This window comes from Pongo pygmaeus, chromosome 10 (genome assembly GCF_028885625.2).
Source record: "Pongo pygmaeus isolate AG05252 chromosome 10, NHGRI_mPonPyg2-v2.0_pri, whole genome shotgun sequence".
Classification (NCBI taxonomy): domain Eukaryota; kingdom Metazoa; phylum Chordata; class Mammalia; order Primates; family Hominidae; genus Pongo; species Pongo pygmaeus.
In genome coordinates, this window is record NC_072383.2 from 68,114,280 (window position 1) to 68,238,881 (window position 124,602).

Sequence of the window (124,602 nt, forward strand, 5' to 3'; positions counted from 1 at the left end):
CCTCAATCTGTTCGATCTGATGCTGCCTCCAGGTAGACAGTGTCAGAACTGAATAGAATTGAGACACCTAGCTGATGTCTGCTACAGAATTCATGGTTTGATGTGGGCAGGGGTGAGGGGGGACCGCTACCCCACCCCATCTTGTTGCAGAAATACTGTATTGAGTAGTATTTGAGAACAGGGAAAAAGTTTGGTTTTTCCTCTCTCAGAGACAAAACATAGTGCCTGGAACATGACTGAGATTCAGCTACATTTGAAAAATGAATGGCAAATGAATACTGAGTCAGAACAGAACATCTTATTAAGGTGAGAAGGCATTTATTCTATTATTCTCAAAACTGGTAATATTAAAAACATATTTTATGTTCATATCTGAAACACAATCAAATAACTCTAAGGAACTATCCAAATTTCTTTCATTTTCATTGTCACTTTGGTATTTTAAGCATCAAATATTGCTTGAAATATTTGAGCATAAACATATTCTGGTTATGTGTTTTATGTAGTGGTCACTATAGCCATCATAACAAGATTTCACAGAAGGCTGAAGAAGTTTTAATAAAGATCCTCAGTCACTATAAAATGCTCCTATAACAGTAACTGATATAAAAATAATGGAAAAATAAGTTACATTTGCAAGGCTGATTTAATACCTCGTGCATATTTCGTTAGATGATCTTTGTGAGACTCACAAATTAAACATTTGTATTTTAAAACTTTTTCTTTGCTCTTAACAATGTATCATGTCAATAAAATTTCTTCCACATCGTTTCAAATGGCTGAATACTGTTCACTGTATGGATGTTGCTTAACCAATCTCCTAATAAATGATGCAGTAAAGAATACTCTTGCAATTAACTTGTTAAACACACCCTTATTTGCTTATAATCCATTCCTTTTTTTTTTTTTTTTTTTTTGGGACGGAGTCTTGCTCTGTCACCTAGGCTGGAGTGCAGTGGCACAATCTCGGCTCACTACAACTTCTGCCTCCTGGGCTCAAGTGATTCTCCCGTCTCAGCCTTCCCAATAGCTGAAACTACAGGCACCCGCCAGCATGCCCAGCTAATTTTTGTATTTTTAGTAGAGATGGGGTCTCGCTATGTTGGCCAGGCTGGTCTTGAACTCCTGCCCTCAGGTGATCCAACCCCACCTCAGACTCCCAAAGTGCTGGCATTACAGGTGGCTCTGTGAGCCACCGTGCCTGGCCTTTTGTTTTGTTTTAGACAGTCTTGCCCTGTCATCCAAGCTGAAGTGCAATGGCATGATCTCAGCTCACTGCAACCTCCGCCTTCCAGGTTCAAGCGATTCTCCTGCCTCAGCCTCCAAGTAGCTGGGACTACAGGCGTGCACCACCACACCTAGCTAATTTGTTTGTATTTAGTAGAGACAGGGTTTCACCATGTTGGCCAGGCTGGTCTCAAACTCCTGGCCTCAGGTGATCCACCCGCCTTGGCCTCCCAAAGTGCTGGGATTACAGGCATGAGCCACTGCACCCAGCCTGCTTATGACACATTTCTAAAAGAATTGCTGGGTCAAATGCACATGGCTCAAGGCTTTTGATACATATTGCCAAACTGCACTCTAGAAAAGTGCTGCCAACGTACACTCTCAGCAATATAAGCAGCCCTGTTTCTCTGAATCCTTGCCAGTATTATCAAGAAATAACCACTTGTTAAAATAATGCCTGAAGACTAATGTTTAACATGTTTTGTCACTCATAAGTTGGGCTTACTACTAAACTTTTAACTGTTATAGTATTACCATTCAAAGCTTAAGATTCTTACACATATTTAAGATGAAGAAACTGAGGTCTAGTAAATTATAAATCAGACCCCTTTTAGTGTGAATTTTAGCCTTGGAGATATTGCAGTGCAGTCTACTTTTTTTTTTTTTTCCTTGTACTAGCCTTACAGATTTTCCAGAAAAAGGTAGACATCATCTTTATTAAGTTGGAGGTCAGGAATATCCTATTAGTTTAGTACCGTTTTTCCTGTTTCCTAGATTGGATTTTACAAATTTTGTGTTAAGGATATGTGTTGACATTTACTCATTTATTATTAAAAAAGTCTAGCTAATCTTGGATAAGAATTTTGTTGATTCATTCACTCACTAACGGCATTTATCTAATGCCTACCATGTGTGAAGGATAAAGTAGTGAACAAAACAGGTGTAGTTTATATTTTTGTAGGGTGAAGGGAGGTAGAAAATAAACAGTGAATAAAGAAGATAATGATAAATTATAAATGCTATTAAGAAAATAGAGGGGCACGTGATTGACAGAGAATAAACGGGAACAGGAGCTATTTTAGATAGGGTGGCCAGGGAAGGCCTGTCAGAGATATTTGGGTTAACCTGAAGGAAGAGAATGAGTCAGCCATATCCAAGACAGAAAAACCACATCCCAGGCAGAAAAATAAATAAATAAAAAATAAAAAGCAAGTGCAAAGGCCCTGAGACAGAGTATCAGGTAAGATTAAATTCAGTTGAGAACAAGAGACTCCAAAATAGTGGCTTTAATAATATAGACATTTACGAGTGCAGGGCTGGCATGGTGCTCTGATCCACAAAGTCCTCACGGACCCTGGTTTCCACCAGTTCAGTTTTGCCATCCCTAGAATGAGAGAACTTGCATGAGACACAAATTGGCAGCTAGAGTTCCAAGCCATCACATCCATATTCCACGGGACAGAATAAAGGAAAAGCCGCATTGAAGGTGTGCACTATCTTTTAAGGATGGTTTTACAAGTGTGCCACATGATATACTGCTTATATCCCATCAGCCAGCACTATTACACGGCTACAAGGAAGGCTGCAAAATATAGTCTTTGTTCTGGGTAGCCATGTATCCATGTCTATTACTATGAAAAAAATGGAGGAATTTTTGGGGACAACTAACAGGCTCTGCTACAGACTAGAAAAAGCACAGCCCACGACAGAAAGGAGGCAGTAAGAAGGGTGAGAACAACTTCCCATGCTGCTTCCTGGGAAGATGGAGAAGTGGGCAGGAGCCAGATTATGCAGTCTTGAAGGGTATGGTAAGGAATTCCGATTTCATTCTGTGTGCATAAGGAAGCTATTGGAGGATTTTAAACAAGGGAGTGACATAACCTAATAACATTTTTTAAATGATTGCTTTGGTTGGTATATAGAGAATGGTTTAAATGGGAAAATATTCATGAGGGTACAGATAGAAAGTGAAAGGAGCTAGTGTGGATATTGCTGTGGTCCAGCAACAGATGATGGTGGCTCCCAAGGGTTGTAGCAGTGGAGGTGATAAGCAGCTAAATTCAGAATGTATTTGTCAGGAAGAATTGATGGTACTGTCTGATGAGTTGTATGAGTGTGAAGAATCACAGAAAATTCCAAGTTTTATGCCTGAGCAAATAAGTGAATGGTGGTACTATTTATGAAAATCAGGAATTCTAAAGGAGCAGCAGATTTAGGGAATGAACAAAGGGGATTCAAATGTTGTTTTAGACACATTAGAGAAGCCTGTCCTTTTTATCTCTTGGCATGGCAAAATTTTCAATAACATCCATACTTTTCTAAAAATGGTGGCCTCCTTCTTCTACAAGTTATACACAAACTCATTCTTCCCTTAATAGGGTATTTTTTTTCCTCAAAGTCTGTAATTTTTAAATAAAGTGTACAGAGAATTTAACATAATACATATTTTGGAAATACACAAAACATGTGCCTATTAGTGTGGACTACTTTTCAGGTAAAAGTAAGAAAACCTTAGTAAGATAGTTAAAAGAAACCAAACTACCAAATGGGCAAACTTGATCAACATTACCAATAAAGATGAACTTTTTGATGCAACAGGACAATTTAAAAAATATACCATCTATTGGTAAGAACTCTTACTATAAGAATTCTTACTATACAAGCCTTTAACAAATGCTAGCTCATTAAATACCTAGAGTACCCTCTAAGGTAGGTATTAAAAATTTTTTAACAAATTTATAATAGATTTGGCACAAATAATAGGACAATTAAAGGCTTGTTCTTCAACACGGCTTAAAGTGAATTCATCCTAAACAAAGTGTTCAGTGACAGTCAAAGTAGTATCAAATATTGAAAGTAATAGTATCAGTGTATTTTCTCCTAATACTCCTAACCCACACATTTATTATGAAAATGTTTGTTGTTCTATCTCTTCCAGTAAAATACTCAAGGTAATAAAACTCTCATATCAGACTTACACCCTCTGGAAGTCATTCCATAGAGGTATATTCAATCTTTTAACACACCATCTTATGGTTGAAGATATTAACATGAGGAGGAGGAGAAAGCAGGAAGAGGAAGGGACTATTTGCAGAAGACGGGGAGAAAGAAAGGAAAGACACTAATGTGTGAAAGAAAGGAAAGACACTAATGTGTTGTTCCTCCTCGAATTTTCCTGAAGTGAAAAAAACACAGTGGAGTGTTTGATGAAATGAATAACCAAGCAAAACATTTTCTACCTACATCAGTACCAGTAGGAGTTGAAATAAATTCACACAATGTCTGCTGATACGTCAAAACATCTTACCTTCAAAAACATGACAGTTACCTTTTATTTTATAGTACGCTTGTGTTTCTTGCTATTTCTTGCTTTTGACCTTCAATGATAAATTTAAACTGGATTACAGTGATTCTTTTGTAAGTAAAAGGTGACTTTTTAAAAGAAACAACCAACGGAAATAGAAATTTTATTTACTTCAAATTAACTGTACTTTAATTACTCAAATAGAAAAGAACAATTTTCACATTATGAAGCCACACAATTCCAAAACACACATGCAGAGGCTCTTAAGTCCGAATTGTCTAGTAATTACAAAAAAGTGAAGAGTTTACAGATATACGAGGAAATAAAGGCGAATTATTGCAAAGAAAACAAGTTTAATTTCACTTTGAACGACAACGATTTTTCTGGAAAGTAGATACTTCACTCCTTTAAGTTTCCACCCAAGCCACAATAATTTCAAACGGTCTTGTGGATGACCCAGCTGGTCACTCTTGTTTATGTGGGGACTGGGGGGAATGAGAGCCAGAAAAAGTGCTATAAACCTAATTTGGCTAGAGCAAGTTCACACGACACGACCGTGCTTTAAAAACTTGCTCTCCATTATGTACTTCCTTCTATCGGGTTGGGGAAAAAAAAAAAAAAAAAAAGGTGGGGATGGTGAGTAAATACACCAGTGGTCTCATCAGAGGGGAACTCACTACTCAGGAGGCGACGGTGACGTGGTGCCGGTCCCTGAAGTACGCGCACAAGCTCCGAAGGTTGCGGGAGCTGAGGGAGGAAACAGGGACACGGTCAGATTCGCTCCAGGTGGCGGGAGTGAGGAAGCGGACGTGCGGGGGCGGGGTGTCCAACACAAACACAAACACGAACACGCTCAGCGTCCCCGGAGAGGGCGGACTGAAGCCATCTCACCATTCATCGCCCCTGGACCCCGCGGTCCCCCTCGGACTCAGGGCCAGAGCCCTCTGCGAAGTAACCTGGCCCCAGGGAAACCGTAGCGGCCGCAGAAGCCCCGCTCTCTGTAACGGCCGCGGAGGAGCAGCAAGCCTCCCTGTGAGTCGGTGTGAGACAAGACGGAGCCGCGGTAGACAAGACGGAGCGGCGGTAAGGGCGCTAGGGGAGTGAAGCGCCTCTCTCCACCTTGTTACAAGCGCGCTGGAAGCGGCCTACCCATCCCATCGCTGCCGCTTTGCAGTCGTCGCTCCCACCTTCCGCTGCCGCCTGGAGGGAAGCCGGAGCGACGGGGGTCACGGCGGCGGTCAGAGGGTAAAGGTCTTGCTCCCAGCAGCCTCCGCGGTGGATACGTCGCCATCTTGGATCCGCGGGACAAGAAAATTCATGCGGTGAGTTTTTGGCAAATTTTCGGAAGTCTGGCAGCGGGGCGCGCGGCGGGGGCGGCGGATTCGGGGCCCCCTCAAGGCGGGGGAATGCCCCGGGGCCGGTCCGGTCGCGCCCAGGGTCCGCCGGTAGCGTCCCGGCCCACCGCTTCCCGTTGCTTTTGTCTCGGCTCCAATCGAGAGAGGGAGAGCGGAGCGGGCGGGGAAGGGGGGTGGCGGCGGTGGAGGGAGGGAGGGGGTGTGTATAGGGGTGGTGGTGGACCGGACGTAAAGCGTCGCTGTACTCGGGCCGCTGCAGCAGCAGCTCCAGATCCTAGGCCCGGTCCCATCCGCGAGTGGCGGGGCTTCCCCAGACTCCACTCCCCTAGGCTCCCGCCAGCGCGGAGGAGCCGCTGCCGCCGCGCTGCTTCCTGGGGTAGAAGAGAAGGCGGCAGCGGCCGTGGCCGAGGAGCTCGAGCCCGCTTTAGACGGGTTTGCTGCCTTCCCGGCAGCTGGTGCTGTCTGTGGCATCTTACATTCTCTCAGTACACGTATATCATCTGCCAGTTATGTGTATTTCTGTTAGTGTGTTTGCAAGTGTCAGATGGGAGACACTGAACTGGCTAACGGGTGTCAGGAGCCTGCAGGCCCTGGGATACCGAAGGCTGTGCATGGTGGATGGAGAAGGAATGCAACTGCGATGTCGCCTCTACCACCGCACCAGGAAGGTGAAGCTTCCGTAGTGTCGTAGACTGAGTCCGGATGGTCCTGGGGCGGCGGAGGAACCACAGACGCTTCTGTCTGTGAAGTTGCAAGCCCTGGGTTTCTACTTCCGCAGGGGCCTCTCCACCTTTTGCTGTCGTAGGTCTCACTTAAAAGTTTAACAGAAGAAAAGAGTAGGGTTAAAAGAGGCCTTTGTAGTTCTTCATTGAAGCACTGTTGTCTGTCCGGGTGAAAGCTGATAACTCTTGGTAACTGTGGTCCTTAGCAAAAGAGAATTGTAGTTTTCTTTTATACAAAGTATTTCCAAGGTTTTAGACCTTATATTTATTCCAGGCCTGTAGGTATGGTATTACTACCACAAAAATCTTACGTAAGGGTACCACCCTCTCAGAGGGAATCTAAACATCAACTTCCTTCGAATCCTTGGAGACATCTTCACTTTTCAACATCCGGAAGACTGAGTGCAACATATTTTGTTTCATTTTCATAAAACTCTTGGTCAGAGAATCCCACTCCTTTGAAAATCGTTTGGGCAATTCCTCATAATTAAGTACACTGCTTTGAACCGTTAGTTCTTGGCGAAATGGTAAAAAGTACTCAGTTAAAGTCAGTTCACGAGGGAGGCCAATTTGAATTTAAGGTTCAAAGTTGAACGTATTTAGTGTCATGCTTGATATTAGGAATTTTTAGAGCTCGGAATCATAAGTGTGACTCTTGATTTCCCTTTTGAAGCAATATAAATGGAAAGAATGAAGTATGGGGTGAGGGATGAGATAGAAATTTTAAAGTATCCATTTACATACAAGGTTTATGTTGAGTTTGGGAATGTTTGGCGTAATTGACAACAGTTCTTTCCAAACGTCAATGAATAAATCTCTTACAATTTTGAAAGATAACTATTGCAGATGGAAAGGGTTAAGAATCATAGTTGGCTGAAATGGTTAAGTGTCTATATTCAGATCCCAGTTCATTGAAATGTTTTATAATGGACCAAGATACTTAGTAAGCTCTGTATGTTGAATTTGTTTAGTTTGTAGTTCTTTTATAATGTTAAATCTATAGAAAAAGAAATACAAAATACATTTAAAGACAAAACATGTTGCACTCTACTCATTTCTTGACTTTGTAAGATGCTTACTGTAAAAAAGGTACCTTTCTCTCATTTTCTGAGAGCTTGAATTGTAATAATTTTTGTGAATACTTTGTATTTTAGACAGGAAGTGAGAAACTCTGCTGAAGTTTTTTTTGCATCTTGATTAGTGCTTCATCAATACGAATAAGTTAATGTAAATATTTGTTGGCAGGAATCTTTTTCTAAGTATACAATGTAGAGATATCTGTAACCTAATCTGATCTCAGGGAATGAGAACTGCCTGTTTAACTAAGCAACAAATACAGCCTATACAATTTTTCAGTTTCTATAATACTTTAATTTATATGGTGGAAAAATGAGGGCAAAATGCTTGTGTATGAGTTATTTATATCCCCAAGTACCTGATCTTGAAGATAAAACTCAGATTGTGGCTTATCTTCTGATGCTGGGCAAAAAACAAAAACAAAAAAATTCAGAATGATACAACTTCCCATATACCTCCCTACAAGAACTAATTACCTTTGTTTTTGCTTTATAACTTTGGATGTTGCACTTTTTGATTTTTCAGAGATGCTTTACAGTTGTTATACCCTGAAAATTATTCAAAAGTAAATAAAATTTTCAGGTGTATGAATAGATTTCATTAGAAGTGATTCTAACCCAGTTCTCATTTGTATTCCTTTAGTAGATACTGGTATTAAAAGTACCTGTATTTTGAAAGACTATTACAGAATTTTTTACAACCTATATAAGTTATAGTTTTATCTTTTCTAGTGACAGACTTACTGCATAAGATTTTCTGATAATATAAATAAAATGTATGCTTCACGTGTATATATGAAATAATGAGTAAGCATTAATAGACTAGTGAAAAGAACTTAGCTTACAATTTATTTTCTTGCTCTTTAAAAGCAGTGTTAAATAATAGCTTTTTTTTGTTGTTAAAATTTGTAACTGTAGAAAGTTCATTCTGTTGGGATCACATATTTGAAAGCAAACTAACAATGCCATGTGCTTGCTTGAATAGGCATTTGAGGACAAGTTATTTTCCTGAGATTTCAGGAAAATATACCACCAAACATTTATGATGTTATTTGTTACCTGGATCTGTAGTGGATTTTGTAACACAAAGAGGCAGAAGATCCAAGGTACCAGGTAGGGCAGTATAGGGGCAGAGTTAATATGAGGTGTACTGTAATGTTTGAGTGGAATTACATACAGTGTTAATCAAGGGATCTAGTGCTATGGTAGAACTTATTCTGCTTGGTGATACAGGTGACTGTTCTTCCTAAGAGCAGTTTCTACCAGTGATACTTAAAGGGATTGAATTTCACTGTGACTTATACCAGATATTTTGAAAAGAGCTGTGCTAAAGTTGATGTCATTGTAGAAAGTTTGACTTGAAGTAGAATGAAAGTTAGGTTTTTATTTCTTTAGTTTTTCTGTTTGACATCCTTTGATTTCTATTTTAGAATTCAACTCTTATGACTAATCATGCTGATGTGGTTTGTTCATTTATTTTCTTTGTCTGTACTATTAGGAGTGTCCTGGAAATAGAATTCATACTGTGTTTTCTGACAGCTTGTTCTCTGAAATACAGATGTAAATCTGTTGGTATCTGTTGGTATATCCCTTGGGGGTGTGCTGCATTACAAAGTAATAAAACAGTTTACAATGTTTACTTTTTGTCAGGAGCTCATGACATATAATGTGGAAATACAAAAAAGTGAATTATTTAGAAAAAAATGGGAAATTTTTCCTTTTCTGGGCACTTCAGTGTTTTGTATATGCTTAGACTCAGGATCTAAGTCCACTTAGGTATATAGTTAGATATTTTGGACTATTTGCCTCTTAACCCTGAACATTTTCCTTTCCTTATTCTTTTTTTTTTTCTTTGAGACGGAGTTTTGCTCGTCGCCCAGGCTGGAGTGCAATGGTGCGATCTTGGCTCACTACCACCTCCGCCACCCGGGTTCAAGCGGTTCTCCTGCCTCAGTCTCCTGAGTAGCTGGGATTACAGGCATGCGCCCAGCTAATTTTGTATTTTTAGTAGAGACAGGGTTTCACCATGTTGGTCAGGCATGTCTCAAACTCCTGACCTCAGGACGATCCGCCTGCCTCAGCCTCCCAAAGTGCTGGGATTACAGGCGTGAGCCACCACGCCCGTCCTATTCTTTTTATTCATGTGTATGTTATTGCATGTATGTGTGTGGGGGGCAGGTGGTAGTGCATATTTTATGTATGTTTCACTTCTCTGTTGTTTGATGAACTTCTTCCATAGTCCTCTTTGGTATCACTTTCTTCGTAAAACTTTCCTGACTCCCCAAATCCTTCTGCTGTATTGCTTTTTATTCTTCAAACTTCTATTATAGAATGTCACACTGTATTGTAATTTACTGTCCGTCTGGACTGGGAGCACCTGAGAGGTATGGCTTTGACTTGTTTATGTTTCGAATGCCTCTATAGTGCATAATACTTAATAGGTTGTCAATACGTATCTATTAAACTGAACTATTGCTAGATTGTCATTTGACAGTGCTGTTTCACAATCCACAGATCTGAAGCAACAGATTGGAAAAGTGGTGGGGAGAATGGCATCCTGTATTCCTTCACTTCCTTGAATCCTTTCTTACAGTTTTGCTTCTTAATTACATATGGAAAAATAGATAACTAGCTTCTTAGAGAAGTGTGTGTAAAGTTAGTATGGAATTAGGGAAGGATGTTTGTAATAGAGTAATTAATACCCTGTATTGCTTCTGGCAGGATGTTTAGATCTGTATTTCTTGCTGTATTTTGTATGGTTATGGCTATTATTTGAAGGAGATGTTTTGTATTTGTCTTTACAAGGTATCATGTTTACCAGTACTTACCCATGAGCTCCTATTAGATTTGGGGCTTCTGAAGTTAGATGCTGTTTTTCTGACCTTTTTCCTCCTAATGCCTGGCCCATTGGTTAGTAGAAAGCAGGATTTCTCTAGTTTGAATGAAATTGCCGTTATGGAAATAAGGTGAGATGTGTCTTATTGGAGGTCCAAAATTTAAAAAGCCCTGAAAGTTGATCATTTCTTTTGTTTTGTTTTGAATAAGCAAGGTGAGAAAATATCAACTGGAATTATACCTGTGAATTTGATTATTATTATCTTTCTTAATCTGATTTTCCCACATTTTCGTATGGAAATGTTCACGTGTTTGACTGCAGGTGTTGCTGTTGGCAGATGTTACATCATATATGATACATACAACATTTTACCTTTCTCAAATCTGAAACTGTGTTTTGAGAAACATCTGGCCTTTATAGGTTTGTTTAAGAGATTGTGAGCCAATTTTCTGCCCATTTTAGAGATGTAGAAATCAAAACAGGATAGATGACTCTCAGAATTGCATTTTAGTAGATATGCTAATATTGATAATGATTTTAGGAATATTATGTCTTAATTGCCTGTATATGTTCCAGAGACCTTTTAGTGACTAAGAGCTGCCAAAGATACAGAGTACATATTTTTAAAAAGGGAGTATGATCCAGTACTCAGGACACCAGTCCTTTCTCTGCCTTTTCTGAATGGAAATGTCTTTCCTTATATGTGAGTAGATGAAAATGCACATTTAGTAAGTTTTTACTAAAACTTAGTAAAAACTAATGATAAAATGAGTGAGGGAAAATTATGTGTCCTGGCAATTTAGGTAACAGTGAGTAGACTTGCTTGTTTTTCAAACATATTGATATGCTATTTTTCCGTTTGTGTATTCAGATGTTGAAACAGCTCCAGTTTGTATTAGCATCTGGAGAAAATGTAATGACTGATTATGTAATACAATGTGTTTGAGAGAGGAACATTTGATTTTGTGTCATATCTGGCAAGAATGTGCTTTTGTATTACTTTCTACATTGTAAATTATAATGCCTATCCTGCATACAAATTTTGTATTTAGTTTTCTGCTAGTAAGAATCTTTCATAGGTCAGTAAAATAAAATATTAAGTTTACTATGCCATTCCAAGCACCTGACTGCTTTCGGCTTTGCTACTTAATATTTTTAAAATGTTTTACAGCTTGCAGAGAGGACTTTTATATACATTATCTTAATTTTATATATATTATTTAAATAAGTTTAAAACTTAACATTTATGTTTATAAACAAGCTATTTTGGTCAATAACAAAATTAGAAGTTGGGAATTAGGAAGGCCGTTTTCATCTTCAGACGGGGCTCAGAGTCTAATTTCTTTCTCATTTGTTTTAGCGCTACTTTATAGAGAAAATCGTGATTTATTAAATCAAATAGATGTTAATGGAAGATTTGTTTTTGTTTGCATCTGATCATCTTGCAGATCCTGGATATTTAATCAAATTGATACAGAAGTTTGAAAGACAAGCAACAGTAGGAAATTTTTGTTTCAAGCTTGACTTTTCTGGCAATATCCAACAGCTGCTCATATTTTTAAAAATTATAAACATTCATTGAGAAACATTTAAAACTTAAAAGCAAATACTGTGTTATAATGAGAATAGGTAATATATCATTGATGGTACATTTTACATATTATTGCACCATTATTCTGAGGTAATCATATGCTGAACAGATTACTGCACAAAGTAATGCTTTAGGGGTGTAGTTTTTATGAGAGTGAACATGTCTGGCCTGAAATTAGAAAAAAAATTGGAGCCATAATCTTTCTAATCTATGCTTGCTTATGAGAAATTCTAGGTATATTTATGTCAGGCCAAACTATTTGCTACAGCAAAACCGGTTAACCTGACATCTGAGATAGTCTTTAAAGTGTTTCAGTTTGGTATACAGTGCACTTGTGTGTGTATATGACTCATCCTAAAATGGATGTATGTGTGTAAAAGAAATTGTAATCCAATGCTTAAATGAATTGGTGAAGCACAAATAAGTGACACACTAAGGTGTTTCAGAGCATAGTTTGAAAATCCCTGTGCTCGATCGCCAAAGTCACTTCCAACAGTAAAATTCTGTGTATTTTAAAAGTTCTTTTTCTATTCCCTGCACATGCAAAATTCGTATAATTTAGCTGTTTTTAAGTAGTATTTGGATAGAAATTGTTTATTAAATTAAATTTAAAGTTTAGGCTCTGCTGGTTATATGTTAGCACTCTAGATGTTTTCAAGTATATCCTTCAGTAATTAGAGTGTTTAGTCTCTGCTTGACATTGTTATTGGATATATGATGGTGATCCAGACAAGTCTCCACCTTCATTAATGTAACATTCTGGAGGAGGAGACAGACAGTAAACAAATAAACAAACATAATTCCAGGTAGTGGTAACTTAGGAAAAAATAAAGGGGGATAAAGGTACAGCAATTGATTAGAAATGGAAAAAAGATTAAGTAAGGTGAAGAGAGAAGATTTCTGTGGAGGTAATCAGTTAAGCAGAAACAGAGAAAGGAGTAAGCCATGCAGAAATGTGGTTGAATGGTTTTCCAGGCAGAAGGAATAGAAGGCCCTGAGATAGGGTCAAGTTTTGTATGTTTGAAGATAAGAAATTCCATAAACAATTACTTAGTGCTTTCTGCATAAATGGGGGTAAGCTCTAAAGGGGAGAAGAGGTGATTAAAGCATAATGATCTGTGTCTTTCACTTCAGAAAATATTGTGGTGGACCCAGTAATCTGTAATAGGTTTTACAAAGAGCAATAGGGAGGAGGGATTATTTTTTATTAAGGTGCCTTGAAATTGTTTTCTACATCAGATGAATTGCAGGGGTTGGGGGGTGGTCTGTCTGGAGTACTGGAAAATGACATAGGAAAGCAAACTGAAAACTTTCCTTAATTCATGTGTGTATGTAGAATAATAAAACCTATACTTTTGTTAGAAATTAGTAATCATTTTCATGTTTAATTAGATTTTCTTGTACAGTCCAATAAATGTTACTTTGTGCTGTGCACTATTATAGTTGCACCGGGTAATTCCTCAAGTTAAATTTTGTCATACTGTAGAAACATCCTAGAGTAGAGTAACCTTGTTTCAGGGAGTTAATGAGTTGGCTTCAAGGAGGTGATAAGTGAACTGCGTTCTGAAGGGTGATTTGTAGTTAACTAGGTGGGGGAGGGTAGGGAATCAGCATTGTAAATGCACAAATCCTAGGAAAATATTCTGGATTTGGAGAATGGCGAGGTAATCCTCCATAGCCCTTGATGGAATTCTGGGACCTCATAGGAGAAGTTAGTTGAAGGAATGAAGTAGCCAGAGTATGAGGTCTTATCTTTTATGTGATGAGGGAACCATTAACCATTGGGGGGGGAAAAAAAGCCAGTCAGATTGATAAGCAGATTCGTGTTTCAGGGGAAAGTTTAGATTCCACAGTCCATTTACAATTAAAATTATAAGCTTAATGGTGTATGTTTATGACATTTTTGAAAGATTATTTTCTCTCCATTAAACAAATTGAGTACTTTGTATTCATATAAGCAGGATTTTTATTTGTTAAGAACTGTATGACTTTGAAACTCTGTAGTCTCTTTTAGAAAACTTGTTATATATATAAATGAATGCCTACTGTTCAAGGCTTTTCCATTACCGAGGTGGAATTTTTACATACGTTTTGGGGCAGGCAAAGTTTGAGTATTATCATCTGATGTAATGTGTTAGGCATGAGATTTAACATTCTTGGATAAATTGGAATAATACCAAGAAAATCTAAATCAGTGATAAAATCCCTACATAGGCGCTGATATTTATGTTATGTTACTAGAAGTGCTTATTTTACAATGCTATGATATGTGTTTGTGTGTTTCTCAAAATATATAACACTTGGTTATATTAGGTTGCTAGCATTATTTGTTAATTGACATGCAGAAACAAATCCTAAATTAATGTTTTTAAAGAAAAAGAATTGCTTCTCTGAGAATGTAGTTTCAGCAAATTATTACTTTTATTTTTATTTATTTATTTCTCTTTTTGAGACAGGTCTCGCTTTGTCACCCAGGCTGGAATGCAGTATCATGATCACGGTGCACTGCAGCCTTGACCTCCTGGGCTTAATCAATCCTCCCACCTAAGCCTCCTGAGTAGCTGGGACTACAGGCACATGCCACCATGCCCGGCAAATTTTTGTATGTTTTGTAGAGACAGGTTTCCTCCATGTTGCCCAGGGTGGTCTTGAGCTCCTGCGCTCAAGCCATCTGCCTGCGTCATCTTCCCAAAGTGCTGGGATTACTGGCCTAAATTATTGCTTTTATTGTATGCGTTATATACTATTTTATCATAGCAAAAGTTAATGGTTCAACTATGGCATTTAGAGCTGCCCAAGTAGCCTGATTGTCTATTTAGTTCACTTTTGACTGAGTAAAATGGAGCTGATCTATCTGCTATTACAGAGTTATATTCTGAAATTTTATATGATGTTCATAATGCCTGGAACTAACCAGCCTGAAATGGAATCACCATTGTACTGTTTTCGATTGGCTAGGTGACTTATTCTCCCTATACTTCAGTTTTCTCATTTGAAAAATGTAGATAAAAATAAATAAATAAAAACAAAGAAAAATGTAGATAAATAACAATACTTACCCAGTAGAACTGATGGAAGGATTAAAGGTTTTTGTGGGTTTTTTGTTCGTGTTCGTTTTGGAGTGAGACTTGTTAGGTTAAAGAGGAGCTTCTGAGGCATACGAGAATTGGCCACAATTTATTTCATAGAGTGCACTATACTCTTTTTTGTATCAGATTTGTAAATGTAAACAAGAATGCAGTCTTGTTCTTAGCGTCTAAACATGTTTTTCCTACCAGGAATTTTGTTTAGATGACCTTCTGTGAAGTAAGATGTGTAATATTTTGAGTAACATAAATAAATCGTCACACTGGTCTGTCTGCAGTACTTGGCAAAGCACAGGGCACATAATAGGCATTTAATAATTCCTTTGTTAAGTGGGATAAATCTAATGGGTTAGGATTCAGACAGACTGGTATCTACCTTTTTCAACCTGAATAATGCAGAGTTAGTTACCTGTAGTAGTTTTTTCTTCTGTGCCTGTTTTCTTCCTTAAAATTAATAAACTATCTTCTTTGCTTAAGTGTATTTAGTGGGTTTAAATATGATCCTGTAAAACTCCTGACAAGTAGGTGTTTACTGGTGTTGGTTCCCATGCCATTTCCTTTATTTAGAGCAAAAATTGCAAAAATCCTGGAAGTTCAGAAGAAACACTTAGCACCTATCATTTATTTTTTTGAAAGTTGAGAAATGTACCATTGAGTACATGCTCATCTTTAATGAAGAGATAATATATTATTTTGGAAAGACTTCACACTTGGATTCAGATGATGGGTTCCAGTCTGGGCTCTATAAACTTACTAGCTGTGTGCCTGGACAAATCAATTAGTATTGAAGAGCCTCAGCTGTTTGATAATTTATACCTCCCAGTGTTGCTGATGACAACTCAGATAATGAAAGCAAAAGTGTTTAACTGTAGAGCATGTCAAAGTATCATGATAATTATTCCTGATTATTAGTTAGTGTAGTGAAACTAGTATAGTAGTCTCCCCTTAATTCAGGGGGAAATATGTTCTGAGACCCCAGTGGATGCCTGAAACTACGGATAGCACTGAACCTTATATGTACTGTTCCCCCCCATACATACATACCTATGATAAAGTTTAACTTGCACATTAGGTACAATAAGAGATGAGCAACAATAGCTAATAATAAAATAGACCAGGCGCGGTGGCTCACGCCTGTAGTCCCAACACTTTGGGAGACCAGGGCGGGCGGATCACAAGGTCAGGAGATTGAGACCATTCTGGCTAGCATGGTGAAACCCCGCCTCTACTAGAAAATACAAAAATTAGCCGGGAGTGGTGGCACACGCCTGTAGTCCTAGCTACTCGGGAGGCGGAGGCAGGAGAATTGCTTGAACCCGGGAGGTGGAGTTTGCAGTGAGCCGAGATCATGCCACTGCACTCCAGCCTGGGGGACAGAGCAAGACTGTCTCAAAAAAAAAAAAGAACAATTATATAATATTAAAAAGTTAAATGAATGTGATCTCTCTCTCAAAACACCTCTTGTACTGTACTTATACTTCTTGTGATCTGTCAGTCTGATAATCAAGATAGTTACTAATGTGACTAAGGGGTGGGTAGCATATGTAGCAAGGATATCATGTCCCAGGTGGGATGGAGCGGGACGTCACAAAATTTCATCACACTTCTCAGAATGGTGCCCAATTTAAAACGTATGAATTATTTATTTCTGGAATTTTCCATGTAATATTTTTGGACTGCGGTTCACCATGAATAACTGAAACTGAAGAAGAAGAAGAAACCGCGGATAAGGGGAGAACTACTGTAGTTTCTTAAGTTGTGTGATTGATTGAATGATTCATTCATTTTTACCTTGTGATGCTGCTGCATTTGGGTGCTTTGTCCTTTATGCATTTTTATTTAAATAGATATCTGGTTTATTAGGCCAGGTGCAGTAGCTCATGCCTGTAATCCCAGCACTTTGGGAGGCCGAGGCAGGTGGATCACTTAGGAGTTCAAGATCAGCCTGGCCAATATGGAAAACCCTGTCTCTACTGAAAATACAAAAAATTAGCCAGGCATGGTGGCATGTGTCTCTAATCCCAGATACTTGGGAGGCTGTGGCAGGAGAATCGCTTGAACCTGGGAGGCGGAGGTTGCAGTGAGTTGACATCATGCCAGTGTGCACCAGCCTGGGTGACAGAGCAAGACTGCATCTCAAAAAAAGAAAAAAGAAAACTGGCTTATTGGGCTTTGGGAGAGGGGAGTTTGGAGAGATTGTGGGAGTGGTAAGAAGTGATTCTGCTGTGTTCATTGGAGCAGGTCAGTTAATTGAGTATTTTTGCATGCTGAGGTCCTGATGCTTTCTCTATGTATCTATAGCAGGAAATTTACTTCATCTTAACTCCTGCTTCATTAGGGTAAAATATCATGATAATCTTTGGGGTATTCCCATTTTTGTAACTGTATTTGTGTCCTTTATCATTGTTAGCCAAGCATATTTTTTGTGAACATCGTGTCTGTTTTTTTGAAATTCATTTTTAATTTATAGTTAGAGCATTGAGAATGTCAGTGCAGTAGTTTGAAACTCTTGTGTATTCTTGTGCATATGTGTATGAGTAACTTACACTGTTCTTTGTCCCCTAAATCTGTAAGATCTCTTGGGTACTGAGCCTTTTGAAGCATTAAAAGTAAATACCATATAAGGCAAGCAGAATAGTACTAAATAGCTGCAGTAGCAAAGCAAGGAAAGTGAATCACAGAGTAATGAATTTGGAAAATGACTGTCGTGCATTGTAGGAAAAGGCATTGCTTTTACTATCATCCTTGTAAAATCTAGTTGCTGACATTAAGTATTTGTTATATGTGCTGATTATTTAATCGTGTACTGTAATAAAGCCACTTACAAGCAAAATACTTTTTCTTCTAAAAACATATACTGAAACTCTAGAAATTGGAATACAGCTACCCTAAATCCTCAGTTAGTTTGCTCTTCAATTCTTTCATATTAACTAAGGCAAATAATTTAAAATTGAGCAAATAACTCATATCTAAAACTTATTTATAAAACTTATATTTGTAATATAAAACATGAACTTCTAGAAGATCTACAGATTCTGGTCAAGATATGCCGCTTTATAATTTTGATAGTTTTAATAATGATTGTCAGGCACAGCAAAATACTCAGGCATCAGATACTCAGTTAACTCTGTTATGTTTGCTATTCTTAGAAGATTATTACCACACTTTAGAAAAGTTTTCAATATCCAAGGCTCTTTGCTTATTTCACTGGAATTAACTCAAAGTAATTAGGGAATTCATTCCTCAGAATAATTTATATCCTAAGCTGTATGATTAAGAAGGCTTTTATTTTTAATTGTATATTCCAGCCTTGGACCAAAAATGTACATGCTAAAATATCAAGACAAGGCAAAGATATATTTTTGCTTTTTTGTCACTTAACACTATTTCAAAATAGTTTCAGATTTATCAATTGGCCCAGAAAAAGAGTATTTAATTCCTTTGATTTTGAACATCTGATTCAAATTAATTATTTGAGAAGTTTTTATATACTTTGGGAACTTCAATTTGGAATTCTGAGGTAAATTTTTTTAAAGGGAAGATTCTTTTGTAATAGAAAGTTTCTCTATAACTTACCTATTTTGTAATTTTGGATTCTTGTATATTGATATGTATTATTACAGCATACCAAGGAAGTAATACTGTTATTTACTGGTTTTTAAATTTTTATATGGAGTGAATTAAATGTGAGGTTCTGCTGAAGGAGACCTGTGGTTAAAAAAAATAAAAAGTAGTAATAGCATATGCTTATTATAGAAAAAGTAGAAAGATTAGTGAGAGAAGAAAATAAAAATCACTTCCAAGCCTATAACCTAGAGAACGTTGTTAGCTGAGGCAAACATTGTCATTTCCTTTGTATGCATGTGTTTGTAAGCTCTACAGTCTCTCGTTTTTCTCTCTGATTATTAAGGTAATATGGGGGACGTGAAAATGCAGGAGAGTTGTAATAAAGAGGGGAGAAAAAGCCACTCAGAGACATCCATCAAAGTTTGCATTTTTGTAATGAAGAAATTGGAGTAGACATGCTAATTTGTAACCTGTATCGAAAAAACAAAACTGACACCATAAGCATTTTCCAGTGTCATATATTTATCCACAACAGGATTCTTAATGGCCAGAGCATAACTGATTTAATGATTGTGTATGATTGAACATTTTATTTTGATTTTTTACTTTTATAAATAGCACTGTGATGAACATTCTTGTACCTGAATTGTTTGTACATTTATTTCTTTAGAAGAAATTTCTGTAAATATAATCATTTCAAAGTATATGAATTTTGGAGGTAAGCACGTCCAGTGCTTAGCCAGTTGCTGTGTCCTTAGTCAGATTACTTTTCAAGCCTTAGTATTCTCCCCGTAAGAACAGGTATAATAATGATACTTAACTCAGAGGTTAGAAGGAGTAAATGACAACATATGTATAGCATTTAGTACATCCGATAGTATAGAGGATACTCTCAGTGAGTCTTTCCCCAACTACCCTTTTTTTTTTTTTTTTTAGACGGAGTCTCGCTCTTTTGCCCAGCCTGGAGGGCAGTGGCGCGATCTCGGCTCACTGCAAGCTCCGCCTTCCAGGTTCACGCCATTTTCCTGCCTCAGCCTCCCAAGTTGCTGGGACTACAGGCGCCTGCCACTGTACCTGGCTAATTTTTTGTATTTTTTTTAAGTAGAGACGGGGTTTCACCGTGTTAGCCAGGATGGTCTCGATCTCCTGACCTCGTGATCCACCTGCCTCGGCCTCCCCAAAGTGCTGGGATTACAGGTGTGAGCCACTGCGCCCGGCCCCAGCTACCCTGTTCTTAAGTAGACTCTTCTCCCCTAGCATCTATTATAATTAGCTATTACGCTAAAAAAATTTTGTCTTTCATTCCACCACTAGATCATGAGTAGGGACAAGTTCAGTCTAGTTCATTAATGTATATTTGAAAACTCATACAGTCCTAACAAATGTAAATATGTTGGATGTATGAAAGGTTATCTTCCAAAGCTTTTAATATTCAGTTGCTTTTTTTCTTACAGCAAAGCTGTGCCAGTTTACATTCTCTGCAGCTCTGTGTGAATTGTGTCCTTTTTAATTTACTGTCACTGATACTGAGTATGGTTGTGTTAAAAAAAAGTTCTAAATTTCAAAGTTATAAACTGATAATTTTAAAAACTTGTATTTTTTGGCTTTTTCTTCTGAAGAGGGAATATTTTATATTCACTTCTATTTTCACGTTTTCTGTTGTATGTTTTTCATTCTTACTAATAAGAATAAAGACAAAATAAGAGTAATATGTTATAGTCCTGTCCGTGGTCCCCTCCCAAGCATTATTCCATACTTCCTGGGAAGAAAAAGTAAATAGTATCACACAATTATGAGACAGGGTTAATATACACAAGTACCATATCAAAACTGATCTCCAAGAGGTTTAAACTGGATAAACTTACAGTGAAAAAGTTTAAAAGAATTTTTGCCTAATTTAATTTACTGTATTAACACTGAAAATGTAGGTTAAGATGTTATGTTAAAATCAGATTGTATTTTCACTATTAAGCTTATGTTTTCTGGAGGGCTTCAAAATCACTTTGATATCTGTGGATGTATTTGAAAATAGTATTTTGCTTGTGGGAAGTAGGCAAAGACAAGTAACATTTAGGTATTGTATTGGATCCTTTCTTTATATTACTCATTTATTCATTAATTTAGCAAATATTTATTTAACTCCTACTGTGTGCCCCAAGTGCTATTCCAAAAGAATATAGCAGTGTACAAAATAAAATCTATATAGATACATATAGTCTGACAGATGGTGGTAAGGATAAGGAGGAAAAAAAACTAAGGGAAAGTATGGAGTGTGTATGAGGTGCAGATTTAAATAGGCTGGTCAGGGAAGTCCTTTCCCACTGATTTCCGCTCAAGGCGTGAGCCTGTGGTGAGGGAGCAGTCCTGTGCTTGTTCAGGAGAAAGGGCTTTCAGGAAGGGACAACAACAAAGAACAAAAAACCTGAGAGAGACGTATTCTTGATGTCTTATGATTAAAAAATTACAAAGAAGTCTGTGTGGCTAGAGTGTAGTGGGAAAGGATGAGAATGGTAGATGGGTACAGAAAAGGTCAGAGGCAAATGAGGAAAGACTTTGCTAAGCTACCATAAGGACATTTTTACTTACAGTAAAATATACCTTGTATATACTCTTCACAGTTGTTACACAAGGTTAGCTGAATTTTTCCCATTTTACAGTTGAGTAAATAAGGTAGGTTCTACCATATAACTGGTAATTAACTTCTTCAAGGTCACATAAGCTAGCCAGTAAGATCCAGAGTCAGGTCTTTGACTTCAAAACCTCCTGAATTTTTGTTTGTACTGTTCTTGTTCAAGCATATTTATAGAGGCTTTCACTTTTACAGTGAAATTCAGACCGGGCTTAGCTTTTAGCGTTGATCTAGGGTGAGTTTTCATGCAGGGCTTATTATTTTTTAATATCCATAGGAACTAATACCATTCTTATTTTTAAATCAACTTTGTCAAGGAAGTTTGTGTATAATACAAGGTACCCATTTAAGTGTCCTTTTTTAAATGAGTTTTCACAAATTTATACACGTGTTTAACCATCACCATCATTCAGATACAGAACATTCCCATCAACCTTGAAGTTCACTGATTCCAGGGAGACCCCAGTCATGGCCCTGGCAACCACAGATCTGCTTTCTGTCAGTATATTTGAGATTTTTTCTAGAGATTCGAACAAACGGGTTTGTAGGTACTGCAATGTTTTGTATCTTCTTTTGCTCAACATAATTTTATGACTTATTTATGTTGCACGTATCAGTTGTTCACTTCTGTTGGATATTGTTTTGTTGGCTAGTACTGTTCTAACTGGTGCCTGAAACATGTTTGTTGAATGAATGCATATAATAAATATCCTCTTCCCCCAGTTTTGCTGCTTTCTTTTATCATGAGACTGCTAAAACCTCTTCTAGATTTTGTATGTTGCTAGACTTAAATTTGTGTATAGAGTATGTGAAGAGGTAATAGTGAAAAATGTGCATGATTTGGAGCTCAGTATTTGTTAAAAAGATTGTTTTCTCTATCTTAGTACCCTTCTCTAAAATGAGCTGACTGTATATGTGAAGCTTTATTTCTGGACTCTAAATTCTGTTTCATTGATTGGTATGCCTATCCTTATGCCAGTATCCCTTGATTACAGTCTGCAATTTTGAAAACAGGAATTTTTGAGAATCCTCCAACTCTTGTTCTTTTTCGAGATTGTTTTATTAGTATCTGCTCCATGAATTTCCATATGAATTTTAGAACTAGCTTGCTAATTTCTCCAAAGAAACCAGGTGGAATTTTGATAGAATTGTGTTGAAACTGAACATGGGATGTCTTTCTATTTATATAGTTATTTAATTTCTTTTTTTTTTAATCAATTGAGGACCAGAATAGACTTTAATTTCTTTTAAGAATGTTTTGTAGTTTTTATGGTATGTTTTGTGTTACTTTTGTTAAACTTACACCTAAGTATTTTATTCTCTTGGATGCTTCAGAAATGGAGTTATTTTCTCAATTTCATTTTTGGATTGTTCATTGTTATTGTATAGAAATGCAATTAATTTTGGCATATTGATTTTGTACCCTGCAACCTTGTTGCACTTGTTTACTTAGTTATTATCAAACATTACTATTAATAAAATTTTAAGTATTAAACTGCCATGTAAACTTTTATATTTTCAAGTCTCCTGTTGGCTTATCTTGTATCTAGTTGTTGCATTCATTATTGACATGGAGTATTAAAAGTCTCCCAACCACTGTTGTTGAATTGGCTATTTCTCTCTTCAGTTGTCAGTTTTTGTTTCATTCATTTCTGTGCTCTTTTGTTAGGTTTATGTGTTTATAATAATCTTTTTAGTGGCTTCTTTAGGATTTTCTTATCTATGATATCATGTAATATGCAATTAGAGGTAGTTTCACTTCTTTTTTTCCAATCCGGATGCATTCTATTTTATTTTTTTGCCTAATTGTTCTGGCTAGAATCTTCAGTACAGTATGAAATAGAAATGGCAGTTCTGTTTAATGGACAACCTTGTATTATCTCCGATCTTGTAAGAAAAGCATTCAGACTTTCACCTTTAAGTATATACCTGTGTTTTTTGTTTTTTTTTTTTTCCATGGATACCTTTTATCAGTTTGAGGATGTTCCTTTCTATTTCTAGTATGTTGAGTGCTTTTATTATGATGGGCTGTTAGATTTTTTCAGATGCTTTTTTTGGTGCATCTTTTGAGATGATCATGTGGTTGTTTCTTCTAATATGTTGTATTACATTATTTTGTTTTTATGATGTTGAACAGTTCTTGAATTTTTGGTTCTTGATGTTGAACAGTTCTTGACTAATCCCTATTTTGCTGTATTTGTTTTCTGGTATTTTGTTGGGGAACTTTGTGCCTTTTTTTTTTTTTTTTTTTTTTTTTTTTTAAGACGGAGTCTTGTTCTGTTGCCCAGGCTGGAGTGCAGTGGCACGATCTCGGCTCACTGCAACCTCCGCCTCCTAGGTTCACACCATTCTCCTGCCTCAGCGTCCTGAGTAGCTGGGACTACAGGCGCCCGCCACCATGCCCGGCTAATTTTTTTGTATTTTTTAGTAGAGACGGGGTTTCACCATGTTAGTCAGGATGGTCTCAATCTCCTGACCTCATTATCCTCCTGCCTCAGCCTCCCAAAGTGCTGGGATTACAGGCGTGAGCTACCACACCTGGCCAGTTTTTGTGCCTATTTTCATAAGATATATCAGTCTGTAGTTTTCGTTTCTTGAGATTTCTTTGATGTTATTATCTGGATAATAATGGTCTTGTAAAATGAATTAGGAAATGTTCCAGGTTCCAAAACTCTTCTCTGTTTTAGAAGAGTTTGTGAAGAATTGGTATCAGTTTTTCTTATAATTGGTACAATTCACCAGTGAAGCTGCCTGGGCCTGAGATTATTTTTTTTTTATGGGAAGTTTTAAAATTACTAATGTAATCTCTTCACTTGTTACAGGTTTATTCAGATTGTCTGTTTCATCCTAAGTCAATTTTGATAGTCTGTGACTTTGTAAGAATTTGTCCCTTCCCTTTAGTTATTTAATTTGTTAGTATTCTGTTCACATTATTTCTTTACGATCCTTGTTATGCCTACCCTACAAAGTTGTAGTAATGTACTGTTTCTTTCCTGTTTTTAGTACTTTGAGTTTTCTTTTTCTTTTTTGTTTTTATTTTATTGGTCAGTTTAGCTCAAAGTTTGTCAATCTGTTTATGTTTTCAGATAATAAACTTTAAAAAGTATTTCTCATTTTTTATTCTCTAGTTCACTTACATCGACTCTCATCTTTATTATATCCATTGTTTGCTTTTGGTTTAGTTTGCTCATCTTTTTCTAGGTTTTGTTTTGTTTTGTTTGAGACGGAGTCTCGCTCTGTCGCCCAGGCTGGAGTGCAGTGGCGCGATCTCGGCTCACTGCAAGGCTCCACCTCCCGGGTTCACACCATTCTCCTGCCTCAGCCTCCAAAGTAGCTGGGACTACAGGCGCCCGCCACCACACCCGGACAATTTTTTTGTATTTTTTAGTGGAGACGGGGTTTCACCGTGTTAGCCAGGATGGTCTCGATCTCCTGACCTCGTGATCTGCCCGCCTCGGCCTCCCAAAGGGCTGGGATTATAGGCGTGAGCCACCACGCCTGGCCTAATTACGTAATTATTTTTATCAATCTGTCGAGTTTGCTAGCAGTGAATTCTACCAATCCATCTTAATCTCCAAGTTTATTTTGCCTTATTATTTTTTTTTCCTGTTATTTGTGTTTTTTGAGATGCAGTCTTTCTCTGTTACCCAGGCTGGAGTGCAGTGGTGTGATCTCGGCTCACTGCAACCTCTGCCTCCCGGGTTCAAGCAATTCAATTCTGGAGGCCTCAGCCTCCAGAGTAGCTGGGATTACAGGCGCTTGCCACCACACCTGGCTATTTTTGTATTTTTAGTAGAGATGGGGTTTCGCCATGTTGGCCAGGCTGGTCTTGAATTCCTGACCTCAGGTAATATGTCTACCTCGGCCTCTCAAAGTGCTGAGATTACAGGCATGAGCCACCACACCCGGCCTATTTTGCCTTTTTTGAAGGATGGTTTTGCTGGATATAAAATTCTTTATTGACCGTTTTTTCTTTCATCATTTTGAATATGTCATCCTACATCTTTCTGGCCACCATTATTTCTAATGAGAAGTTAGTTGTGACAAGTCACTTTTCTCTTGCTGCTTTCAAGAGTCTCTTTGTCATTGGCTTCCAACATGTTGTGCTATGATGTTTCTGGGCATGAATCATGTTGTTTATCCTACTTGGTAACTCTTCTTGGATGTGTAGATTAGTGTTTTTCTTCCATTTCAGAGGTTATCAGCCATTATTTCCTGAAATATTTTTCTGTTCTTTTCTCTCTCTCCTTTCTTCTTACTCCCATTACACATATGTTGATTCACTTAATAGTGTCCTGTGCTTTTTTTTTCCTGAGGCTTTGTTCACATTTCTTTATTAATTTTTCTCTGAATTGCACAACCCTATCAAATCTGTCATCAAATTTGCATTCTCCTTGCTCTCCTGGTTCAGATATACTTTTGAGCCCCTCTTATTTTTGAGCCTCTGAATTTTTCAGTTCATTTTACTTGTTAACTACATAATATCTCTTTTTTTCTTATCTCTTTCTTAAAGATAAGACATTGTCATCATACTTTCCTTTACTTCTTTGATCATGATTTCCTTAAATTATTGAATATATTTTTAACTACTGCTTTGAAGTCTTTATTAAGTCTGACATCTTGGCTCTTAAACAGGCAGTTTCCATTGACTGCTTTTTCACCCTGTGTATGAATTACTTCTATTTATTTGCATGTCATAATTTGTGGGCGAGAGGCTGGACATTTTACATGAACTTTGCAGCATCTCTGGATACTGATCTTTCCTCTCCTTTGTGCTTACTGTTTGCTTGTTTAATGGCTTGGCTGGGCTATTTCAATGAAGTTTTATATTTCTTGCAGTGTGAAGTGCCTGATGTCACCCATGAGAGGGTACAGCCTTGGACATGGGCAGTTGTATTGGGATGATAGTGATTTTAGTAGGACCGTTTCCGATTGTGTCTTTCACTTATATGTATCTGTTAAAACCTCTGCTTCTGTTAGTGTCACACCCAGATGTGATAGCCTTTACTAACTGCTGGTGACTGCTCTTTTGTTATTAACAGTTCTCTGGAGCATAAATTTCTCCACAGTGAGATCAAATTAAATTTTGGCCCCTTTGTAGGGGCATTTTTTGAGGCTAGTCTTCAGTGTTTGTTATGAACTGAGGAGGTCTGTTCCTAGCTGTCTCTCTTCCCAGTTCTCTTTGGTACACTAGCTAGCCTGTGGTTTAACTTGTTCCTGTCTTAGAGCTACCAGCTTCCTTTTAGTTGCTTACTGCCCAAATCTCCATATTTTTGAGGGTACCCTTAGGCTTGAACTTCTCTACACTCTGTTTTAAAAAAGGTCTTTTCTTTTTGGGAGGCTTTTAGAGTTCTCTGCTCTTAGGTCTACTCCTGCTCTGCAGCAGAATCTCTGAGCCGCTACCACTGGGCAGGGTGGTAGCCTCTAGTCTTTTTGGCTTGCCTATCCCTGTGTGTAACCACTATCTTATGAGTGAGATTGGTTGAAGGCAAATGGGGCCCTTGTGTTCTAGGCCTGTCATGTTTACGGTAGAGCCTCTGCCTGTGGTTTGAGGCTGGTGGCAGAAGTGAGGGAGTTGAGTATAAGAAATTCTGTTGGCCTGTCTGTCCTGGAGAGATACTGTAACCCTTGACTGGAAACTAGGCAGGGAGAGAGCCCTGTCTTGACTCCATCTGCCAGGAGTAGAAATTTCATTATGCTGAGCTGGCAGAGGGAAGAAAGGGGCAGTGTGGCTCAGATACTATAGATTCTTGCTATTTCTATTGAGATTTAGTAGATTATTTAAAGTAAAATAGTTTTTCATTTGCTGTATTCCCTTAGAACACTCCCCAGAGCACTGAGTTCTTGTTTTCTTTTCAGGCAGTTTTCTCCAATTATGTTTTTTTTCATTAATTGAATTTTGACAATTAAGTCAGTCTTAATTTTCTCTGGATAAACCTTACTTGTTCATAGATCTTTGGGCATTTTATTGAATTTGATTTGGTAATATTTTGTTGAGAATTTTTGCCTTTATATTTATGAGGAATATTGGTCTTTAATTTTTTTTGTTATTGTTTTCTTGTTTTTAGTTTTGGTATCAGTAATGCCTCAAAAATGACTTAAGTGTTTTGTGTCCCATTTTCTGGAAAACATGTCAAGTTGGTATTACTTCTTCTTTAAATGTTTTGGTAGAGTTCACTGGTAAAACTACCAAACCTGGAGTTTCGTTTTGTTTCATTTCATTTCGTTTCGTTTCTCTCTCTCTCTTTCTTTATTTCTTCTTTCTTTCTCTTTCTTTCTTTCACTGTGAGTTCATTTGTTTCTGTAGGTATAAGACTCTTCAGGTTTTTTGAGGAATAGGTGCATTTCATCTAAGTTGCTGATTTTATTTTTATAGAGTTGTTCTGGTATTATTATCCTTTTAATGCCTGTGGGTTCTATATTTTCTCTTTTATTCCTGATAGTGGTAGTTTCTGACTTTTTTCTTTGTCAGTCTGCCTTAGAGGTGCATCAGTTTTGGTGATTTTCCTTTTAAAGAATTAGATTTTCTGTTTTGTTTAGTTCTTTTTTTCAGTTTCTGTGTTTTTTCCTTTCATCTTTATTTATTATTTTTGTTTACTTTTGGTTTATTTTGTGCCCTTTTTCAAGGTTTTTGAGATGTAAGCTTAGGTGATTGACCTGAGATCTTTTCAAAGATAAGCACTTGAAATTATAAATTTCCCCTTGAGTACTAATTTGGTTACATCCTACAAATTATATGTTTTATTTTTATTTTCAATCAGTTTAAAATATTTCTAAATTTCCGTTTATAATACCTCTGTGACCATGGATTACTTAGATATGCACAGTTCAATTTTTATGTATTTGGAGATACTTTCCAGTTTCTCATGTCACTTTCTAGTGTAATTCTCTTATAGTCAGAGAATATCATTTGTATGAATTCAATTCTTTTAACTTTTTTTTTTTTTAAAAAAAGAACTAAGATGCAACTAATTTGATGAATGTTTCATTTTCTCCTTTTAGGGATTTGTAATCTACTGTCGTTGACGTTGTATTATTATTATTATTATTTTTTTTGAGACAGAGTTTCTCTCTTGTTGCCCAGGCTGGAGTGCAATGGCGCCATCTTGGCTCACCACAACCTCCACCTCTGGGTGGAGGCTGAGGCAGTAGTTCAAGCGGTTCTTCATGAGGCAGGAGTTCAAGTGGTTCTCCTGCCTCAGCCTCCCCAGTAGCTAGAATTATAGGTATGCGCCACCACGCCCGGCTAATTTTGTATTTTTAGCAGAGATGGGGTTTCTCCATGTTGGTCAGGCTTGCCTCGAACTCCTGACCTCAGGTGATCCGCCCACCTTGGCCTCCCAAAGTGCTGGGATTACAGGTGTGAGCCACAGCACCTGGCCGTTGAAACTGTATTCTATAAATGTCAATTAGATCTAGTTGGTTAATGATGGTGTTCTGTTTTTCTGTATCCTTGCTGACTTTTGTTTACTTGCTTTATAATTACTTAGAGGGATATTGAAATTTCCAAATGTAATGCTGGAATGGTCAATTTCTCCTTTCAGGCTTATTAGTTTTTGGTGTTTTTAACTTGAAGCTCTGTTGTAAGTGTGTACACATTTAAGGGATATTATGTCTTCCTGGTGAGTTGGCCTTTTTATCATTATTTAACATACATTTCTTAGCCCTGGTAATATTTTTTATTGCTCTGAAGTGTACTTATTCTGATGTTAAGGTAGCCACTCCAGCTTCTCTTTGTTTACCTTTTGCATGGTATATCTTTTTTCACCTGTATGTTTCCTGTAGACAGCATATAGTCTTTTTTTTTTTTTTTTTTCTTTTAACCATTTTGACAATCTCATTCTTTTGGACTATCTGTATCTAATATAATTATTGTTCTATGTGGATTTAGGTAAACCATTTGCTTTTTTAAATTTTCTGTTCCATTTGCTTTTTCACTCATGTGATTGATTCTTCTTTCCTGCCATCTTTTGGATTATCTGACTACCTTTAATATTGCATTTTACTTATTGAGTTTTTTAGTATATTCTTTGTGTATTTTTTTTTAGAGATTACCTTAGGGATTACAATGCACATTCTTAACTTTTCAGAATTTACTTATTATGTTAGTTTCCTAGGGCTCCTATAATAAATTGCCACAAACTGTAGCTTAAAATACCAGAAATGTATTCTTTCATGGTTCTGGAGGTTGGAAGCCCCAAATCTCAAGGTATCATCAGGGCCATAAATCCTTTGAAGGGTATAGAGAAGAATCCTTCCTTCTAGTTTTGTTGGTTGCCAGCAATCTTTCGTGTTCCTTGGCTTATCCCTGCATCACTCCAGTCTCTGCCTCTGTTTTCACATGGTCTTTCTCTTCCCACTGTGTTTCTGTACTTAATCGCTCCTTTCTTTTCTGAAGACACAAGTCATTAGATTTAGGGCCTTCGTAAATCCAGTATGACTTCCTGTTAATTTGGTGAGATTTGCAATGACTCTGTGGCCAAATAAGGTGAAATTCAGAGGTCCTGGGGGTTAAGTCTTGAACACATCTTTTTTGAGTACACAACTCACTCCACTGCACTTATATCACTTCAAGTGGAATGTGGAAACCTCGTCAGCATGTAGTTCCCTTTACTCATCCCCTTTTATGTTGTAGTTTCATATGTATTACATTTGTATACTTCAGATACTAGTCACACAGTGAGGTCACTTGCTTTAAACTATCATGCATGTTTTAAAGGATTTAAGAGGAAAAGAATAGTCTATCACAGGGATTGCAAACTATGGCTGCAGGCCAAGTCTAGCCTGACATCTGCTTTTTGTAAATAAAGTTTTATTGGAATACAGCCACATTTGTTAGTTTATATATTGTCTCTGGCTGCTTTTACACTACAATGCAGAATTGATTAGTTACAATGGAGACTGTTAGGCTTGTGAAACTTGAAATATATTCTATCTGGCCCTTTACAAAGTATTTACTGTCTGACCCTTTACAAAAAAGTTTGCCAACTCCTGGTCTGACATGTATACACACATATTTTCCATTTTTTTCCCATTCATTCATAAAACTCTAAGTTTTCTACTGGTATTATTTTCATTTTGTCCAAAGAATCTTCCTTTCTTTATAGCAGGTCTGCTAGCAATGAATTCTCTTAGTTTCTTTCATCCGAAAATGTCTTTATTTCACCTTTGTTTTTGAAGGATGCTTTTGATCCATATAGAATTCTGGGTGGACAGTTCTCTTGGTAGCAATTAGCTAGAGTAGAGTAGCAGCAACTGCCTTCTTTAGGTGGTCTGTGGACTTTCTGGTTTGCCATACTTTCTGGTACTTTCTCTTGTCTCTTTGACATTGATACCCACTGCCATTCTTGATATTTACTATTGTGCCTATGTGGTGGTTTTTCTTATCAAAGGATCGGAAGAAAGTAAAATTTATTTGTTATTTTCTGAGACAGGGTCTTGTTCTTTTTCCCAGGCTGGAGTGCAGTGGTGCAATCAGAGCTCACTTGCAGCCTTGAACTTCTGGGCTCAAGTGATGCTCCCACCTTAGCCTCCCAAGTAGTTGGGACTACAGAGTGCGTGTGCCATCATGCTCAGCTTATTTAAAAAAAATTTTTTTTTTTTTTTTGGTAGTGATGGGGTCTCACTATGTCGCCTGGTCTGGCCTCGAACTCTGGGCTCAAGCGATTTTTCCTACTTTGGCTTCCCAAAGTGCTGGGATTACAGGTGTGAGCCACCACACCTAGCCAGAAGTAAAATTTTTACTGTACTCGTGTTTCTATGTAGTGGGAAAACAAAATAATAAGTCCGTGTTTCAAGAAATGTGGGAGAAACAGTAATTTTTCATGGCATTTGGAATGTTTATACATGTCCGGTATGCAAAAAGGATCATATCTGTTTTCAGACTTGTCTTTTTAAACATTTGAGTTGGCATCTTATGCTGCAACATATATTTTCAAAATGCTTTAACATCTCACCCATCATTTTCTTTTTCAAACTAGCTCTTTTTCCTGTATAATTTATGTCTTTCCCTAATAACTTTTTGGCATATATTTTCGGTGTCTTTGCCCTGTCTTGCTTTCTTATAGCCAAGTCACATCAAAGTTGATTTAGCCCTAGGTTGTGAATCAGAAATCCTGGATTCTGTTTTCTCTCACTCTGTCACTAATTAGCTGTGTGTATGAGACCTTGAACAAGGTTAGGCCTACCAGACTACAGTGTATCTCTGAAACAAGGTGTTTCAACTCAATTTTGCTCTGAAGCTTTTTTTTTTTTTAAAGCTCTTTACTGTTCTAAGTTACTCTCTGCCAACAACCTTGTTCATGCTGTGATATTCTCATCCAGAGGTTATTAATATTTTTTGTTCCATGAACCTGTTTGGCTCTCTGGTGAAGAATGTGGACCCCTTCTCAGTAATAGTTTATATGTGCAAAATTAAATACATATGCTTATGAGGGCACCAGTTATATTGGAGTACAGTTTTTAAAATATTGACTAAACAAACTCAGTAACGTGCATATCACCACGAAGTCTACTGGTATATAGTATTAATAACTTTTAGACTTGTGATGAATATAAATGATAATTTGAGATTTGAAGCAACTAAAGTGATATGAAAATATCTGTGGTTTCTAGTGGTAACAAAAATCATCACAGGTGCCTCTAGCACCACTGTGGCTTGTTACCTACATTTTAAATTAAGGAAATACTAAATTTCAGTTAGAGGTTTGTAAAATTAAAGCTCTAGCTTTTTTACCCCAGCCAAGTTTATGTACCCTCTGCATTCAGTCCAAAGACTGAAGATTTATAGAACCTGATTAAGAATTCTGTCTTTTCCGGCCCATGAGACATTTAGCTTAGTGCCTAATATATATTAGGTGAACATAGGTTATGTGTAATACATATGAAATACATTCCTCAGTGAAAAAGTGTTGCTAATAAAGGTTTGAATATTATTGCCATTTGTGACCTTGTGTTAATTATAATTAGTGCTTTATAAATCCATAGAGAACAATTGGCAAACACAGAGTTTTATTTACTACCTGGCATATAGTAGGACTCAGTATTTTTGGAAGGAAGTTAGAAGAGTCTCTGATGATTAGTGTCAATGATTTTTGACCATTTTATTATTAAATACTTGTTTCAAAATCTCTGGTGAATTTCTGTGTGAAATAATTTGTTTAGTTACTTTAGTATTTCTTGACAGGGAATACTGGTATCCCCTATAAATGGCAAGCTGCTATAGTTATCCTTAGTATAACACATGATAAACTGAAACAGTTCTTAGATAAATAAAGCAAACAATACGTTTGTCTGCACTGCCTGAAAATTTTGAATTGCACAATTTTTCAAATATTCTCAATTCAGTAGCAGTGAAACAACACATATTGAGGTAAAAGTTCTTTACATTAATAGTATACTACCACTGTTCTTAGAGTAGACTCATACCCCTACTTCTTTGATTCTAGGTTTACTCTAATTTTAATGTTTCTCCTGGAAATGTAAGTCCTAAGTTTTTATAGGGCTTTTTAGCTGCCTTCTTCCTCCTCATAGGTAAATAGCCATTTGTTGAATAAAGATATTAATATATACAGAAATATGTTTGTAACCAATATTCTTAAACCTACACTTAACTGACCCACTCTTTTAAACAAACCATTATTTTAGATTCTTAGTCCTGAGTATTCTGAGCATTTGTAGCTAGTAAACTACTCTCTAGTTTACCCTTGTACCCTTTTCTCCACCAGGTTAGTTATATGCCTAACAAGAATCAGTTTTTATGCCAGTGTTAATGTAATTTTTATTTTAAATGTGATCTAAGTGAATAAAATATGAGCACAGAAAGAACTATTGTTTTAATGAAAAGCACAGTGAATGGTTCGGAAGGACTTTATATAAAGTTCTTTACAAATTGCTAAAGGATTAGGTGTGGATAAGCCCAGAGGTTTAGGAAGCTTTTGGTTCAATTGACTAAACAGTATGGAAAACTATTTTCTCACATATCTGGAGGAATGGAAGCTTTTGTGTGGTTGGTTAATGCAGTGGTTTAATAATTAATTCCAGGGTCAGATTCTTTCTGTTTGTTCTGCCATTGTCAGAGTGTCAGCTTGTCCACAGGCTAACTCTCTTTATGGTTACAAGATGGATATAGTAGCTCTAGTTGTGCTATTCTGATATAACAACCCCTCTTGGGGAAAGAGGGGCTGTTTTTCTTCCTTTCCTAGAATCCTACCATCAGTTTTTCCCTTATGTCTCATTAGCCAGGGTTGGTTTAAATGCCCTTTCATAAATCAATTACTGACAAGAGGGATAGGATTACCATATTGGCTTAGACTGATCACATTTACTCTTTTATTTTTGAGACAGGGTTTCTTGCCGGGGCTGGAGTGCAGTGGCACGATCTTGGCTCACTGCAACCTCCACCTCCCAGGTTCAAGCGATTCTACTGCTTCCGCCTCCTGAGCGGCTGGGATTACAGGCACCCACCATCACGCCTGGCTAATTTTTGTATTTTTAGTAGAGTTGGGGTGTGCCATGTTGGCCAGACTGGTCTTGAACTCCTGACCTCAGGTGATCAGCCTGCCTCAGCTTCCCAAACTGCTAGGATTACAGGCGTGAGCCACTGTGCACGACCAGCATTTACTCTTGAACCATGTGGGAAAGTTTGAATATTTGGACAACTATGGTGGTCACAGATAGAAGGGCTTTTAGAGTGTCAACCAGGAGTGTTTGCTATGGCGAGACAGCTATTAAAAAATTAGAAAGTATTTGTAAAATTTCAGAAAGATTCTGCTATTTATTTGCCTTTAAGGTCTTCTTCAACTTTAAACAAAATTGAAACTGGGCATCTTAAAAGATGCATTATACAAAAAATGATGTGAAAAGTTAATTACTAATCCTACACTCAAAAGCTTGTCCTACATCAGACTATCAAGGGGGAATAAATGTACATTTATATTTTAAAAGTATTTGATTTGGCAGGAACTAACTTTTAAAATTAACCTTCTGGTTGCTGGTCTTTTTCTTACTACACAAGGTGCTTCTGCTGCAGTCCTTGTAAAGAAAATGATGTTTCCATAAAATTAAAGTTAGTAAAGGATTTAGTATATTTCTTGTGGTTCATTTATTCAGTAAAATGTATCTGTTATGTATCACTTATTGTAGGTACTTGTGATAACAGTGATAAGCTTAATAGAGAAGGTTCTTCTGCTTAAGGAACTTCAGGGATACAGACAGAAAACAAATGAGAACAAAATTCAGACTGTTGGGTGTTCAGTGAAGGCCTTTCTGAAAAGAGATAGTCAAGCAGACATGTTAACGTCAGGAAGCACTTTGGCATTTGGAGATTTGGGGTAAGATCGTTGAAAAGGAGCAGCAAATGTAAAGGCCCTAAATTGAGAACTGACTGGATGTGTTTGAGAAACACAAAGAAAGGCAATATGGCTAGTACTTACTGAGATATTCTCACTTCTTTTCTTACTCTTTGTTTTCTTACCCATCATTAGTAATCACTATATTGCTTATACCCTTAATTCTGTTGCTTCTCTCATGCTTCTTAATACTCACAACTTTTGGTTAAGTCTGCTTCTACCTATACTGTTCCTGCATCCCTGCAGTTGTGTGTGGCTGGAGAACACCAGCCTCCCATGGGTCCTTAGTACTACTTGGCAATTCTACCTACTGTCGTTCCTCTAATCCCTTCACTCTCCCTTTCTTAGAAGACCTTTTCCTCCCTTCTCAGACCTCTAACACTTCCTCCCATATTCTTATGCTCACCCAATAACTTCATTTCTTATTTTACTAAGGAAACAGAAACAGCTGAATGAGAACTTCCATAGCTTTTATTACTATGGCCTACCTGAATCTGTTCCTGTTTACTATCTTTGTTTCTGTTTCTATTGATGATATTTCTTTGTGCCTATCTAAGGCCACTCTCTTATTAATGCCATCCACATCTGCTCAAAGTCATTACTCCAGTAATTTCTCTCTCTCCATCTTGTATCATCAGCGTTTCCCTCTGTGCCATAATTTTTCCTGTCTTTAAAAAAAGCCTTCTGTCAACGCTAAATTTTTTCAGCTATTACCATTTTTCACTTTTATGGCAAAACTTCTTGAAAATGATGTCTGTACTTTGTCTCCAGTTTCTCTCTTCCTGTTTTCTTGTGAATCCAGTCTAGTTAGTACATTTATTTCACCAAAGCTATCTACGAAGATTACCAAGTAGGTGATTTCCATGCTGCTAAATCCAAAGATTAATTCTCATCTTTTTTTTTTTTTTAAATCAACAGCATTTTGAAACAGTTGATTACATTCTTCCTTGAACCATTTATTCCAGTTAACTTTCAAGATATCTGCCATACTCTCTTTGGTTTTCATCTCCCTCTCCGGCTGCTCCTTCTCTAAACCATGAACTAGACCATGCAGATATATTATTTTCATTTATAATACAAAATTAAATCACACAGAAGCTAAGCAACTTGTGTAAACATAGGCAGCAGGAAGACTAGAAACAGCCCCTATTGTCTGAATTTCAGACCCCAGTTTTATTTAAGCCTAAATCAAATGAAGAGCTTTTAATTTTCAAGCCTATGGTTCAGAAATTATTGAACTTTTGTCATTTAAGATCAGTAGGATTCCCTTTATAAGTATTCACTTCATTTGAAACTTTTAAGCCACAGTAGAAGAAAATTTCTGTCTGGAGATGGTGGGCCTTTTAGATAGACCTGACTCTACTTATAGTAAATTTTGTGTATCAGATGTGTGGAATCCTGCTTGGAGTATGGGTGAGAGAACTATACAGTTGAGTTAAAAGTAGTACCACTGTGGAAAATGGAAGACACATACAACATTGTTATAAAACATGACAACCAGAGAGCAAATTCATTTCAATAGATTATTGTTAAGTTGTATTTTGTTTTTCTTTGTAGATATAGGCAACTTTTCATTTTACATGCTAATTATAGGTCTGTGAAACCCATATTACTAAAATACTCAGAGAAACTGTTCTTAGTTAATACGGCAATTTTCCCAGACCAGGTATGGTATTCTTGAGTTTTGTTTATTTTTATTTCACTGAAATTCTTGAGTTTTATTTATATTTATTTCATCTGTCCATCAACTCAGAATTTTTAAAACATTTATCCATGTGATCAAGCAAAAAATTAGTTCATAAGGGCAAGGAAATATTTATGTGACTGCAGTCTACCTATTAAGAAAACGTTGCTTGACGTAGTTCTAGAATTTGAGGAACCCTTATTTTAAAGATAATGGCTAAATGCATTTACTGCATGTTTTATTGAGCTCCAGTGAAATCGGTCACATCTTGTAGTTCGTCCTAATTAGTAGCCACCCTAGAATGTAATGTCTTCAGTTAAAAAAAGAGAAAACCTGTTCAGCTGGTTCAGCTGTCTTAACCTAACCAAATTCATATTTTAACTTTGAGTGTGGTAATGACTACCAAATTACAGATATTTTAGATACTATTTTCAGCCTCTAAAATATTTTGGCATTGTTTAAATACTATTGAGTAATGAAGTGGGATGAGGGGAACATGGGGAAGGTTTTTAAAAAAGTTTAAAAAAAGAAAAAGTTAAAAAAGATTCATCTAAGTCATTTTATTTTATAGCTTAGGAAACTAAGCCCAGAGAGAAGTAATTGATCTATTTTTTGTGTTTGTAATTTTGCCTTTTCCACAATGTCATATTAATGGAATTGTTCAACGTGTGGCCTTTGGGGTCTGGTTTGTTTCCTGTAGCAAAAATGCACTTAAGATTCATCCATCTTGCATGAATTAACAGCTTCTTCCATTTTGTTGTTGAGAGTATTCTGTTGTGTAGATACTCTGTTTATCCATTCACCTATTAAAGGACATCACGTCTTCACTGGAATGAAGTACATCTTTATACATGTACTGGTTTTGGTGTGAACCTGTTTTCAGTTTATACTGGTAAATAACTTCAGGGCATAGTTGCTGAGTTGTATGGTAAGCTTGTGTTTACCTTTATAAGAAACTGCCTAACCTTCTTCTAACATGGCTGTACTTACCTTCATTTTTGAAAGATATTTTAGCTGGGCTTAGAATTCTTTGTTGATAGTTTTCTTTTCTCTACTTTAAATATATTGAACCACTCTCCTCTGATTTGCATTGTTTCTGGTGAGAAGTCTGATGTCATTCCTACCTTTGTTACTCTATGTATTTTTTTCCCCTGCTTTAAGATTCTTGTTTATTGCTGTTTTGCAGCTATTTTACTCTGAGATGTTGTGATCATGTGGTTTTGTTTTTGTTGTTCTCTTTAGAGGTTGTTGAATTTGGATCTGTGGGTTTATAGTGCTCATCAAATATATTTAAAAAAATTAGTTCCAGTTTCCCCTCGTTGTGCTTCAGCCTCAAAACTACAGGCAGTGAGCTGGGTGCACTACGTTTGTTCCTTTTTCTTGATGATCTTTGTCCTGAGAAGATTGTTGTGTGATGTCTGGAAACCATTGTTTCATATATTTTGTCTAGTTTTCTGTTTATTTACGGTAGAAGGGTAAACATAGCCTCCTTTTTTCATCATGAAATACATCCTTGCCTTATAGAAAATTTCATTGTAGTTTTGCAAATATTCGTCTTTTCTGAATTCTTGAATATTTATAGGACTTGGTGGGAGAACAGTGTATAAACCTTAATAAATTTTGGCACCTAGGGTGCATGCTCTCTCTCATACTTGTTCCCTTTCACAGACTGTGTCTCTCTTTGACTTATTGTACATCCTTTCGTTTCCAATATGAAGGTTACCAACAGAATTTATTGCTGAATATTTTTATTTAATATAGTACAGTGAAGATAGTGGTGACAGATGTTGACTTTTCATGTTTATTTGGAAGAAAATACAGTGTCTTCAGTCATTTTTCTTTTTTGTTTATTAAAAGGAGATAATGATTCTTAGTTCGCTATAGAATATTAGCTCCCACATTGATTAGAGTATATAGTGGCTCTGGATTGAAACTCCAGGCCATGAAATATTTCCAGTTGTCCCCAGAAGAGGAAACAAAGCAAATAATAAACAGATTTTCCCTTTATACGAAAATCCATAATTCTTCAAAGTGAACTTTTATCTGGTAACTTCTTACAGATTAAATATTAATATGTATTATTGTGGTATTAGCCTATAAATTTTAGTCCTTATTATTTTTTGTGTATAATTAGGTTGTGTTAAAGATGTATACAGCATTAAGGTATTGAAAATTACCTTACCTGATTATAGATTTCCAACATTCTTTTGCTGACATTAATATAATTTGTGGTGATTCGTAGACCCTAAATATTATATAAGAAGGAAAACATTTTATTCTATAAGTACTGACTGAAATTTTGCATTATTATCCACTGAATTTAGTGTCACCATGTATGTATTAATAGTAAGGCAAGTACTACTTTACAATTTAATATTATACAACACTAATATTAAAACGGTTAATATTTATGGGATGCATAATAAAATAATCTTGCTCTCTTTTTGTGACAATCGTGAAAATTTGAGTTGGAGCCAAATGTGCGTCATTTAACAATTTCTGAATATCCAATTCATTTGGTAACTTTTCCTTATGAATAACTTCATTGCTTGCTAAATGATAAAGATTACATTTATAGTAGTAAATATGCTTTTAAAACTTTACTCCTTTGTTATTTTTGAAAGAGATATTTAATTCCAAAGGTATTTATAAATTTGGTAATCAGCAATTACAGTTTTGTCATACAGCCTGACTGAAGTATTTTGGCTAAACGTACACTGTAAGATAGTCAGACTTAAGTAAAAATACAACTCCCACTACCTTTGTGAAGAAACGTAAAAGAGGAGCCAGAAGATAGGTTTTTGTCACCTGGGTTCTTTTTAAAACTTAAATTTAGTAATATTCATTTTAAATTATTATTATTTTTTTAAATGTTCTGCCCGTATAGATTGCTTTTTAGAGGTACTCCATATATATGTGTACATGTGTGTTTGTTGGTTTTAATAATTCTGATTCACTCTCCTTATAAATTATAGATTAGATGTTATCTCCTCACAAAACATGTTTGTTGATATTAAATAATTGCTCTGAATTTGAATACAATGTTTAGTGGCTAGCAAGATTATTAGTTCAGTAGGTATACATACTGCTTCCTTAGGGAGAATGTTTAACAAAACTTAGGTAAGAGATATCTGTCTTGAAAATGCGTATTTACAAATTCTTTGTAGACCCACCTTTGAATATTTGAACTCTCATTTTCAATATTCATTTTAAAGATAGCATGTCTTGTGACTGTCACCTCAGCTTCAGTGATTTTTTTTTTTGGTGGGAGGTGGTACCTGGAGTGCAAGTCATTTTGACTTATTTTTATCTCTGCAGTTTAAGAAATTAGCCCCATTATTTTTTCATCCAGTGTAAAAAAGTGAATTCCCTATTGGAATATGCATGAAATTGGATGTCTGAAAGACAAAAGCATCAAAGGAAGTTGACATATTTGCTCTTCTTTTTGGAGTAAAGTTTAATAGAATATTGAGTTAGGTTTGTATCTCTTAATCATGTTAAGAATATATGTTGCATTCCCATTTTGTTGCATGGGAATAAACCTACACAGAATGAATCGGTTGCTGTGTGAATAACTTATATTTCTATCTATCATATATAATCATTTGGAGGGGAAGGATTTGTAGTTAAAGGATTGAATATGAATTGTATATTTTTGAGATAACTGGAGAAGATTCATGTAAAAGAAAAAAATATGTCAGTTGTGGGAGGGGTAAACTTTTTTGTACACTTCATTTTTTATTCACTGTAAATTTCTCCCTTGTGTGTGATGTCTGGCAGACAGTCTTAATTGAAGAAAGTAGAAGTGGGTAGGAAGAATGTTTCATATTTAATAATTTCTGTTGCAAATAAAGTATGCCAGTCTAGCCCACGAAAATGGTTACGAGGAAGACTAGAGTATAGAGCAATTACTTTTTGTTTTTTGTTTTCTGTGTATCATATTGAATATTTTTGCTGCTGTTGATATATTTACATGTTAGTAATTTTGATGGCTTTTGGATAATTCCACTCTAGAGGGAGACGTGGTGGGCGGTCCTTCCTGTGACACGACCCTTGAGTGACAGTTCTATTTGATTGCCTCCGGTACTGTGAGGAAAGGACACGACTCTATGGTGAGGACTGATGGACATACATTATCTGAGAAAAGAAACTACCAGGTAAGACCAGTCTTTTTTCTTTTTTCTCTATTGGTCTTATAGCTACATTGAAACTGTTTAAGTGTGTTATATGTAATTGGAACCAGCAAATTGGATACACCTCAATTTGAAAATTTGGGTTTATAATTTTAAATTAAGTACCGGATTTGATAGTTGAAATAGTTGGGAACACTTTTCAAAATAAAGCGTATTCATAATGTGTATTCTTTTAGTGTCAAATCAGGTTTTCTGAGATATTTGTCAAAACTTAGATTATTTGATATACAAGTTATGACTTCATGGCTGAATTCAAAACTGGTAAAAACAAAGTGTTGATTGCTTTTACGTATATTATTCCTGGAAGACTAAACCCGAAGTCTTGTGCTGTATTTTGGATAACAAAGTATATGTCACAGAAATGTAGACAAAATTGAGTAGAGTATAGAAGAAATAGAAATGAGAAACCCAGGGTGCTCAGAGACCCAAATTCTATTGAATGTGTTATTAGTTTGCTGTCCTTAAAATGCTAGATTCTTGTTTTCTCATTTAATAAGGTGGTTAATAATATCCATTCCTTATTCAGTGTGTAGGAAGGCTGGAAGAATAGTGGAAATGTAACATTGCTATTTCTGAGCTTTGAAAAGAAGGTGAATTTTAAAGATTGTGCTATTAAACAGTGATTTAAAGAAAACCAACATATTTGAATTTAGTTTTTTAAAGGAAATATCCTTTATTCATTTGATAGTGATCTGTTATCACATTTATTTAGTTATCCAGAATACAGAATACTTTAAAGTTTGAGTACAAATAAACTTTTAGGCTTCCTGCACAGATATGTATCCAACCTCCTGACCTCCCACACTTCCTTTCACTCATCAGTTCATTCCCTCTAGGTTGCGAAGGCAGCTAGTATGATAGCAGCAGCTTTGGTTAACTAACTGTTTATCTGCTAACCATTTATTTTAGCCCAGTTAATCTTTTCTTCCCTCAAATTGGAAAAGTGAGCAGTGGAGCAAATTGTAAATTAGTCTTTTTGGTGTATGGTATAACAAAGAGGCTTTGATTATAAGATCTGGGTTCTGGTTTAGGCACCGTTTCTAATTAAAAATAATGTCATATTTAACCTTTCTAGAATTTCTTCTAACTTGGTGTCTAAAGTTTCTTGCCAGATCTTTATGATTTTAATAAGCCAGAGAAAACTGAGGGTATGCTGAATCAGTTTTCTCTGTAACCTTTCTTCTGAGTTGTCCTCATAGACTTGACCAACATAGCCTTTGCTAATGATCTGTACTCAGGTGTAGCTCCTGCTTCCCAACCACTTCCAATTACCTTGACTCATAAGATTTTAATTGGTCACACTTCCTGGACTTCTGCATCTTTTGGTAGGTTCTGCCAAATTATTTTAAGAATTTTGTGATTCTGAATTATGTGGCTTTTCAGTGCTCATAATCCAATTTGTAAAGTGTGAATGTAGAATTTTTATGTGATTACACACTATAGTTAATTTGTCTCATGGAACCACATTAATATAGAATTCCAAAATTTATACTTAAGAAAGAAAACAGAATTATGTTCTATACATGAAGAGATTTGCTTATTCTTGCTCATTCTACACTAAAAGTACTCCATTGTTTCGGTCACATTATTTACAAATAATCCAGGTTTTTGAGCATACCTGGAAAATGCATTTTTGGTTATGGTTTTGCTGCCTCAAAATGTTTTCCCTTTTGTCTTTTCGTTTATTAATACATAATTGTACGCATTTATGGGGTACATGTGGTATTTTGTTACATGTATAGAATGTCTATATAAGAATGTATGGGAAATTCAAAGGAATGTTCATCACTAAAGTAACATTTATATTTGTACTGGTAGTCTAAGAATTTTTATTTTCTTAATATGTTCATCATAATACCAAACAGGAAATTCTGTTTCTATACATGTGCTTTTCAGAGTAGGGTTCAAAAATAAAATAATTTTACAATCCAGCTTAAAACAGCTGTTTCCAAGGTATACTTCAATATGCATTTAGCATCACTAAGTAAAAACAAAAGAGAAAAGGGACATAGAGGGGTAAATTCTAATGTTCCATAGCAGAGTAGGGTGACTATAATTAACAACAAGGTATTGTATATTTCAAAATAGCTAGAAGAGAGAACTTAAATCTTCCAAATTGATGAAAATGATTTTGGATTTTTAAAAATTCTATTTTGGAGGAAATTTATGTATTTTTCATGGATAAAGTAGAATTTCTTTGTGTCTATGTTTATAACCATTTTCATTTATTTTTGAGGACTTTTGCTTTTGAGGGACACTTAATATTTTATATTTATTTGAACATTCTGATAATAGGCTAATACTGCAGAGTTTAACAAGAATTTTTGTAACATTTCTCCAGGTCTCATTTCCTTACAGACCTGATTAAAGCCTTAGGAATTTAGTTTAGGAAGGTGCATTCCCTTGGCTCTATACTAAAGATAGTGACTTTTAAATGGGCTTGGTTTGAAGTATTGATTTTTATGGTGGTATCTACTTTGTGTGTTTTCTTTCTTACTATAAATTTAAGCCCAGTTAGGTATTTGGAGTTTGAATATAGTAGTTGAAGTTTATTTGCAGAGATAGACTGGCATATTAGTTCAGATAAAACAATTTATTTATATGGCTCATGGTTCATTTTTGGATTGTCAAGCTTTTTCCAAGGAAATGCACCTTCAGTTTTTGTAAGCATTTTCTTATCTTCTTCTAATTTAGATTAACTTACCCTAACTATGAGCATGCACATGCACAAATGTAAACCATTTTAATTACCAATTTAACTAATCAATGGCTTTCCTTTTTTTTTTTTTTTTTTTGAGACAGACTCTTGCTCTGTCACCCAGGCTGGAGTGCAGTGGTGCGCTCACTGCAACCTTCGCCTCCTGGGTTCAAGCGATTCTCCTGCCTCAGCCTCCTGAGTAGCTGGGATTACAGGCGTGCGCCACCACACCCAGCTAATTTTTGTATTTTTAGTAGAGATGGAGTTTCACCATGTTGGTCAGGCTGGCCTCGAACTCCTGACCTCGTGATCTGCCCGCCTCGGCCTCTGAAAGGGATTACAGGCGTGAGTCACCGGTGCCCGACCCGACTTTCCCTTTGTTACTTAACATATTCAAGCTTCTAAACATTACGTTTAGACTTTCCAAATTCTGGCCTCCTTACATACATTTACCTTTCCAGTATCTCTCCTGTTAATTTTTGTAGTAGATTTTCCCATTTAGTAATACAACACTGCTTTTAATCTCCCTGTCATGTAGTTTTACACCCACAAGGGTTTACTTATATTGGTTCTTTTCATGTAATGCCTCACCTTTGTTCACGTGATTCAAGAATTAAGTATCAATTTTTCCAGATGTCACCCTATGGTAGATTCAGTGTTCCTTTCCCTTTCTTTCATAGCCTTTACATACTTCTAGTTTAGTGTTTACCAGAATACATTGTAGTTGTGTTTATTTGTCCTTGTCTTCCTATAGACTTGTGCAGTCCAATGCCATAGGCACTAGTCACAAGTAGCTATTTAAATTTAAACTCATTTAAATTAAATAAATTTTAAAGTTCATTGGTCACATTAACCACATTTCAAATGCTCAGTGGCTACATGCTGCTAATGGCTACTGTATTGAACAATGCAGATACAGAACATTTCTATCATTGCAGAAAATCGTATTAGATAATACTGCTGTATCTAATAAGCTTCTTGAAAACTGGGACCGTATCTGTTTATTTTGGTACTGCGAATACCTAGCTTGGCGCCTGGTATGTAGATAGGTGTTCAGTGCGTGTTGTTCCAATAAAATTAAATAAAACAGTGAAAGAAGGGAAAGGAAGAAATGGAAAGTATACTGGGTAACATACCAGTGTAAGTGGTATGGGAAGATAGAGGTATTTGCAAGATATTTAGATGTTACTTTGAATGGAACTTTTCAATATGAGGTCATTGGTTACATCATATGCTAGCTAATTCAATGCATTATCTACAAACTGGGTCTAATGCATCCTATTCCGTACGTTTCTGAAGAATGATTCATAATCTAAAACATTGTATTTTTGTGGAATATAGTATGTCAGAGAACTGTAAAAATGATTGTATTGCCATTTTCTTCCCCAACATGAAATATTTTACTTCCTTTTAATTAACTTTAAAAATCACAGATGCCCATTACCAAAATGTTGAAGAAAAATACGGAATATAAAATACAGTGTGAAAGTTTGCCTTGACAACTTTACTCTTAACAGTTTGGTGTGTACCTCTTCAGATCTTTACTAGTGACTATATAGTGTAGATGTGATTCATTGTCTTTGTCTTTAACAAATGTGTATTTTTCTGTATTGTACTTAATGGAGCTATTTCCGTTTCCCATTCTTTCCTCTGCCCTCTTTCCCAGAAGTAATCAATAGTTTTAATTTTGTGTTTCATTCTTTATATTTTTATAACTTTATTACATATATGTGTTTCAGTGTATTGAGGTACATCTTTTTTATGTATTGTGTGGCAATTTTTTGGAAAGTGGTGCCCCATATTTTATTGAGTAGGAAAAATCATAATTTCTAGCCCACTCAAGACCCTAAACAATTTCCTAGATATAGCTAAAGTACTCAACACCTACTTGATAATTCACCAAGGATTTCTGCATAATACAGAGTATTTAAAATACAAACTACTTAATATAAACAGAAACAAATGAATCACTAAGTATATTTCCATTTAGTATATACTGTATTCAGATCATAATTTTTCTTTTATACTGCAATAAAAATGTAATTGTAAATAAACAGTTAAGTGTATTTCCTTTCTTTTATTGTAAGTGGCACATTATTGAACATCTTTCTCTCTCTGAAGTCAGGATGCATCTTACAGCTGATGGTGACTTCGAGTCATAGTTGTGACAAACAGTACTAGCACCAAAGCATCTTAGAATCTATGATATATAGTATGTTAAAGATATATAATGAATATAAAGAACACTTAATAAAATAAAATCATAGCTGAGTGTAGTGCTGTGCACCTGTAGTCCTAGCTACTGGAGAGGCTGAGGCGGGAGAATAGCTTGAGCCCCAGAGTTTGAGGCTGCAGTGAGCTATCATCACACCACTGCACTCCAGCCTGTGTGACAGAGCAAGACCCTCAGTCAGTTGGTCGATCAATCAGTCGATTGATGGGTAGATAGATAGATAGATAGATAGACAGATAGATAGATAGATAGAATTTTATTAAATTAATACTTAACAATTGAAAATTTGGCAGATCTGGTGCCCAGAGAAGAAAAATTGAGTTTGTAGTTATTATTGCTGCTTGGTGTTAGGTGAAGATGAATAAGAGCGACCTAATGAAAAAATGAGTTTTTTAAAAAAAAAAAAAAAGGAAAAAAGCCTGAATCCAATGAATTGGTTCAGTTTCCTCTTCTTTGCTCTTGAAAGCCTTGCAACCAGATGGCTGTGACATGTTATCACTAGCCAGAGATAAAGTAAAGGGGTAGAAAAAACTCACATGGATGACTTTTTATGTGCCCTTTACTTGCGTTTATACAGCTGCTTAAGATGAAGTTGCTCTTATAATTACATTTTTGATTGTGAAAGCTCTGTTCATGTCATGATCACATGATCAGCAACAGAAGTCACGTTTACTTCATGATGTAAATTTTTTTTTTTTTTTTTTTTTTTTTTTTGAGACGGAGTTTCGCTCTTGTTGCCCAGGCTGGAGTGCAGTGGCGCGATCGCTAGCGTGCTCACCGCAACCTCTGTCTCCTGGGTTGAAGTGATTCTCCTGCCTCAGCCTCCTGAGTAGCTGGGATTACAGGCATGTGCCACCATGCCCGGCTAATTTTGTATTTGTTTTTTAGTAGAGACAGGGTTTCTCCCTGTTGGTCAGGCTGGTCTCGAACTCCTGACCTGAGGTGATCCATCTGCCTCGACCTCCCAGCGTGCTGGGATTATAGGTGTGATCCACTGTGCCCAGCTTTTTTTTTTTTTTTTTCTTTTTTTTTCTTTTTGAGACAGGGTCTTACTCTGTCACCCAGGCTGGAGTGCAGTGGCACCATCTCCACTCACTGCAACCTCTGCCACCCGGGTTCAAGCAATTTTCGTGCCTCAGCCTCCCAAGTAGTTAGAACTACCTACATGCACCACCACATCCGACTAATTTTTGTATTTTTCAGTAGATACAGGATTTTACCATGTTGGCCATGCTAGTCTCAAACTCCTGACCTGAGGTGATCTCCCTGCCTTGGCCTCCCCAAAGTGTTGGAATTACAGGCATGAGCCACTGTGCCGACCTAATCTAAATTTTTAAAAATAAAATTTGACCTTTTTTTTTTTTTTTTTGGCATTCATGGCTTCTCTTTGTCCTCTTTCTCAGGCCAGCCAGTAATGTCAAATCAAGTTAAATGAATTCCCAAGTTCCTCATTGGTTGGGTCATTGCCATGTGATGCTAAGTGTTAACCTTTCTTTGAATGCGTTATACGTTCTGATACTTTTTTAATTATCATCTGAAATCATCAAATAAGGTGACATTTGTTTTCCAAAAAATAAGTTTCACCAAGACACCTGGTTTATGGCACCCTTAGTGAATTGGTAATTTTTTCATAGTGCCCTTGGGCCAAACTGTGCTAAATAAATAATTAGGTCCAAATCACTTACATTCATGTGATTATCTGATAGATATTGCTGTATTTCCTAAGATATAAAATATCTGGTAGCACCCCTGTGTGTTCGCTCTGGTGTTCCTTTTGGCAACGTATGCCCTAGACTTTATATATGAAATATGAAGTGTTCTCTTTCAGAAAAATAGTTTACATTTAAGTAAGTGGTTTGCCTTAATCATGAATGTGAAATGTGTACTCATTAAATCAAAAGTTAAGACATTAATGCGGATATTTCTGTGAATCAGAGAAAATACAGAAGCAAGCAAAGTTTTCTTTTGTTTTTTTTTTTTTTTTTGAGACAACTCTTGCTCTGTTGCCCAGGCTGGAGTGCAGTGGCCTGATCTCGGCTCACCGCAAGCTCTGCCTCCCAGGTTTATGCCATTCTCCTGCCTCAGCCTCCTGAGTAGCTGGGACTAAGGCGCCCACCATGACGCCTGGCTAATTTTTTGTATTTTTTTCAGTAAAGATGGGGTTTCACAGTGTTAGCCAGGATGGTCTTGATCTCCTGACCTCATGATCCGCCCGCCTTGGCCTCGCAAAGTTCTGGGATTACAGGTGTGAGCCACCGCACCTGGCTGCAAAGTTATCTTTTAAGAGGTTATCTTAGGTCTTGCGTGGAGTCTAGGATGATAGCACTGATGGTGGCAGGTTAGTATTTTTTGTTTTTTTTTTTAATCTTTCTGAATTGCCACATAAACATAGAACCAGCTAGACAGCAAAACTAAAACTTGTGAAAACATAACAGAACTTGTTGACAAAGTGTCCCCATGAACCCCAATATAAGCAGATGAGAACTAAGAAAAAGACCTACAGTTATCGGTTTTTATGCATAAAAAAGAGATCCATTGGGATGTCTGATGGACCTGAGAATGGAAGCACCCAATGTAGTCAGCAGGTATTCACTGGTAAGTACAATTAGCCAGTTTGAAATTGGGAGAGATTTTGTCAACCTCATAAGGTGAGTGAGGAACCCATGGTAAGGCTAAAGTGATTGGAGCAGCTTAGCTCTATGACCTCCTGAGAGTGACCCACCAGTGTATCCTTCTAGGATTCCACCGAGGAGAGGAATTAAAATTGAGCGGGAAAGGGACAACAGTGACATTGGAAAGAGAAGGTCCAGATAAAAATGGGAGAGGGGAACAGAACCAGGAAATCTCAGTAAATAAGCGATCATATTTTCAAACACTACGTGAAAGTAACAGAAGAGATAACTTTATGAAGTTAGAGAAGTTTATCTGAACAAAGCAGTATTCTAAAACTTCAGGAAGATTAAATTCCTAAGAGGTCTTCTAGGAATGTATTTGGGAGTGTTTATACCAATTTTGAGCCCCATCAGTAGTCCTCATATTCATCTGACATTTGATAATTTCAGAATTAAAATTTTTTTCCATCTATTGAGGTTGTGTTTGAGATATATTGAGATATTCTTCTTCATAGTCTTTTAAAAAAGATTTTTTGTTTTGTCTTCCATATTTAATCTACCTGAAATTGATTTTTGTACATGGTGTTAGAAATACAGTTTCCTTTCCCCTGCACCTAAATTATCATATTAGCATTGTGTACCAATTTTTTCTACCCTCCTTAAGTATTCAGTAGTGCTAGCTCTATTGTAAATCAAGTTTCTCTTTATATGCATGGATTTCTTATTTCTCTGTTACCTTGATGTGTTTGTGCCTGTACCAATATCATGTTTTCTTAAATACTAAAGCTTTGTGTTAAATCTTCATGTCTGTCTGTCAGCCTTTTTCTTCATAAGAGTCTTGACTTGGCCTTTTGCTCTATGACAAATTTAGAATATTCATGAGAATGCTCCCCTCCAACACAAAAAGAAGTATTGAGTTTCTAAGTGGAATTGCATTGACTTTAGTTTTCTTTTTGGAAGAATCGGTAAGTTTATGTATTGAGTTCTTTCGTGTTTTCTCTCAAAGTTTTATATTTTTTTCATGAGGGACTTAGAAATCTTTAGTCCGATTTATGACTACTTTTGTTGCTTTTCTTGGTTGTAAATTTTAAAAAAATTTTTAGTTATAGGTGTTATTGAAATATAGTTGACTTTTAAAATTGATTTTTGTATCTATCAATGTTGCTAAACTTTTTAATTTTTATAATTTATCTGTAGGCTTTTGGGGGGGTTCATATAAGTAAACACATCCTTTGGAAATGACAGTTTTGAAATTGTCACCAGTTTTGAAGTTGTCATCATTAAATATTTGATACAGGATTTTTTTTATAGATATACTTTATCAGGGTAAAGAAATTGTTCATAATGCTACCTTATATATTTTTTCCTCTGTAGCATCTTTTTTCTTCTTAAGGTTGTTTACTATGTGCCTTTTCCCCTTATTTGGTCAGACTTACTAGTGATTTGTCAGTTTTACTAGGGGTCAAATTTTAGCCTTTATTTATTTCTAAAATTTAATTTTGTTTTCTATTCATCAGTGTTCTTTAATGTTTTCCTTTCACTTCTTAGGGCTTGTTATACTGTTCTTTAATCTTATGTTTTTAATTTTCCAGGTAATTATCAGGTTTGTCTAGTTATCTTTTTGTTGCTGATTTCTCATATAATCCCATTTTGGTTCAAGAATGTGGTCTGTATGATACAATTATTTGTTTATGTGTTTGAACAAAATGTATATTAACCAAATTGGCAGGTGTATTGCTTTGTTTCTCTCCATTAGATCAAGTTTGTTAATCTTATTATGTACATCTTATGTATCCATATAATCATTTATCCCTTTGTTTAGATCTAGATTCCAATATATCTTATTTCTTTAATTATTTTATGAATTTTTGTGTTTAGTATGTGATAAATCCAACAATTGGAAGTTGTCACATATTATGCTAATGTTGTTTTCTGCTGGTTCTCATTGTGCCTTGTTTCCTTGTGTGTGTATTAAGCTATCATTTCATGTTTCTTAGAACTCTGGGAATTCTTTGAGGATTAGGTAGAAGGGGACATTTCTCCCAAGGGGATTTTCACTTGTTTTTGCTAAGCCCCTAAGGCACTACCAATCCAGAACCAATTCCAAATAAAATATTAGCTTGAGGTTGCAGTCCACATAGGTAATGTGAATTCATGCTTTTTAGTGGCTATGAATTTTCAGAGCATTCCTTCACCACTTTTTGCTTACCATAAATAACAGGAACATCAAGATTTTTTGCTGTCCTCTTTACTAAGGGGTTATTACAATTATGGTGTAGCTCTTTTTTTTTTTTTTTTTTTGAAACGGAGTTTCGCTCTTGTTGCCTAGGCTGGAGTGCAATGGTACAATCTTGGCTCACTGCAACCTCTGCCTCCCTGGTTCAAGCGATTCTCCTGCCTCAGCCTCCCGAGTAGCTGGGATTACAGGCACCTGCCACCATGTTCAGCTAATTTTTTTTTGTATTTTTAGTATAGATGGGGTTTCACCACATTGGCCAGGCTGGTCTTGAACTCCTGACCTCAGGTGATCCACCTACCTCGGCCTGGGATTACAGTGCTGGGATTACAGGCATAAGCCACCACTCTCAGCCATGGTGTAACATTTTAAGGTACATGATTTATAAAAAGCTTTTTTAAATAGCTTCTCCTTTAGTAGGGATATAAGCTTGTAGCTTCTCTGGAATTCTAGCTTTTACTCTCATTTAAGGGTGTTGAATTTCCCTTCCTCCCTTGCAGGTTCAGCTGTACACTTAAAAATGTAACCTCTGTTAGTGTTTATTTTGTTAATTGCTGTATCCTCACCTGAGAATAATGTCTGGCATGTAGTAAGTATTGTTGATTGGATAAAGTTAGTATTTTATGGAGTGATTTTAGTTGTTATTTAGTGGGGCATTCTGAGTTCTTAGTTGTACTACCAAACAACATCTATTGTAATTATTCTTTAGATCTCAGCTGAAATCTCACTTCTTAAGGGAAACATTTTCTGCTTAGACTTCTGTTATATTTTCTCATTGTTCATGGTAATTTTAGGGATGGTGGTAATGTTATTTCTGCTTTTTATTATCATTCATAATGAAATAGGTTTGTTGACTTTTTTCTTCCCATCTTTTCCCGTTTTTACTTCTTATCCCTTTCTTCTCTCCTTTCCCTTCTTTTTTTTATTCCCTCCCTTGCCCTGCTTTCTTTATTTTCTTGCTCACTTCTCTTCCTTTTTTCTTTCTTCCCTTCTTTCTTCATAATATTTTTCTTCTACCTAAAGGATTAAAAAATTTTTTTTCTAAGGCATTTCTAGTGGTGATGAATTATTTTAGGTTTTGTTTGAAAAGTCTTTATTTCACCTTTATTTGTAAATATACTTTCACTGAGTCTGAAGTTCAAAATTGACAGGTTTTTTGCTTTTAGAATTTTTTAAATGGTGCTTCTCTGTCTTCTTATTTCCTAGGAAAAGTCTGCTGTCATTCTTATCTTTAGTCTTGTGTATATAATATACCTTTTTCTCTCTGGCTAATATTAAGATTTTTAAATTTGTCACTTATTTTACACAGCTTGATTAAGGTCTGTGTCGGTATAATTTTTTTATGAGTCTTATGCGTGGGATTTGTTGAGCTTCTTGAATTTGTATGTTTATACAAATTTAGGAATTGTTTTCATCCATTATTTATTTGAATATATTCTCTGTCTTCACTGTCCTTTGAGGACTCCAATTACACATATATCTAATTGCCTGGCGTTGTCCCATAGCTTACTGATGCTTTGTTCATTTTTTTCTTTCTTTTTTTCTCACCATGCTTTAGTTAGGATAGTTTTTATTACTGTTTTTTTTAAGTTTGCTAATCTTTTCTTCGGCATGCCAATTATTCTGCCTTCTTTTACATACAAAATGTAATTATAACTCTTTGAATATCATTGTCTACTAATTCTGTTACTCATGTTTACTAATAGAAACTGTCTGTTTCTATTGAGTGTCGGTTTTTTTTTCCTCCTCATTATCTGTTCTCTTTTAGTGCTTGTTTGCATGGCTGGTGATTTTTGCTTGGATGCCAGTCTTTGGAAACTTTATCTTGTTGAGTGCTGTATAATGTTTGTATTTCTGTTAATATTCTTTAGATTTCTTGTGGTTGCAGTTAAGTTACTAATAACAGAAGCCATTTGATCTTTGAGACATCCTTTTCTTTTTTTTTTTTTTTTTTTTTTAGGTCTTGTTTAACAGAACCAGAGTAATCTTTAGGGTTAATTTTCTTCCAACTACTTAAGCAATTCTTTTCTGAATTATGTAAATTATGTTTTTCTACTCTGGCTGGTAGGAAAATAAATGATTCCCAGCCCTGTCTGGGCCCTGGGGATTGTTTTCTCTGTTTCTTTCAGGTGGCCTTTTTTTTTGTTGTTTTTGTTTTTTTTAAGCTTCTGGTAGTTTCCTTACATGCATGTGCTAATCAGTACTTAGCTGAAGACTCAGAGGGACCTTCTGCATATTTTCAGAGCTCTTTCTCTGTGCCAGTCATTCTCGTTTAGTATCCCAGCCTATTAATTCTGGCTGCCTTTAATTACCCTCTTCTCCACTTCCTCAATTCACAAAGATTGCTGGGCTCCACCAATCTGGAATCCCTCTCCCTCACTGCAAACCGAAAACTCTTTCAGTCTTATAAGCAAGGGTAGTTGTTGAGCCCTCATTGATTCTTTCTCTTGTCTCAAGGATTATTGTCCTGCACGGCCTGATATCCTGTGTCTAAAATCCATTGTTTAATATAGTTTGTCCATTTTCAAGTTGTTTTAGGTGGGCTACTGCTACGAATAATACTACCACTACTGTCTCTTGGTTGGAAGTGAAAGTCTTAATATTTCATTTTTTTAAATTATTTTTTCTTATTGAAATTTTTTTTATAGAGACAGGGTCTCACTATGTTGCCCAGGCTTGTCTTAAATTCCTGGTCTCAAGCGATCTTTCCACCTTAGCCTCTCAAGATGCTGGGGTTACAGGTGTGAGCCCCTACACCCTTATTTCATTTTTAAAAACTATATTTTGGTTGAGAAGATGAATGAAAACCATTCCTGATAAAGAGAATAAGCTTTTGTGTCAATATTCAGACAAGGCTTGGATGCTTTCTCTTGTATAAAATACTATACAGTGTGCAATATACACAAATTTCAGACCATTTCTCAGCATTTAAGGTCATTTAGAATGAAAAATAAAACAGTATGGGTCAGTAGATGAATTCCAGTTCTTATGTAGAATTATCATAGTCCTGATTCAATTTAACTTAAAAATTGGACTGTTTCCTCTGAATTTCCTGATTCCCTTAAGATTCCCTAGAATCCAGTAGGCCCATAGATACAGTGGTCATTCATTTTCTCAGCTGTCAGGTAAAAATTTTACTAATTAGCATTTCTTACTTTAAAAAATCTGTGTTGTTTAGCATAAAATAGTATATTATCTCTGTATTGTTTTATCTGGATCAGTAAATTAAAGACAGTATAATAAATGTGCTAATGAAAATAGAAGATGTTTTCAAGGAAAAAGGAAAGACCCTTATTAGGGCCAAAAATGCTAAGGGCACATGAAATTTTACACCTATTCTTTTCTGCCAAGGCACTTTTCTAAAGGCACTGTGATAAAGCTAAAAAAAATGTGCTTGGTAGAGTGAAGAGCCTTTAGTTTGAGCCACTAGTCTTCACCTTCTACCTGAATCACTTGGGTCCATTTATGTAAAGTCTTTGACACTGTGTTCGTAGTTAACAGTGAAATCTTTAAAAGATTTGGTTTGCTTTGTTAAAGCATTTCCATTAAATAGAGAAGGAACGTAGAAAATTACCATTAAAACACCATGGTAGGCTAGGCATGGTGGCTCACGCTTTTAATTCCAGCACTTTGGGAGGCTGAGGCGGGCAGATCACCAGGTCAGGAGATCGAGACCAGCCTGGCTAACACGGTGAAACCCCATCCCTACTAAAAATACAAAAAATTAGCCGGGCCTGGTGGCGGGCACCTGGAGTCCCAGCTACTTGGGAGGCTGAGGCAGGAGAATGGCGTGAACCAGGGAGGCGGAGCTTGCAGTGAGCCGAGATCGTGCCACTGCACTCCAGCCTGGGCGACGGAAAAAAACAAAACAAAACAACACCACAGTAATAGGTACTGCAAGCGATATTCACGGATGAATGCTCTAACGAGTGGACAGAAATGTAAGGACAGACAGGTATTTGCATGTTCTCACAGTACTTCTCCAAAACATTTCTTATTTAAAAAGAGAAAACTAGTAGTTTACAGTGGAGAAAACTTGCAGATGCACCACCTTAACCATGATCAAGGTTAACTTCACCTGTAATAAGACATATTAACATCATATGCACTCATACATTGGAATATATGCATCACATATGATGCACTTGAGAAGACTACATCAGCTCTGTGGTGATGTGGCTTTCAGAATGCATAACTTCAATCTAATGAGGAAACATCTGACAAACCCAAATTGTGGGACATTCTGCAGTGTGTATGATATAACATCAATATTGTGAAAGAAGAAAGACGAGGATAAGTCTCGGATTGGAGAAGACTAAGGAAATGTAAAACTAAATGTAAGGGGTCGGGGGACAAAGTGTTGTAATTTTAAATAGACAAGGAATTCCTTACTGAGATGACTTCACACCTGAAGTAGGTGAAGTAGGAAGCCATCTGGATGTCTAGAGGAAGAGCATTCCTGGAGGATAACAAAGGCAAGGGTTTGGAGACAGGAGTATGTCCGATGTGTTTGAGGAGTAGCAAGGAGGCCAGTTATGACAGGAGCACATGAAGAGAAGGGGAGAATGCTAACAGAGGAGATTAGAGATAACAAAGAGTAAGGTCATGAAGGCCTTGGAGGCCTTGGTAATGGTGCAGGAGTCCATTGTAAATGTGTTTCACCTCTATTCCCTTTGATTTGTGATGTTCTTTTATTCTGAGCATGAAGGGGATAAAGTATATAAGTATAAAATGTAATACCTTACATCTAGCACTGTGTGTAGTAGATGCTCACTCAGTGATTATTGAATTAGTGTACATGGCGAGATGTTTAGAAACGTTTTAAAGATCATGTCTTCCCTTGCTAAAGGAATACTTTTCATTTTTAATTACTTCCTGTAACATAAATTAGGATTCTGATACCTCTTTATATTTTTAAAATGTAAAAGTTTTAAAATAATTTGTCACATTCAATAATATCTATTTATGCTATTGAACAGATGTCTTAAATAAGCTTCTACTTTTATTAGTTTTAGTATTTATAATAGAGTCTTTTTCTCTGAAAATAACTTACTTTTTATATTTTCAAGGATTCAACATTTTTGTAAAAGTGAATTGATTTCATATCTTTTTTTTTTTTTGAGATGGAGTTTTGTTCTTATTGCCCAGGCTGGAGTGCAATGGCACGATCTAAACTCACTGCACCCTCTACCTCCTGGGTTCAAGCGATTCTCCTGCCTCAGCCTCCCGAGTAGCTGGGGTTACAGGCATGTGCCACCATACCCGGCTAATTTTGTATTTTTAGTAGAGACAGGGTTTCTCCATGTTGGTCAGGCTGGTCTCGAACTCCCGACCTCAAGTGATCTGCCCGCCTCAGCCTCCCAAAGTGCTGGGATTACAGGCATGAGCCACTGTGTCTGGCCTGGATTTCATATCTTATTTAAATCCTATATTCAGATTGTTTTGTTTTAAAATCTTAAAATTTTTCTCTTTATTATCTCGTTTGATTAAAGTGCCAGGTTTTTTTTGATGGAGGGGTCCTTATTTGTTTTTATCAGCATGGAACAGTTAAGAAATTCACTTTTTCCCAAGGAGTGTACTTATATCAGAGTTATGTGTAGGTTTTAAAAGTTCACTGGTCCACCTTTACGAATTTTAAGTACATCCATATAGTACAACTTTAATTCTGCTTGTTGATGGTGTTAATGTGTATGAGAGCCTTAGATTTAATGTTGAGTACTCGAGAGAGCAAGAGAGTGTACAAGGAGTGGATAGGCACAAAGTATTTGAACACACTGTCTTACATGTTTTCATGATGGCCAGGTAAGCTCTGTCTTTGCATTTTCTGGAAAAGTGTGCAAGTTTGTACTGAGCACTGCTTTTTTTTTTTTTTTTTTTTTTAACTTAGTACTTTGAATTAGTCTGAAAGATGAATCTGGGTTTGGCCAATAATGAAGAGGTGAACAGGGAGTCATAATGTTGAAACTGGACATTCAGATCTTTATAGCATGATTTCCTTATTTTTCAAAGAGCAGAAGAATCCCATCGTTTATCATGTTCTGGTTGGACTCCTTTCTTACTGTTTGCTGGAGTTGAACTTCAGAGCTATGGCGTCAACCCTGCTGTAATATCTCAGGGGAGCTCCTAGTGTGGGGCTGGTGCCATGGCTCACCCTCCAACCTTTCCTTCTTCACTTCAGCCTCCAGCTCTGAGCTTTCCAATCCCCAGAGTAGCAAATGTTGAAAGAAGTTGCACAGGTAAGTATGTGGTGGGGAAAGCTGGGGGAAAAATGGTACTGTCATCAGTATTTTGAGGGTGAATGTTGGGCCATTTTATCAATGAGTCATTTTGTTAGTTTAGAAATATAATGTTTGTTATAAATTATTTTTCTCAGAAAACTCATAAATTATTTAAAAAATAGTGTAGAAGAAATAATTTTAATTCTTGTTAGATGTGAAATAGGAAAAAACCGTAATAAACTATTAATATTATAATGCAAAGGAAGGTTCTTAAATTTTTTTAAACTTTATATTCTCCACAGTGTATATAGCAGGTCCAGAAAACCCATGTTCAAAAAAGAAGCTAAAAAAAAGCTGGGGAAGGCCTAAGTCCATAGACTATAATTTTGCCATATGTAACTTGGTCTCAGAAGGAGGCAAGTTTTAGTTTTCTTCCACTAGCTTTAGATGTGCTATTTTTTCCTGAGGTATTAGGCACGTAGCTATGTTTTTAATCTTTACAGAAATAGAAACTTCAAACATCTTTTTCCTTGAAGTCTCGACAGGAGGACTGGAACATTTCTACCAATCTCTAGGTTTGAAGTTAACAAAAATAAGTATAGATATCTGGTACATAATTCAGCAAATGTTTGTTGAACGAATGAATAAACTCATCCGATCCCGTGTCGTGTGTGTGTGTGAGAGAGAGAGAGAGAGAGAGAGAGATGCCAACACTCCTGGCATTTTCTCCTTGTCTGCCTTGCACTGGAAATCATGATCTAAACATTACAGATTTAATTTTGTAGGGGTGTAGCTCTGGGTCTTCACTACCTTACTTTTGAGCTTCTTCTCAGAAGGCTTTCAAAACTTGTTTCTTTCGTTCTCCTACATCTATCCCATATAGTTCATGTTCATTGATTTATAGATTTTTGCACATACAAGACATTCACATTAAACCCAAGAAAAACAGACTCTTAAGATGGCCCATGGTTGCTAAATTTCTTCAGAGAAAGTATGTGAGGGTTAAAAGAGATTGGGATTCTAGTGTATTTGGTATTTCAGGTCTCAAAACAAGTCATCAAAATACAGACTTCCCAGCAGTTTGTCTCCCTTTTTTTCTTGAGTTTTTTAGGTAACTGGACGCTCTATATAAACACATCTCCCTCAGCAAAGTACATCCCGTTTTTTTCTCAATATGTATTCATATTCCCTTCTTTCCTCCATCTTTATCAGACCCATCTTTGCCTACCGTCTTTTAAGGATTTAAAATATTCTCATTAGAAGATTTTCTTTCTTTATGCATAGAGGATTTGTTTTGTATTCTAAATGTAGAGATTTTCTACTGTTATATGTCCTTCCATTTGTATTTTATAGTTTTACATCCTAATATTTAAGGATAAAGTGCTACTTTAATTTTAGGCTCTATTGTGTGAGTTCTCAACTCCAACTTCTTACTGCTCGTAAGAGGTACTAATTATATTTAGTTCTTTAGTATATGTGTACTTTTTTCCTATGGATTAGCACTTTTTGAATAATTAGAATTTTACTTTTAGGATGATGCACTTAGCTTTTAAAGCTTATATATTAATTGTTCAAATGTGAATCTATATAAAGCATATTGGTGCAGCACATTTTAAGATTCTAGAAAACCACAAAATCTGTTTATTCATGTTGAAACATACAGAACATATTCTCCCTAGATCAGAGTCAAACTTGTGGAGGTATTTGTAGCATTTTGGTAACACTCCCTAGAGAATTTGTAGACTTTGGGGGTGCATATTAAGGGATAACATACATGGCTTTTCAGAATATTTTCTGAATAAAGCAGCTGCAGACACCAGATTTTAGTTTTTGGATTAGGAAAGAGTGATGTGTTTTTTCACCCTCCCGTCTCCCCACCAACACACACACACATAACCCTCCCCATCTTTCAGATATAGGCCATCTTGTTTTATTGGATGAGCCCCCCAAAAATACACAGAAATATGCTAAATATTTCTGTAAACCTTGGAAAGGACTCTGCCAGGATATTTATCTACTCTCCAAAATAGTGATTGTGGAAATGTTTGTATAGGTCCCTAGCTTTCTACTAAAGCCTATTTCCAACCAGTCATAGATTTTTGTGTGTGTGTGTATCTACATGTTAACTATCTTTGGTATTCATTAAGGCCTTTTTTGCTTATTTATGGTCATTCTGCATTGGCTAAAACTATGAAATGAGTTGCTCTTATTTGTTTCCATGCTATCGATTTGATGATTTGTAATTCTAGACTTTAAGATTTATCTAAATCTTCACTTTTCTTAGATCCATCCTAAGCAGATTCATGAACTTTTCATTATACATATATCATATTAAAAATATGAAACCATAGTGTTCTAGAACTCGGAGGACTTGAATTTGTTTCTCACATGAAGAGTTTTTTTTTTTTTTGTAAAGATTTCCAAGTATTAATATCTTTGTTCTTTAAGAAGCTAGAATTTTTTTGTGCAGTGTAGGTGCCTTTCTGTCCTTTATTTAAGCCCCCCCCCTTTTTTATTGTTTTTCAAGAATTAAATAAAATTAGAATTATTTATAGTAGTTGTGAAGCAGGATAAGAAGTTTGAAATCCTATCACAAAAAATACTACTAAAACAAAAATATCTTTGTTAACAAATATTTCCAGGTTGTAACAATATAATATTTGATATAGGAATATTCTACTTCCATAGAATTTGGGCAGTCTGTGAGATTTTTACCTATCATGTTTTCCCTCTAAAGGGCAATTATAAAAACACTAGATTATCTTCAGGTATTAGGACTCCTCATCATTGGTTTCAGATGTTAATTGGCTACACCTTGATAAAAGGCAGATAAGTCTTAATGGCAGTTGGCTGTGATTTTCTATTAAGTTTCTGCCTATTTTATAGACAAGAACTTGTGCATATTTATATATTAAGTGTTTGTTGATATTGAATATGGAATTCAGAGAGAAAGTAAGAAGTCAAATTCTGAATTACTCAGATCTCCATTAGGAAAACAGCACCTGAGAAACACTTTTTCCCCCTTCTCAGGTACTGTATATCTTGCAGTTAGCACCTCTTCATCTTGTATAATGCAAGCGGAGTACAAACTCTGTAGCTGGGAGTGAAAATTTGGTACTCAGTGTGAAGCAGTGAATGAGACAATTGATTTTATCCTGTGACACCTGTACCAACATGTTAGCAGTAAAACTCCTCCCTACATTAGAGAATCTACAATAAACAGTTGCTACTAGGGAACTGTTTTTGTTTTAACACAAGTTCTAGATGTGTCCTACATATGTAATGCTATAATGTCTGCATTAGAGCTATTATAATGAAATTAAGAGTTTGGTTATAATTATCCTAATTCCTTCAAAGGTATAATAGTATTTCTTTTAAGCATAACTTCATTTTCAAATTAATGCAACTTTCTGTAAAATACATGTGATTAGTCTTGTAGAGACTGGCTTTTGTCTCACATGTCTATAGTCAGTCCTAATCAGTCCATTCTTGTTCTTGTGCTAAAGTGATCTTTTTGACACATAAATATTCGAATTGTGGTATACTCTACTTACCATTGTTCACAATATAAGGACCTTCCTCCTCCAGTCGGCTTTTTATTTGCTCCTTACTGCTTTTCCCTTTACAAATTCAAGAACAAAACACACATTAAACTGTTAGTTGTATATTTGAGAGTCAGTGTACTATCATGGTTAAAAAGGGGGACTCTAGCAAATTGGTCTGGGTTCAAAACCCATCTCCACATTTATCAGATATATAACCTTAGGAAGTTAACCTAACTTCTCTGGTGCTTAGCTACAAAATAGGGATAGTTAATTGTTCTTACTATCTAGCGTTATCTTGATAATTACATAAATAAATTTTAAAGCATTTAGAATATTCCCTGGCACAATAATTTATTATTATTTTATAGTTATGATAAAGTGTTTTCAGAGACTGTATAAAACAAGAGTCCTAACTTAGTGTGAAAGTTTCAAAGAATGGGAGAAAGGGCATTTTAAGTTGCCTTATCAGCATATGCAAAGACCGCGACATGGAAACTAACTTGTGTTCTGAGTAACTGAAGGTATGGCAAGGGTTTGGTGGTGTCAGGGGACATAGGAGAGAAGTCAGAGGTTACAAAACATCTTATAAGCCTTATTGATTTGGGAGTGCTGTTGAGGAATTTTTATCAGCAAGTCCATGAAGATAAAAAACTTTTACTTTAAAAAATCACTTTGATGTGGGAGAGTAGAATTGAGAGGAAGAATAATAGATTAATAAAGACCTGTTTGGAGGCTATTGGAGTGGCTTGTTCTAGTGTATTAGTCTGTTCTCATGGTGCTAACAAAGACATACCCGAGACTGGGTAATTTATAAAGGAAAGAGGTTTAATTGACTCATGGCTGGGGAGGTCTCACAATCGTGGCAGAAGGCAAATGAGGAGCAGTCACGTCTTACATGGCAGCAGGCAAGAGTGAATGTGTGCAGGGGAACCCCCCTGTATAAACCATCAGATCTCATGAGACTTATTTTTTTTAGATTTTATTATTATTATACTTTAAGTTTTAGGGTACATGTGTACAATATGCAGGTTTGTTACATATGTATACATGTGCCATGTTGGTGTGCTGCACCCATTAACTTGTCATTTAGCATTAGGTATATCTCCTAATGCTGTCCCTCCCCCCTCCCACCACCCCACAACAGTCCCTGGTGTGTGATGTTCCCCTTCCTGTGTCCATGTGTTCTCATTGTTCAATTCCCACCTATGAGTGAGAACTTGCAGTGTTTGGTTTTTTGTCCTTGCGATAGTTTGCTGAGAATGATGGTTTCCAGCTTCATCCACATCCCTACAAAGGACATGAACTCATCTTTTTTTATGGCTGCATAGTATTCCATGGTGTATATGTGCCACATTTTCTTAATCCAGTCTATCATTGTTGGACATTTGGGTTGGTTCCAAGTCTTTGCTATTGTGGATAGTGCCGCAATAAACATACATGTGCATGTGTCTTTATAGCAGCATGATTTATAATCCTTTGGGTATATACCCAGTAATGGGATGGCTGGGTCAAATGGTATTTCTAGTTCTAGATCCCTGAGGAATCGCCACACTGACTTCCACAATGGTTGAACTAGTTTACAGTCCCACCAACAGTGTAAAAGTGTTCCAATTTCTCCACATCCTCTCCAGCACCTGTTGTTTCCTGACTTCTTAATGATCGCCATTCTAACTGGTGTGAGATGGTATCTCATTGTGGTTTTGATTTGCATTGCTCTGATGGCCAGTGATGAGCATTTTTTCATGTGTTTTTTTGGCTGCATAAATGTCTTCTTTTGAGAAGTGTCTGTTCATATCCTTCGCCGACTTTTTGATGGAGTTGTTTGTTTTTTTCTTGTAAATTTGTTTGAGTTCATTGTAGATTCTGGATATTAGCCCTTTGTCAGATGAGTAGATTGCATAAATTTTCTCCCATTCTGTAGGTTGCCTGTTCACTCTGATGGTAGTTACTTTTGCTGTGCAGAAGCTCTTTAGTTTAATTAGATCCCATTTGTCAATTTTGGCTTTTGTTGCCATTGCTTTTGGTGTTTTAGACATGAAGTCCTTGCCCATGCCTATGTCCTGAATGGTATTGCCTAGGTTTTCTTCTAGAGTTTTTATGGTTTTAGGTCTAACATGTAAGTCTTTAATCCGTCGTGAATTAATTTTTGTATAAGTTGTAAGGAAGGGATCCAGTTTCAGCTTTCTACATATGGCTAGCCAGTTTTCCCAGCACCATTTATTAAATAGGGAATCCTTTCCCTATTGCTTGTTTTTGTCAGGTTTGTCAAGGATCAGATGGTTGTAGATGTGTGGTATTATTTCTGAGGGCTCTGTTCTGTTCCATTGGTCTATATCTTTGTTTTGGTACCAGTACCATGCTGTTTTGGTTACTGTAGCCTTGTAGTATAGTTTGAAGTCAGGTAGCATGATGCCTCCAGCTTTGTTCTTTTGGCTTAGGATTGACTTGGAGATGCGGGCTCTTTTCTGGTTCCATATGAACTTTAAAGTAGTTTTTTCCAATTCTGTGAAGAAAGTCATTGGTAGCTTGATGGGGATGGCATTGAATCTATAAATTACCTTGGGCAGTATGGCCATTTTCACAATATTGATTCTTCCTACCCATGAGCATGGAATGTTCTTCCATTTGTTTGTATCCTCTTTTATTTCATTGAGCAGTGGTTTGTAGTTCTCCTTGAAGAGGTCCTTCACATCCCTTGTAAGTTGGATTCCTAGGTATTTTATTCTCTTTGAAGCAATTGTGAATGGGAGTTCACTCATGATTTGGCTCTCTGTTTGTCTTTTATTGGTATATAAGAATGCTTGTGATTTTTGCACATTGATTTTGTATCCTGAGACTTTGCTGAAGTTGCCTATCAGCTTAAGGAGATTTTGGGCTGAGACGCTGCACTGGAGTTTTCTAGATACACAATCATGTCATCTGCAAACAGGGACAATTTGACTTCCTCTTTTCCTAATTGAATGCCCTTTATTTCCTTCTCCTGCCTGATTGCCCTGGCCAGAACTTCCAACACTATGTTGAATAGGAGTGGTGAGAGAGGGCATCCTTGTCTTGTGCCAGTTTTCAAAGGCAGTGCTTCCAGTTTTTGTGCATTCAGTATGATACTGGCTGTGGGTTTGTCATAGATAGCTCTTATTATTTTGAGATACGTCCCATCAATACCTAATTTATTGAGAGTTTTTAGCATGAAGGGTTGTTAAATTTTGTCAAAGGCCTTTTCTGCATCTATTGAGATAATCATGTGGTTTTTGTCTTTGGTTCTGTTTATATGCTGGATTACGTTTATTGATTTTCATATGTTGAACCAGCCTTGCATCCCAGGGATGAAGCCCACTTGATCATGGTGGATAAGCTTTTTGATGTGCTGCTGGATTCGGTTTGCCTGTATTTTATTGAGGATTTTTGCATCAATGTTCATCAAGGATATTGGTCTAAAATTCTCTTTTTTTGTTGTGTCTCTGTCAGGTTTTGGTATCAGGATGTTGCTGGCCTCATAAAATGAATTAGGGAGGATTCCCTCTTTTTCTATTGATTGGAATAGTTTCAGAAGGAATGGTACCAGCTCCTCCTTGTACCTCTGGTAGAATTCGGCTGTGAATCCATCTGGTCTTGGACTTTTTTTGGTTGGTAAGCTATTAATTATTACCTCAATTTCAGAGCCTGTTATTGGTCTATTCAGAGATTCAACTTCTTCCTGGTTTAGTCTTGGGAGGATGTATGTGTCGAGGAATTTATCCATTTCTTGTAGATTTTCTAGTTTATTTGTGTAGAGGTGTTTATAGTATTCTCTGATGGTACTTTGTATTTCTGTGGGATCAGTGGTGATATGCCCTTTGGCATTTTTTATTGCATCTATTTGATTCTTCTCTCTTTTCTTCTTTATTATTCTTGCTAGTGGTCTATCACTTTTGTTGATCTTTTCAGAAAACCAGCTCCTGGATTCATTGATTGAAAGGGTTTTTGTGTCTCTATTTCCTTCATTTCTGCTCTGATCTTAGTTATTTCTTGCCTTCTGCTAGCTTTTGAATGTGTTTGCTCTTGCTTCTCTAGTTCTTTTAATTGTGATGTTAGGGTGTCAATTTTAGATCTTTCCTGCTTTCTCTTGTGGGCATTTAGTGCTATAAATTTCCCTCTACACACCGCTTTGAATATGTCCCAGAGATACTGGTATGTTGTATCTTTGTTCTCGTTGGTTTCAAAGAACATCTTTATTTCTGCCTTCATTTCATTATGTACCCAGTAGTCATTCAGGAGCAGGTTGTTCAGTTTCCATGTAGTTGAGCGGTTTTGAGTGAGTTTCTTAATTCTGAGTTCTAGTATGACTGCACTGTGGTCTGAGAGACAGTTTGTTATAATTTCTGTTCTTTTACATTTGCTGAGGAGTGCTTTACTTCCAAGTATGTGGTCAACTTTGGAATAGGTGTGGTGTGGTGCTGAAAAGAATGTATATTCTGTTGATTTGGGGTGGAGAGTTCTGTAGATGTCTATTAGGTCTGCTTGTTGCAGAGCTGAGTTCAATTCCTGGATATCCTTGTTAACTTTCTGGCTCGTTGATCTGTCTAATGTTGACAGTGGGGTGTTAAAGTCTCCCATTATTATTGTGTGGGAGTCTAAGTCTCTTTGTAGGTCACTAAGGACTTGCTTTATGAATCTGGGTGCTCCTGTATTAGGTGCATATATATTTAGGACAGTTAGTTCTTCTTGTTGAATTGATCCCTTTACCATTATGTAATGGCCTTCTTTGTCTCTTTTGATCTTTGTTAGTTTAAAGTCGGTTTTATCTGAGACTAGGATTGCAACCCCTGCCTTTTTTTGTTTTCCATTTGCTTGGTAGATCTTTCTCCATCCCTTTATTTTGAGCTTATGTGTGTCTCTGCACATGAGATGGGTTTCCTGAATACAGCACACTGATGGGTCTTGACTCTTTATCCAATTTGCCAGTCTGTGCCTTTTATTGGAGCATTTAGCCCATTTACATTTAAGGTTAGTATTGTTATGTGTGAATTTGATCCTGTCATTATGATATTAGCTGGTTATTTTGCTCGTTAGTTGATGCAGTTTTGTCCTAGCCTTGATGGTCTTTACAATTTGGCATGTTTTTGCAGTGGCTGGTACCGGTTGTTCCTTTCCATGTTTAGTGCTTCCTTTTAGGAGCTCTTTTAGGGCAGGCCTGGTGGTGACAAAATCTCTCAGCATTTGCTTGTCTGTAAAGGATTTTATTTCTCCTTCACTTATGAAGCTTAGTTTGGCTGGATTTGAAATTCTGGGTTGAAAATTCTTTTCTTTAAGAATGTTGAATATTGGCCCCCACTCTCTTCTGGCTTGTAGAGTTTCTGCCAAGAGATCAGCTTTTAGTCTGATGGGCTTCCCTTTGTGGGTAACCCGATCTTTCTCTCTGCATGCCTTTAACACTTTTTCCTTCATTTCAGCTTTGGTGAATTTGACAATTATGTGTCTTGGAGTTGCTCTTCTCGAGGAGTATCTTTGTGGCATTCTCTGTATTTCCTGAATTTGAATGTTGGCCTGCCTTGCTAGATTGGGGAAGTTCTCCTGGATAATATCCTGCAGAGTGTTTTCCAACTTGGTTCCATTCTCCCCGTCACTTTCAGGTACACCAATCAGACGTAGATTTGGTCTTTTCACATCGTCCCATATTTCTTGGAGGCTTTGTTCGTTTCTTTTTATTCTTTTTTCTCTAAACTTCTCGCTTCATTTCATTCATTTCATCTTCCATCGCTGATACCCTTTCTTCCAGCTGATCACATTGGCTACTGAGGCTTGTGCATTTGTCACGTTTTCGTGCCGTGGTTTTCAGCTCCATCAGGTCCTTTAAGGACTTCTCTGCATTGGTTATTCTAGTTAGCCATTCGTCTAATTTTTTTTCAAGGTTTTGAACTTCTTTGCCATTGGTTTGAACTTCCTCCTTTAGCTCGGAGAAGTTTGATCTTCTGAAGCCTTCTCTCAACTCGTCAAAGTCATTCTCCGTCCAGCTTTGTTCCATTGCTGGTGAGGAGCTACATTGCTTTGGTGGATGAGAGGTGCTCTGATTTTTAGAGTTTCCAGTTTTTCTGCTCTGTTTTTTCCCCATCTTTGTGGTTTTATCTACCTTTGGTCTTTGATGATGGTGACGTACAGATGGGTTTTTGGTGTGGATGTCCTTTCTGTTTGTTAGTTTTCCTTCTACCAGCCAGGACCCTCAGCTGCAGGTCTGTTGGAGTTTACTGGAGGTCCACTCCAGACCCTATTTGCCTGGGTATCAGCAGCTGTGGCTGCAGAATAGCGGATATTAGTGAACCACAAATGCTGCTGCCTGATCGTTCCTCTGGAAGTTTTGTCTCAGGAGTACCCAGCCATGTGGGGTGTCAGTCCGTCCCTACTGGGGGGTACCTCCCAGTTAGGCTACTCGGGGGTCAGGGACCCACTTGAGGAGGCAGTCTGCCCGTTCTCAGATCTCAAGGTGCGTGCTGGGAGAATGACTACTCTCTTCAAAGCAGTCAGACAGGGACATTTCAGTCTGCAGAGGTTACTGCTGCCTTTTGTTTGTCTGTGTCCTGCCCCCAGAGGTGGAGCCTACAGAGGCAGGCAGGCCTCCTTGAGCTGTGGTGGGCTCCACCCTGTTCGAGCTTCCTGGCTGCTTTGTTTACCTACGCAAGCCTTGGCAGTGGCGGGCACCCCTCCCCGAACCTCGCTGCCGCCTTGCAGTTTGATCTCAGACTGCTGTGCTAGCAATGAGCTGGGCTCCATGGGCGTAGGACCCTCCGAGCCAGGTGCGGGATATAATGTGTTGTGCCGTTTGTTAAGCCCGTTGGAAAAGTGCAGTATTAGGGTGGGAGTGACCCGATTTTCCAGGTGCCATCTGTCACCCCTTTCTTTGACTAGGAAAGGGAATTCCCTGACCCCTTGCGCTTCCCGGGTGAGGCGATGCCCCGCCCTGCTTCTGCTCACGCACGGTGCGCCGCACCCACTGTCCTGCACCCACTGTCCGGCACTCCCCAGTGAGATGAACCCGGTACCTCGGTTGGAAATGCAGAAATCACCCGTCTTCTGCGACGCTCACGCTGGGAGCTGTAGACTGGAGCTGTTCCTATTCTGCCATCTTGGCTCCACCCTCATGAGACTTATTCACAGTCATGAGAACAGCACAGGAAATACCCGCCTTCATGATTCAGTCACCTCCCACAGGGTTCCTTCTGCGACACATGGGGATTATTACAGTTCAAGGTGATATTTGGGTTCAGACACAGAGCCAAACCATATCAGCTAGGAAATGACAGTAGAGATGAAAAGATATTGATGATATAAATAATTTCAATAAATATATAGGGTTGGTTTGATCAGCTTGAATTTTAATTGTTGAAGATCACAAAGGTTACAGACAGCATTTTTGAGAGTCAAAGTGACATTTTTCAGAGATTACCATGAACAGTAACAACTGTGAATAGCCAAAATTAAGCTGAAACATAAGATTTGTGTTGGGTTCTAAGATAATTAGTGCTGCAAAGTCATGTTGAGGTGATGATCTCAGGGATTTTTAGGTATATCCTCTATGTAGCTTCAGGCCCTGCTTCTTATTTCGTTGGTTCCCTAATTGCCATTCATCCTGCCTGTATCAGGGACCACTTTACCCGTCTTCTCTGAAGTTCTTGGTTATTTTATCTGAAGTTTGTTTTTTTTTTTTGGTAAATTTCTGTGATTATTCTGATTTACCACATTTGGCTTTGAAATACTGTATTTAAATGTTGAGAATGTCCTGCCTTAGGAATTCATAGCTAGTCTAAGCTAAATAATGAAGGAGGAATATACTGGGAAAATCCAGCCAACTTAAGTGGCTCCATTACGTCTTCCAGTTTAATTCTTTATGAGACCATTTCTTTTTGGGGATTCGGTTTGGTACAGAGGATTAACTTACTTATCTCTGTATTTTTAATTTAATTTAATTTTATTTTATTTTAAGACAGAGTCTCGTGGTGTCAGCCAGGCTAGAGTGCAGTGGCATGAAGATCTTGGCTCACCGCAACCTCCACCTCCTGTGTTCAAGCAGTTCTCCCACCTCAGCCTCCTGAGTAGCTGGGCTTACAGGTGCATACCACCATGCCTGGCTAATCTTTTTGTATTTTTAGTAGAGACAGGGTTTCACGTTGTTGGCCAGGCTGGTCTTGAACTTCTGACCTCTAGTGATCTGCCTGCCTTGACCTCCCAAAGTGCTGGCATTGTAGGCATGAGCCACCATTCCTGACCTCTGTGTACTTTTTAGAATATGCTGCTTAGTTCTTATGAAATCAAACGAAAGATTAAATGTCTTGATTAAACGTTTTAGATCTGTGTTCAAAAAAGGTTTAAGAAACATTGGTTTTGCTACATGCATATATTCTTTCTTGGTAAAAATCTCAATTTGTCTTAGAAAGTCTGGTGTGAGTGTCAAATAAAAAGGTGATCACTTAACAAAGTAGATATAAGCCCTTGACTTGTTTGCTTGAATAAAGTTGACAAGTTGTACACACCAAAGATTCTAATGCTGTATATCTAAGATGAAGTCTGATTTAATTTTAAACTACAGCCATATGTCTCTTAACAATGGGAGTACATTCTGAGAAATGCGTCAGGCAATTTTGTGAATGTGGACCATACTTAAACAAACCTGGATGATACAACCTCTTGCTCCTAGGCTATAAACCTGTACAGCATATTGCTATACGAATTCTGTAGGCAGTTGTAACACATTGGTATTTGTGTGTCTAAACATACCTAAACACAGAAAGGGTACAATGAAAATAAGATATAAAACATTTTTTTAAAAAGGTTACAGCTTTATAGGGCACTTATCATAAATGGAGCTTGCAGAACTGGAAGTTCTGGGAAATTCAGTAAGTGGTGTGTGAATGTGAAGGCTTAGGACATTACAGTATACTACTGTGGACATTGGAAACACTGTACACTTAGGCTACACTAAATTTATTTTAAAATTTTTATTCTTTAATAATGAATTAACCTTAGCTTACCGTAACTTTTTTACTTTATAACCTTTTTAATTTTTTAAAATCTTTTGGACTCTTTAATACTTGACTTAAACACGTACAGCTGTACAAAAATATTTTCTTCCCTTATATTCATACTTAGCTTTTTTCTATTTGAATTTTTTTGTTTTTTTACTTTTTAAATGTTTTTGTTTTGTTGAAAACTGATATACACACTCATGTATTTGCTTAGGTCTATCAAGACATCACTAGGCAATAGGAATTTTTCAGCTTGTTTATAATCTTATGGGACCACCGTTGTATATATGGTTCATCATTGATTGAAATGTCATGCTGCATATGACTGCCATTTATTAAAATTTTTATTTACCAAATTAACTTTTTAACGTAAGTTGTAACCAGTAATTTCAATGTATTTCGATATAATTGACATATCCTCTTTGAAATTTATAGAAATTGATTTTTATGTACCCTAACTTCTCTTTCAGGGAGAAGATGGGTGTAGTTCAACCCTTTCATATCATCCATCCATCCATTCCTACTAGTTCTGCCTCAGAGTATATCCTTTATTCAGCTACTACTCACCACCTTATTAGGCCATCATTACCTATCACTGGCCTCCTAATGCATTTTCCTGCTTTTGTTTTATACCCTCTTTAGCCCATTCCTCATGGAGTAGCTAGGACCTTTTTAAGAAAAAAAAAGCCAAATTAAGTTACTCTTAAGCTTCCCCTAAATCCTCTCTTGATTTCCCGTCTAACAAAGAATAAAATCCAAAGTCTCTCAGGCTCGCGAGGTGTACTATATGATCTAGCCCCAACCAGTCTCTCTGACATCAGTTCCTACCCCTCACCACCTAAGTTCATGCTGCTTGAGCCATACCAGTGAGGGGTTTGCTGACGCTCTGAACTGACTCCTTTTCCTTCAAGCATTTGCCTGGTCAGTTACTTCTCTGCTTGTTTTCATCTCAGTTTTATGTTCCCTGATTATTTTTAAATACTTCCTACCCTGTTCCATCATTCTATGTAGAATAAAGGACAGGCACTTTAAAATTAAATAAATCTAGCTTTATGAAAAACCTGTGTTGTCTTTTTCTCTTGTGATTTTGCCATGGATTAGAATTGTCTCATACTAGCACCCATCTCTGGATGGGGGCTTGCATTCATGGGGGAGAGTAAAACACCCTTACTTCTCCCTCCCTCCATCCGTCTCTCTCTCTGTCTCACTCTCGTTTTGTTTTGTTTTTTAATTATTTGCTGAAGTCATGTAAGAATAATTAGTATTGTCACTGATGTGTAATTTCTGTGCCAAACCACACAAAACAGAAATTAAGCTTAAGTTTGGTATATTTTCTCTCTCTCTCTCTCTCTCTCTCACACACACACACACACACACACACACACACACACACACACACACACACAGTGACTCTTGAGAAAATCTGATATTGATGGAAAAGGAACATTTCTTCATTTTCTTTCGTCTGGAACATATGTTTAATTTTGCCTTCAAACCAAACCTTTTTGCAAGATATTAAGCATAAAAGTTTTAATTCTATACAGTTAATTTCAATTTTAGAATTCTAGGAGTCTATAATGGTCTTGATGATAAGTGTTATACAAACAGTGTCAAAAGAAGAGTTTATCAATTTGAGCTTATTTATGTGTATAAAATTTGATGAGAGATGCCTTGATATTCACCTGAAACTTTATTGAATTATGTACATTTTATGCATTTTCCATATTTATTCTTTCTTAGAATTAGAGCTCAGTAGTAAAAGTTCTATAAAGATAATTAAATGTATCTTTAACTTTCAAAAAACAAACTTCTAAAATCTTATGTGTAGTGAATCTTAATTTGCAAGCTCCAAAGTGATTTTTGCCACTGTTTCCTTTTTGAAATTACTCACTAAGAAACATCTGTTTTCCCCCTAGTAGGGACTACTTAGGGAGCTGGTGGATAGGCATGCGGGATCCTGGTCTGAAATAACAGAGTTACAGAATAGCATTCTGAGATTCACCAGGAGTCTGCTTCCCAAAAAAAGATTAAGTACCTGTGTTCTAATAAATTGTTAGACCCTTAAAAAATATCTTTGTGTATTTCACACCTCAAGCGATTACTTGCCTAAAAGCATATAGCAAAGTAATAGTTTAGCTGTCCTTAGACTTTATTTTTACCTGACTGAATAGGTTTTCAGACCTCATGAGGAAAGACAGTCAAATAATTAAGTTTCCTACATATTTAACAGGGAACTTAAAATAATAAGAAATATTAAACAGCATGGGCGCCTTCAACAGAGTTCCACGTAAAGTTTGGCCTTTAAAGTCTGCAACATAGTTCACCACGTCTACTGATATGTAATAGTGACTACAGCGTTTTTTGAAATGAGACATGGAAATTGTTCACTTATTTATAATGGAAGAAAATATTCTTAGTCATAATGAATGTACAAGACACATATCAAATTTGAGATGAGTTTTCCCCAAAAATGTACTTGTGAAAAGACATAGTCACCTTGTATTCAAGTCTTTAAAATCTCCCTTCTCATTGACATTGGTTTACCTTGATTTTCAAAGTACCGTTAGGAGAAAGACACATTGACCTTAAATAACTTTAGTCAGTTAATAGTTTTGATAATTTTATAGAGGTCACATTTTAAAAATAATTAAAAATAAAAATTAGCACAGATTTTAATAATTACAGTTGGCCCTTCATACCCACGGGTTCTGCATCTGTGGGTCAACCAGCCGTAGATTGAAAATGTTTGGGGAGAAATAATGGATGGTTGTGTCTGTACTGAACATGTACAGACTGTTTTTTCTTGTAATTATTCCCTGAACAATGCAATGACTATTTATATAGCATTTACGTTGTATTAGATATTATAAGTAATCTAGAGATGATTTAAAGTATATGAAAGGATGTGTGTAGGTTATATGCAAATATTATAAACCATTTTATGTGAGAGAATTGAGCATCCGTGGATTTTGTTTTTTAATCCATGAGGGAAGAGGTCCTAGAACCATTTCTCCACAGATAACAAGCGACAACAATTTATGTTGGTGTGAGCTCAAAATTGCTAATGTTGGATGTTACAAAGACTGGAAAAACAAATGAATAAGCAGGTTATATCATTGAAATAATAACTTTATACCAGTATGATCAGTGAAAGATTGTACTTCAGTTACATGAGTGGGTACTTGGTTGAGATAAAATTCTAGTATGCCACTGTATATGTACCGATTCTAAAAACGGTATATTTCAATAAACTTAGATTGTAAGGAAAGATGAATGCTTGGGAAAACAGATAACTGAGAAAATAAGGTGATGACAAATGCACAAATGTGGAAGATGCATGTGAAGATTGTGAATAATTAAACCTAAACTTAATTTTTAAAAAATCTATGTATGGGAAAATGATATTTGGGGTTGCCATTTTTGAAGAGTAAGATATACTTAGTTTTTTAAAAGGAAGTGGAATTGTTAAGATAGGCTTTATGTGATTCTCCTACTTTTAAGGTCTGGAAATAAACATCTAACACTTTATTGTTATAATCAGATTTATGACTTTATCACATGCGCCGCTAGCCATTAGTTGATCAATTTCTGTATCTTAGCAATGCTCCCTTCATGTTCTGTTTTCCACATAGGAGTAAGGTAAAACTGAACATTTTCCAAAGTATTACCCCTGATAAAAGTAATATTTTTATTTAGGTGACAAACAGCATGTTTGGTGCTTCAAGAAAGAAGTTTGTAGAGGGGGTCGACAGTGACTACCATGATGAAAACATGTACTACAGCCAGTCTTCTATGTTTCCACATCGGTCAGAAAAAGATGTAAGTTAATCAATTATGTTGTATTTTTTTCAGCAATGTAAGTCTGTGTCTGGGTTCCTGAAAAACAGCATATCAAGTGCAGAATACTGTCTGTGGTTGAGTGACAATCTTTTCAGCATAGTGCTAGTCCCTTTGGTGCTTGTATCCTTTTGGGATACAAAGACAATGAATTTGTATTCTAATGGGGAAAATAAATATCCCATGATTCTCAAATTGGGATATGGTAATACTGTGATAGAAGTACTCAAAGACATGGAGTAAACATGTATAACTTCTAGATCACTGATTTTTTTTGTTTGTTCAATATGGGAAATAACTTGCTTGATATTAAAACAAATGCAGATATAGAACAGAAAGCAGATTTACGCAGACTTGAAGATATAATGGCAAGCTGTAATAAAACTTTATGCTTATTGTGTCATCTAGCTGTAATTCTGGACCTCAGGTGTATCTCTCCTCTGTTCAGCCATAGGGATACTACAATAGGAAAAATTTGGAAGAATTGTATTCAAAATGTGATGGATGACATAGAGATATGAATTAAATGCTTTGGAAGGCTAATAGTTCAATAATCCCATTTGGGATAAAAGGATTTAGAATGCAACCAAGTCATAATTAGCAAATTTATAAAATATTTTAAAAAGAATGTAATTACTAAAATTTTGTTAAGCTACTTTAAATTATACACTATACTCTCTATTCACACCAGTTGCATTCTTATACCTTGTACACCTGCCCAACTTTTTTACCTTTCACACTTTATAAACTTGCTATGCCAAATCTCCTTATGTATAAAACAATCTACTCTAGCTATTAACCTAATGAGATTTTTACTGATGTTTGAAGCATTTATAAAGTTCTAAGATATGGAACAAATGCCCTTGTTTTTCTTCGAAGTTGATCATTAGTAAATCACTTCGTCTTTGCAGAATTTCACAAATCAGCTTAACCTGCTAGGTTTATGTTAGGATGTTTGTTATTCTGTTTTTGTATTTTCCTTTTTTATTTTGATTTGAACATTCTTGTGTCATTTTGGAAACAAACTATCAATGGCATTATTGGGCTTTTTTCAACTAATGTGTGTTGTGGCTTTGTTGATAATTAGTGTGTAGTTTAATAGCTTATGGAATAATGTCATCTATTTTCTGTTATCTTACTGCGCTTTTAGCTATGTGCTATGTAACTTTGAATTATTATTTACACAGGTTTCTATTTTAAGTGTTGACCTTGTAAATAAAGAATGTGGGATATATTTTTGGTAGTATCGCTGCAGAAACAAAAATCTACAATTTGTGTGTATTGCTGTGATTATATAATGAAAGTTAAGTTTGCCGGGAAAATGTTAATGAAATATTTATTACTGATGAAATGCATTTATTCTAATTAGGAAGATAGGAAGCTTTCAGTCTGAAATCTAAAAGTATATAAAGAGAATGAATGACAAAGAGATATATGTCATCTCAAAAGCAGAAATACTGTATGTCTACATTTTAAAATCAGAATTAGTATATATACTTACACACATACTCACAAATGTTGGCCACCATTCTGATCCAGTTGGTTGGCACAGAAGTAACAGAATGGTTTGATTCACAAAACCTTTTTTAAAAAACATTAATTAAAAACATAGTATGGCATAGGAATTAAGAACTTGGACTCTAAAGCAATACAAATATGTGTGTTTGGATCCTGACTTTGCCTGTTAGCAAGAACTTCTCCAAGTCTCAGTTTCCTTTTGTGTAAAAATAGGAGTAATAATATATTAGCTACCTCATACATTGGCTGCTGTTGCTGTTACTTTTTTAAAATTACAGAATAGCACAGGTAAATTATACAAATTTTTAAAAATACGCTTGAAGAAAAATTACCTATAATGCTATCAGAAATAATTGCTAAAATTCTAATTTTATGCTTTAAATATTTTTATTGGAAAATACACAATTATTTAAATCTTCTAGGTCATACAGACATATTTTCCATCAAAAAGTTTGTACCAGTTTTTACTGTAATCACCACTCTCCATGCCAATAAGAATACCAGCAATTACATTGAAGTCTTTGCTAATAGACAAGCTTATTTTCATGTACATACAGTAAAACATCATTAATTTTACACACACACAGTGTGATGTGTCTTTTCCATATAGTTATTGCTCATTTGTATTTCTTCCTTTGTGTACCTTTTTTGTGTCATTTTCTGTTTCTCTATTGAGATCTTAAGTCTTACTAGTTTGCATTCTCCATGTATTGAGGATAACAACCTCTTGTCATTCATTACAAATATTTTCCCAGTTTTTCACCTTTAATTCTTGGTATTTGTAGTATACGTATATTTGTCATTTTAATTAAATGTGATCCATCAGTCTTATTTTTAAATGGCTTCTGTTTTCGAGATCATACTTAGGAAGACATTTCCCAATTACTTTCTTATAATACTTTTATGTTTTGTTCTTCACATATAATTTATGTCCATTAGAAATGTGTTTTGGTTTAACCTGTGAATTGTAGGGTTCCAAATACTTTTTTTTTCTACAAGCTTCTCCAATTGCCCCGACACCATTTATGCTTTAAATCACAGGTCAGAAAACTTTCCCTTAAAGAACCAGATAGTAACTATTTTAGGCTTTGTGGACCAAGAAGCAAAATCAAGGATATATATAAAATCAAAACCTATTTTGTATAATAGGTCTTTATATAACCATCTGTAATATAAAAACTTTCTTAGTTCATGTATCTTACAAAAAGAGGCAGTGTGCTGGATTTGTCCTGCAGGCAATAATTTGCCCACCCGGGTTAGATCATTAATTTATGGCTAATTAAAATATCCCTTTATTATATGTACTAGTGTCTCATACATTCTTGGGCTTGTTTCTAAGATCTTGTTCTGTTTACCATGCTGATCCTGTGTCAGAACTACAACATAATTGAATTGCCATAGCTTTGTAGACCATTTTAACATCTTGGGTAATAATCTTTGACATCCTTTTTTTAAAAAAAATGGTTTTTGATTGTTGCACATTAATACCAATATAGATGGTTTTTCAGAAGGATATTTCTCCCTTTAATCTTGTTCTTTATGCGTTTTAATAGGGTTTTGCAGTTGCCATTTTCATTGCATTTTTCAGATTGGTTTTTACTGACCTATGGAATACTTTGTGTAGTTATTTTATAACAAACTGCTATGTAAAACTCTTTTATTAGTTTTTGGTGATTGAGAATGTAGGCCCTGGAAATCCTACTATTAAGTTTTTATGTCAGCTACCTGATTTGCTAGCTGTGTGTCTTAGGACATCAGTCTCTGTATGTTTCAGTTTTCTCATCTGTAAAATAGGAACAATAATAGTACATAGCTCATGAAGGATTTTTTTTTTTTAAGTGGGAGAATAGTTAGTGTTTGTGAGGGGGGCACTAAAGTGACTGCTGTAATTAAGACAGACTGTAGAAAATAGGTTAGCAATGAATATTGAAAACCTTTAAAATGTAAACATTCCTTGAGTCAGTCATATGTCTTTCCGTAAATTTGTACTTCAGCTGTAACCTGACATTCAGACAATATAATGCCGTACTTGTTTTTAATAAAAAATTTGAGTCTCAAGTGTTTAAGGAATTAACTACATTGAGTATTACACTATTTTTCAAATGTTCCTTATGTAAGCTTAAGAATATTTTAATGAAAATTATTTGAAATACCTAGTAGATGCATATCGTCAGTTACCTGATTTGTAAGCTACCCTGTTCTGTGACTTAATGACTATTTTATTTTACTGTCTGCCTCCTCCCTTGCCCCTTTTCTCTTTTGTTCTTGTTTGTTTGTTTTTGGGGATATTTTGAGACAGAATTTCGCTCTTGTTGCCCAGGCTGGAGTGTAATGGCGCCATCTTGGCTCACAGCAACCTCCGCCTCCTGGGTTCAAGCGATTCTCCTGCTTCAGCCTCCTGAGTAGCTGGGATTACAGGCATGCGTCACCACGCCCAGCTAATTTTTGTGTTTTTAGTAGAAACGGGGTTTCTCCTTGTTCGTCAGGCCGGTCACGAACTTCTGACCTCAGGGGATCTGCCTGCCTCGGCCACCCAAAGTGCTGGGATTACAGGTGTGAGCCACCGCGCCTGGCCTTGTTCTTTTTAATGTATTACCTTCTCATAGTTTTCTTTTTTTGTGCCTGTTTGCTAGATTTCATTAGTTTCATGTTTTAAGTCATCCGTTTTCCAATTTTAAAGGTTCTTTAGCTTCTATCTAGATCTGGAACTCTATGTGTGTGCATGCATATGCTTTCTTCCTTTTTCTTTGTCTCTTTTTCTCTTTGTAGATATGGTACAGTTAAAAAGTCATAATTCATTTGTGGCTTTAGTCCTGGAATAATAACATAGTGCTAGGAATTATGTTATCACCATAATTTTGAGTATATTATACAGAGTCTTTTAAAAATAATATTTTAAAACTTAAATATCATTTTTAATTGCTGTCATGGTCATGGAATTTTTATTTAACAAAATTTTGTTGTATTTCCTTGCAACAATTTGTGGATTTCTTTGACATTCTGTATATTAAAGGATAAAGAAGTTCTGTGATGGGTTAGGGAAATAACCAGAATCACATTACTGTTTCTTCTAGTTGCTTCCTGGTTTTTATTGTTGTTGTTTGACTGCAGTGTGCAGTGTAGATTTCTGAGAGATATGGAAGACCTGATTATTATGATGATTTTAGAGTGTGCTGTAACTTGTTGTTTTCAGCATTCTATTAATCTTTTTCTACCTTTTGCCACTCTTAAGAGCACAAGTTCTACGCCTTATTTTACCTGGAATTTGTGAAGATAAACTTCTTTCTTTAGCCCCTTGGGCAAAAAGTTATATAAATTAAGGGTATTATTTAATACATTTCTCAAGAGTCTGAATGCCCCCTCTCACTCCTGTTAATGAGAGTTCTGCAACTGAGGGGAAGATTAGATTATTAGCAGCTGCTGCTACCATTTATTGAGCACATACTATATGCCATATCTTATTTCATTTAACCTTCACTTCAGCTCTGTGAGGTAGGTAGTTATTTTCATTTTATAGGAAGGAAACCAAGTATTGGCTGTTCCATAGGTAAGTGGCAGAACCAGGATTCAAACCCAGATTATTTCTGACTCCAAAACTAGGCTCTTTTTACTGTTTTCTGTTAATAGTATTTACTTTTCTGTCAGAGTATATTTCTTGTGCATTTTCTATACTCATAAAAAGCATTTCTGTGACATTCACGTTTCTTCACTGTGTGTTAAATCCATTTTTAGCACCGATTTGTTTCATGAAATATTGCCTTCAGAATTTAAAAGTACAGGTTCTTAGGGATAGATTTTATAAGAAATTAGATATTTGCATTTTTGACACATTTTGAGGCAGTAATTTTAAGATATGTCCGTATAGCTGATCGATGCTTATTTTACATGAATGTGTTGAAGGTTATAAACTCTTAAATTTAACATTAAACTACTTTTATTATTCCTGTAAAGCTGTGTTTACTAACCACCTTCATGTAGTGGCACATAGAGAAAATCGTATTTAATATTACACACTGTGGTAAGTGGATCAGCCTACGGTTCTTGATCTCAAGTAATTGGCCTAGGGACCTACCGCCTCTTTACCTTCATGCTCTGCTTCCCCTCCCTACTTACTCCCTTCTCCCATTTTGAGAGGGCAGGTAGATACCCAGGCATACTGTAACTCGTGGATGTATAATCAGTGTGAGAAAGTAGACTAAAATGTGTGTTTTCTGGAGTTAACTATTCAATAAACATAAATATCTGATGAAAAAGGTTTTAAGTGTTTTGTTTGACAGTATTCACATTATGGATTGTTCTAAGTCCTGCATTTATGTTGGCAACATCTTATATTTGCAGCCTTTAGAAACAACTGTACTTTTTCATTTATAGCTTATAATGACAGAAAATCATGATTCTTAAGAATTTTATATAAATATTTTACCTCCTTTTTTTGATGGTTGATTTGTATTACTATTAGGAAAACCAGATTTTAAGATATCAAGCATTATTTGGAATAAAGGAGGCCACTACACAATCATAAAAGAAAACTTACTAAAAAGGATAAAACTTCCTTTTTTATTTTTTAATTTTACTTTAAGTTCCAGGATATGTGCACAGAACTTGCAGGTTTGTTACATAGGTATACATGTGCCATAAACCTTTTACCTTCTGTGATCAACTAAAGCTTTATTATATATTCTTGTTCTTGCAATTTGGAAATGAACTTTTAATATACCTACAAAATATTTTCAGTTAATGCAGTAACAGTAATCTATAATACCTAAGAAAAGAACTTATCAGGCATCTTTTGATCTGTTGCGTTATAATTGGGAAAGAATATATAGTTTAATTGTATAGATAAAGAATGTTAGTTTAATTATCTAGGTTGCATATCCTCTGGATTTGGGAGGGAATATTTGTAAGGTTTGATTTTTTTTTTGTTTTTTAGAAAAATCACTACTGTCTTATTAATATTACTGTTTTCTTTAGAGTGGTGTATAACTCAGCCCTACCTCAAGAGTGACTGATGTGTATCATTGGTCTAAAACTATAGTTGTATAAAAAATTTTGCAAACTTTAGTATAATTAAAACAACTTAGAATTTTGACATGAAAATAGTATGAAATGTATATTGTAAAACCTCTACTGTTTAAATGTTTCACCTCAGCACCACAAGACAGGGTGAGAAAATAGAAAAAAACAAACAAAAATACATGTTTCACTTCTTGGTTTTTCGAACTGTGGTCAGTATCAGCATGATTTTTCATCCCTAGAAACCACAGATCAGCCTCTGATAGTTCTCTCTTTGTGAGTCTCCATCCACCTCCTTTTCCCATTATACCCCAGCTAGTCAACAGGACATAAAATAACTGTTACTTCTACCACCAGAATGCCTCTTATTTTTAGTCTCACTTCTGCTGTTGTTGTTTAGTATCTCAACATATCCCATTTCTGCTATTAGAGTTATCTTCCCAAAGCTCATTTTGATTGCCACCTTCTTGCTTAATATTATTTTTCTTTTTATTGCTGTAGTTGGTAGCCATTCTTGTATGACATTTATTTCGCATTCTTCTGTGCCGTAACATGGGTGAGCTTTATCTCCTAATAGAGGTGAACTTTATCTCCTTTCATAGTTATCCTGTCACCACTGTTTATGTTCTCTAATAATATTACAAACCTTTATTTTTTTTTAACAACTGGATACTGGCTTTTTGTGTTCAATTTTTAAATTTTTGTTCAATTTTTTTGAATTTCAATAGTTTTGGGGGTACAGGTGGTTTCTGATGACATTACTAATCTTTATTACACTTATACTCACTGCATATTCTTGAGGGAAGACCCCTTCATTGTATGTACCTAAATGTTACCACCCTATAGAGTATTCCTGATACCTTTGTGTAGCTCCAGTGATGTTTCATGTTTCCTTTAGAGCATTTACCACACTGTGCCTTAAAATATAATGAGTTGTATAATTCATTCTCTTTCCCCACTAGATTGTAAGCCCCTTGATGACATGGCTCACATCTTATTTAATTAGGATGTTTTGATGGTTGCCTAATATAAGACAGGAAATACACAAATATGCACACACATATTTTCATTTACTCAGCTTCAGTATTTACTTTGAGTATATAACACTGCTACATTCGTTTCTATGAGGATATATAAAATGAATGTATGTTCTATGAACATAATATATCTTCAAATAATTTACATCTACAAGGAAAAAAAACATTGATGAAGTAAATTCAAAGGCATTGTTCAAGTGCCATGAAGTTCATATCACAAGTATATAAATTATATACCATGTCTATATAGTTTTATTTTTTTAACTTGCTAAGTGAAATAGTAGTGCTGCTGTAACTCAAGTTAGTGTGACTTTTAGAAAACTTATAGGATTAAAAATTAATTTCATTTCCACAGTTTGGTTTTATCCAATTGTGATATTCTCTTAAGAAACATGGAATATATTATAGAATGTTTGTTCTTTGTTTTTCTGAAGAATGAGAAAAAGTGTTAGATTTTCACATTTATGGTATGATTTACAGATTTGTGAAGTGTAAATGCAATGCTCTGCTCTGTTTTCTTTATGCTCTAATATAATTAATTTGTTTCTAGATGCTGGCATCACCATCTACATCAGGTCAGCTGTCTCAGTTTGGGGCAAGTTTATACGGGCAACAAAGTAAGAATTTTGTATTTATTCTGGGATACTTTATTTAAAGAGAAAAATAAGTAACTACCAAATAAAGAACAACCAGTACTTCCTTTGTGGGTTTATTGTATGACTTAAAAGGAAAAATGTTTAATTTTCAGAGTTTTATTTTTCTTACATAGCAAAACCTCATTATTTCAGACCTTATTGATCCTAAGGTTGCTATTACTTGGATATAGCATAGATTGAAATTTATTTCAACATCTTTTATATCTGTAAATTTTTTGCAGTATTTTTGAAGAGTTTGCTAAACTAAAAATAGACATTCTCTGTGTTTTCAATTAAAGGAAGTTAAAAGCTCTTTTTAGTTTATTTGGCTACTGTGTGTGTGTGTGTGTGTGTGTGTGTGTGCGCGCGTGCGTGTGCCTGTTTATTAAGTAAACTCATTACTTAGAGGTTTGTAAAATGTTCTTTGTTTTACAAGTATTTCTTAAATATTTCTTTTGCTTTAGCTCAGTCTGGATATAGAATCTAGATTTTTGACTCACAGTTTAATGCTTGTTCGTTTTGCAGGCTTCTACTTCTATTTTTTAAAGTGTTGTAATACTTTTAAAGCGCTTAGCACAGAGCCTAGTGCATAGTAAGTGCTCAATAAATGTTAGCTATTATCACATAAAATTTTTATAAAACTAAACAATAAAATATCTTTATATTTTCTCAAATTAACTTCCCAAATTGTTAAATATTAGTATGATTTTATCATCTCTGTTAATGTCAGATCTGTTGATCTCCCATTTCTGTTAATCTCTGTTAATAGAAGGGAATTAAAAGTGTTATAAATTCCCATCAGACATTATAGGATAATTGAATAACTGAAGAAGACATCTGATGACTATCCTAACCAGTTTCAAGTAAAAATCAATAATTTGATTTGGAACTCTCCCAGTATAATGAAAAGCAAAGTTTTGATAGGTATCATAATAGTTTGTCATAACAATTTACCTTCCAAATTGATTCAAAGTGGGAGGATGAAACTTACTTCGTATACAAGCATGGTTTCCATTTACTTTTTTCTATCTTTTGTGGCTTTTCTCTTTTTTGCTATGGAACACAATTTTGTTAATACAGAATTAGTAGACAGAAGTTATTCTGTATTAACAGTTTCTCCAATTAAACCAAGAAACGTATTTTCAAAGCTTATTACATAAAAAAATTGTTTATCTACAATTATTTATCCTAGTTGTTGAAGGACTATTATTAGCTAGTAATTTATTCTGCTTACCCTGTGTTTTAGTATGGCTTTCACCCTTCTGGTAACCCTTACTATAGAAATATCTGGCTATTTTAAAGCTACCTTTTATTTCTTTAGAGCAACTGCAAAGAACTTACTTTATCTTTTGGAAGACCACCGTTTATCACAGCAGAAAGTAGATATGGATTGGAGAAAAACTGTATTTGAGAAACTAAGGTTATTTTGTAAAGGATAATGGCAATTACTATAGTTATAATCAGCTATCTGGATTTTTTAAAATTCTGGTCTAATTTTTTTAACTTACAAATATGAAATTCTAACTGGGCTAAGATATGGAATGGGTTAGGTTTAAAATGCAGTTATATCATTGGTATGACAGACATTTATGTTTTTGTTTTTAAGGACATACAAAGATTAATACATGAGCAAATTTATTTTCATTAGAAAAAGAATTTTTAAGGTACTTACTAGTTTAAAAAGAAGCCATGTATGGCAAACATTTTCCATTGGAGTTCAGTATATTAAATAGCTATATTCCTGTAACATTGGTGAAGCAACATTTTGAATGTATGGCTTACTCTTTTAAAATGACATTTTAAGTGTTAGATAGAGTACAGAAAAATTGAACCTTAGATCAACTGGAACTGTAATGTTTCAGGTCAGGGTGTAATTATTTCCTTCCAAGATATCGATCTAGAAGCTATAACTAGTGGAAAAAGAAAGAGTCTAGGTTGCCAATTTCTATGTGTTAGGACAGACCCAAGAAGGCCAAATAGGTCATTCAGCTGGTAGGTAATCTGAACAAACACCTTGTCAGACAGCAGAACACAAGCTACCATGTGGGTCTTGAGGGTTAAGGTTTTAATAATTTAAGTCAGAATGACAAAACTTAAGGGACTGAGTTAAATGAAGGATGGAGAGATAAGGAATTAGTAGGTGAGTGTAGATTAGAGATATTATTATTATGGTAACTTACTGTAATTGCACATTGAGATTGGTGTAACTAAAAGTTCGTTTCCCAAGTGCATTGAGTACCACTATTAATTCTGTTCAGTTGGCAAACTTTAATTGTAATTTGTGCCAGTAAAATGTGAGATCTACTATCTATTGTGTGTTCTTGATGGTTAGAAAGGTTAGAAGTGGAAGAGATACAGAAGGAAGAGTGCCCTCTCTAGAAGAGTCACTGAGATTAAACAAGAAAGGGAGTTGGTCTTGGAATAGATACAGAAGTACTTAAACTTAGATTTGGCTAGATTTGGGTGGAAGTGATTATGCAGTGCCATGAGGTAGCCAGAAAATGCTGGAACAGAGACCTGTATGGTCTTCGGTTCTAGTATAGTATGATTGTATCCAAATATGTAAATAATTGGACTTTTCATCCAAGAATTCACATGAATACTGTACATGGAATGATAACTATAGAAACCAATGAACATACTTTTGTATTCAAGTTGCATAATGTTTCCTATTTGTTATATTTGAGTGTGTGATAAGCTTTCAGGTGAATTAAGTCCTCACTTAACATAAGTTTTTTGAAACTGCGACTTGAAGCAAAACTACATATAACAAAACCAATTTTTTGTTCTCATCAACATTACAATGGAATGATGTTGAATGAAACAACACTATTCAAGGACCTGCTGTATGTTTTTTTGCCTAAAATCACAGTTTCCAAGAATGATCAGTGGCATTAAGTGAAGACTTACTGTACACCTTATAAGCTTCAAGACCCATGAGCTCCCTTAAGCTGTCTCCTAGATTAGAATCAACAGGGAACCAGGAATTAATTTCTCCTGGATAGTCAAAGCATTGGAATTAAGTGGTTGATAGTTGCATTTACCTTTTCTTAGTTACCAACAGGATCTAGGGCCTTGTAAGATTGGAGAAAAAGGAAACTGTCATTTACTGAGTGCTTTCTGTGTGCATATTATCTTATAGGCACCTAGCTTAGCAAAATATCTGGGTGAATTCATTATACAAATTTGTGTCTGAATTCTCAGAGGACCCAGGCATCTAGTTGGAAGAGGAGCTAAATCTAAGTTCTGGACTCCTAGCTTGAGAACAATGACATAGTCTCATGCTTCCAGCAGACATGTCTTTGGCCTCCTGCTTTAAGAACACCTATGTGAAAGCTACTTGCTTCATAGAGAACCCAGAGCACAGGTGGGGTGGTTCAGAAGTGATGCTATCAGCTATGTAAATAGGTGCATGACATATTTTGGTTGCTTTCGGAAATTGTAGGACCATTGAACAGATACTAAATGCTTAGTAGTAAGTACAGAGTGCTCTAGGATTTCTTGCTCTTTTGAACAGATGTTTTATAGTTGGGCAAGATAGGACATATTTATATGTAAAATATTAAATAACAGCCTATGATGCTAACACATAGATTAAAAGATACCATGTGCAGAATGGTGTAGACAGACTTTCAGGGAGCAAATTCTGTCTATACCATTCTCCTTGAGGAGAACCAAAAAAAAAAAAGGTAAGCTATAGTGGTATGGAAAAGCTTCAAAAAGCAGGTAGGAATTAAAGTTGACAAATACTTATGGGTCCCTACCATACATGTTGTGCCATTCTAGATACTGCAGATGTGTGGTAGAAGAGATCATCCTCGTTTATGCCATCTCTGCATAGTGTACCTACTGCTATGGTGTTGCTGCATTATTTATTGCATGTCTTCGTTGCCTTTGTATCCTCTGTACCTTGCATATGACAAGCACTCAGTAAATCTTGAATGCATGATGAACAAGAGGCAGTCTCATATAATCTAGTAGGATAAGTACACAAATGATTTTACTATGTAGTAGAGTAAGAAGTTCAAGGTTATTTGGGTATTTCAGACGAGATAGGGTACGTTCAGGATGGTATGGCTGTAGACTATTTGGATATTTCAAAGGCAGGAGTAATCAAATATCTTGGAAAATGATTAGGAAAAGAATTTACTGATGAGATTATATTTGAGATTAGCATTGAACAGACTGTGAGTAAAGTTGTTTTAGCAGTGGGAATAACATCCACAGCATGGGATAGATTTAGGAATGGCCTACTTTATCAAGACAGGAGAATCCTGTTAGGCTGTTATATTGATTTCAGCAAGAAGTACAGTCTTCACATTTCTGAAAGATTTATTTCAAGATCATTGCTACTTTTCAAGTTCAAGAACACAGCTATAGAATAACATTTTCCACCATAAAACATCTTTTGTGTGTGTGTGAAAACCATCACTTCATTAGACTATCTTATTTTATCTTCACTTTTGGTACCACCTGTTGGCTTTCTTTTCATAGATATGTGACACACACACACACACACACACACACAGAGCTAATATTTATTGAATATCATTTACTGTGTATCAGATGTGATTTTAAGTATTTATGTGAATTAACTCATTTAACCTTCACAACAGCTCCATGAGACGTTAAGGAATTTGCTCAAGGTTACACAGATTGTAAGTAGTAGTAAGTAAGAGTAAGATGCCTGTTAAGGTTAGAAAACATCTTTGGGTCTTGACAGAATTTTAATACTCTAGAACAGTGGTTCTCAACCCTGACTGCACCCATGGAAACACCTGGGGAATTTTTAAAATTTCTTTGCCATGATTGCTCAAAATCACAATTGCTGGAGAGGAGACCCAGACATTAAAGTTCCCTGAATGATGCAAACATTATTAACTACCATTAAAAAATGGAAATGATATTGGTTGCAAAAAAGGCATTGAAATAGGAGTCAAGAAATTTAATCATTGTCTTTAATGCCTCATTACTTGTGATCTTGAGCAAGTCACTTAATGCCTAGTGTGAATTCTTTATCTGTAACCTACTTGGATAATCTCTGGAGTCTTTTCTATTCTAAAATACTTTGAATTTAATGAAGAAAATTGCATAAGGAAATAATTTTACAGGGATCGTTAACCAGCTAAGTGCAAGACAGGTTGAAGGTAAGAAGCCATTGAGATAAAGCACCATTTAGAACTGTTGTCGTTTTTAGTATGGGCATGCCAGTGAGTTCCTAGAGGAAGCTGGCTGCTTTGCAAATGGAAAAGGGGACACTTTAAGGCATCAGTTAAGGACTACTCTCTCCTGCCCCCATAAAGATTTTAGGGGACTTTATTTAAGTATGAATATTCAGGGATTTAGTTGCTATGATTTTATTTTTTTCATGTAACTTAATATTTTTTATTTCTAGCAAAAGATTGAATAAAGAATGACATATTTTGCCATAAGTGTTTAAGGGATGTGCTGTTAATCAGTTTGTGCAGTGGAAATAATTAATGGAATAATTTCTTAGATCATATTATTTAAGGGTTTCTGAAAAATGATCAATAAGGAATTTGACTAACACCCTGCCAGATAAGAGGTAGGAATCTATTTAGAATGTGTTTGTATAGTCCTCCTAATATTGTGTTGTTATTATCAATTGTTAGATTGAAAGAAAAATTTGACTCACAATTATAACCATTTAAACTTTTTTTAAAATTTGTTTTTATTCTTTGTAAAAAGGTGATAACCTTTTTTATAAGATGATTATAAGAAGGAAGTGAGAGGAAGTATTATAGTGCTTTGTTGATAAGTGCCCAATAAATTTTAATTTTACTGTCCTTCCAGTCACCTGCTCATATACAAGCTTATTTATACATATTTATATTTTTGCCTGTTTTAGTTTTTTTATGCCAAGAAAAACTCCTTGAGTTCTTCCCATTTTTCTTTTTTTTTTCTTTTTTTCAGCTGTATGTCCTATTCTTGGCATAATATTTTAGAGATGATTTTTCTGTGATTGTTTCTAATTACACTAGTGAGAGATTAGATTTTTTTCCCCTTGACCCTATTCAGTTGTGTTAGTTTGACTCAAGCAACTCAAAGTTAATGACTTAGTATATTTAGTTTCCAAAAAACAAATCTTTATATATACCTTTCCAGTGCCATTAATTCTTTATGTTTTAAAGAAATTCAGTTTTTAAAATAAATTTAAAGTAACAATTATTAAGTATTCAGGGGTTGATGATCCAATTTGAAGTGATGTATTCTTTTTTGATCTTTTTATACTACTTCGACAAATTAAACTTAGACTTTTTGAACTTATTAGCTGTTTTTCTGAAGATTAATTTTAGAAAGCTAAAATTAAACACTGAAAGTAAGTTACTTTATTCCATACGGTCTCTGTCCAGTTTTAGCACTAAAATCAATTCAAGGATGCCAATCCCTAGTTGACCAAATAGCCTTACCATTCTTGTTTTCTTCTCCAAATTTGTTTTTTTGCTGGTCAGATAACTTCCAATCTCTAAAATATTCCTGAAATTATAAATTTTTATGATACAGCATAGAATAATATGTATGTGGAGACTTGAAGGAGTCAAATCTCAATGAGCCTTTTGTAGGGCTTAACGATTGTTAAAAGGGGGCCAAAAGGGCACTAATTTTTGGAAAGTGTATGTTTATGGTGGTGAATTTGTAGAGAGGGTGAAAAGTAAAGGAAAAGTAAAACAAGAAGAAAGAAAACTGATAGGTATGAAGATGAGAGAGAAAGAAAATGAAAGAGAGCAAGACGTGGAGATTTAGAAAAAAGGTTGAGGGAAATGTATTCAAAAGGGAAAAAGAAAGCAGGGGGAAAATACATTAGAGGTGTTGAAATTAGTAGGCACTCACAGGGGTGCTAATCGAGAGTTCTGTTGGGCTCCTGTCGTGCTGCTATTAAAGAGCATTAGGAGCTAAGAGATCTAAATTCTAGTCCTAGTTCTTTGTGTTGCCATGGAGAAGTCAGTTAACTTACATGAAGCTCAGGTTCCTTACCTGTCTGTAAAATGGGAACATTGAACTAGGTGATCTTTAAGATCCCTTCCGGCTCTAAAATTGTTTGACATTATCTTGGTGGTCAGTAACTGTGAGAAACACATTCCTGAGGAAAATTTGCAGCTATAACTGACTTCAGGACAGCATGTTTAGGGAGGAGAATGTAAGCTCCCTGAGGGTAGGGGCCTTTTCTGTTGTGTTCACTGCCGTATCCCCAGCAGCTAGCACAATGTGTGTTACATAGTAGGCATTCATTAAATGTTTGTTGAAAGAATGATGTGAAAAGTATCATGTTGATGGTTTGTTAGGAGCACACCTAGAAAGCCTCAAAGAAAAATGGTATGCTTTAGGGAGGGAAAAGACAGATTTCTTCTGAAGAAATCTTAAGCAAGCTGATTTTTAATCCTTATTCTTCCTTATTTTGTCCCAGATTCAAAGAAAGTGGCTTCAGCTAGTGGCATTCTCATAGTCACAAAACTTATGGTGACTGTAGACATACATAAAAGTGTACATATAATCTAGGCCATTTCCCTTAAAATATCTTACAGAAAGGCAGAGCCAAGCTTGGGTCTCCATGGAACCTGAGTGAAAAGTATATACATAGAACATATTAGCTATATTGAATTAGATTGATTGGATTAAAATTCATTCAGTTGAGAGGCACAGTTAGGCTACAAGCTGAGATACAGGCTGCCAAATTTAAGATAACGATCAGTGAGATACTCGCTAACCACTCGTATCCCTAGGTTAGAAGGTGAAACGTTATTATGCCAAAGGATAAAATCACCTTAAATCCCCAGCACTGAAGTCATCTATTTACTGATTAGCTCTCACTCTATCTTATCACTTTTATTTAATCTCCAGTTCAGAATAAGTTTGGTTGATGAAGCAGACTAGAAATAGAAAGCACTAAAAAGTGTGGGTCAGGAAGATGGAGGAAAGGAGGAGGAATTCGTAGACAGATATGACAGTGTAAGTGATAGCTGTACTTCTTGACTTTGAAGCATAAAAGGGGAAAAAAAAAGTATGCTGTCTATGATAATTATCCTGGATTATTAAAAAATTTATAATTCCTATGATCTGAATAAAAACTCAGGAAATATACATTTTTTAAAAAAGTTTATCCACAGTGATTTTGTTTGTTTCATATCAGAATGATAAAACTCTTAGTAGTCTTTAAAAAAAAAAATAAACCTATTAGAATGTATAGTCCATCCCCACACCTAGCTCCAGGGGTACTAGATAAATACAAGGACATTATATTTTGACATCTTTTTAAATGTTTTAAAATTTTGTCTTTTATAGCTGTATCAGTTTGAGTTTTTTTAACAGTTGCTGGCATTTTATGTTGGGTTTGTAAAAATAGTAATGTTGAGAAATATGTATAAATAGTAAATTGGCTTTTTCTAAAATATATTTTTAAAGGATCACATAAAATTAAAGCTACTTCAGCAAAGCGGGGTTAAATGTCTTTCTGTATACATCAGTTGTGAATAAAGACATAAAAACACATGACTGCAAAATTTCATAATGGCCTATTTGTATATACACATGTATGTATATGCAAATAGGCCTTTAAGAAATTTTAGAGCAATATCCATTCATAATATTGTAACTTGTTAGTCATTGACATACTTTATAATGAAATCAAAATATGAAAATAGGAATATGAAAGAAATATCCATTCATAATACTAAATTTCAGACTAGAACATATTTTTTGTTAAAATCAGAGTTTATTTGGAGTGAATTGAATATATCCATTTAAAATTTGCGTACTATGTTAGGTCATTAAAAGTGTCTTAAATTGCCAACTCCAGAAGATGGATAACAATTTCATTCCTGATGGCAATGAATTTCCTTCTTCTGAATTTTTTTATTAGGTGCACTAGGCCTTCCAATGAGGGGAATGAGCAACAATACCCCTCAGTTAAATCGCAGCTTATCACAAGGCACTCAGTTACCGAGCCACGTCACGCCAACAACAGGGGTACCAACAATGTCACTTCACACGCCTCCATCTCCAAGCAGGTATTTATTGATGGACCAGAATATTTTTCAAAATGTATCTTGGTAGAGTAAACAAACTTTTAGTTTTTTAATAAGGTAATTAATTATTTGATTTTCTGGTTCAGTGCCTTTCACTGAGGAAGAAAATACCTATGCTCTTTTTATTTCAGTGCAAATTGTTAAGTACAGTACAAGTGGTTTTTATACTGCAGCTCGCATACTGGTTGTCAGTGGGGTGGATATCAAGGATTAATCATTTCCTGGGGAGCTTTTTCAAAAGGCACCTGTCTTCCTCAAAGGAATATGTGCAATTTAAAATTCCTCCCCAGATGATTGTGATCATTGCTCCCTCGCCACACATCCATTGCTCTAATGAGCATAAAGTAAAACAGATGACATAGACTATACATTTAGTATGCAGAGGATAGAACGATATGCCTTTGAAATGAAATTATTCTAAATATGTGTGTGAAATACATTTATATTTTATGTCACAGTCACACTAGTAGTTCTTTCATCTTAGATACCACCTTTTATCAGTTGCACTATAATTTGCCCTTTATTGTTTGTTTACTTTTTCTTTTCAAAGAGCTAGAATGACTAAAGAAATAATAAAAATTAGAACTGCAATTTGAAAGTATATTTGAGATTCTAGGGTTGGACCAATTGATTATTTATAGAGAATTTTAATGAGTGATTGTAGAGAGCTTATTTAGTATAATGGACTTCTTTTTCAGGGGTATTTTGCCTATGAATCCTAGGAATATGATGAACCACTCCCAGGTTGGTCAGGGCATTGGAATTCCTAGCAGGACAAATAGCATGAGCAGTTCAGGGTTAGGTAGCCCCAACAGAAGCTCGCCAAGCATAATATGTATGCCAAAGCAGCAGCCTTCTCGACAGCCTTTTACTGTGAACAGGTAAGATGTTTAATGATACTGTGTATAATTGTCTTTCTGGGTATACTCAAATTTGCCTTTTCATATTTTCACTTTGTTCTTGAGGTGTGGCTTCTCTCTAATAAATGTGTTTCATCATGCATTTATGTCCAAAGATTCTGTTACCCATCACAAAACAATACGTTTTCTTGAAAATCAGGTTGATTTTGGAAAGCACATTAAAACTTTTTGTTGTTGTCGTTGTTAGAAAAGGATTGTTCTTGGATTCGCCACCAGGAAAATTTTAGTTGATATGTCCTCTCTTTATAAAATAAGTTGATTACCTGTGTGGTAAGAGTTCTAGGTTTATGAATAGAACTGGAGACATGTTTGACTATTACTACTTTGCTTTAGTTATACTTTGAGTACCTTCTCAAGTAAGATTTGGTTTTGTGCATTGGAGACTTACCAGCCAAAGACTTTTTAAGATCACATCTATAGTATTTGAAAACCGTATCATGTTTAGGGATTCAAAACAAAAAGTTGGGTTTTTGTACTTTTTCCACTTCTCTTTGTACTGTCTGTTGCATATACTTTGCAAATTAGAGGAGTTACTCATTTTGTTAGGATTTTCAAGCTATTTGGGTAATTTGTATGAGAATTATGTCTGAAATATAACACATTCTTGCAAAAGTAGTATTTAAGCTTGATTGCCTACATGTATATATATGCATTTTTTAAATGGAGAAATGTAGGGGCAAAACTACCTTGATCTAGTTGTTATCATCATACCTATTTGATTCACTTTATTCTATCTAGTAAAATCTGAATTAAAATAGGTTTAGCATATTTACTGTTTAATCTTCATTCCATAAACTCCAGGTTTTGCTTTTATTTAGATATCTATAATTTTACTGCTCTTTTAAATTTTAAAAAAGTTATTTGTGAAGGGTTATCAAAATTCTCATCTCCTTGATAGCTTTCTAACCTTATATCGTTATCATAACTTTATCATATCTTTGTGCATTCTCATAGTATTGGGCATTGAATGTATATTTAAATTTTTACCTTTCCATATTTTTTCACATTTTGTTTTTAAAATACACTGCTTAAATTGTCAATGTAACATGGATCTCTAAAACCCTGCTTATTTCTACTATTGACAGATTGTACTTATTATAAATTGTTTTCATCTCTGAGCACTTATTCCATGTTTGATGGTACCTGTAATAGCATCAGCAATTCTAATATGCTATTAAACAAAAATTTCCATTAACTTTCTGTCTCTTCTCTAGAGTGTTTGTTGTTTTGTCAGCTGCATGTTTTATCAAAAAATTGTTTCACTTTAGGTTTATAGATTTAGTCAAAACCCAAAAAACCCTGTCATCTTCATACAGATTAACCCCGCTTACAACATTGATACACTAAGTGCCTTTTACCAGAAGAATATATGACGTTAAAGACATGTGGTTTCACTATAGAATCTGCATTAACAATTCCTAGTGACATTCTTAATTATTTGGCCTTGCTCTAAGTTCAGCCTTATTTTTTTTTTTCTTCACATGCTTAGTCTTGTACAAAAAAGGGAGGGAGGCATTTGTAACTATTTACGAAATACCAGTTGTGCGTTAATTTAAAGTTGGGGACACCGTAGACTGTGTTTTCTTTTAAGTATATGAAAGGTAAACTATATTTAGATAAGAATGATGTATTTTTGAGCACTGAATTCAATTTTAAAACGCACCATTCGATTCAGGTCACTACATATTTATTGAATGTCTATTATGTCTTCCTGAACACTAAAGGGCAGAGGACGCAGAGAGGAGTTTAACATGGGAGGAGTATGACATAAACTCCTCTGTCCATGAGGAGTTCATATTCTAGTTGGGAAGATGAATACTGTGTGAGAGAAGATCTATTATGAAAAGTAGTATTTGCAAGCTTTACCAGTAAAGAAGAAAAATGACTATTTAGCAAGAATAATCTTAACACTAACCTGCATATTTTTAAGGTTAGGTAATTCAGGTATCCAGGAAGTTGGCTCTTCAAGTACACAAAATGGTGCCCTGAATCTGTTTTCCTCAAGGTTCATATATAAATTTTTGAGTTTTCGTTTTTTAACTAATCTGCCTAAAATGTTCTGGTTCTCATTTGTTCATGGAAGGACTTTAGAGAAGTTTTCAAGTAAAGATAAAGAATAGATTCAGAAAAATAATATTAGTGTTGGTTTTGAAACATATTGTTATTTTATATGAAGAGACCAAAAATATACACTTTTGTTTTTCTTCATCTGAAAGTTAGTGTTCTTACTGTATATCTAAAACTATTTTCTATGTACCCAGTATGTCTGGATTTGGAATGAACAGGAATCAGGCATTTGGAATGAATAACTCCTTATCAAGTAACATTTTTAATGGAACAGGTAAGCTTATTCTGGAGCTAGTACCCTACAAAAAGTATGATAGATTTATGAAATATAAAGCAATTCAACATACTGGTCTTTAAATACGGTAGGATTTTTTATTATGTTAGATGGTAGATTTTAATTCAGTGAAAAATAGGAATAGGATTCAATACAGTGAATAGTTGAGAGAGATGTAAATTTTTTTTACTTGGCATGGTAACATAGTAATTTGGGTTATAACATCAAGATTATTTCCTTAACACCTGGAGAGAGCCTACACATTAACTTAGTTCGTATTTATGCCTCAAAATATTTTGCTTCATAGCTTTTACTGTCCTCAGCCCTGTCACTGTGAGAACTATAGCTTAGACTAGGTTGGGTGGTATGACATTCTGGCTATGGAGATCCAGATTGAAGAGAACCTTTAAAATTGTATGGAACACTTACATTTTTTCTTAATAGTTTTAATAATACTAATGTTGGCATTTAACCTTTATGAATTGTTGATCCAGTTTTATGTATAAAATTTAGTTACATGGAAAACCAACTCTGATTTTGACAGTAAAAAATTCCTTCAGTCTTTTGGTTTATTTCTTTGATCAACTGCTTCAGATAAAAGAGAACAGGAAGCTTTGTTGCTATTTTGCTTTAGGTTTTACCTTCTCCACCCTACAGACCCTTTCCTGAGAAAGGAAATAAAGGATGTTATGATCATAGGAGCAAAAATGAACAGCATTATTGGAGAGAATTAAATGTAAAGGAAGTGGAAGGTAAAAGAATGCTCACTGAAATGGAGCATTTGTAGAGGAGAGAGAAGATTTAATAAGGAAATGTCATTTGTAGCTATGAGCTTTTAATTTCTAAATGTTAATGTATGCTCAGCAGCATAGATTAATCACACAAGATTAAAAGCTTTGAAAAAAGATTCCAAATTTTAGCATTTGTAAGTGGTGGCTTGTGTTCAAGATGTAGTATGAAATACTATATTCCATTGTTTCTAAAATGTACATTTCTTCATAGTTTAATGTCTTTGAAATCAGGCTACATCTGCATATCATAGTTTAATTGTAGTTTTTTTCTAAATGTGACGTAAATTAACAGTAAAGATGTCTGACAGTGCCATCTTAGATTCTGCATTATGGTTTTATACAGTGCTATAAAACTTAAGAATTATTTTTTAAATTCTGTTTTAACTAAGTGTATTTTATGCTAGGAAAATTCCCAGTTCTTTCATAAAAATATAGATTGGGGGTTTATTAACTTTATTAGGTTAAAACACAGTCTCAAATAATATATGGCAAATTTAAATTCCATCTTGGAGGACCTAAAGATATGTATTAAAAGTTAATATATATTCAAAATGTATGACTAATTTATAATCAAAGAATTTGAGAAATTATAAATTGAAACAGGATATAAATTTTTAATTTCTATTGTCTTATTCAGTGGTAATTTTTTATTCAAAGTTCTTAAGCTGCAGAAATAAATTTATAAACTGCAGTTTTTGTAAACAGCAGATATGAATGATTTATCCTTTACCCTTGTAATTTGAAATTGTCAACTGTCTTTGAATGTTAATAAATTAATTGTGTCTATTGTTTTTCTGTCAACAAAGTAATCTTGAGATAACAGTTACTGTTTGAGATTCTTACAGTTGTGAAATGTGGAGAAAACTAAAAATTAATTGGGAAGTGGCAAAATAAATTGAAAATGGTAAAACAAAAATTAAAGAAAAGCTATAGCACAGACTAAAAGGACGGTAGAAAGTTTTCTTCAAAAATTAAGAACCCAAGGTTATAAGAATACTAAAAAGTTAAGAAATTGAGATGATTAAAATAGACAAAGTAGAGAAGTTGGGTTAAATTTTAATTTTTAAAGGAAGCCAGCTGATTATTTTAACTTAAAATGAACAAAAATACCTTTAATTTATTCTATATATATTTATTGAGCGCCTACTGTGTAATAGGTAATATAAACTTCTGGGCTTTGTATCATATTTCTATATTTCCTACCCATTTACCATATATGGGAACCCTACTGCCACCCTGTTGTACCCCACCCTCAAAATGCGCACATGCGCATGCACACACGTTTGTATATGAAAGCGGTCAATTACAGGTGGAAGTCCTCAGGGCTTTTGCTTCACTGCCTGTGCCTCAGCTATCTTTCTGCCCATTTGCAGGAGGCACTATCATTGTCACCATTTGTGTGTAACCGAAGCTTCAAGCATTCTAGATATAACCTCCATCTGAGCATAATGAAAAGACAAGTTATATCGTAACAATCTCCCTCTTGTTAGCTCACAAGCTATAATTTTAGGTTACCATCTTCCATGGGGGAAATATATGCTTTTTATTCTCTTTGTTACATCTCTAGGATTTGGGATTTCTATTATGCTGGTTGCATATTGCTTTGCTAAATTGTTCATAAAATTCTTTGACATGAAATCAATCTGCAAGTATGTTTTGAGCACCTACGTACACCTAGTACAGTGCTGTGCATTATTTAGGAAGAAGGCACAATCACTTTGAATTATATTATGGTTGGTTTTTATAATCTCTTAAAAATATTTGTAGAATCAATAACCAGTGTTCTTTCTTGTTATTTAGATGGAAGTGAAAATGTGACAGGATTGGACCTTTCAGATTTCCCAGCATTAGCAGACCGAAACAGAAGGGAAGGAAGTGGTAACCCAACTCCATTAATAAACCCCTTGGCTGGAAGAGCTCCTTATGGTAATTAAGCTTTTTAATGATGGCCAGTAGAAAGTTTCCATGGTATGTGCATGCACACATGCATTTACATGTACATATACATATGCTTGTGTGTTTACACATGTATGTTTGCATTTTCTAATCAGGTTAGTGTAATTTTTTCAGAATTGATATATTAGAAGTGATTTTTCTTCCCAGAATACCATGGTATCAAAGTTAAATGAGAAAACTTTGTACAAAAACCCAAGAGGAAGTCCTCATTGGTATGCAGAAGTTATTTTCTTCTGTTATCCCTGCCTTAGTTTACCTTAAGTGTTTTATTTTGTGGTCTGCCTTTTCTCTCCTTAATTGATCACACATTTTTTCAAAATAATATATTCCTGGTGATTAATAATGACTGACTATACATTGAAGATGTTTTTCTGGGCCAAGGTTTTTCTCAACCTCCACACTGTTGACATTTGGGCCAGGTAATTCTTTGTAGAGAGGAGATATGGTGGGCTATTGTGTTTTTATAGAATGTTAAGCAACATTCCTGGCCTTGGCCTACAAGATGCCAGTAGCATTCTCTGTTTCTAACCCCCATAGCCTCTATTGTGACAGACACAAATGTTTTCAGACATTGGCAGATGTCACCTGGGGAAAAAAATTGCCCCCTGTTGAAAACCATTGCTCATGGGTCATGTATAGCTTATGCAGACTCTTGGTCTCCATTAATGTCCTTCATCACCCTTTTTCACTGTCTCTAATAGATAAGAGATTTGGCTAATCAGGGATAAATGGAAATAAAGGAGGGGAAACATACGCAATAACATTGTAACAATGTAGATATGAAAATTCTGTGACAGCAATGTAGCTATACTATTTTTATCACATAGGTTTTTTCTTTTGGGAAAACCTGATAGAGACCAGTAACAAAACGGTGAATTTAAAAGAATCAGTTCATCCATTATTTTAAGATAGAATTAATATTTGATCACGTTTTCAACCAAGGATTTCTGTGCCATTCAGATATGAATACAAATAACAGTATATGAAGAAGGGAAAAATTTATTGTTTATATTCTAAAGTTTCCAAATTAGTCTCCCCAAAATAAAAAAAAAATGATCTGCCCTGGAAGTTGAGTACCTAGCTACTTCATTCTCAGTTCAGACTCTAATGTTTTTAACCTTTCCTCATAGGTCCATTTTTTCATCCCTTTAATCATTCCCGTTGCTCTCCTTGGACCATCTCTAGTTTCTCCATATCGTTCTTGAATTGTGGAGCCCCAAACTGGATATTGTTCTCCAATAAGGGCCCGACTAATGCCAAGTATAGTGGGAGGATTATTTCCCAGTTCTTGCATGTTTTACATCTGTAACATGGAGTCCAAGAAAATCTGAAATAATATGGAGTTGTTTTATAATTGATTGCAATTTGCTCACTCTGTAAGTCACTTTCAAGTAGAATACTGACATATTCTTTTAAATTTTATTTTGTTCATTTGTATTTGAGAGTTAACTGGTATTTATAATATCTAGTCAAATATTTAAAACAAGCTTTTAAACCAAAATTGTTAATAATTAATCCAATATCAAATTAAATTTTTAAGCACCTACGCATGACATTAGATGTACGGGATTACTGTTGATTTCCCTTGTATTATTTTGTATGTTGAGTTATTAATCAGTAAATGAAAATTTAGTTCTTCATTGTTACCCTGGATACTAATTTTTTGAAGTATGCTTTCATAGCATTAAAAAAAAAGAAACTTTTTGGTGTATTATCATGAGGAAAGTTAACTTTATAATCTGTAGCAAAATATCATAAATATCAATTGCAATTCTCTGGATTATTTTCATTACATAGTTGGAATGGTAACAAAACCAGCAAATGAACAATCCCAGGACTTCTCAATACACAATGAAGATTTTCCAGCATTACCAGGCTCCAGCTATAAAGATCCAACATCAAGTAATGATGACAGTAAATCTGTAAGTAACTGAGAAGTGTGTATGTGAGTGATGTAGTTTTTCCCTTCAGATTTCTCTTATATTAACAGTTACTTACTAAATACTATTACAAAACTGTTTTATCTTGATATCTGTAATAATCTAACTTCTGAAGAATGTGGAAAAGCTTTATAACTTAGAAGATAGCCTATTTTTTTCCTATTTCATATAGGTTTGCAAATTTCTGTTGAACTTCTCAGAGTTAATTTAGACTTTTATTGTAGTCCCTGTCAGCTGGATCCCATGAAGTTTGATAATATAGCCTTCTAAGGAGCTGTGTTTTTCTTGAGTAAGTTTTCTCCTTGAAGAATTTATACACATTTTTATACCTGTGTTGATTCAGCCAACTCAGCTTCTTCTTTCTGACTTAACAAATATGTTTATTTCTTCCACATTTCACTGAAAATAGCTTTTCTCTGTGTGTGATGGGAGTTTATATATTATTAAAATAATTGATAAAGAAGATTGGTAAGAATTAAAATAAGTACAAAGTTTTAAAGCTTATATGTCTAACTTATCTTTGAGGTAGCTTTAGTGATTTTAGGTAATATACTATATTTAGTTTCTCTTTTACATGAAAGCATTGAGGAGTGTAACTTCAAGTGTATCCCAAAGCATAAAGACCTGAGAAAGAGATAGATTTTTTTTTTTCTGTGACTGAAGATCTGAGATAAATAAGATATTTTCCCTTGATTTCTTTTTCTTTAAATACTCAAATGTGGATGATATAGGATTTATTTGTATACCATGGAACAATGATGGAAACAATTTTCTATAGAACTTGAAAAACAGGTAATAATTTACTACCAATTTAAATGTAATAAAGAATAAATAGCAAGGTATTAATATGTGAACTTGAATTTGTATACTTAACAAATTTTAATGTCACATTTAATTTTTTTCATGCTAGAATTTGAATACATCTGGCAAGACAACTTCAAGTACAGATGGACCCAAATTCCCTGGAGATAAAAGTTCAACAACACAAAATAATAACCAGCAGAAAAAAGGGATCCAGGTGTTACCTGATGGTGGGACTCTAGAAATCTATGTCAAAGATATTATAGAATGCTTTTTTTTTTTTTTTTTAACTTTTTCTTGAAAATAAAAGCAACTGTTTTTCCTACCCAGGTCGGGTTACTAACATTCCTCAAGGGATGGTGACGGACCAGTTTGGAATGATTGGCCTGTTAACATTTATCAGGGCAGCAGAGACAGACCCAGGAATGGTACATCTTGCATTAGGAAGTGACTTAACAACATTAGGCCTCAATCTGAACTCTCCTGAGTAAGTTTTTTCTGTTTTTCCATGTCTGTATATAATACCTCTTCAGACTTCCAGTTTTTAATATCATGTCATCAAATTATCTCACCTACTGCTACTCATTGTAATCTGCTGATTCTCTGGGTCATTCCCATTCATGTTAGCTCTTAGATCACTGTCACTCTGCAGTATTCCTTTTATAATTTGGCATTTTATGTGTGTGTGTGTATGTGTGCACGTGCATGTATATATGTGTGTGTGTGTGTATGTATATATGTGTGTGTGTGTGTGTATATATTTATACACACACACCTTCCAGCATCCTGAAATCTCAGCTCCTTGAATTTCTATCCTCCAGGAATTTTTGTCCTGTAGTATACTTCAGCCATTCCTTTAGTTATCCCTTTGACCTAGTCATTGTTAGTAACTGCAGTCTCTCAATTTTAAAATCTGAGCTCGCATGCTTTCCAACTTCCACTTTCTATTTTCTATTTCTCTTCTGTGATTCCTGTAATCATTTCACTCCATTGGGACCTTCAATCTATTGATTCTTCGGTATTTTAACTGTTCTTCCAGATCCCCGTCTCTCTTCCCCTGTGATCAACTCCCTTCTTACCCATGAAATTCTGTGGTCAGTCATAATTGTTTATTTACATATCCCATGACTACTTTGCCATTTTCTCATGTTGTTATACTTGCATGGCCAAAGCTACAGTACCGATTCTTTCTGCCTATTTCATTCCTGACCTGTGCTACTGAGCTCTGCTAGAGAAAAACACATGATATCACTGCCTGGTCTTCCTTTATTTTCATGCCCAGGAGCCTCAAAAGTAGGCTCTTAATTCTACCATTGATAATTATACCTTGCATGCTTAGTCCATTTACTCTTTTGCTCTCTTATGCAACTATCGTACACTTCTGCATGCCCCTAATACCTTTTCTCCTTATTCTTACTATCAAATGATGATCTTGCTTTTCACTTTTACTGTACTAAGAAAGATGGAAGCAATTAGAAGAGCACATTTAGCACAGTCTAGCCAACAAATCTGACTACCTACAGCCACCTACACCTACGTTATTCTTGTTTTCCACCCTATTACCATAATTGACCCATGCGTTCTACTTACAACAGATTTTCACACTTTGTTGGGTCATTTTCATCAACATAGAAATACATTTTTACTTCTCTCATTTTAGAAGAAAATCTTCCTTTGATCTAACCTCCTCTGTAAGTTACTTTCCCATTTCTTTATTTCCCTTTGAAGCGAAACTTTTCAAAGAGTCATCTTCATTTCTCCAACTTGCTCTTCTCCCATTCTCTGGTAAGTCCATTTCAGTCAGGATTTTGTCCCTGCCACTTCACTAAAGCTGCTTTTATAAAGGTCACCAAATGACCTTCATGTTATTAAATTCAGTGGTCACTTGGAGGAACTCTTGCTCCTTGATACATATTCTTGTACTTGAATTTGAGAGCACCATTTTTACCTCATCTTCACTGGTTGGTCTTTTTCAGTTTCCTTTGCTGGTACCTCCTCCTTTTCTTCTTGACCTCTGTGTCATTCCTCTTCTCTGCATTTACATCCTTGATGATCTTTTCTAGTCTTATTGTTTTAAATACCATATATATTGAGGAATCCCAAACATATGTTTCCATTCCACACTTCTGAGTTTGAGATTTCTACATTCAATTGCCAATTAAATATTTCTTGAATGATCACCCCCTAACTTATTCTGTCTACAGCCTTTCCAATCTCAGTTAGTGGTAACTCTGTACTTCCAGAAACTTGACATTATTCTTAACTCCTCTTAATCAGGCTTTTCCCAAAATATATACAGAATCTAACCAAAGCTCACTACTTTTAACTGCTACCACCCTTGTTTGAATCATTCTCTCTTGCCTGAATACTCCATTAGCCAGTCACTGGGGGTCCCTGATTGTCCTTATACCCCTTCCCATACAATCTCTTCATATAACAGCCAAGACAATCCTTTTTTAATAAATTACTCCTCTGCTCAACACCCAGTAAATGTTTGTGGTTTCATTATGATTAAAAACCCCCAAATCTTTTTTTTTTTTTTTTTTTTTTTTTTTTTTGAGACAGAGTCTTGCCCTTGTTGCCCAGGCTGGAGTGCAGTGATGCAATCTCGGGTCATTACAACCTCCGCCTCCCAGGTCCAAGCGATTCTCCTGAGTAGCTGGGATTGCAGGCATGTGCCACCATGCCCAGCTAATTTTTGTATTTTTAGTAGAGACGGGATTTCACCATGTTGGCCAGGTTGGTCTCGAACTCCTCACTTCAAGTGGTCTGCCCACCTTGGCCTTCCAAAGTGTTGGAATTACAGGTGTGAACCACCGAGCCTGACCAGAAACCCCAAATCTTTACAGGCCTACAAGGTCTTACATAATTATTGTTTGTCCCCTAACCCCACCTCAACAGCTTTTCCCTTTGTTCACTGTATTCCAGCTTCACTGGCCACCTTGTTATATCTCAGACGTGTCAGTCATGTCCCTGCCTTAGTTGCTCTAGCAGTTCCCTCAGACTAGAAGAGTCTTCTGCCAGATAATTAATATGACTATGTCCCTTGTAGCCTTCAAATATTCAGATCTGACCACCTTAATGAAACCTAACTGACCACCCTACTTAATAATTATGCATCCAGTCTCCCCTCCCAGTTCCCCTCTAACATGGGCCATTGTTTATTTATTTATTCTGTTAATTGATTTTGTCTGCCTCCCTGCAATCCACCATCCTCAACCAGAAAGTAAGTTTCATGTTGTCAGTGATCTTGTTTTGTTCACTGATGGGTCGTAAGCTCCTAGAACAGTGCCAGGCATATAATAGGCACTCAGTAAATATTTGATGAATTTAAAATTTTGCAAATAGTTACTCAGTTTTCTTCTTGCCACATAAATAAATGGGAAACTTATTTAAAATTTATTTAAAATTTAATTTAAATTGGGAGCATGGTATTGAAGAATTTAAAGCATCTTGAGTTGAAATCAAGTAAAAGTAGAAAATTTTTAATCATATGTTTTGTATATTGTGATATGTTGTGTTATTTATACTGTATTGCAAGAATACTGAGGGGAGGAGTCCTATCATATTTTACAGACACACACACACACACACAATCTTCATTTGCTTCTGTATAAGCCAGTAAACCCAAGTAAGGGAATTAGAAGTAAAGGTGGTCATTTTACATTTGGAGTCTTTGTTTTTCCTGAAATAAAATTAGAAATCTGTTTTTCTGGTTTTCAAAATGTTTTCTTTTCTCCTTATTCAGAAATCTCTACCCCAAATTTGCGTCACCCTGGGCATCTTCACCTTGTCGACCTCAAGACATAGGTAGGAGAATCTATTTGTGTTTAGACCTTTTAAAAAGAAATTTACAACTGAGAATCAGTTAATAAGGCTTTTTTCATTTTATTATCCAGACTTCCATGTTCCATCTGAGTACTTAACGAACATTCACATTAGGGATAAGGTGAGTGTAGTTTATTATTCTACTCAGTCAGCATGAATTTATCTATTTTTCACATGTTTTTCAGTTCAGGCAGCATATTATTTTTGAAATAATTAGTAATGGTCTCAGGGATATGCTTTCATATGTCCATGTTAACTTGTTAAGTGCTAAATGTTAGGACTGGTAAAAAATAAAAATTCTTATATTTAACAACAGGTTACAACCATAACCGCAGTTGATGGGAATAAACTAGATTGGAACATTTGATAAATTTCCTTCTGATAATCTTATTTTATGACCTTACCAGTAAAAAGATTTTCTTTACAAGTATTACAGATACAGTGTTTTTAATGAGATGGTCTGTATCTTTAAAAACTATTTATGACCTTTGACTTTTCTCTGTATTTTTTCATTTCCATTTTTTAAATCACCTAAAATTCTAATTCTAAAGTAATTATTAACAACAGATTACAGCTTAATCTCTCTTTTTTCAATCTAAGAAAGAAAATGGTGGCACTTTTTGCTTTAGAAGAACTGAGAATTTGTTTCTATTACCAAAAAATATTCACAATGATATCTAAATTTTAGCCTTGGGAAACTACAATTTAGTGAAAAAATATTTTTTTTATATATATTTGTGTATAAATATCTATGTGTATGTGTATATATACAACAGCATTCTGAGTGTGCCTTACAGTTCTGTGGTCAAGTGGATGTTGATGTTGTGGACAGGCAAGTAAAGGGATACCTTTCTCAGTGTCTTCTAATACTTGAGTAGAAGGAAGGCAAGAAGTACGAGATGGAGAGGTCTCCTATTTTCTATTTGCAGATCGTGTGATTTGCTCCCACCTCCACTATAGAGCTTTTTTGCTCCAATTACTGAAGTGTTCCAGAACCTTCTCTTATTGCCAATTTGCGAAATACTAATTTAGGAGAATTTGTCACATTGGGGCTGCCGCCTGAATAGGGATAACATGAATGGAGAGAAAAATTACATTCAGAGAATGTGTAATAACCAAATAAGTATTTCGATATAGGATCAAATGACGAGATAAAAATGTTGTTTTGGGACACTTTTAAGGTTTATTTAAATGTGAAAATTTGAGACTGTTGAACCTATGTTTTACATTTTGGTAGGCAGTTATGTTTCTACCTTGGGGAGAGAAATGTAAAGCAGTCATCTTTCAGGCATCTATTTAAACAAACTAAAAAGCCATTTCTTTATGATTTTTGTATTCATCATCTGTGATTTGCTGAAAACATACAACTGACTTGTGAATCATTGTCAGATATAGATTCAGTTTAACATTTTTTATAAGCCATCTGTATATTTGGCACTCTACAAGGTGCTTTCATTTACCTTCACTCATTTTATTTACTTTCTTAGTAACCCTCATAGGTGTCATTGTCCACATTTGACAAGTAAAGCTAAAACATGTTAAATAACTAGGACACGGTCATATTAATGAGTAATAAAACCAGGACTTGAATACAAGTTCTAGATCTCTGAGCACAGTGCTATTGTTAGGATCGTTTCCCCATTGGGTATTAAATCCTTTTAGTGGATCTTGCTTGGAAGTTTTTATTGAGCTTTTCTTCCAATCAGCATATCAAATAGATGTATCAGAAATAATTGTTTAAATGACTTCAGTCATTTAAATGAGGAAATTCCCTTTTAGAATCGTAACTACCTATCTGTGTAATCATGTAATAACAGTTATCTACTACAAAGTGGGGAGTTTCTGTTTCTCTCTCCATTTTTACTTTAGTAGTAGCAACTATATATTAGGATTTGCAGATTTGTTTTATATTTCAGAATAAGTTATTTTTCTTTTTCAGCTGGCTGCAATAAAACTTGGCCGATATGGTGAAGACCTTCTTTTCTATCTCTATTACATGAACGGAGGAGACGTATTACAACTTTTAGCTGCAGTGGAGCTGTATGTTCAAAGTATTTTAATCACTTTTGTATTATAGTGGATCTTGACTATGCTGAAAACATCTTTCTTTAAGTGATGATGGCTATCTTTAAATGGAACTATTTCTCCATCAAGAAATTTATTTTTACATTATCCAAGTGAATTTAATTTAGATTAAAACCGTATCTTAACCATGGCTTCATAATCTATATACATAAAAAGAATTTCAAACTTAATGCTGAAGCTGGGTGCAGTGGTTCACATTTGTAATCCCAGCACTTTGGGAGGCTGAGGTGGACAGATCACTTGAGGCCAGAAGTTAGGGACAGCCTGGGCAACATAGCAAACTATATTTCTACAAAAAATAAAGAAAAATATTAGCTAGGTGTGGTGGCACAAATCTATATAGTCCTAGCTACTTGGGAGGCTACAGCAGGAGGATCGCTTGAGCCCAGGAGTTTGAGGTTTCAGTGAGCTATGATTGTGCCATTGCACTCTAGTGTGGCTGACAGTGCAAGACCCTGTCTCTAAAAATAATTAATAAATGCCAGATTTGTAAGAAGACAGAATTGACATAACTCATGGATTTGGTGAATCTAATTTTTGTAAATATGTGAATTATATGATATTCATGACTGTGGTTTTTATTCCTTGTGGAACCATATGTATAAATAATTAGATACTGAATTTCATCATTTCATAAACATTATTACTTATAAGCAAGGCACTGTGCATGTTTGTTGTATGTTTTGAAGTGCTGATTAAAGTCCACATTTTCATTATCAGCAGTCTATTGGCCAATTTAAACAAATATTAATGTAAAGAAATTGGTTCATTGATTTTTTTTTCCCTGAGCAGTTCTGTATTTACCTGATGCTCTAAAATTAAGTTTTCTGTCGTTACTCAAATGTACAGTTGGCAACACATTTTGTTATCAATAGACAATTATATTTATCATGTTTACTATAGAGTAAATTATTAGTAATTATTTATGACCTTATGATTGGGAGACCTTTTCACAAATTTAAGTATTTCATAACATTTCTAATAACATTTCTATAAATGGCTTTGAATCAAATAGTTTAAAGTATAAAATTCACTATGTTGATAATGAATTGTTCCGTTTCATTTCACAACTTGAGAGGATTTTCCCTTATGTTTTCCCTTCATTTTTGTGAGAATAGAGATTATTACCTGTTGTTCCTTTTAATTGTTCATAAGTAAATAAATACATTCAGACACTCATTCATCTATCACTGGCAGTTCTGTTTTCGTATTTTATTTATGTCTTAAAAACTACCTCATGACGTTGGTAGGAAAGCATTTCTTTACATAGAGGTTTCTTTTGTGGGACATTACCTCCTCTGGATGTTACTTCCTCAGTTTACAAGTAGTGTAAATTCTCATCGATTCTTTTATGAATTGTAATGGATTTTCTCTTAGCTTTTGAGAATTTAGAATCTGAAATTTGAATAAAAAATAAATATATTCAGTATAATTTTTCAAAATGCTCCATTTTCAAGATACTTAAAAAATTATGTGGAATTTACATAATTAATTCAAATACACTTTGTATTTAGTTCCTTATCAAATAATGCAAATAGTTGGAGATACCTCAATTTCTTTTGAGTGTTAAGAAGAGCAAGAGAGAAGTGAAGTTTTTGTAACACATTGTGTCTTTATTTGGTCTGCCTATGTTTTTATCACATTGCTTATAAAACTTTTTAAATCCTTGTTTGTATAAAAAGTTTCTTTAGTTAAATAAAAGTGTGTGTACTAATTAGTGTGCCTTCTGGACAAATTAAGAAATAATTTTTCTATATTTATTTCAATACGGTTGTATTTAATAACTTACAATAAATGAGTAGGAAGCATTCATATTTATTTTATGTGTAATTTTTTTTTTTTTTTTTCCTGAGGAAAGCTTTACAAAATGTAGAACATGTTTGATGTAAGCCACAGGAAAAAGTTAATTATCTTTTCTTTTAAAAATTGAAGTTTTAACCGTGATTGGAGATACCACAAAGAAGAACGAGTATGGATTACCAGGGCACCAGGCATGGAGCCAACAATGAAAACCAATACCTATGAGAGGGGAACATATTACTTCTTTGACTGTCTTAACTGGAGGAAAGTAGCTAAGGTATATTTTTTTCCATGTGCAAATGTATACATCTAAACTTGAAAAAAGAAGTGTCCTCTTTTATCTGTTTATAAGTACCAATACATCCAATTCCAGTAATGTGCCACATATTTGCCAACTCTTTCGTTCCATCTCCTTGGCTTGACACTCTTAGAAGAGTGTCCCAAACAATTGGTTTCACTGATAGTTACGTTACTGAATTTGGTAAGAGATTTTGTAATTTTGCATAAGCCTTGGTAACATTTGAAATATTTTTTGTGTCTACTGCTTTGTAAAATAAAGATACTCTCTTGCAACCCCAGTCATATATTTTTATATTTTTGTAACTTTAAGCAAGGATGAGATTTTTCTAAAAGCAGTATATAAACAGGCTTTTTACACTTGGACTAGTTGCAGGAAATACATCTGAATGTTTATTTGCAAGTAATTTTAAGAAAGAAAATTACAGGCATTAACCATGACTATTTCTGTGACTATTTTGCTAAATATTGGGGAGAAATCGGCTATGGAGAAATGTTGATTATTTTATTTTGGTTTTGCAACTTTTCCTCACTTAAACGCCTTTCTAACTGTCCCATGTGCAAAATTTTCATCAGTGTCAATGCATATTTCATACTTGTGTTTAGTACCTTGTGTTTATTTAGTCTGCGTAGTAGAGAATATAACCCACATTATCTGATTTCACAACTCCATGATTTTTCTGATATATTTTCCATCAATGATTCTAGGATTATAAATTAAAGAGTTAAATTTGTTTGTTTTAAATAAATTTAAACAGTAGAAAAATGTTTCTGACAGTTCTTTGGACAATTTTTTAGTTGTCAGTTTGTTTTTTTGTTTGTTTGTAGTTTTGAATCTGCTTTACTAACATGATTATTTAAAAAGGTAAAACATTTTAAGAAGACAATGTAAAATGCCTACCAGATATTTATCACAAAAATTTTTACATCCCAAAATTTCGTATACAACTCAAAAAAAGGCTGGGCGCTGTGGCTCACACCTGTAATCCCAGCACTTTGGGAGGCTGAGGCGGGTGGATCATGAGGTCAGGAGATCAAGACCATCCTGGCTAACAGAGAAACCCCGTTTCTACTGAAAATAAAAAAAAAAAATTAGCTGGGCGTGGTGGAGGGTTCCTGTAGTCCCAGCTACTCGGGAGGCTGAGGCAGGAGAATGGCGTGAACCTGGGAGGCAGAGCTTGCAGTGAGCCGAGATCGCGCCACTGCACTCCAGCCTGGGCGACAGAGCGAGACTCCGTCTCGAAAAAAAAAACAAAAACAGATGTCCCCTAACAGACAACACCAAATAAGATCCACATAAGAAATTAAATCTTTTTTTTTTTTTTTAGATGTTTCTCAGTGGTAAATGTCTTTACCTCTCAGACCAAGTCCACATACTGTATTTTGTATTTGATTTATTTTAACAGTTCCAATTTATGTGACTATTGTGTTTTCAGAAGGCATATTTATGAGTTAACCTTCTAGTTAAATAATCACATTAATTAAAAATAGTGCTTGAGCTATTGTATATGTTACCTGCTTTTTAAGATATGTAGTATATAGTAGAAAGCTATAGCCTTTGTATCGTGAATTTGAATTTAACTCCTGTTGCTGTTATTTATGCTTTGACCTTCTACAATTTTCTTTTTCATGCCTGTTTCCTCTTTTGTAAAATTGAGGTGAGATTTTCCTCTAAGTTTTTATGAAGATTAAATGAGATTTCATATATGTTTATATACACACACACATGCTGAGTACAGTGCTTGGCACATGTTGGGTATTTGATACATGGTGGTAGTTGTACTAGTTTACTGCTATTGTTTTTATCATCGTTACTATAGCTACTGTTTTTGCAAGGATGAAAAAATTAGAGCTGATTGTTAATTAGGTTAGGTCATTGGTTCTCAATTCTTGTATCAGAATTACCTGGAAAACTTGTTAAAACACAAATTTCTGGACCATACCTCCATCGTTTATGATTTAGTGAGTCTGTGGGTGGGGCCTGAGAATTGCATTTCTAACAAGCTCCTAAGTGACGGCAGTGATGACATGCTGGTCTTGGTCCAGAACTATGTTTAAAGAACCTGTGGATTAGGTGATGCTACAGGAGTCAAAAACATCTTTGGAAGAAGAAAAAAATTTTATTAGGAAAGAACTGAAGTTTTCTCCATTCAATTTGAACATTTTTGCTCAATATTATTGTAAATTATTCCTAACTTACATATGTAAAAAGGGGTGGATATTTTCAGTAAACAGCTACATAATTTTAGTTAAATTTTAGTTAGATACATGTATGAAGAAATCAACTTGTGAGAAAATCAGCTTTCCAGAATTAAGTTCTCCTCATGAAGTTAAATATTTAGAAAACAATGTTAACATTAATGTAGGACTCCTTTAATTTCCAGCAAAAGCAATACCTCAATCAGGTAAATGTCATTTTAAAGAAAATTGTATCTATTTAAATATGGATTTACATATTTTATATATATTATATATAAAACATAATTTAGCTCAGTTTTATCTATCTCATGTACAGTTAAGCTTTTGTCTTTATCTTTAAATTTTTTAACTGTGATGTGAAAAATGTGAGAAATAATATCATTAAGTTACTCCCTCAGAAATCTCAAGGTAATAGTTTGTTGGTACCTTGCACTGACACGCTTTAAAATTATTTTCATAGTAATGAAAACCGGCAGAATTGTTGGTATTAATAAGATATTAATGAGCAGCTCATTCTTGGTTATATTAAAATACAAATTCATTCACTTAAAATTTTGAAGTTGTAGTATATTCACGGAATAAATTTTTCAAAAAATTTTTTAAAGGATGTGTTCAGTGCTTTCCCAGAATATTGATTAGTAATTAAGAAATCTGGGACCTGTTCATGAGTATATTTATTAACAGCCTTCATCAAATTATAGAAAATCCATTAATATGTCATGTCCCAAGTTAACTTGAGTCCCCATCTGTAAAGTGGGTGTGCCTTACTATTCACAGTTAAAGAATGTATATTAAATAATCTCAATTCACTGTAAGAAGCCTACAGTATGAATTAATATTTTAAATAATAGCTGATATTATGGTGTTCTTGAAAGGTACTGAACTAGTCTACACCATAATCCTGGAGTCCATTCATAATATTTTATGTCCATTCATAATATTTTGTATGAGCATTTTCCCCCAAATCACTTACTATTTTCAGATAATTGTAATATTAAATAAGGGATTAGATAATCTAAACCAAAAGTATTTCTTATCCTTTAAAAATTTTGTGACCCTGAGTTCTAGAATCCAATCCATTATTTATTTACAGAATTTCCTGTAAATCAATAATATATACATTAAAATGTTGACATTGGGTGGGCATGGTGGCTCATGCCTATAATCCTAGCACTTTGGGAGAATGAGGCAAGACGATCACTTGAAGCCGGGAGTTCAAGATCAACCTGGGCAACATAGCAAGACTCTGTCTCTATAGAAAGAGAGAGAGAGAGAAACATAGCCAGGTGTGGTGGTGTGCTCCTGCAGTCCTAGCTACTTGGGAGGCTGAGGTAGGAGGATTGCTTGAGCCCAGGAGTTCAAGGTTGCAGTGAGCTGTGTGATTGCATCACTATACTCCAGCCTAGGTGACAGAGCCAGATCCTATCTCTATTTTTTTTTCTTATTTAACATTTTATTTTGCTTATTCTTTCCTTTTAGATACTCATTAACTTTTTAGCAGGCCATGTTCTCCTGTGTCGTTTTGCTAGAATTACTCATATTTTACTAATTTTAAATTTGCAGCAATTCAGATAGTATATATAATCTTCATGCATTAAATTTTTTAAATAATTTCTTCCACAGTTAATTTTTAGGTGATAGAGGCTGCCTTATGATCAGTAGCTTTCTCAAAGACTTAAAATTTAAGAATTCTTTCGGCCTAATTTGACCTCGTGGATCTATCAGGATTTCTAACAGTTGAGATTTTTTATGTCAGTCTGATATAAATGTGATTTTTCATTAATTTCACAGTTACATATTAGTACATCCTTACACTTTAGTAATATGTACTTTTCTTCAAAGATTATTTCTAATAACTGTATTTAAGATAGTTTGCTACTTCTTAAAATTTAAGTTAATATGGATTTATTATACAGGTTGAGCATTCTGATTCAAAAATCTAAAACCTGAATACTCCAAAATCTGCAACTTCTGAATGCCAACATGGTGTCACAAATGGAAAATTCCATACCTGACACCTTTGCTTTCTGATGGTTCCGTGTACAGTGTAAACAAACCTTATTTTCTGCACAAAATATTAGTAACAGTGTATAAAATTACCCTCAGGGTATGTGAATAAGGTATATATAAAACATAAATGAATTTCATGGTTAGACTTGGGTCCCATCCCCAAGATACCTCATTTTATATGTATAAATATTCCAAAATTCCAAACACTTCTGTTCCCAGAATAAGCAAAATCTCCGATAAGAGATACTCAACATGTAGGTAAGAGAAAGCTGACATTTCATGAGAATTTGAGAAAACACTTCTGCAGTGTATGTTTCTCTACATAACTAGATCAGTGATCAATGTTTTTGTAATATTGTTTGACTATATGAATCCATTGCATTCAGTTTTGCTTGAATTGAACAAGTAACCTTTGGAGAATACATAGCCTAATTTTATTAATAGAAGAATTAAGGTATGAAAAAGTCTAAAAAGTATTTGGAACTCTTTCTAGCCTTTGCAATCATTATATTATAATCTAGAAATCCTTTTTTTTTCCACTAAAAGCAAATATATACATAGACCCTCTAATATATCATTTGATAATATTAGAAAAATTAAATGTTTTGTTCCTAAAACAAAGGAAGAAAGCTTGTGTTTATTCATCATATGTTAATTACACATCCATTACGGGCTTGGCACTATTCCAAGTTGTAGGTAGTAGTATACAAACAAAGTAGATAGACACTTGCTCCTACAGAATGTATGAGGATGTGCATGTGTGTAGTATGTGTGTGTATATATAACATAAACATGTAAATGGTGTTACCAGTAATCAAAGTAACTTTTATGTATTTTAAGAAGAATAAAAGTACGTGGAAAACAAGATTTTAAAATGTGGAAGGCAAAATTTTACCTATGTAATTTCTAAATCTCTGATCTCTATCAAAATTTCTAAATCTCTATATCAAAATTATTTATGCTGCTTAGGTTTAAACTATATTTTTCTAGGGGAAAATGTACATTGATAAAGTTAATCTAGTTTGAATTCCTAGTCATACATTGCAGTTCATCAACGTGAAAAATTTTAGTTAACTTATTCAGTATAACTTACCACTTTGTAGAAGTTACAATTTTTTTTCCCTGTAACTACACATTTTGAAAACAAAAATGCCAATCTTAATTTCAGAAGAATGATACAAATTTTCTTCACGAATTCAGATAGCTTGAACCAAGCAATAAAATTATTTTAATTCCTAGCTAGGGCTGGGAGAGGGAAAGTAGTGCTACACAGTGCATTAGGGCAGGATGTCGTGGTTGTGGTGGTGATTCTGGTGTTTGCTAATTTTTACTGAAGCAAATAACCTCTGTGTCTTAATTACTGTACCAGTCACATGAAGGCAACCTTTTCAGGCTGAAGTCACCATGGTGTACCTTCTTTATAAACTGTCAGGGGACTGATTTTTTTTTTTTTTTTTTTTCCTTTTTCTTCACCTTATACCAAGAGAGAACGGGACTGAATTTTTTCAGCATTTCTGGATTGCCATGTAATGAAGTAAATGAATCTGTTTTGGATCTTAGATTAAAAATATTAAAAATGATGTGTTACACTACAAAAGACACAGGCTTTTTGTCACATGGAGGCTTTTTGTCACATGGGTCTGGATCCTAATGCTAGGTGTGCCACTTACTGTATGACTTGGCCAAGTTTACTTGTAAGTCTCATTTTCTTCAGGTACAAAATGAAAATAATGATATCCGCTTTACAGAATTATAAAGATTAGAATAAAATTAGCTGTGTCTCTAATTTTAGCACATATTAGGCTTTCAATAAATTCTGCTGTTAGGTCTGTAATATCTTTAAATTTATTTAAATGTAGTATCTTTAAATTTTAAATACTTGGTGTTCCATCTTAAAATTTGATCATTATAGTCTAGGTTTTCATTTTAATTTAATAATTGAAATACTCATCATGGAATCAGTTTGAAACCAGACAGATAAGGTAAAATATGTTAACCCATGGTAGCTAATGTCACTTGTTGGCTTAATCTTTAATACATAATACATATTAAGCTTCATAATTCTTTAAGTTGGATTATGCAGTAATTTGTGCTAATTCAGATGGTAGAATTGGTAAGAGGCTTTTAGAGCCTCTTGCTTATTGGGGTTGCAGAGGTATTTTTTGTTGTTTGCATTTTTTTCTAATATACATAGCTATTCTGCATCTCTATTCTTGATCTTGGGTGGGAAGTATCATGAAGAAATTATTTCACCATTCTTAAATTTTAAAACTCATGAAGTTAATATAGTATTTTGAAAGTTTGATTAAAATGAGCTGCTATCTAGTTTTCAAATGTTCCTACAGCAGAACCATTGTCTAGTTTTCAGTGGCAGTTGATTTATATTTGAGTCAGGGTTTTGGGTTTGTGAAATGCAGGTCTGGTGATGTGTGAGTTTTAAGTTCATTGTTTTCCCCAGATTTTAATGAGGTTAGAATAATTTTATGTGTTTTGCTTTTTTTTTTTTGAGACGGAGTCTTGCTCTGTCACCTGGGCTGGAGTGCAGTGGTGCAATCTCGGCTCACTGCAACCTCCGCCTGCCGGGTGCAAGCGATTCTCCTGCCTCAGCCTCCCGAGTAGCTGGGACTACAGGCATGCACCACTACGCCCAGCTAATTTTTGTATTTTTAGTACAGACAGGGTTTCACCATGTTGATTGGTGAAGATGGTCTTGATCTCCTGACCTCGTGATCTGCCTGCCTCAGCCTTCCAAAGTGGTGGGATTATAGATGTGAGCCACTGTGCCCGGCCCTGCTTATTTTTTAATATAAATGTAATAAAGACAAATTGGAAAATTATTTCTAAACTTTTTCATGGACAAAATAAATCTTTAGGTTTGTATACTTCGTTGAATGGGGCTATATTTTAAATATCCTGTAATTTCCAGTGATTCAGAGATATAGTAACTGCCCCCTTTTTTAAGTTAAAAACAATACACAACATTTCAGTGTCAAATGGTCCATTAGTAGTCTCTTGACTTACACACAGAAAGCCTGTCTGTATTTTTGTACTCATCGGTTAGAAACTACAGCACATTATTTTTTTTCAAGCTGTATTTTATGTAGAGGAAAAACGGTATATCTGTGTTGATGTTGATTCATATATATTGGGTATTTTATTTATTTTTTAGTAAAATGTATTTTGACAGTAATGTAAAATGAAAAGGGGAAGATATCTAAATTCTTGAATTTGTTTTTATAGGAGTTCCATCTGGAATATGACAAATTAGAAGAACGGCCTCACCTGCCATCCACCTTCAACTACAACCCTGCTCAGCAAGCCTTCTAAAAAAAAAAAAAAAAAAAAAAAGACTTCCCTTTTCTTGGGGTATGGCTGTCTCAGCACAATACTCAACATAACTGCAGAACTGATGTGGCTCAGGCACCCTGGTTTTAATTCCTTGAGGATCTGGCAATTGGCTTACGCAAAAGGTCACCATTTGAGGTCCTGCCTTACTAATTATGTGCTACCCAACAACTAAATTTGTAATTTGTTTTTCTCTAGTTTGAGCAGGGTCTGAATTTTTTCATTTATTTCCTTTTTTGCCAGCAGACAGACTTGAGTCTGTAAAGACAAGCAAATACACTGACAGAAGTTTACCATAGTTTCTAAAATGTAAAAAAGAAAACCCACAAAAGACTCAAGAAAATTAGACCACAAATTTTGCATTGTTCATTGTAGCACTATTGGTAATAAAATAACAAATGTTTGTGCATTTTTATGTGAAGATCCTTCTCGTATTTCATTTGGAAAGATGAGCAAGGTCTGCTTCCTTCATTTTACTTCCCCTTCTGTTTTTGAAAGGCAGTTTCGCCAAGCTTAATGCAAGAATATCTGACTGTTTAGAAGAAAGATATTGCCACAATCTCTGGATGGTTTTCCAGGGTTGTGTTATTACTGAGCTTCATCTTTCCAGAATGAGCAAAACACTGTCCAGTCTTTGTTACGATTTTGTAATAAATGTGTACATTTTTTTTAAATTTTTGGACATCACATGAATAAAGGTATGTATGTACGAATGTGTATATATTATATATATGACATCTATTTTGGAAAATGTTTGCCCTGCTGTACCTCATTTTTAGGAGGTGTGCATGGATGCAATATATGAAAATGGGACATTCTGGAACTGCTGGTCAGGGGACTTTGTCGCCCTGTGCACTAAAAGGGCCAGATTTTCAGCAGCCAAGGACATCCATACCCAAGTGAATGTGATGGGACTTAAAAGAAGTGAACTGAGACAATTCACTCTGGCTGTTTGAACAGCAGCGTTTCATAGGAAGAGAAAAAAAGATCAATCTTGTATTTTCTGACCACATAAAGGCTTCTTCTCTTTGTAATAAAGTAGAAAAGCTCTCCTCACTGCAGTGTTGGCTTTGATTTGAAATTGCGAAATTATTTCTTCAACATGAAAAATAGAGGAAACAAACTGAAGTTTTGCAGATATCAAACTGAATGGTGTGACTCAAATGTCTTTTTCAGCTTCCAACAAGTAATTTAATGGAAATATAGTGAACCGTTTCACTTGTAGGTTAAAAATGTAGACAGTATTAATCAGAGAAAACTATTTTTTAAATGGGTTGTGGCAGCATTAGAAATAAAACATTCTGAATACTCTTGGAACCCAACCAAAGTACTTCTGTGAAAAATTTATGAGAAATTTCTTGATAGACCTTTAAATTTATCTTTAAGAAGTAATGTGCAAATGAAGGTAAGCCATAAGGTGGGAATGGGTAGACTTTACCTTCAGTTTGCTGGCCTAGATATCTCATATTTACAAGTTAGTGGATTCTTCTCCCATCTAAATACAAATACTGTATTTTAAAAATCAGAAGATTGAAGCTGCCAAAGCAGAACTGGAGAGTAGAAAAAAGGCAATGAGTTTTGACCCTTTAAATTTTCATTTTTAACCTATTTTTCTATGAAGAGTAAAAGTCTGTTGGCATTAACCAAATCTTTTGAAAATGAAACATTTATGACATTGCTGTGTTTGTGTACCAGGAATATAAAGTGGCTTAAAATTTACCTTTTTCTATGCATTTTGAGATATGAGAAACACTAAAAAAACACAGGATTTTCTATGTTTCATAATGAAACCAAAGCATCTCCTCAGTAAGAAAGATAGCACTATGTAATTATCATTTTATCTATTGTGCAAAAACCTTCACAGAACACTATACCTTATTTGACATAAACCAGAGTCAAAACACAGAAATCAATCTAGAAAAAAAAAATTACATTTTTTCCTAGTAATTCACTTTGTAAAATAAAATGTAACTTTTCCTACATAACCACAAAAAACAAGTAGGAAGAAAAATGTGGAAGGGGATCTTTATTCTGATGAATATAAACAACAATGTAGATTGAAGTCTCAGCTGAAGCGTGATCATGACTGGTACTGATGAATGACTCCGAAAAATAAGATAGCTCATACCAAGTGGTTTGTTGTCTTGGCTGTAATCTTTTTTTCTCTACTGCCATATACAGAGTTTTAAATGCACACTTTTCCATTTTTTTGAGTTCTTTTTATCCTGAATCATCAAAATGAAGAAACTCTTGCACGTTAGCCAACTTTTTATAACTTGTTAATATCAGAAATTACCATGCTATGGACTTCAAAATACAAGTTACTCTATTTGAAATATTTAAAACACTACTTTGAACTTTTTAAATATAACACAGTTATAATACTCCTTGATTTTATAACGTGGTTATACATGTACAGAGGCTGACTCCAACTAATTATATTTCACATTTTCTTTCAAAGCTTTAGTTCTGATAATTTCCCCCTATATAGCTAGTGAAATAGATGTGTACACTATGTTAAATAAATTTTTTAGATTAAACTATGATTGGCTTTCTGGGAATAAAAGCTATTTAATTGCAAAGGGAAATTATTTGGTTTCAAATATAATTCTTTAGGTGGTACTAAAATTTATGTGCTAAAGCTCTATTTTCAGAGACTTAACTACACAAATAGTTTTCCTTAGATATAATACATTTTAAGAACTGAAAGTTTATGTAAATTCTTAAAGTATATATAACTAGTCTGTTTCTTTTTGACACTGAAATTGGGACAAAGCAGGTGCTTGATAGTTGTTGACTGATAAAAGTTGATATTTCAATTTGAAAATAAAGTGTATAATTTAAAGCATTGGGCTTTGAGATAGCTTACTCAATTATCATTTGCTATAATTTCATTTTCACAATCTTTTTAAGCATTTTCAATAACTTTTAAATATTTCAAATTTTTCCAGTCTGTAGCTTCTCTAATTGATAAATCCTCTTCTATTCACAAGCCATAGATCTTCCACTTTGTTATATCCATTGCTCATAAAATACGTGGCATCTGAGCATGGCTGTACAGTAGGACTCATTTCATTTAACTTAGATTTAATAGCTCAATTTTGCAAAAAGTTGCTGAAAACCTAAACGTGTGTGTGGAAACAGGATTGTGTAATACATTAACCATGGTTTGTCTATGTAGTTAATAAGATCTAGAAATATCTACTAACTAGGTTCCATTAAGGTAGTCTCTGGAGAATGAACTAAGCCAGACATTGAGATGCCTTTACTTTCTAAAAGTTGGATCCTAATGGCAGGTCACAAGGCTGTCTCCTTGCCACTGGCATTACCAGTGACTTTGATTATACCATGAATACATGACAGATGTGGAAGATGAAGCAAATAAACACACTGAAGGTTAAAATTGGGATCTAAATCTAACCAAGTAGTTTGGTGTGTAGAGTTGAATCAAATAGGATACATTCAATCAAGAAAATTACTTAGTTTTGCACTTTGATTGTTAATAAAGAATGGTGGACTATAACGTGATTTGAGTGGTTCATATATAGATCAGTAAGAATTGTGATCCTGTTGCCAAAAATACTAATGTAATCTTCAGCTACATTAAGAAAAATATAGCACTCAGAAAAAGATAGGAAGCCCCCTCTACTGGAAGTAATCAGTCATCTGAAATGTCATGTTCTGTTTGAATGCCGTATTATAGGAGCTGCCATGCCTGGGGAAGGCAGAAGGGGAGGGAGAAGTAGCATGCCTTCTAGCTGCCCAGCAAATGCTGTGTGTTTTTATATACATTGTTGTCTGACGAATAGCATCATGAGGTGAAATTTAGTGTTCCCGTTTTAGAGTAAATTTTCACAACAACAAATAGGAATACAATTTTGGAAACATGGTATTTGTCTTCAGGTATCAAATTCAAGAGCTGTCAATGAAAGGCAGTTAAGCTCATTCTTGTGGCTGGAAGAGCAGAACTAGGACAAATAAGGGATTTCAGTGCGATATTAAAAAGTAACTGAGTTAATTAAGATTTTCAAATCAGTTGCTTTGTAAGACGTTAGATTTAACCTCAGAACATAACCTAGGAGAGACTGGCTGGACAGTGTTCTGTGCATAAGGTAAGGAGTTGAATGTCTTAATGTTTCTGTGGCTCATTGAAAAAGTGTGTAAGTGAGATAATTACTGTATTTCAGCAAATCTAATTGCCATCAGTTGTAAGGGACACCATTTTATGTACCACTAAGACAAAGCTCCAACTATGACAAGCTGCCAATTACAGAATGTATCTATTATGTGAGGAAAGAACGTGCATCTTAGAATTGATGAGATGTAGGGCTTGGAGAAGAGACAACTAAAGAATACTAAGGGGAGGCATGACAGTTGTCATCTAACACAGGAAGAACTGGAATAGGGCAAGTCTCAAACCAATAAGGAGAAGTTGAATGAAACAGACTTTTTCTATATTAAGGTGCTACACAGTACTAGCTGCTTCATGAAGTAAAGGTTCAGTCAATGTGCAAACAAACGGAATGACTCTCAATTAATTGACAGGACTGCCTTTTTAAATAAAAAGTTGAATGTGATTACTTCCAGGCCTCTTTTCAGCTCTTTAAGGTACTGATACCCTTTTCTTGATTTGAAGTTGGAGACTATGATGTCATCAGGGCTAAAAGGTATATACTTAAAGCATTGACCTTTAAGTACATAGGAATATGCTGTTCTGTGAATCATGGATAAGGTATACTTAAAATCACTGCTATATCTTTGGAAAGAAATTTAAATCAAAAAAGAATTACAAAAGGCAACTTTATTGAACTTACCTGTAGAGTTGTTTTCTTTTGATGTTAGGAGTAGGAATGTGAAACATTAATAAAGCACAACAAATAGTAATCGTATGTATGTGTGTATTCATCAGATTTATTTATGTGTGTATTTTAGTTCTACATTTGAAAGAGGAAAAAGACAATTTTTAAGTTTCGACGTAAATGTTTAGTCTGAAATTGTACGTTGCATTAGTGTGCAATCTCCTGTGTACAAGTACTAAGTAGAATAAAATCTTAAGTTTCTTAAAATCCCACTAAATATTATAATCCCTGTGTATCAGGGGCATTCATTTACTTTTTCCTATAACATCCAATGTTCTAGGGCAGAAACCATGTTACTACAATAGTATTTGTTAGCAGAGCAGGAGGAAAGCTGAATCCATATGTAAATATAAAACAGCAAAAGTGCTTTTATCTCAGTTATTTCCTGGGAATATTTCTGCTGATCTTAAGATTTCCTCTTCAGTTTGTATGTATAAAAACTGATAATGTAATGGGAATTACATTATCAGTTACATATGCATTAATTGGAGGTTTTTTAATCCAATTAAACAGTTGTAAATACTGTGACAAGATTTTAGTGACATGTCTCTTTATCATAAGAACTTAAGATTTATAGGGCTTTTTAAAAAGCTAGTCATTTCCATGTTTATTGTACAGTTTTCTCTCAATTATTTAAATTACTCTTGAAAGTGTCAAAATTCACAAGGTCCTAATTGTCATAATTCTCTATCTTGAAAATCCAAATTATTGCATAGTCAAATAGCATATGATAACCAGTTGACATGTGCTAAAATACTTCAGTTAAACTATCTTCTACATAGCAAAGCCAATTTTTCATTCTTTTTGAAATTTATCTTAGTTTTCATTTCTAGGCCTGAAAGGCCATACCATACCACCAAAATGTTTTGACATCTTTCTTAGAGAAGATGAAATAAAACTGGCTTTATGCCAAAAGTGTTCTTTTAGACAATAATTGAAGGCACTAGCTGAGGAAAACAAATCTTTACTATGAATCAGAGCTGGTCTCTAATTTGTATGTGTTTCCTGAAATGTAATGTTTTTGTGATTTGCATTTATTTTTGGCCTAAGTGACGTTTTGACCATATAATTTACTTTTAAAACTTACAATAAATGCTTTTTTCTTCCAGGCCAAACTATTTCCTAGTGCATAATGAAGATAATTTTGATGATAATACATGAGTTCTTCAAACATTTTGGAAGAAATGCTTCAAATTTCAAGGATGGTATGATGTCCACAAATCGCTGAGTCTGCTTGATTCTTTTTAGAATCAGGCCTCTTGATACTAATTTATAATGAGAAAACTTTTAAATTAAACATTTATTCTTCAAAATTATACATCTGAATGAGAAAACATTACATGAAGGAATGATATAAATAGTTTCATCTTCTTATGTATAAAAATAAAGATTTGGGGCAGCCAGAATGTTTCAAAGCTACCTTTAAATCTGTTACATACTGAACATTTATTTTAAGATGGAGTTTTAATTACCATATGTAACAGTGCATGAAAAATGGGCTGTCTTTAAGTTGTTAAATTTTCCCCTCTTAAAGATATGTTTGTTTTTTTATTTTGAATGTTTTAACTTATTGTCTTCAAGTGGTTAATATTCTTCAAATATAACATGCTGTCTATTGCATGAGTTATATCTCAGTTTTAAAAAATGCAAGTCATGTTACTCCTCTGCCCAAAAAGTTATTTCCAGATTTCCCTTTTTTATCTAAAGTTTTGTATAATTTTTTTCAGTTCACTCTAAATGATTTAATATAGGTCTAAAATTTGAATATTAGTTGACTTGTATATCACTATTAGGAATCCAAATTCTCTACATTTGCAATGACACTGTCATTGAACAACAAAATCCATTATCCTAGAAGTGTTTGTAAATTGGAATATCATGGAAAAGAAAAGCTCAGACTTTCGAATGTTAAAGTGGGGCATCCTTTCCAACTTTGACTTATTATTCTTAGCATTTTGGACTAAGGGTAAAACCTTAGTTTCCTAAATCATATCAAAAGAGAATACTGAAGAAACTGGAAGATGTGCATAACAAAAGGCCTAGGAGAGACATAATGGCTGTCTTCTCACCTCTGAGGTAGAGTCATTTGTAAGGCTTTATTCTTTTTTTTTTTTTTTTCTGAGACGGAGTCTTGCTCTGTCGCCCAGGCTGGAGTGCAGTGGTGTGATCTCGGCTCACTGCAAGCTCCACCTCCCAGGTTCACGCCATTCTCCTGCCTCATGTAAGGCTTTATTCTTAAAAATATCTTTATCCTACATAATGCCAGAGGGCAGAATAAAGACCATTACATAGCTGTTATGGCAAGGCAAATTTCAATCTACAGTAATAAAGTACCAGTTTATAATTTTTCAAAAGCTCCAGAAATCATTAGGAGTTATATCTTTCCATCAGTGGAAGTGTCCAAGAAAAGGCAAAAAAAAAAAAAAAAAAAAAAAGCTATTATTACAAGTATTTGATGCTTTTCAGTCTGCAGAGTATAGGATTTCCTTCTGCCTTATAACTATTGCACATCTAGTTATTCCCTGTATTTACTTCTACCTTGAATTTAGCTTGAATTTTTAGCAAGCCACTAGAAACCTAACTTAATCTCTCTGTTCCACATAAAACAGTACTACTACTATTTGCTAAGCATCTGAAGAGGCTATTTTCAACACAAATGTGATTCAGAGTAGGGGGACTAGATTAAATTATTAGTTCCTTCAGCCTCTACTCACCGTCCCCTTCATAATCAGGTTTCACAGTAGAGATTTTGATTAAGCCTAACTATACTTAAATATAAGTATAGAAACACATTTTAAACCCATTTGTAAATGCTTTTTGTATTATCTACACTTCATTTTTGTTAACAAATTTCTTAGAAGTAGCATAGTATAGTAGAAAAATTGTTTTAAGTAATTTATTATCTTCGAGTGGTTAGTATTTCTTAAATATAAGATACTATGTAAAACGCAAATATAAAATCCCCTGGCCCTGTCACAATATGTGTGCAGCCTTGCAAAAATTACCTAATCTCTGAATATTTTTCCCCCTTGTCATGGGAAGGTTAAATTAGGGCATTTATAAATAACCTGGCTTATATTAGGTGTTGCATCGACGTAGGTCCATTTCTCTAAAGACAAACACTCTTCGTGTTAGCCATCAGGCTAGGACATGCTCTCCATGTTTTGGGATTCTGTTAAAGACCTTTTAACTTCACTAGATACTGTTATATAGCAATACCCAATTTTCTAAAGTGCATGGCAAAACAAAAATGGGAATTAGATACTAGAATACTGAAACTGTCTTCTAGACCAACCCTTTTGTATGACAAGGAGGAAACTAATATTGCTATGGTTTAAAAGTGTCCCCCAAATTTAATGTGTTAGAACATATTCCCCAAATTCATATTTTTGATGGTATTTCGAGATGGGGCCTTTGGGAGATAATTAGGATTAAGTAAGGTCATCAGGGTGTGGGGCCTGATGGGACTGGTGGCCTTATATGGACAGTGGCCTGAGTTAATAGGCATTCTTGCTCTCTTGCTATGGAACTGCCTTCTGCCATGTTAGGGTACACAAGGACCTGACCAGATATTACTGTCATGCTCTTGGACTTCCCAGCATCTAGAATTGTAAGAAATAAGTTTCTTTATAAATTACCCAGTCTCGTATTCAGTTATAGCAACAGAAAATAGACTAAGAGGATTATTTACCTTGTGTCAAATTATTTACTACTAAAGCTGGGACCAAAACCTCTTGGCCTCTATGTTTCAAGTTCCAAAGCTGATTTCCCTTTTACTATACCTGTGTATATCTCTCCCATACAGATTCACTGCAGTTAACATGAAAGACTCAACAGTTGGTGAGATTTTAGGAACTCTAGAGCACTAACCAGTATGGTATTACAAATTTGCTAATCTATCCAGAATGTAAATTTTAATGGAAAAAATGTGAATTGATTGTCTGTGTTTTGCTTTCCTCAATTGCAAACATAAAGGCTATACACAAACATAAATTTGAGCTTTTAAAAAATATTTTAAATAATTACAAGCAAAATGCAAAATCTGGGAGCTTCTTGGTTAATGTTGAACTAGGCAATGGTTAAAATCCCTTCCTTTTCTAATTTACTGTGATTAGAAATAGTAAGTGTTCTTAGTAATAATTATATGCTCATTTTAATAGGTGAAGTTTATGGCCAGGAAAAAACAATCAGAAAAAATAGTGACCACACAGGAAATGTATTTTGAATTTAAAATTCTGAAGCTAATAACAAATATTTAACACTCATAATGGAGCATGGCAAGGAAATTAATTTGGTATCGGCAAGCTGGAACTCAATTTCCTATGACATTAACAAAATCTATAATTATAGCTGCTGAATCAAGAAGAAAATATAAAATGGTTTTATATGGTTTTCTTTGTTGGATCACTCATACTTTCACCATGTGTAATATCTAATTAGTTAAAAAGATCTAAACTCTAGAATGTAAATTTTAATAGATAAAAGGTGATAATACATTATTTTCCTATGTATTTTTGCTTTTCAAGTGTTTAGTGGCAGTTATCAAAAAACTTCATAATGTGCCAATTTTTGAAAAAATTTTCCCACCTGCTCTAAATTCCCTTCTATTCCTAGGATACAAAAGCCTGCCTTATAATTCTTTTTAGAATCTTTTATTAAAAAGTATATATACATATGATATTGTATACTGCAACTTTAGCATCAGCCACAGGACTTTTTGAATATTGATCATGAGAACAAATTATAAATAACATGGCTTTGATGCTCTTGTTTAGATAGGCTTTATTTTTCTTTTAAATTGAACTTTATCAAGACCTGGCCATGATCCTACTGGAAAAACTACTGCAGACGATGTACATCAAATAAGTCAGTCTGGTTCTTAATATTACATTTTTAATCTTAATTGGTGGAACACTATTCAAAGAAAGGACTAGCTGCTTTTTCTGTGCTACTTCCACCTTCCACAGGGAACAGAGATTTTAAGTGACCTCAGAGCTTAGCATTTCTGAGCTTTCCTGGAGTTCTAACTACCATTCTGACTTAGTAAGTGGTGACCTTATTCTGAAACTGAGGGGCTGACATATCCAATCTTCCTTGGGAATGTGATAAAGCAGCTCCGCTTCAAGTAAGTAAAACGAATAAACACTTCCAGTGTTTCATTAAGAATAAAATAGAAATTGATTTAATTTGTG

The 124,602-nt window shown here is 35.1% G+C and overlaps 1 protein-coding gene and 1 long non-coding RNA gene across 5 annotated transcripts; one reads left to right on the forward strand and one right to left on the reverse strand.

Moving 5' to 3' along the window:
• The first annotated feature begins 5,714 nt into the window (after positions 1 to 5,714).
• Positions 5,715 to 115,607, forward strand: CNOT2 (CCR4-NOT transcription complex subunit 2). Of its 4 annotated transcripts, none has more exons than XM_054445028.2 (16): positions 5,715 to 5,853; positions 40,441 to 40,583; positions 72,851 to 72,973; positions 81,110 to 81,176; positions 90,073 to 90,220; positions 90,937 to 91,119; positions 93,420 to 93,499; positions 96,091 to 96,216; positions 98,044 to 98,168; positions 99,097 to 99,217; positions 99,318 to 99,474; positions 102,736 to 102,797; positions 102,887 to 102,936; positions 104,755 to 104,855; positions 106,833 to 106,977; positions 114,447 to 115,607. In XM_054445028.2, the coding sequence occupies exons 2-16, from the start codon at positions 40,536 to 40,538 to the stop codon at positions 114,531 to 114,533; spliced, it is 1,623 nt and encodes a 540-aa protein (XP_054301003.1). In that variant the 5' UTR covers positions 5,715 to 5,853; positions 40,441 to 40,535; the 3' UTR covers positions 114,534 to 115,607. The 4 variants fall into 4 exon arrangements, with proteins under 4 accessions (XP_054301003.1, XP_063502570.1, XP_063502571.1 ...); XM_063646500.1 differs by lacking the exon at positions 5,715 to 5,853 and adding an exon at positions 6,108 to 6,554; XM_063646501.1 differs by lacking the exon at positions 5,715 to 5,853 and adding an exon at positions 56,577 to 56,634 and having other exon boundaries at positions 40,446 to 40,583.
• Positions 56,035 to 89,833, reverse strand: LOC134737597 (uncharacterized). Its single transcript, XR_010122628.1, has 4 exons — positions 87,626 to 89,833; positions 74,493 to 74,572; positions 60,171 to 60,236; positions 56,035 to 56,655 (listed from the first exon to the last, which is right to left on the reverse strand). It is a non-coding gene; the product is annotated as an uncharacterized LOC134737597 (long non-coding RNA).
• Positions 115,608 to 124,602: the final 8,995 nt, after the last annotated feature.

Coding starts and splice junctions, on each gene's coding strand:
- CNOT2 (XM_054445028.2), top strand. CDS start 40,536: ATGGTGAGGACTGATGGACATACATTATCTGAGAAAAGAAACTACCAG. Junction 72,974..81,109: donor CACATCGGTCAGAAAAAGAT/GTAAGTTAATCA, acceptor ATTTGTTTCTAG/ATGCTGGCATCACCATCTAC. Junction 90,221..90,936: donor ACGCCTCCATCTCCAAGCAG/GTATTTATTGAT, acceptor CTTCTTTTTCAG/GGGTATTTTGCCTATGAATC.